Here is a 144,179-nt window from a genome sequence, read left to right on the forward strand (position 1 = left end):
TTTTTCTCTATCTTAAAAACTTCCTAGGCAAATTTATTTCCAAGCTTCCTAACATTTCAAGAATGCTGAGTGATCCTGACCACACTTATACTAGGAGTTGTGTCTTCCTCTTCAAGTTCACCACCCTGAATAGCTGGAACCGTTTATAATTTTGATCATATTGGTCTCTCTGAAATTACTATGGATAGCACACATCTCACTTAGTCCCTCACATGGACAGACCTAAGGTAGTGAGCCAGTAACTTATTAAATTCAAACTTTTAGGAGTAACGAGAATTGAGTAACATAATGAGTAACGAGTTTCTCAATATTTGCACTTAACGTCTGCTGTAGAAAGTATATTTTGATTTGCTTTGATTTGTGAGTGAATAAATCAAGGCAATGTAATTTATGTTAAGTTTTCCTCGGCTGCACAGTCACATTCATTCTGACGTTCAATAGTTGCAAAACGTCAGGACAAGTTGTCGTGTGCTGGGGTAATGTTCTTCACAGGAGAAAAACTTGCTCATTGAGCTATGCGACTGTTTCAGGGGCAAAGATGTTGCGAGAAGATGCGACGAGTGGCTGGCCCGTGCAGCAAGTGTAGCAGAGGACTCCCCTCCTCCCTGTGGGGACTGCAGCGTCCACAGCGTGTCAGCTAGCTATCGCATTACACGTGTCAACAGACACGAAGATTTGGCAGACTTTTAGCCTCAGAAGAAGCTGTCCACTGAAAAAAAACATCATCTGTATGCAACAATATTATAAAGCAGAACTGCATATCAGATAAAATGAGGTTTCGCTGCTCATCGATTTTTTTGTGAGAGACAGTTCAAGTGTACGGACAGTGCAAGTAATATAATAAATTTTCCTCACGTGTTTACTTTGCTTTTGTGCACACGTGACAGACAATATCTTTTGGCAATGCAACACTTTTTTTCACTAGATTTCATTTTAAAAATATTTCATTTATTTTGTGCCATTTTACATTCAGATCACTACTTTACTTCACTTGTAAATAGTTAACTCTAGTAAACACATTTTCTCTTCTGTCTGGAACACTGGTTGTTACATTAGTTAATGTTAACTGTTGCACTCTCATGAGCCATCATGTTCACTACATGTCCTTCTGACAAAACATTTAGTAGTCGCCAGTCTTCCCTGTATCAATTTTATGAAAAGAAACTGTTTTATTACTCTTCAGTAATAAAAACAAGCTAGGTTTCAAATCACAGCAGAAATTTTATTAACGGATCTCATCTTTTTGAGGCATCTTCAGGATATGTTTCCAGACAACTCTGAAGATGCCACAAAAAGGCGAAACTGTTAATAGGGCATCTGCTGTTATTTGCAGACTGAACTGTTTTGAAAATATATCACCAAGGTTACCGTACCATAGCCACGGAGATGATGGATTTAGATTTTTTATTACTTTAATTTTGATATCCTGACATGGGACAACATTATTGTGTGACATCTGAACATCGTTTTGCAGTGGTAATCATGTATCATAAGTTTGAAATTGGTGGACGCTTGTTCACAGAGTATACAAATTACACACAGATCATAGGTTATGTAACACAGAATTCTTTAATTTAATCAGTTAAGATTATACTACCAGTATCAACCCTGCACACTGAATCTAGGCTAAAACACAAATTTAAGATTAATTTTATGTGGGGAACAGATTCTTAGTACAAGACTTTTGGTCAGGTGAATACAGGGTCATAAGTACAAAATCAAATTGGGGTAATGCAGGAGTAGGTTTAATAATGAATAAAAAATAGGAGTGCGGGTAAACTACTACAAGCAGCATAGTGAACGCATTATTGTGGCCAAGATAGACACGAAGCCCACGCCTACTACAGCAGTACAAGTTTATATGCCAACTAGCTCTGCAGATGACGAAGAAATTCATGAAATGTTGTTGTTGTTGTGGTCTTCAGTCCTGAGACTGGTTTGATGCAGCTCTCCATGCTACTCTATCCTGTGCAAGCTTTTTCATCTCCCAGTACCTACTGCAACCTACATCCTTCTGAATCTGCTTAGTGTATTCATCTCTTGGTCTCCCTCTACGATTTTTACCCTCCACGCTGCCCTCCAATACTAAATTGGTGATCCCTTGATGCCTCAGAACATGTCCTACCAACCGATCCCTTCTTCTGGTCAAGTTGTGCCACAAACTTCTCTTCTCCCCAATCCTATTCAATACTTCCTCATTAGTTATGTGATCTACCCATCTAATCTTTAGCATTCTTCTGTAGCACCACATTTCGAAAGCTTCTATTCTCTTCCTGTCCAAACTGGTTATCGCCCATGTTTCACTTCCATACATGGCTACACTCCATACGAATACTTTCAGAAATGACTTCCTGACACTTAAATCAATACTGGATGTTAACAAATTTCTCTTCTTCAGAAACGCTTTCCTTGCCATTGCCAGCCTACATTTTATATCCTCTCTACTTCGACCATCATCAGTTATTTTGCTCCCCAAATAGCAAAACTCCTTTACTACTTTAAGTGCCTCATTTCCTAATCTAATTCCCTCAGCATCACCCGACTTAATTAGACTACATTCCATTATCCTTGTTTTGCTTTTGTTGATGTTCATCTTATATCCTCCTTTCAAGACACTGTCCATTCCATTCAACTGCTCTTCCAAGTCCTTTGCTGTCTCTGACAGAATTACAATATCATCAGCGAACCTCAAAGTTTTTATTTCTTCTCCATGAATTTTAATACCTACTCCGAATTTTTCTTTTGTTTCCTTTACTGCTTGCTCAATATACAGATTGAACAACATCGGGGAGAGGCTACAACCCTGTCTTACTCCCTTCCCAACCACTGCTTCCCTTTCATGCCCCTCGACTCTTATAACTGCCATCTGGTTTCTGTACAAATTGTAAATAGCCTTTCGCTCCCTGTATTTTACCCCTGCCACCTTTAGAATTTCAAAGAGAGTATTCCAGTCAACATTGTCAAAAGCTTTCTCTAAGTCTACAAATGCTAGAAACGTAGGTTTGCCTTTCCTTAATCTTTCTTCTAAGATAAGTCGTAAGGTCAGTATTGCCTCACGTGTTCCAGTGTTTCTACGGAATCCAAACTGATCTTCCCCGAGGTTGGCTTCTACTAGTTTTTCCATTCGTCTGTAAAGAATTCGTGTTAGTATTTTGCAGCTGTGACTTATTAAGCTGATAGTTCGGTAATTTTCACATCTGTCAACACCTACTTTCTTTGGGATTGGAATTATTATATTCTTCTTGAAGTCTGAGGGTATTTCGCCTGTTTCATACATCTTGCTCACCAGATGGTAGAGTTTTGTCAGGACTGGCTCTCCCACGGCCGTCAGTAGTTCCAATGGAATATTATCTACTCCGGGGGCCTTGTTTCGACTCAGGTCTTTCATTGCTCTGTCAAACTCTTCACGCAGTATCATATCTCCCATTTCATCTTCATCTACATCCTCTTCCATTTCCATAATATTGTCCTCAAGTACATCGCCCTTGTATAGACCCTCTATATACTCCTTCCACCTTTCTGCTTTCCCTTCTTTGCTCAGAACTGGGTTTCCATCTGAGCTCTTGATATTCATACAAGTCGTTCTCTTATCTCCAAAGGTCTCTTTAATTTTCCTGTAGGCGGTATCTATCTTACCCCTAGTGATATAGGCCTCTACATCCTTACATTTGTCCTCTAGCCATCCCTGCTTAGCCATTTTGCACTTCCTGTCGATCTCATTTTTGAGACGTTTGTATTCCTTTTTGCCTGTTTCACTTACTGCATTTTTATATTTTCTCCTTTCATCAATTAAATTCAATATTTCTTCTGTTACCCAAGGATTTCTACTAGCCCTCGTCTTTTTACCTACTTGATCCTCTGCTGCTGTCACTACTTCATCCCTCAAAGCTACCCATTCTTCTTCTACTGTATTTAATTCCCCCATTCCTGTCAATTGCTCCCTTATGCTCTCCCTGAATCTCTGTACAACCTCTGGTTCTTTTAGTTTATCCAGGTCCCATCTCCTTAAATTCCCACCTTTTTGCAGTTTCTTCAGTTTTAATCTACAGGTTATAACCAATAGATTGTGGTCAGAGTCCACATCTGCCCCTGGAAATGTCTTACAATTTAAAACCTGGTTCCTAAATCTCTGTCTTACCATTATATAATCTATCTGATACCTTTTAGTATCTCCAGGGTTCTTCCATGTATACAACCTTCTTTCATGGTTCTTAAACCAAGTGTTAGCTATGATTATGTTGTGCTCTGTGCAAAATTCTACCAGGCGGCTTCCTCTTTCATTTCTGTCCCCCAATCCATATTCACCTACTATGTTTCCTTCTCTCCCTTTTCCTACACTCGAATTCCACTCACCCATGACTATTAAATTTTCGTCTCCCTTCACAATCTGAATAATTTCTTTTATTTCATCATGCATTTCTTCAATTTCTTCGTCATCTGCAGAGCTAGTTGGCATATAAACTTCTACTACTGTAGTAGGTGTGGGCTTCGTATCTATCTTGGCCACAATAATGCGTTCACTATGCTGTTTGTAGTAGCTTACCCGCATTCCTATTTTCCTATTCATTATTAAACCTACTCCTGCATTACCCCTATTTGATTTTGTGTTTATAACCCTGTAGTCACCTGACCAGAAGTCTTGTTCCTCCTGCCACCGAACTTCACTAATTCCCATTATATCTAACTTCAACCTATCCATTTCCCTTTTTAAATTTTCTAACCTACCTGCCCGATTAAGGGATCTGACATTCCACGCTCCGATCCGTAGAACGCCAGTTTTCTTTCTCCTGATAACGACATCCTCTTGAGTAGTCCCCGCCCGGAGATCCGAATGGGGGACTATTTTACCTCCGGAATATTTTACCCAAGAGGACGCCATCATCATGTAATCATACAGTAAAGCTGCATGCCCTCGGGAAAAATTACGGCTGTAGTTTCCCCTTGCTTTCAGCCGTTCGCAGTACCAGCACAGCATGGCCGTTTTGGTTATTGTTACAAGGCCAGATCAGTCAATCATCCAGACTGTTGCCCTTGCAACTACTGAAAAGGCTGCTGCCCCTGTTCAGGAACCACACGTTTGTCTGGCCTCTCAACAGATACCCCTCCGTTGTGGTTGCACCTACGGTACGGCTATCTGTATCGCTGAGGCACGCAAGCCTCCCCACCAACGGCAAGGTCCATGGTTCATGGTTCATGAAATGTATGATGAGATAAAAGAAATTATACAGGTAGTGAAAGGAGACGAAAATTTTATAGTCATGGGTGACTGGAATTCGAGAGTAGGAAAAGGGAGAGAAGGAAACATAGTACGTGACTATGGATTGGGGGTAAGAAATGAAAGAGAAGCCGCCTGGTAGAGTCTTACACAGAGCATTACTTAATCATAGCTAATACTTGGTTCAAGAATCATAAAAGAAGGTTGTATACATGGAAGAATCCTGGAGATAGTAGAAGGTATCAGATAGATTATATAATGGTAAGACAGAGATTTAGGAACCAGCTTTTAAACTGTAAGACATTTCCAGGGGCAGATGTGGACTCTGACCACAATCTATTGCTTATGAACTGTAGATTAAAACTGAAGAAACTGCAAAAAGGTGGGAATTTAAGGAGATGGGACCTGTATAAACTGACTAAACAAGAGGTTTTACAGAGTTTCAGGGAGAGCATAAGGGAACAATTGACAGGAATGGGGGAAAGAAGTACAGTAGAAGAAGAATGGGTAGCTTTGAGGGATGAAGTAGTGAAGGCAGCAGAGGGTCAAGTAGGTAAAAAGACGAGGACTAGTAGAAATCCTTGGGTAACAGAAGAAATATTGAATTTAATTGAAGAAAGGAGAAAATATAAAAATGCAGTATATGAAGCAGGCAAAAAGGAATACAAACGTCTCAAAAATGAGATCTACAGGAAGTGCAAAATGGCTAAGCACGGATTGCTAGAGGACAAATGTAAGGATGTAAAGGCTTATATCACTAGTTGTAAGACAGATACTGTCTACAGAAAAATTAAAGAGACCTTTGGAGACAAGAGAACCACTTGTATAAATATCAAGCGCTCAGATGGAAACCCATCTCTAAGCAAAGAAGGGAAAGCAGAAAGGTGGAAGGAGTATATAGAGGGTCTATACAAGGGCGATGGACTTGAGGACAATATTATGGAAACGGAAGAGGATGTAGATGAAGATAAAATGGGAGATACGATACTGCGTGAAGAGTTTGACAGAGCACTGAAAGACCTGAGTCGAAACAAGGCCCCGGGAGTAGACAACATTCCATTGGAACTACTGACGGCTTTGGGAGAGCCAGTCCTGACAAAACTCTACCATCTGGTGAGCAAGATGTATGAGACAGGCAAAATCCCCTCAGACTTCAAGAAGAATATAATAATTCCAATCCCGAAGAAAGCTGGTGTTGACATATGTGAAAATTACCAAACTATCAGATTAATAAGTCACAGCTGCAAAATACTAACGCGAATTCTTTACAGACGAATGGAAAAACTGGTACAAGCCGACCGTCGGGGAATATCAGTTTGGATTCCGTAGAAATACTGGAACACGTGAGACAATACTGACCTTACGACTTATCTTAGAAAATAGATTAAGGAACGGCAAACCTACATTTCTAGCATTTGTAGACTTAGAGAAAGCTTTTGTCAATGTTGACTGGAATACTGTCTTTCAAATTCTAAAGGTGGCAGGGGTAAAATACAAGGAGCGAAAGGCTATTTACAATTTGTACAGAAACCAGATGGCAGTTATAAGAGTTGAGGGGCATGAAAGGGAAGCAGCGGTTGGGAAGGGAGTGAGACAGGGTTTTAGCCTCTCTCCGATGTTATTCAATCTGTGTATTGAGCAAGCAGTAAAGGAAACAAAAGAAAAATTCGGAGTAGGTATTAAAGTTCGTGGAGAAGAAATAAATACGTTGAGGTTCGCCGATGACATTGTAATTCTATCAGAGACAGCAAAAGACTTGAAAGAGCAGTTGAACGGAATGGACAGTGTCTTGAAAGCATATAAGATGAACATCAACAAAAGCAAAACGAGGATAATGGAATGTAGTCGAATTAAGTCGGGTGATGCTGAGGGAATTAGATTAGGAAATGAGACACTTAAAGTAGTAAACGAGTTTTGCTATTTGAGGAGCAAAATAACTGAGGATGGTCGAAGTAGAGAAGATATAAAATGTAGACTGGCAATGGCAAGGAAATCGTTTCTGAAGAAGAGAAATTTGTTAACATCGAGTATAGATTTAAGTGTCAGGAAGTCATCTCTGAAAATCATGGAGTGTAGCCATGTATGGAAGTGAAAGGTGGACGATAAATAGTTTGTACAAAAAGAGAATAGAAGCTTTCGAAATGTGGTACTACAGAAGAATGCTGAAGATTAGATGGGTGAATCACATAACTAATGATGAAGTATTTAACAGAATTGGGGAGAAGAGGGGTTTGTGGCACAACTTGACAAAAAGAAGGGACCGGTTAGTAGGACATGTTCTGAGGCATCAAGAGATGACTAATTTAGCATTGGAGGGCAGCTTGGAGGGTAAAAATCGTAGAGGGAGACCAATAGATTAATACACTAAGCAGATTCAGAAGGATGTAGGTTGCAGTAAGTACTGGGAGATGAAGAAGCTTGCACAGGATAGGGTAGCATGGAGAGCTGCATCAAACCAGTCTCAGGACTGAAGACCACAACAATGATATTATAGCATTGTATTATGATTCCACTAACACATTTTATGTATGCACGCGTTTGAAGTACCATATTTTCTTTATATGACAATGTTAAAGTTATCAAATAGCTCACATGAGGCCTTGTCATATTCTATATCTTGATGGAAGATCATTAGGAGCTGTTTTCTAATTCCATAGAGTCTTTGTATTAACTAATTTCTGAGATGCCTAGACAGCTGATGAGCGAGAATTGCAGTCTGAAAGGTTTTTTGTTCTCTTTGAAAGAGGGATGAAGGGATAATGTGACAGTCCTTTCAAATACCGCTATGTGATATTGTCTCGCTCTCTACCACTATTTTATGGTTATTATTGTGGGAGTACTGGACCAGTGTGCTTGTGAGAAAAACTGATCATTTATGACTCTTGGACTGTGCACTATTACTGTGGTCTCACGGTCATGTTGTCAGCAGAACTAAATCAGTGAATCTCATTAGCAAAGGAACACCTCACCAGGGGTATGAGCAGTTTTCACTGAATTGAAGCTGCTGCCTGCTCCACGTTATTGTGGACAGAGCTATTGTCCTGGCCTAGCTGTGCCCAGGGGGCACCGTGCCGCCTCGTCCCTCCCTAAAGAATAAATGAGTTTGACATTTTTACCTTTTCCGCATTGACATCAATAGCCAAGACGCTGCGGCACGCACTGCCAGTGTAAGAATGACGGTTGCTATCAAACCACGTTTTGATTATCCAATTATTTTGAGTCGCCCTACCATCAAGATTGGCACAACATCTACATCTGTTTGGCTACTCTGAAAATCACACTGAAGTGCGTGGCAGAGAGTTCATCTAACCACATTCACAAAAATTCTCTATTGTTCCACTCTCGAGCAGTACACGGAAAACATGAACACCTATACCTTTCCATTCGAGCTTTGATTTGCATTATTTTATAATGATGGTCGTTTCCCCTATGTAGGTCGCCATCAACAAAATATTTTAGCATTCGGAGTAGAAAGTTGATTACTGAAATTTCTTAAGAAGATGCCGCCGCAACGACAGACGCCTTTGTTTCAATGATGTCCACCACAAGACCAGTATCCTGTCCGTGATACTCTCTCCTCTATATCTCAATTATACAAAATGTGAAGCCCTTCTTTGAACTTTTTCGATGTTCTCCGATAATTTTGTGTGGTAATGATCCCAGACCATGCAGCAATACTACTCAAGAGGACGGACAAGCGTAGTTTAGGCAGTGTTTTTAGCAGATCCGTTGTATCTTCTAAGTATTCTACAATAAAACGTAGACATTGGTTCGCCTCCCCCAAAACATTTTACATACGTTCTTTCCTATTTGAATTGTTCGTAATTGTAATTCGTAAGTATTTTGTTGAATTTACGGCCTTTAGATTTGATTAATTTATTGCGTAACTGATGTTGAACGGATTCCTTTTAGCATCCATGTCGATGTCATCACACTTTTCATTATTTCGGGGCAGTTTGCCAATTTTCGCACTATACAGATATCTATTCTAAATCATTTTGGTATTGGTTTTGATCATCTGATGAGTTTACTAGACGATAAACGATAGCATCATCAGCAAACAATCTAAGAAGGCTGCACAGATTGTCTCCTAAATCGTTTATATAGATAAGAAACAACAGAGGGACTTTAACACTATTTTGGGGAACGCCAGAAATCACCTCCGTTTTGATTTAAGACTTTCCGTCGATTTCAGTACTACGGACCGTGACCTCTCCGACAGGAAATCACGAATGCAGTCGTATAACAGTGACCGTATTCTATAAGCACGCAATTTAACTACAAACCGCTTGTGAAGCTTCTGGAAATATAGAAATATGGAAACAAATTTGAAATTGTTTGTCGATAGCACTGAGTTCTTCGTGTGAGTAAAGAAAAAAGAACGAGCGTTGTACTTGTTCGTCTTGCATGACCAAAGATTTGTTTTATAGCGCGAGTTACACTTCTGCTCCTTGAGTTGGATGTGGGACTTTGCAGATGCAACTTTCGAGGTGGATTCTTGTATCATAGCCAGTGATGATTCCTTTAGAAATATATCACCTCTGTAAGACTTCGATCCTACAGCTACTTAGCGATTCTCATCCAACTGCACTTATGTCCTACATTGAATTGGTTTGGGAACCATCTTGCTGAAAATTTCCGGATGATGAGTCTATTTTGGACAATGTCACACGAAGAACCGTGACTTACGTGCATTGAGATTACCACTTCGTCAGCAACTCATACTACTGAGCGAAGTGGCGCAGTGATTACCACACTGGACTCGCATTCTGGAGGAGGACGGTACAAAACCGCGTCCAGCCATCCTAATTTAGGTTTTCCGTGATTTCCCTAAAACGCTTCAGGAAAATTCCGGGATGGTTCCTTTCAAAGGGCTTGGCCGACTTCCTTCCCCATCCTCACCATATCCGATGGGATCGATGACCTCGCTGTGTGGTCCCTTCCTCCAGATCAATCAATCAACCCCTAGTCGATTATTCAGAATCAGATAATGAGACTTGCTCAACGTTGTCATCAGTGGCGGATGTCATTGGATGTCATTCTCTTCCTGCGCCAGTCACTGTTATTCTATCGCTTTTGAGTAGTTCAAACTGGTGGTAAACACTTTGTCCTTACATTGCGCTTAAAGTATTCTATGAATTTCAGCTCCTTGTATAACTTCTCCCAAAGACAATAATGCCATTTAGCGACTGGCAAGCTCTGTAGGTTACTAGAATGGAAGCGCGTACCGTAATTGACTTACCGTGTATCTCTTAGCCTAAGTTGTGGAAGAGTTACTATCATGTATCTCAACTTCAATTTATAACTTTAAAAAAGTTGAGACAGATGATTCGTCCAATTACCTGCCTGGCAATCTGTTCATTTAAAATGGTATTGATTTGTAACTAAGATTGAAATTCAGAAATAATAAAAATTTATTACGTCAATAGAAATACACAATGTCTTTCAGGTACAAAAACACATGTAATAAACACAAAACTACTCGTTAAATGACTTGGCCATTTGGAAATGTGCCTGTCGTGTGGAATGAACCTAAAAGAGATATTGAGTATCTTGGGAATCTGCTTGGTTACTTATAAATCACGCTTTCCACTCTTTCAGCTCAGCTCATTGTTCTTCTACAGTAATGGTTAAGCTTTTTTCCTTTTTCTTTTATCGTTAATTAGCATTAAGCTGATACTAGTACAGTGTTCACCAGATCACAGTTCATGTTCGACTACAGACGGTGTACAGTTACATTGTTCACTAAGTGTAATCGCGCTTTAAAGAGCAGCAAATACTGCGAATCCATCGTAAAGCAGAAGTATCATTTTGAAAGGTCACTGAGCGTCTGATACAGAACACAAAAGAAAGTACTCTCAGCAAAGAATGGAAACTGTTTATTATATTCGATTGCTGCGGCATCTTTCATTGCAGCAACCCTTGACGCTCACTGGGTGCATCCAGTTGCTCTCCTACGATCTGTCTTTGGCGTCGTGTCTGGCACGGTCCGCAGCGGCCTGGGCCCTCATCTCGGTGTTGAGTTCCTCCAGCGATCGGCCCTTCGTCTCCGGGATGAAGAAGACCGTGAAGAGGAGCGCCGTGGCGGCGCACGCCGCGAAGAACCAGAAGCACACGTAGGTGCCCAGCGCGGAGCTCACCACCTGGAAGAGCTTGATGGTCGCCGAGGTGAGCACCGCGTTCCACACGGCGATGAACGAGATGGTCAGGCTGCGCACCCCGTCCGGCACCAGCTCGTTGGCCACCACCCATATTAGCGCGTTGGCGCCGATGTTAAACAGCAGCTAGGAAAGATGCAAAGCGCTGTCAGGCTGCTGCACCAAAAGAGGCAGCTCGAGCGTCAGACGTAGAAATGGCGACGAAGGACTTAAGACTTCTGCACAAACAGAACTTTTCGTCAAATCGCGTGTTAAGGACTTCTAGCGCAAAGTATCAAACAAGCTATAATGGAATCCACAATTTTAATCCTACTTGAATGTTAATTTTGGCAAGGATTTCAGCACGTATCTCCGTTGTGGAGAAAACCAGACACAATAGCTAACCCATTTTCTGAACTCTTTTCTTGATGTCATATTCTAAAAAGGATAGGAATTTCCACGCAAATAGGACTCATTTTTAATGGAGATACAGGATAGCAGTTATTGAAGTACACTACTGGCCATTAAAATTGCTACAGCACGAAGATGACGGGCTACAGACACGAAATTTAACCGACAGGAAGAAGATGCTGTGATATGCAAATGATTAGCTTCTCAGAGCATTCACACAAGGTTGGCGCCGGTGGCGACATCTACTACGTGCTGACATGAGGAAAGTTTCCAACCGATTTCTCATACACAAACAACAGTTGACCGACGTTGCCTGGTGAAACGTTGTTGTGATGCCTCGTGTAAGGAGGAGTAATACATACCATCACGTTTCCGACTTTCATAAAGGTCGGATTGTAGCCTATCGCGGTTTATCGTATCGCGACATTGCTGCTCGCATTGGTCGAGATCCAATGATAATTAGCAGAATATGAAATCGGTGGGTTCAGGAAGGTAATACGGAACACCGTGCTGGATCCCAACGGCCTCGTATCACTAGCAGTCGAGATGACAGGCATCTTATCCACATGGCTGTAACGGATGGTGCAGTCACGTCTCGATCCCTGAGTCAAAAGATGGGGACGTTTGCAACATATCATCTGCACGAACAGTTCGAAGACGTTTGCAGCAGCATGGACTATCAGCTTGGACACCATGGCTGCGGTTACCCTGGCACTGGCCCACTGGCGCGGGCCTCTGGGGCACCCAGAGGCTACTGGGATGGGACTAGACTGGCCGCCATATTCTTCTGATCTGAACACATGGAATCCCTTTTTGCGGGGCTATATTTAAAGACAAGGGGTACAGCAATAAACCCAAATCCACTGCTGAACTGAAAACGGCCATTCAGGAGCTCATCGACAGCATGGGTGTTCCGAAACTACAGCGAGTCATGCAGAATTTCACTATTCGTCTGGGCCACATAATCGCCAATGAAGGTACGCATACCGAACCTGTCATAACCTAAATCCGAATATCTGTAGTGACATGTTGAATAAAGTGTGCGAAAGCCGTAGTCTGTAACTAATTTACGTTTTTTCTCGTATAGTTCAATAATCCTGTACCTAGTATTAAGAGAAAGCACTGTCTTTGTGTATCTTGTGGAAGTGTGACAGGACTGGTACCATTCACGATATGCGTAGTGATTTAGTAACAAAGGGCGGAAATGGCAGAAGACAGTGGCTCAAAAAGAACGCAGTTGTAATGAGTGTAATGTATAGGACCCAGGTTTTGCTCCTTTTACTGACAAGGACTAATACATGGTAGAAGGACTGGAACTAGAAGACAGTTGCATGATGCTTATTGAGGAGCTACTTGAGGAAAAACTAGCGTCTCCAATATCTGGGAAGCTGACTACCTGGAGATGGGTGTGCTGAGCACATTTCCTTCCGCATCTTACAGTAGGTTATTGGCAGATGCTGGCAGAGAGGCACATCGCCCCTGAATAGCTCATGGGGTACAGAAAGTGGAAATGTATGCCCTCTACGTGTCCTCATGGGCAGAAGGAAAAGGCGTGTCGTGTAACTGGACAATTCCATCCAGCCATTGACTGAAATACGTTGTCTAGCCGCCTCTTCCCTCTAATGCGAGATGTGGCTGGAACAGTGATCATCTTCCATTCATATGATCCTTGGTACCGACATAACGTACTTTATTGCCGAAACGTTAGCATAGGAGAGAAATTCGTCGCGGTCCGCGTCAGTCAGAAGACATGACTCAAAAACCCAATCTCCCCACTGAGAGCGAAAGACCAGATGGCGAATATACTTCAGCGGACAGTGAGTCTCCACCATGGGCAACGTCGAAGAAGACTGTACAGCTATTTCAGGATGGGCAGCAGATTTCTGACGTGACTGTACGCTCGCTAGTGGGTGAAACTTCACATAAATAAATAAACAAATGCAACATAGGTGTGCAGGTAATAACGTTTCTAACCATGTTCACACAAAATCAAGTGGTTGAAATGGCTCTGACCACTATGTGACATAACTTCTGAGGTTATCAGCTCCCTAGAACTTAGAACTACTTGCACCTAACTAACCTAAGGACATCACACACATCCATGCCCGAGGCAGGATTCGAACCTGCGACCGTAGTGGTCGCTCGGTTCCAAACTCTAACGCCTAGAACTGCTCGGCCACTCCGGCCGGCTTCACACAAAAGCACTGGAAATTAACAGTTGTAGAAAGATCGTTTTTCCAAACATATACAACCTTCAACGACTGTACATGTGTACGAAAAACATAACCACAATGAAATATGTCAAGAAGCTACTAACAAATAAGCCTCATATTAAATTATATTGAGTGATTGGAATATACAGGCCAAAACAAGACAAAAGTGAGTACCAGTACAGACAACTACGTTATGCAAAGAAAATAGCTAGTGAATGCGATGAAAAAGCAGCGGTTAGGGGGAGGGAGGAGAGTTGCAGATTCTGTTCAACTCCAAATACCAGTGTAATTTGTATGATTTTCTCCAATTTGTTTGACAAATTATACGTAGCTCAATCATGAAGGACTGCAGCTAACAGACTTACTGAACGTACAAGTCTGCTCACCATGATCGGAATGAATGTCATTCTAATGATGTCAAATATGCTTCTCTCCACAGAGAAGGAAAAATAACTAACATTACTTGAAATTCTGGCTATCATTAAACACCAATCACATAATCCGGACTTAATCCTTAATTATCATATACAGTTCCCTTATTCACACTTGCTAAACTAGCAATGGTCAGTTTATATTTGCTCACTATGAGGTAATATGCTTGTTGTAAACACTATAATTGTTACCCATCCATATTACATTAACTCCCTCCTCCCCTCTGTCATCCCCCCCCCCCCAATTTTTTGCCTGTTCATGATATTCTGCAGTTGCTTTGGCCATATAACATTATAGTCTGTGACAGTACACATTTGTGTCCTGTTTTGGCCGGTATATTATACTTTTATTTACTAAATATAATGTACTGTAAGGTTTTGTTCACAGCTTCTTTGTACACTACCATAAAAAAATTAGTACACCCTTTTAGAGGTTTAAAATTCATTGAAGCTTTATTGTTGCACCAGTGCATATGGAGTACAGGAAATGATTAAATTTTCAGATCTATAGCACGAGTTACCAGGTATCGACTAATGCTGAAACACCAATATTAGTATGTGGTGTAGCCTTCACAGGCGGCAATGAGGCGCTTACTCTAGCATTCTTTCGATCGCACGCATGGCGAATATTGTCCTAGGATACATTATGCTACACCTGCTCGACCTGTACACAAAGTTCGGTAAGAGTTGTTGGTTGAAGAGTCGCAAGAGTCTTCTCATCCCATCACATCCCACTTGTGCTCGACTGGAAACAAGTTCTAGAAATCGTGCTGGCCAGGGAAGCGGCTGCACGTCTTGCAGAGCACGTTGAGTTTCACAGGCAGTGTTTGGGCGAGCATTACTCTGTTGGAACATTACACCACCTTCCTGTCGCAAGAACGGCAAAAGAACAGGTCTAACAACATTCTGCACGTACCGAGCACTAGTCAGCATCCCCTCCAGAAACACCAAATGTGAACGAAGTTGTAGCCTGGGGTGGGGCCAGTATGCCTCGGATGAATGCATTCTACGAGACAGCACTCGCCAGGTCAACATCGTACGAGCAAACGGCCGTCACTTGCGTGCGGGCAGAATACGTTTTCATCGCCGAAGACCACCGCGTGCCGTTCCATCTTCCGAGTTGTCCTCTGACGGCACCAGTAGAGCCAGTCGAGACTTGCACGTCGATGCTGCGGCATGAGTGGAACACTGGCTAGAGGCATAAGTGCCCGCAGTCCCACTGCTAATAACCAGTTCACAACAGCTCACGTTGACACGTCTGGGCTCACAAGCCCTCATATCTGTGCTGTGGTAGTTGTGGGACATGTCACTGCTGCCCTTACGACTATCCTGCGTGGGCATCGGGAACCTCGTCTACACGTGTGAGACTGTTCATGTCACCGCTCATACCTACAAAATTGCACAGTTGACGCAGGACGTCCAAGTTGTGTGCAATTGTGTCATTTCTCTGAAAGGACCATCCTGCCCTTCGGACGGCCGTTGGTTGTGGGAAGCATGACTGCGTCTCCGTAGCATGCTTGCTTCACACGTTTGCACACACTGAGCCTTCTGGTTGTGAACATTCCCTATTAAAGGGTAGACGTAAGGCGCTCTGGTAGCTATGCAACTACGCTGTTGGCGGATGACGTCGAAGCCATTACCAATATGTCTACTATCCCCCAGGTGGCATATGCCGTCATCGGATCATAATCGACATCCTCTTTCAAGGTGTACTAATTTTTGGGTATATGTCTTTGGAAAAACTGATGTGTGGACTATCTACGGAGTTGTAACTTGTCTGAGGAGGTCCTACAAAGCTGAAATTTGATTTACATCTAACTATAAAATAAATAATACTGTAGAACGTCTTTTGTGTATACTCCAGTTTATAATTAGTGTGTCGTAGTACTTAGGTAGTGTCTCTCCAGACCGATGCAAGTCGGAAGTATATTATGCTTACTGCAGCAGGAACGAGTATACAACCGTAGCAATGTTAATTGTGTCATTAGAAGGAAGTGCACTTCCCAGGAGTGGGGAAACGTACGAAAATTGTATTGAAAAGTATGGGTTTCCAACACAAAGCGCAATACGGACGTCAGGTGCTGTTAGAGAAGCCGCATATTGTTACGCTTCGAAGCATATTCTGACACAACATTGTGGGAATAGACATTCATTCGATAATACGGATAGGCGAAACGTGGGTTAACGCTGGGGAAGTGCTGGATGGATGACACGCCAACCAACAGCGGTCATCACCTAACTTGATGACAAGCTAGATTAAGTGTGGTCCTTGCAGTCTCTTCCAGTGGTTTTGTTCATGACGTACTTTTAGTTTTTTGGTCCAAAAAGGCAGGTGAAAACCATGTAGACATGTACCTCGCACGTTTTATTGAATGGTTCAGGAACATATCAAAATAGTTCCCTGCACCTACAGCAACTGTAATAGACAATGCTCCATTTTATTTAGTGATTCTGAACAGAGCCCCATCCAGAAGTGATTGCAAAGACATTGGGGTAGAGTGGTTACTGGTGAAAAATGTTATTACTGATATCAATATGACGTAGTTTCTGTTAATTTCGCTTGTTAAAAAAGAAGCCTACAATGCCAGTTATGTAGTAGACGAATTCGCCGTGGAGCAGCGTCAGACTGCATAAGGTTGCCACCATATCACTGCCATTCCAACTCCACTGTGTTAGTATGGAGTGAGGAAGAAAAAAAGTCCTTTACAATAAAAGAGGTGGAATGGCTGTTGCTTGGAGCTCTTGCAACAGTGGAGGAAAAAGGTCGATCACGTCGAAAAACGTAATCCTCCAGAAATAATAGACATTAAAGGTATCGTTAGTGACCATGAACAGCTAACAATTTGTCGTATTAATGACGATGAAGACGGTTTTGACGTTTCCGACAACAGCGACGATGGGGAGCTGGACAGAATTGCGCCATTGTCACCGTAAATTGGTGAGTCAAAAAGTACGAATATCGGTTATTCATTGCATCATTATGATTATAAGACGCTGAGCAAGAAGTTAAATCTCGGTTACTACGTGATTTGTAAACTATGTACCGTATTGTTTCAAGATATCGATCATCATCAAATGCGTATTTTCGGTACATCTTTCTTCCAAGATCGATATCAATTTCTTCGTTATGCTTATATTTACGTTATTACGCTGTTGTTTATTAGCTGTCATTGTTGTATCAACTAAAGTAACGAAGTCTTACATCACTGATTTTGTTCAATAGCTTACATTTATGAGATGTAACAGAAAACCGTATTGAATTTTGAAATTACAATGAAATCAGACCTTTAGCTGCTTACAGGCGTTGATAGATACCAACGGGGGCAGTTGAAAAATGTGTTCCCCGACTGGACCTCGAACCCGGGACCTCCTTTGATATTTATCAACGCCTGTAAGCAGCTAAAGGTCCGATTTCACTGTAATTTCTTTCTTAGAGAGCTGCAACATCGCCAATGGTATCTGTACAGATACCAGTTTCATATAGAAAACCGTATTATCAGCCATATGTACAGAGGCTGCTGTTGCAACAACACTATTTTAGTACAGCCTACTTAACATGACGTAATGCGAACTTCGCTGACGAAGATATAGTGTATTAGACTGGGGACACTTACGTGGAATGAAATTAGAGCTGTGAGAGGCAACCAGTAGAGGCTCTCCACGAGTTCATCACTGCCATGCTCCTTGAGGTAGAAATAGATGCCCTCAGCAATCATAAAAATCGAGCTGCCCGTGTAGGACAACATCAGCAGCGGTCGCCGACCGGTGCGGTCCACCAGCAGCGACGAACTTAGGGAGGAGATCGTCTGGATCGAGTTCACCACGATGGTCGACACGTCGGAGTCGAGCGAGCTGCCGCTCCACAGGAAGATCTGCGTCGCGTACGCGCCTATGGCGGGGCTGCCGCAGAAGATGTTCAGCGTGGTGAGCGTGGCGACCACCTGCGGCAGTGGGAGAGGTCCTTGCCATTACCCCAGGAAACTTTCCAAAGCAACAGGGATTCTGATAGATAACATGTTACGAGGATCTGTGCTAAGTCTCTGGATTGATCAATGTTGAGTGCTTCATCTCTAATCAATTGCTTGCGGCGCCGTCACGTTTTTCAAAATTGACGTCCAGTGACTAAACTGATGTAAGAGGGTTCGAGGATTAGCATCCCATAGATTTCTAGGGCGTTATTTTTCAAGGCAGCCCTTATGACTTGGCACAATATGGACGCCATGCCTCGTGAATGAGACTCTAACATCTTTATGAGCCAGTTACATCACTCTGTCTCAGTCAGTATACCTGCCTCTAAGGTCACACACATACAGGGTGTTACAAAGAGGTACGGCCAAACTTTCAGGAAACATTACTCACACACAAAGAAAGAAAATATGTTATGTGGACATGTGTCCGGAAACGCTTACTTTCCATGTTAGAGATCATTTTATTACTTATCTTCAAATCACATTAATCATGGAATGGAAACACACAGCAACAGAACGTACCAACGTGACTTCAAACACTTTGTTACAGGAAATGTTCAAAATGTCCTCCGTTAGCGAGGATACATTGCATCCACCCTCCGTCGCATGGAATCCCTGATGCGCTCATGCAGCCCTGGAGAATGGCGTATTGTATCATAGCCGTCCACAATACGAGCACGAAGAGTCTCTACATTTGGTACCGGGGTTGCGTAGACAAGAGCTTTCAAATGCCCCCATAAATGAAAGTCAAGAGGGTTGAGGTCAGGAGAGTGTGGAGGCCATGGAATTGGTCCGCATCTACCATCCATCGGTCACCGAATCTGTTGTTGAGAAGCGTACTAACACTTCGACTGAAATGTGCAGGAGCTCCATCGTGCATGAACCACATGTTGTGTCGTACTTGTAAAGGCACATGTTCTAGCAGCACAGGTAGAGTATCCCGTATGAAATCATGATAATGTGCTCCATTGAGCGTAGGTGGAAGAACATGGGGCCCATTCAAGACATCACCAACAATGCCTGCCCAAACGTTCACAGAAAATCTGTGTCGATGACGTGATTGCACAATTGCGTGCGGATTCTCGTCAGCCCACACATGTTGATCGTGAAAATTTACAATTTGATCACGTTGGAATGAAGCCTCATCCGTAAAGCGACCATTTGCACTGAAATGAGGATTGACACATTGTTGGATGTCGCAGAAGTGTACCCGTGGAGGCCAATCAGCTGCTGATAGTGCCTGCACACGCTGTACATGGTACGGAAACAACTGGTTCTCCCGTAGCACTCTCCATACAGTTACGTGGTCAACGTTACCTTGTACAGCAGCAACTTCTCTGACGCTGACATTAGGGTTATCGTCAACTGCACGATGAATTGCCTCGTCCATTGCAGGTGTCCTCGTCGTTCTAGGTCTTCCCCAGTCGCGAGTCAGGCTGGAATGTTCCGTGCTCCCTAAGACGCCGATCAATTGCTTCGAACGTCTTCCTGTCGGGACACCTTCGTTCTGGAAATCTGTCTCGATACAAACGTACCGCGCCACGGCTATTGCCCCGTGCTAATCCATACATCAAATGGGCATCTGCCAACTCCGCATTTGTAAACATTGCACTGACTGCAAAACCACGTTCGTGATGAACACTAACCTGTTGATGCTACGTACTGACGTGCTTGATGCTAGTACTGTAGGGCAATGAGTCGCATGTCGACACAAGCACCGAAGTTAACATTACCTTCCTTCAATTGGGCCAACTCGCGGCGAATCGAGGAAGTACAGTACATACTGACGAAACTAAAATGAGCTCTAACATGGAAATTAAGCGTTTCCAGACACATGTCCACATGACATCTTTTCTTTATTTGTCTGTGAGGAATGTTTCCTGGAAGTTTGGCCGTACCTTTTTGTAACACCCTGTACACATCCATACTCTGCTAATGAGGCACACCATTATGATCAGCTACCATACAGCAACCATTCTGAATGGAATGGATTTGACAAGTCTTTGGTAGGTTTATAGAACTACGTAGGACGTGATGTCTATGTAGAGATCACGGCATGGAGTTGGCCCCCTATAGAGTTCCAGATGTGTGCTATGTGTGTGGTGACCAAGCCATCAACGTGAGTTTACTATAGTGCTTCTTAAACCACTGTAGCATGGTTCTGGCCCCGTGACAAGGACAGTTATCCTGATGGAAGATGACATCACAGTCAAGAAAGACATGCGGCATGAAGGGATTCAGGTGGTCCCTAACACTGTCGAAGTACGCCACAACCTATGGTGCTTTAGTCAGAGGACAAGTCTCCGATCACGTTACGTGATGAGGTGTGGACCTCCAATATCCTGTCGTTTAAATATGGTTTCAATGTCGTTGTACAACTTTCCATAGATGCCGATGAGAGTGAGACGAGAACAGTCATCCAGCTTCGTATTTTGCCAGATAATGCTTCCTAGGCGCCAAATCATAACAATCTGGCAACTGCTCAAGTCGCTTGTGTCAGTAGATTTCCCCATTTGCGATCCGTACAGACGCCAGAATGATTCCCCTTTCGTCTACGCTCCATTTATATACTTTTCTTAGGGTACCATGTGCCCAGAACGCCATCGCGATGTATTAATTCTCACGATTAGCAATGGTTATACTGTTTTGGCTTTTCAGTATAGTGAAATTCTTCTTGTGGACTCTACGAATGGAGCACGAAAGTGACTACTTACATTCCTCTGTGCCCACTGTAATTAATCTAATTTTCTCTGTGCGGTTCCTGCTGAAGTGATACATAGACTGCTGAGGTACAGTCCCAGATCGCTCTCTTAATGCTGACTCTTGGAAATTTCTAATCTAGCTATTACGTAGGACTTCACGTCCGTTTTCAAGCGTGCACCAATACAGAGTTTTTGAAATTTCTGTGACGCTCTCCGTTGGGTCAAACTAAGCTGAGAACATTCGTGCCCCTTCTCTTGGTGTACTTTCAGTGTTACCTCGGGTATTTGTTTTGGATTTCATGTAACTGAGTAATTATCTAGGATGTCCAGCAAAATTGTGGCACAGAGTGGTTGCCTCAGTATATATGTTTCACCCGAGGACGTCCTTGTACGATTAGTACGGTACTTCAAGCCATTCAAGTCTTCATAAGACCCCTTTGGGTAAGCACGGAAACACTAGTGCGTTTGAGCTCAAAGCAGAAAGTGATGTACAAAGAAATGTTGCAGACGACAAGGTCAGTCTTTTGCGAGAGTTCCTACCGATCGTTCGTGAACATGAATGGTATGAGGACCACACACTTTAGACTTTGCGTATTTTTTTGTATGATGCTGGACCCAAGAGTTTTCGCGTACAGTTCGGACCCTGATATATTTGGGTACAATCTGGTTTCATTTAATTTCGTGGACATCATTGTACTCTGTTTAGTTTTTGCACAGTCGGGAAACTGGATCTATTCACTGGCATCAACATAGCATGTAAACATAGATGAAATCAGAAACAGTTGTTTTAATCAATAGAAGAATGAATATTTGACATTTTTGTTTGTCCAGTTAACTTTCCACATTCTTGAGAAATGTCAGCTAATCATGATCACTTCCAACAAAACAGAGGATCTAGCCAGAAAGTTGATGTTCACAGGAGGGACTCTTCTGGTGTGTAACAGGGTAACATTTATAACCTGCAGATAGACGCTTTACTTACTTGGAGCAGGAAGATTAAAGATGAGCATAATTGAAATTCCTGTAAATTGTTTCAACTACATCTTGTCCGATAGGAGAATACGATCACTTAAGGAAAAGTATTAAAATGGAATATGGTGTTCGTCTCGATATTGCTATACCCAGTGAAATCTAAAACATTGGTGAACTCACATAAATTTAATTGTGCGCAGCAAGACGTTCAGATCACAACGGGTATTCCTTGGTTTACGTCAAATTACACGATTAGACAACATTTAGGATTATCCTAGATCGGCGCTCTTTGAAACCAGTGTAACGTTATTCTCAGTCAATACGGAAACTTCCCCCTGCGACCTATACAATATCTTTAACTCATGAAGCCTGTAAGACAATTTACAGACATGCTAAACAAATCACTGTGCACCAATTTAAAATATAAATTAAGTCAGTGAACATATTCATACACAAAGAGCGATGCAGATCCTAAGGTAATACTCTAAAATGCGCTCAAATGGCTCTGAGCACTATGGGACTCAACTGCTGAGGTCATTAGTCCCCTAGAACTTAGAACTAGTTAAACCTAACTAACCTAAGGACATCACAAACATCCATGCCCGAGGCAGGATTCGAACCTGCGACCGTAGCGGTCTTGCGGTTCCAGACTGCAGCGCCTTTAACCGCACGGCCACTTCGGCCGGCTAAAATGCGCTCACTGACAAGAAATATAAGAAGGAAAATTCCATCGGAACTTAGCATGTAAAGTGGCCTATGAACTCATAATTGCACATTCAGTACACTGTAATGTTTCCACATGGTCTGTTTCGGGAGCAGACAGTGAACTCAGCAACGTTCTGGCTTGAAGCACTTGATAAGAGCAATTAGTGCATTTATCGGAACCACTACCTTACTAGGCCACTGGTTCCCAACCTTTCTTAGACCTTTACCCCTAAGTGCAATCAGACATAAGATTGTATTCCCGCCCTTCCCTCCCCCCCCCCCCCCTAAATTTGTTATTCCCTCCTCCCCCACGTTATCACCTACTTCAGCAATTAAATAAACTGTACAATGAAAGACTTCTCTTGGAACACTTATATTTAGAATGATGAAGGATGAAATATATTTAGTTTGCGTGCGCGCGCGCGTGTTTGTGTGTGTGTGTGTGTGTGTTAGAATGAATGGCGAAGGGGTTCGTGGTGCATCGCAAGTGCTACCACAACTCCTTCTCAGAAAAAAGAGCTAGCTGTTCACAGTGTGGGTACACACTTGTTACAAAACATTCTTCCCCTCCAACACTCCTCTTCGTTGCAACACTTGCTTGACCTGCACACTGCAACACCATTTAAAATCAAACAAGTTGAGGTGTATGCACCATACTTATCACTTCATTGCTGCACTCCTTATTTCTGAACTGGCAGAAATCGGATGACTTCAGGCTGTTAATGCTTTGTGTCTAACCAATCAAATAGAAATAATAATAATAATGAAATTGTGCCCACCACTATAGTAGCCCTTACGCAGTTACTGCTATGTCGTGCTGTCCATTAATTATTTTTTCGTCTTCGAAGCGAGTAATGAAGCAATTTCTCGACTACTACAGGTACTATCTACAAGTTGGGGAAGACATTTTCTTGAGATAGTTAGAATTTGTTACGTATCTCTCTCACTTTTATCACCAACGACGTGCGGAAGGAAGTACAACATATATGTGTAGTGGTTCGATTATGTGAGGAACCTTTAACCTCCAACGCGTTAATGCTACTAATTGAGAAAAAATCATTATTGATAACTTACATAATCAGTACCAGAGTCTTACAAAATTGTGATAATAGTAATGATCTTTTGAAAACAATTTAGTTTCGTGTCTGAAACAGAATCGAATCGTTTGGTTTTTACCCCTCAGAAAATTTCATTTTACCCCTTACAGGGTAATGACCCCCATGTTGGGAACCACAGTACTACTCACTTTGTATTACTCACCGCAAAAGCTTTGCGAGCAACAGCGCTTCTTCTGAGTTCCCGCAGGCCGTCGGCGGCGCTTCTGCGGTCCTTCGACTCCTCCTGGATCACCTTCTGGATGGACTCCACCTCGGCCCTCACGTCCTTCTCCGAGTCCTTGCCCCTCAGCCTCATCAACGCTCTCTCAGCCTCCTGAGTGCGCCCTTTGGCTACCAAGAAGTACGGACTCTCGGGCATCCACCAGAAGGCGGCTACGAAGACGACTGGGAAGATCATCAGGACCTCGCACAGGGTGAAGAACGACACGTAGGGAGCGACAGCGTTGGTCAGGAGACTGCCGACGCTGCTCATCAGAGAGCCCATGGTGACCAGCAGGCCGCGCATCCTGTCCTCCGCGATGTCGGCCAGGTACACGGGGGACACCTGTTGGGATGATACAATGTCAGTCGAGCGTATGCTTAGTTCACGCTGTTTCACAAATCATTAAGACTAAACGAAATGCGCAGACAGGTCAATCAAATACCGTACATGCCAAGTCCGCATGTGGGTTCATGCACTAGACAGATGTCCTCCAAATTTCCTGGTGTGAAAGTTACCATTCCCCTCTCCCCTTGCTGTCTGACAGCTTAGCCCATCATATATTTAATTGAGTTTAACTTACACTGATGAGAAAGAAATCGCAACACCAAAGAATTATTGCTGTAGAGCAATGACATGTTGGGCATACATTTGTCTAGGTAACATACTTAAGTGATTAACTTTTCAAGATCAAGGGTAATGTACGCAGCAGATAACTCATTGAAAATGTGAAATGTTAGTAGATTAATAATCGGTGTAACTGCCAGAACTACGAACACAAGCACGTAAACGGTCAATGCTGTTTGAGAATGACACTGGAGTCGTCGTCCGATGGTGTCCTACATGTGTTCCACCGGAGAGGGACCTGATCGAGCTGGCCAAGGCAACTTGTCGACTGTCTGTAAAGCATGTTGGGTTACAACAGCGGTATAAGAGTGAGCGTTATCCTGTTGGAAAACACCCCTGCAATGCTGTTCAAGAATGGTAGCGCAACATGTCGAGTCCCAAAGTTACATACAGATTCTGAGTGAATGTGCCTGTGATTACCACGTTAGTGCTCCTGCTGACAAACGAAGTTGCTCCCCAGACCATACTCCATGTGTAGGTCCATTGTGTCGCAGGCCCTCAACTGGCCTCCTTCTAACCAACCATCGGCCATCACTGGCACTGAGGCAGAACCAGCTTTCATCAGAAAACCCAACAGACCTCCACCCTGCCCTTGAATGAGCTCTAGCTTGATACCACTGATGTCGCAAATGGAGGTAGTTTGGGGTCAGTAGATTGCAGGCTACAGGTTGTCTGACTCGAAGCTGTGCGTCATGTTCGTTGTGTCTTGTGCTGCCAACTGCTGCTCAAGTTGTTACTGCAGATGCTGTACGATACGCCATGGCCATACGCCCAACAACGGCAGTATCGCAGAAAGAACATCAAGGTTGTGATAGCCCTATCACACGACTTGGTTCAAATTCAGTGAGGTGTTGATAATGGCGTCTTTGTGGCCTTCAAGGCATTCGTGACTGACATTAACTCGCCATGTCCAAACTCAAAGGTAACTAACGCTCATGACTGTTACAGCGTGTATTTAAAGCAAACCTATTCTGCATGCTAGTAGTGGCGCTACTAGCGCAACTCTTTTGCGACTCGCGCGAAATTAGGATAGACATCAACTTTCAGACGTAGAAGCACGCCTACTGACTTTCGTTTATGTAGCACAACTCCTTCAGTGTATATTTTGAAGCAAAAGAGGGGAAGAAGCATAAACATAGGGTGGTTCTCGTTACACAGATATCAACAAAATAAATATATAGGACTACTGAAATTGCAATTGTAAAACTCAATCAATACAGGAAAGTATGTTGGTGTACTAAATCATGAGATATTCCCGTTACGTTTTATTTTCCTTCTTTCGGTATCAGACAGTCACTGAATAACATTGAACGATAGTATAGTTCCTAAATATTACACTGGAAAGATTCCAGTTCAAGATAAATCGTATTACAAGTCCAGTAAATTTTTGAATCGAAAGATACAGAATTCAAAAGTAAAAGGTACAGGAAAATTCTCCCACAACAACAAAAGTGTTTATTGGAATTGTGGCCATTCCTATCTGCCGCACATACTTTCCTGTGAAAAATTGCTTTATGGAGATTAATATGGCCCCAAGTCTTTACAACAGTTATTTAACATTTGCTGTTGTTTATGCTACAAATTCCTTTCAAAAAACTATACGTTCTGTTCAGCTACTCTTCAAGATCCTTTGACGTGTCCGACAGAATTAAAATGTAGTCGGAAAACCTCAAAGTCTTTACGTCTTCTTCGTGAACACAAATCCACTTTCCAAATTTCTGTTTCATTTCCCTTACTGCTAGCTCGACATACGTATTTAATAACAGTGGGAATAGGCCACAAGTTTAGCTCACTTCCCTCTCAGCTAATGCCTCCCTTTCGAGTTTTTCGGCTATTATAGCTGCAGTCTGATTTTGTACAAATAATTCGTGTTCGTATGTCGCTACCAACACCATTAAACTGTTGGTTCGTTAATAATCACACAAGTCAGCCATCGCCTTCTTTGGAATTAGAGCTATTTCTTCAGACTCATAAATCTTATACAGCAGATTAAATAATTTTGTCATGGCCGGTTCCTGCAAGAATTTTAATAATCCTGAGGGAATGTGATCTGCACTAAGAGCCTTTTTGACTAACGTCTTTCAGCGCTTTGTCTAAGTTTTCTCACAATGTTATAGAGGGTGATTCAGAAAGAATACCACAACTTTAGGAATTTAAAACTCAGCAACGACAAAAGGCAGAGCTAAGCACTATGTGTCGGCGAATTAAGGGAGCTATAAAGTTTCATTTAGTATGAACGTGACTCGCCTAAGGTGAACGTTTTCTGTGCCATTTCAGCCAATAAAGTTTTTGGTCCCTTTTTCTTCGAAGGTGCTACTGTAACTGGACTACAGTATCTGGAGATGTTAGAGAATTGGCTGTTCCCTCAGCTCGAACAAGAGGCACAACAATTCATATTTCAGCAGGATGGAGCGCCACCACATTGGCACTTATCTGTCCGTAACTACCTGAACGTCAACTACCCGAGGCGATGGATCGGCCGCCAGGCAGCCCGTGACAGAGCACTCCATCACTGGCCTCCAAGAAGCCCTGATCTTAGCCCCTGCGATTTTTTCTTATGGGGGTATGTTAAGGATATGGTGTTTCGGCCACCTCTCCCAGCCACCATTGATGATTTGAAACGAGAAATAACAGCAGCTATCCAAACTGTTACGCCTGATATACTACAGAGAGTGTGGAACGAGTTGGAGTATCGGGTTGATATTGCTCGAGTGTCTGGAGGGGGCCATATTGAACATCTCTGAACTTGTTTTTGAGTGAAAAAAAACCTTTTTAAATACTCTTTGTAATGATGTATAACAGAAGGTTATATTATGTTTCTTTTATTAAATACACATTTTTAAAGTTGTGGTATTCTTTTTGAATCACCCTGTATTTTCTGTCTCATCTTCATCTACTTTCTCATCTTTTTATAACATCTACTTCAAGTTCATTTCCCTTGTATAACCCACCTATGTATTCCTTCTACCTTCCAGCTTTCCCTTCTTTGCCTAGTACGAGTCCTCCATCCGAGATTTTGATATTCATGCAGCTGCTTACCTTTTCTCCAAAATTCTAATTTTTCTATAGTCGATATCTATCTTTCCCTCTGTCATACATATCTCTATAGACTTAAATTTGTCCTCTAGCTACTTCTATTTAGCCGTTTTTCAGTCCCAGTTAATCTCTTTTTTTATCGTTTGATTTCACTTTCATGGGAACACTGTAATTAGCATAGCAGAGTTGCATTCTGGAGACGACTCCTCGTTCGGTCATCCTGATTCAAGTTTTCCGTGATTTGCCTAAATTGTTTAAGGCAAACGTCGAGATGGTTCCCTTGCAAGGGCACGGCTGATTTCCTTCCCCATCCTTTCTTGATCCGATATTATGTTTCGTACCAGTGGCTTATATGTCGACGGGACGTTAAACACTAACCTTCCATCTTCATTCCTTCTACCTTTTAGTTTTCACGTCTTTGCTTAGTACTGGTCTACCACCTGAGCTCTTGATTCATTAAGCTGCTTCTCTCTTCTCCAATGGACTCCTTAATTTTCGTATAGGTGGCATTTTTCTTCCCCATGACAATGCACGCTTTCATAGTCTTTCATTTATTTTCTAATTTCTACCGTATAAGAGAGATTTATTTTGTATATTTTGAACTGTATGTCAATCTGATTTTCCTTTACTAAATTTTTATATTTTCTCCATTCCTCGTTTAAATGGAAATCCGAAGATTTGTCTGGACTCGTCTTTTAGCCTACTTGATTCTCTGCTACCTCTCTATTTCATTTCTCAAAGCTATGTATTCGTCTATTGTTATACTCCTCCCCACTCTTCCAGTCAATCGCTGCTTAACACTACTTAAGAAATTCTCAAGAACATCTGGTTATTCCAATACATCCATGTCTCATCTCCGTAATTTAGTACCTTTCTACAGTTTCTTCAGTTTTAATCTACAGTTAAAGATCAAAATGTTGACTTCAGTGTACATCTGCCGCTGGAAACGGTTTGTAGTTTGAAATCTGACTTTGAACTATGTACCTTACATTTATGTAATATATCTGTTACTTCCAGTGTCCCTAAGTGTTTTCCATCACTACAGATTTCCTCAATGACTCTTAAACTGTTAGCGATGATTAAATTGTGCACTCTGCAACGCTCTACGAGACTACTTCCCATTTAATTTCTTTCCCAGAATCTCACACTCTTTGTTCTCCTTTTCCTTTTTCTTCTATCGACTTTAAGTCTGAATAATTTCTCTTTTCTCATCATACATCCTTTCAATTTCTTTATCATCTGCCTAGTTAGTTTACATATAGATTTGTACTGCTGAAGTAGATGTTGCCTTCGTATTGTCTTGGCTACTATAATACATTCTCTATTACATTCATTGTAACTTAAGCGCGTTCCTATTTTCTTATTCACTATTAAATCTACTCTGCAATAATGCCATTTTGACTTTGTAATTATGGCTCTGTACTAACCTGACCGAAGGCCCTGTTCTACCGAAAACGCACTTCACTGATGTCTGGTATATGCCATCATCATTTAGGTATATGGTAGAGATGCAGGCCATCAGCAAGCGTAACGGCTGTATATTCCCCTTTTCTTCAGCTCCTTACAGTACCAGCACAGCAAGTGTATGTTGGTTAATGTTTGAAAGCCCTGTCAGTCAATCATCCACCCTGTTGCCCCTGCAACTACTGGAAAGGCTGCTGCCGCTCTTGAGGAAGCACAAGTTACTCTGGCTTCTCCACAGATACCCTCCCTTTGTGGTTGCACCTGCTGTATGGCTGGGTACATTGTTCATGGCACTGATGAATTCAACTGTGTCTGTGTTTATACATTGTTTTATATTTGCTCCATCCTCGCTGAAAAAAGTCATAAGCTTTATACGCAGGTAAGCATTATACCTTCTTAATAGTTATTAGTGTTGGCAATTGGAAAGGAACATATCAGGTACAAACGTTGGGTCTTAATGACTGCTTTTAGTATGCAAACAGAAATTGATACAAAATCCTATGGTCTGCAGGATTTACTTCTGGCCAATGTGATGTCACGTAACATTACACAATAAAGAAAACACAAGCACATTTCTTGCAAACAGTATAAAAAGCGGGCAGCTCCAGTAAAAGCAGAAGTACAGATGTCTACTTACAAATTACCTCTCATTTGAGAACGAAACGTCTTCTGTAATGTTTTTAAGAGCTGGTGGAAACTAAAAAGTTCAATTAAGATCGAAATAGAAGTAATTAGTAGCGAAAAAGAAGTTAATACAAAAGATATATGGAAAACAAAAATATCTGTAACGACTGATTAAAAATACATATTAAATGCAAGTGCCTTAAAAATGTGAAATTGCTTAATTAAGCTTTGAGTTGCATTTACATATTAATAATCGAATGTATCTTTCGTATTTTGGATAATTGCTTATTTATATTTTCTGTATTTAGACTTAGTATTAAATTATTCATTAAAGCGAATGTTGCAAAATAACAAAGGGCCGAAATAGCATGATTATACTGCACTCTCAAAGCCTAATTACGGAATAAATTAGTCAGAGAGAAGCTCGTTAATACCAGAGATTGTATTTAATACAAACCGTTGCTCTGACACTGTAGAAGTCGTCCTGCCGCGACTAGTGACAACCGTCTTAAAATAACGGAGGGAAAGGCGGAGATTATACTTGGGCACCCCGTTGACGACTTTCTCATTACAAAGGTTTATACGAGTCAGGACTGGACAAAGGTGGAGATGAGAAACGGCCGTGATCTTTTGAATGGAAAGACAGCGAAAATTAAGATAAGAGATTTAGTATGAAAACGGAAAACTTCAGTCCGGACGACCAGACAAAAATTTGAGCACTGCCCCTTCCGAATGCAGGTCCTGTAACTTAACGACAGTTTCAAACCGTTTACTAGCTATCTTAAAATAAACGATCAATCACAGTTACTTCAGTAACTAATTCCGGACGTCATTTTCACATTTTCGCGGTTTATACAGCATGAATATCAATATGATACATCCGGACGATTCTTGCAGAACAGCCATAAAGATGGATCATGTTATACCCTTATCTAGCACATAATAAAATTTTTAAGTGGTAAAATATCACCAGCTCGGATTTTCTGTGAGTTATCAGAGGAATTTCATTGCATCACTCATAATATTCTATTATAAATGTTACATTTTTGTACGAGACATGTTTCAGTACCTGCTTGCTTTGGTTCCTGTTTAAGAATCAGGATATAATCAGGAATTAGAAAGGACATCGTGGGCCACCTATCCCACTGCACGTGCACGTGATCGCAGTGCCACTGCAGTGTTTGCTCTGGTGTACAGGGTGTGACCAGTGGGGACCATTCAAAACCATTCGACGAAATTTGCACACGGTCCGAAGCAGCAAAGGGAGCTCGTTCTTTTTCACATTCTTGACACATGAATGAATGAAACAGCAAAGGATCCATCAAAGGCCCCCAGTTCGGTAATACTCTTCGATGAGCACTTTAAAAAGGTATATCTACAGAGGCAAACTGTGACCAGAGATCTAGGTGCCTGCAGGCTGGAAACCCCTTGACTGCGCTCCGTTTCCACATTCACACTACCAGGTGCAAGAGCAGCCTGGCAGCTTGCGTTGTCTTAAGCGTTTCGAATGCATTCTTAAGATCCATCCTTTTGTTATTTCAATGGGAACTAATAGAAGTGCAATGATTTGTAACCTCTTAAGAGGGCTATAATAACAGTACTTACCCATATATACAGAATTTGTAACACCAACGTGTAGGCTGTTTGCTCGGTCATTTCGTATTGCAGAAAGCTAAAATCGACAGTGGGACAGGACAGGAAGAAATATGATCGACAGTGCCTCATGTCAATAGTTGACCGAAAACTGTATGGCTTGCCTACTTGACTTCCTTCTATTCAGTTTCTCAGTTTTGATAGCAGCTTGAGACACTGTTTTGCGGCGATACTTTTAAAGTATCGAAAGCTGTATGTTCTTAAATTTTTTTGTAGGCTTGAACTTCTACGGGACTGCAGTTATTGTAAATGTTACGGATATTTAACTTTTGGCTGAACTTTGATAACTGTGTGAAAGAGAAAAACTTAGATGCATAACCTTTCGTTCAAGTCCACTTTTTCTTGGGCGAGTTGGTTATAATTTCTTGAAGTGCTAGTGTTCGTCTGAATCTGAACTTGGGCATTTCAGCGCACTAAAGCAGAACGGTAATTGGTACCTGCACTGTATCTGGGTATGAAGATTTACGATAAACGTTCAACACAAGCGGATGGACGTGATAAACTTTTGGAGAACTGGATTCCATATACTGAGTGAACTGAACAATAATAAAAAAAATGAAATGAGCGTATGGCATCGATGGCCAGGAGGCCCCATTCGGGTAAGTTCGGCCGCCAAGTGCAAGTCTTATTTCATTCGACGCCATATTGGGCGACTTGTGGGCCAGTGAGGAAGATGTAATGATGATGAGAACAACACAACACCCAGTCCACGGGCGGAGAAAATCTCCAACCCGGTCGGGAATCAAACCCGGGCCCACTTGCATGGCAGGCGAGCACGTTACCACCAAGCTAAGCAGGCGGACAACAATAATCAGAAATTCAGTTTTTCACATTCGAAGTTTGTTGTCCGTTACAGACACTATTTATTTGCATTCTTGTTCATTTACTTTAGTATATAAATACAAATAAATTCATGTCATTTATTTCGCATGTGTTGTTTTACTCGTAAATGGGCATCACTTGAAGGGAGCAGTCGTAGAGGTGTGCGACCCACAATGAGAAGTGAAAAATAAGCCAAATTTATTGTGAGATCGTATATTTACTCCGACCGTAAATGATTACCATCGAGTATTCTAGACGGCAGTAACTTATAACTGGCGCACTTTTCGGGAGGGGTGTCTCGGTCTTTATAAGATTCGCTATGCTTCGAAAAAAACTGCAGCATAATAGAAATGGTTTGTAACGCCTTCTTTTTGCTCCTAAAATTTGCAGAATGGATAGCCATTGACATACATTCGGTGTAAGAGGAATGGATTGATCCGAGGTTGGTGCGTATTCTTACCTGCTCACCAGGAACAGTTTCTGATTGGAGGTTGAATTGCAGGATAATATTGACTTTTATCCATTTTTAGAGAGCCAGTTTTCTGTAATCATGCCCTGAAAGCAGACAGCGGTAGAATGACGTTCATTATTATGCCAGATACACTGCCACCCTTCGACAACTGGACCGCTGTGTCATTGTAAACCTGGCATACATAAGCTGGTATCCAATAGTAAGAAATTTCCATACCTCTTCTTTTCCTCGGTAGTCATGCTCATGTAACTATCAGAAGCTGGAAGTTTATTTCATTTTAAATGTTGGATTTTCGATAGACCGTAACAAGCCTGAACCCGATACCTATCATGACTGGGTCCTGGAGCACTCTCTGGCGATCAAATGTGAAAGCCTCTCGTATGAAGTATCATTATCCCTTTCGCTGCCAATATGGAGCAGTGTGAGGGAAATCTACAATGTAAGCAATTTTTCTGTCTTGAAGCGAAGAATGTACGTCCTGACGCTGAAGTGTTTTGACACAGTGAGCCACGAGTAAACACTTGAATAAAGTGTGGCCAGTCAAGATTAATTTTAGCGCTGAAGCTTTAATGCATTATACCGAAATCATTACCTTCAAAGGTTTAATAGCGAACTTTGAGGTTTTCCAACTGGTCTCTGAAGTGGGACTACGTAGCTATCCGACTGAACCATATTGACGTTGCTGGAGCAAAAAAGTCTCTCTCAAGGGATCACCACTCATTAAATACTGGTTTGCTTACTTTATTCATACACGATATCTTGCAGAGAGCGGTTGAAGGTGAACAGGTACATTCCGTCTATCTGGCATCCGATACTTTAGCAAAAGGCGTTCTACACCTTACAATATCGAGAAAAAAAATACAACATTATCGGATAAGTTCAGTGGTGAATATTTACCACGTAAGAACTCAGCAAGAATACTAAAAAGATTTGTTAAATATCACTGTCACTCAGTGTAAGTATCATGGAAAGTGAAAGCTTACGTTTGTTGGAAGGGATCTAAGAAAGTGCACTGCGCCTGGCAAAGATACTGTTTGTGCGAAGAATTTTTAATTATTGTTGCAGCGTTTTAATCCTTTTCAAGTAGGCATTACAACAGATACATAACGAACTCAGATACGCGTTCGAAGGATATTAACGGGTTGTCGTAGTCCATATGAAATTGTACTAGTAGCAGAGGGGCTAAGGGGAAATTAAGTGAGAACTCTAGGAATAAACGGGACGTTCGTTTCACGAAAGAATGCTGGGTAATCTAAGAAAAACTGTATACTAGGCAGACAGTGGACCATTATGTTGTCACAATAGAATGTCTCACGTAGGGATAGTGAGCATTAGAAAGATTATAGTGCGTACAGAGGCATACAAGCAGTCAGTTTTCCTTCGCTCAATTCGCCAATGGAACAGTACATAAAATTTCTAATTTTTTTACAATGTACATTAGCCTGTGGAGTATTTATGTAGACGTAGACGTAGATTTTGACTATGAGTAGTACATAGCCCAAAATTTTGAGAAAGAGAGAGGAATGGATGAATGCTTGTAAGTAAAATTATGTACACACATCAGATCGCAATAACCAGCATAAGAAGAAATAATCAAGAATTCCGTTCCATAGAAAAGAAGGAATTGTAGAATTTTACTGCTACGTAATTAGTTTGGTTCCCCGTATTTTCTGAGGTAGACTGAGCACTCCCAATGCTTGTGTAACCTTACGATTTGCAGATTATTATTATAGCACAAATGAATTGCAAATTAAGAGCTGCTAACCTTACCGTAAAAATCTTTACTGCTCTGTATAACTACCTGACCTACATTCAGTTGAACCCACTTATTATACGAGGGTAATTCCAAAAGTAACATGGGCATACAAAAACTGCCACAGCTTCTACAAAAATGCATCGACAGAAATGGTGATTATATCAAAAAATAGCTAAATGTTCAAGCTGTAAACTGATGTAAACCATTGTAGAAATAAACAGGTCTGTCTACTTATAAAAAAATAGGAGACCTTACTTTTGAGATTACCCTCGTATTTAAGTCTTGGTTCCGTCAACAATTTTTACCTCCCATACCTAACATTAACAAATGAAATATTCTTTGAGGCCTCAGTATGAATCCTGTTAATCTGTTCCCTCCTTTAGTCTAGTAGTTGCATAATGCTCCTTTCTCTCCAATTCAAAGCAATAAATAATCATTAGTTACAAGATAAATATTCTCCATACCACATTTCAAAAGCTGCAATTCTTTTTTGTCTGTATTGTTAACTGTCCATGTCTCACATCCATAGAGCGCTATAATCTAGACAAATACTTTCAAGTAGAGACTTCTTGACAAATTTATATTCCATGTTAACATATCATTCTTCTGAAGAAACGCTTTTCTTACTGTTGTTGGCGTATATCTCTTATTGCCCTTACTTCTGTTGTTGTCTTTCATTTTGCAGCCCAAATAGCAAAACTCGGCGGCTAGTTTCTGGGTCTGATCTCTTATTGATTCTTAATAGGAGAGCACAGCAGTCTTGAAAAGTTCTTTGAAACAAAAATGCCATGCACTGTTATGCTTGACATTGTTGTGAATGAACACTGCCTCGAAGTACGTAGCAACTAATTACACACACACGCACACACAAAATCGTTCAAATGGCTCTAAGCACTATGGGACTTAACATCTGAGGTCATCAGTCCCCTAAACTTAGGACATCACACACATCCATGTCCGAGGCAGGATTCGAACCTGCGACCGTAGCAGCAGTGTGGTTCCGGGCTGAAGCGCCTAGAACCGCTCGGCCACACACACACACACACATATATATATTATATATATATATATATATATATATATATATATATATATATGTAATTTTGCAATTCTAGGAGACCAATAAACAGTAATAATACGAAAGTTACAAAAGTAAGTTACAAAAGTAGCCATTTAAACTAAATCTTGACAACAGGGCAGTCTACTGTAATATTGCATATAGTTAAAATATGCAACTGGAATGACAACTCTTTTCCATTGAACACACTATACGAACTAGGTCGAGTGAACTGCAGTGGGGAGTTGCAGCGAAGAACGAAACTTACAGCTCTTCCTACTCAGTCTCGACAGCAAACAGTTAGTCGCCACTTAGAGGTCGGTATTTGTTCGGCAGCTTTCGGCAACCTAGCTAAGCGCCAAAACAAACAAATATTCGGTTTTAACCAGTAAAGGAGATGAAATAATGTACGAATGTATTAGAATGGTTTAATTAAATTTATAGGTCACCATATTTTGTGTATGTGCCGGTGGAAAGTTCGAACAGTAGCCGCAACCTTCTGCACATAAAAATATAGCGTTGCTAAACACTGTAAAGTTCTACAAGTTTACATACTTAGGGTTGCTGATTATATTATAGGTTAATAACACACGAAGCGTCATCCGAAGCGAACGTCTGAGGAAAGCTAAGTCTAAAAAACGACTGAAGCTTGTGATTTCCAAATTCTGAATGTCTGTACAATTTCGTTTCGCAGGACAGACTTAAAGGTTTTTATTTGTGTTATTGTTATGCTCTTAGATTCGAAGACTGGTTCTCTGCTGCTCTCCACGCTAGTCTATTCTGCTCAAGCTTTTTCATTTCTGCATAATTACTGTAACTTAACATCCATTCTAACGTGTTTACCGTTGTCACGCCATGGTCTCCCTCTACATTCTAATCAACTTCACATTTCCTTCCATTGATGAATTAACAGCACTTTGATGGCTCAGGATGTAACCTATTAATCACTCTCATGTATCTGTCAAGCTGTGGCATAGGTTTCTTTTCTTTCCAACTAAGTCTACCCGTTTAATCTTCATCATCCTTCCGTAGCATCACACATGAAACGTTTGTTTTCTTGTCTGAACTATCAGTTGTCCACAATTCCCTTTCGTTCAGTGCTACTCTCCACCTTCCAAAATGACTTTCTAACTCTTAACTGGACATTCCTTGTTAACAAATAATTCTTTTCCAGAAACGTTTGTCTTGCTGTTGTCATTTCGCATTTTATATCCTCTCTACTAATATGTGGTTACTGAATGGATTCAGCAGCCTCTTCAGCAGATCCAGGGAATGATTGATAATTGTGACCTGTATTATTAGCCACCAAGGCCTTGCTGTGTTGGTACTGTGAATGATCAAAAGCAATGAAAACTATACTTGTTGTATTTCTGGAAGACGCGCAGCTCAACTCTGTAGGTTAATCGCGATGGCATACGCTTGGATATAGCACTCCTGTGGTAAAACAGTCCTCTATTCCGATTTCCCAGCTGTGACGACTCGGGAGGTTGTTGTCAGTCGCAGAAACGGAATATTAGTTACTTGGTTCAAATGGCTCTGAGCACTATGGGACTTAACATCTGTGGTCATCAGTCCCCTAGAACTTAGAACTACTTACACCTAAGTAACCTAAGGACATCACGCACATCCATGACCGAGGCAGGATTCGAACCTGCGTCCGTAGCTGTCACGCGGTTCCAGACTGAAGCGCATAGAACCGCACGGCCACACCAGCCGGCTAATATTAGTTACTGCAGTGGAACTTCATTTATCCGGACTAAATGGTACCATAGGTCATCTGGAAAAGCAGGAAATGCGGAAAAAGATATATTAACGTGGGCTAAATGGCGTAAACACATACTTTATATTTATTTTGACATAAAGACACAAGCTACACATCAATTTCATATAAATGTTGACCAAATATTTAAGAAAATAGTGAGTTTTGTGTACTAATGTAATCAGCAACTTGTTTTGTGACCAGATTCGTGTGTCGCTGATGTACAGCAGGATTAAGTAAGCTTTTCTTCAGCAATAGTTCGACCGAAGTTGCTTCTGCTCGGCGTTCCCAATAAGCCATTACCTTGCCTAGCTGCGTTGTTACCGCTAAGTCGCATCCTACCTGCACTTCTAGCGCCAATTTGGTCGTCTGAGCCATCGTCACTGTTCACTCCAGGCGAACAAATGGAAATAATTTCGCCTTCAGAAATCACTTGCATTTGCCACCCAGTTATTTACACGTACAACCTGAAATCTTTGCAGATTCTTGAACATCTAATTCAGTAGCAACATATTTCAACAGTTCTGCTGCATCCATCAAATCCAGTCCATGGACATGGTCATCTTCTGTCCGTTTCACGTCAATTTACAGTCGCCACAAACAGAAGCAGCACGTACTATACTCGCTCTGGTAAGTGACTGCTTTCAAGGTGATTCTCATCGTAGACAGCTGAGGCTATAACATATGGAGTAATCAAAACTGTACAGTAGTTTTACTAAAAAACAATCCAGTTGAACCGGAGATCCGGATCAATGAAGGTCGCATAAGCGACGTGTCTGTGTGGTGCAATAATAATGTGTGCTTATTTGACTGTCATTTAGTTGGTAATCTGAGTCTGAGATGTTTATGTTTAATGTTGTAGTTCTTAGTTAGTAACTATTGGTTAACTACTAGTGATTTGGCGACGACGTAGATAGTCTATCGCCCTTAGTAACAGAAGTAGTCAGCTATCTTCTTCATAATTAAGGAAACATCTCACTCCACTGCCAGCTTAGAACCAAGCACATGCAACTGGACAGGGTCATAAGCGCCTCTATCATGCGGGAACCAATAAGGTGACGACTCTAAAGCACTTCCTTGCTCGCGTTCTTAAATAAGAATTGACACATTGTTCTGAAGGCGCATTACCACAAGCTGTGTTACAATGATATAAAAAATTAAGCAGCAAAGAGATCCGAGCTCTGTGGTGGAAATATCACACTACTCTAGAGCTGAAAACAAAATTTTGTCAAGTAATCTCACCAAAAATCCAGTGGATTTTGCACTTTAGTATGTGAAACTAAGTCTGCTTGCCGGTTAGTGACTATACCAGCACCGAAGCGGAAAATGAGAGAGAGGAAGCCTAGAAACTGAATTCGGTATTTCAAAATTGTTTCATTCGTGAAGATCGTAAGACGGTTCCTCTCTTCAGTCATCGCACCAACACTGAAATGACATACTCAGGTAAGTGTTCACTGAATATAAAGTCGGTTAAAATCACACATGATCACCCATCTACATCTGATGACATACCTGTGAGATTCTACAGAGATTATAAAGGTGAATTTACTCTCTTTCCAGCATCAGTTTTTCATTCGTCACTGTAGCGACGAAGGGTACCAACCATCCTTGTTTTCACGATGTGCAGTCGGACAGATGCTTATACAGAGTGTCTCAGAAATGTTGCGACGAACTTCGAGGGATGCAGAGTGTGTCTTGAGGAATAAATCGAGCATAGGCACACGCGTCCGGCAGCGTCATCCAATGACGCTGCAGAGCGTCGAAGCCGTAGGCGCCGGCACCTGCCTCTAAGCCATCCCTTCGGCAAGAAACATAATTTGGTACTCTGGTGGATCGTAGGTGGAACGTCTCGCAATGTTGTTTGTTATTCAGTGATCGCCACTGATTGCCAAAATTACCAGTGGAGAGGAACGAAGCTAGCTGCTGTGTAGAAAGTCCTTGTGGCCTATGAATGCGATGTTTCGTTGCCTTCGTGGCTAACGGTTTCGGACACGAGTTTCCACCAGCCGTTTATTTTTCTCTTCTTTACCCAAAAAACATTAGATGTTTTAGGGGGTTCCAAGAGAAAAATGAGCTGTGGATGGAAACCCGTGTCCAAAACCGTCATCGACCGAGGCAACAGAGCATCGCATTCGTAGGGGACAAGAACTTTCTCTGCAGCAGCTGTCTGCATCTTCTCCACTGGCGATTGTGTCAGTCAGTCGCAATCATTGAATAACAAACAACATCGCGAGACGGTCCGCCTATGGTCCGTCAGCTTACAAAGTCACGTTTACAGTCATAGGGCTAGCCTTTCTACAGGCGGCGGCACATATAATTTCGACACTCTGTAAAGTCGTTGGAAGACATTTCTGGACTAGGGGCCATGTCATCGAGCTGTCCCGCAAGACACCCTCTACAACCCCTTGAAGTCGGCTGTGACACTCTGTGTATCTGACATCAGTCTCTTGTAGAGTTATTGAACGTTTCAAACTGATACGTTTACATAATTGGAAAGCAATAATCCCCTCTATTAAAATCAGTAATGGTTCCTCAAACAGACTGGGTAAGCCGAGAGTGGTGACCAAGGAGGTAAAGAAGCCACTTCCTTTTATTCTCTTGGAGATTGTTCCTACGTAAAGGAGAACTTTAATATTATTCAAAGAGACTTACTCGATTTTGTCGGCGAGTTTTCGTGTCGATAGCTGCACGCGCTTCTCTGCAATGAAATATTTTGAGTTTTCTCTGCGTCGGATGTAAGGCACATCACAGATTCATTTGCATGTATTAGAAAAATATATATGGTGGCAGACGTATTTACGAACTGTCTAGGTTATGTAATTCTGTATTCAGACAACGTTTAGAGGAATGGAGTCCAGTTGGGTATAGCGAATTAACAACTTGATGAAAAGCTGTGCTCCCTTATTACAGGTGTACGTTAAGATGCCATGCAATTATTTAAGAAAATCAGTACAAAAAACGTGGAATTCCGAGACTATGCAACATGCATTGGACTTTGTAAGAAAATAAGACGCAATGAACATATTGTGGCATTTCGTAACTGTTTTACTCCACTTGCCATTTCAGCTTGCTGAGCAGAATAATGTACCACGCCTATTCAAAAAAGAGAAAGAGATGTTGTTCTCTACAGGAAGGTTACGAAGCCAAAACACTGCTCTTAAATGCACGAATACCTGCAGAGTATCGACAGCTGGAGCAGGGACTGTCAATGACAACGAACGTAAGTAAACGTAATGTATGGCTTGTAGCTGAGCGAAGAGAGCCATTACTGTTCGAGCACGCTACTGGCCACATGACACTGGTAACACTAATACCCGTAAAACAACTTGGAGTTATCTTGGGAGCGATCTAAAGCGGAATGATGACATAAAATTAATTGTACGAGAAGCGGATGTCAGGCTGAAATTCACTGGAAGTATATGAAAGAAAATGTAATTCATACATAAAATAGATGGTCTGAAAACATTTGTTTGACCGATTCCTGGATATCTTTCACTGGCGTATCTGGCTGCATCGCGACAATTATGCAAACTACAGAAAAGCATGACAAAATATTTTAAAGAGCGCGATGAGCTGAACATTTGGAATCAAAAATGTGTCAGTAATGTGTAAATTTACTGAGTTTGATTATGGTGAAGAATGTGTTAACGTACAAATCTTTGAAGAAGGTATTTAATTAGAGTTTATACAGGAATTATTAAGATATCAGTTTAAAGATCTTGGCGAGACTTTTGGTAACACCATCACATTGCGCCGACATAATGCATTTATTTAATTTTGATCAAAAGTCTATTAAATTAATCAAAGGCTATAGCTATGCCTGATGGTTTATCATAAACATCTCCACCGTATGTGGAACATATGTTTCACATAATTTATTACTTTACTTTCAGTCAGTTACTCTTTTAGAAATCGCCGTTAATTCAAATTCCTTTAAAATTTGGAACAAAGCTGAAAGCACGCTCAGAAAGGAGAGTTAAATTGCCACAAGAATGCCGTGTCACTGGGTACGCCAGTAATAGATTTTAGACATTATTTGTAAGAGAGAGATTGTTTTTGCAAGGTCCGATGGGTCGCGAAATTAAACGCGCAATAAAAATCCAATGAGGCTTTGCACAAATGTGTTGCACAGTGTCTCTTGTATACCCGTCGATAATGTCACATCCCACTTTTCAGTTCTCACCGCACAGTAAGCACGTTAACTTACCTAGAACCATATAATCTCCCTCCAAGTGTGAAAATCATGCTGAGTAGTTCTGCCTGGTATCACGCAGTCCACGTAATGTAACTGTCATGAGTGACAGAACAGTGAGGCAAAGATGCGGTTACTTTGAAACAAGATGGACTGAAGTTCATGACGCAAGTGGTCAAGGAAGGAAAAGTGACTCAATCGATGACCTTGTTCAGCCAGTGGATCAGGTGCTTCGGGAAAATCGTCTACGAAGTACAGTTCAGAACAAGCGAAGAGGAATGTCGTCATCAGGTATTGTCGTTCTTCGTGAAAATGCCCTTCTGCGAACTGCAGCTGCAACGAAGACAACCTGCAGTATTTTTTATGGTAAGTGTTTAATCATCCACGATAGGTCTACTGCCTGGACTTCTCGTACTGTGATTTTCATCTCTTCGCTCACATGAACCCCTGTTTATGAGGATAGTATTTAGGCACAGACAACTAGCTGCAGAACAGGGAAGAATATGTGGCTGCCCTCTATGACGAGGGCATCGGAATACTGGTACCATGCTACGAAAAATTTATAAGTTGGAGCGGTGATGATGTAGATAAGTAGCTGTAAGGTGCAGCTAAATAAGTTTTTACCTTCGCTATGGTTTTCATTTCGTGGCCCGATTGGACCTTCTCAAAAAAAAAAAAAAAAAATAATAATAATAATAATAATAATAATAATAATAATAATAATAATAATAAAATTTTAGTCAAATTCTGAAATTCTGCTGTCATGTTGATCTTCTACAATCTTGAATTAATCAGGACCAAAATTTCCATCATCTTTTGTAACTATCATTAAGTATACAGAAATCTTAATTTTGTACTGAGGCCATTTCTGGGCTCGGCCTCACGCTGGATTAAGAACTCAGCTTCCATCCACACCAGCACCACCACCTGTCCTATCCCGTGCGGTGATAGTTTGCACTTTCGATTTGAGACTTACTGCCGTGTGTGTCCAGGGAATTTCAAAAAATTTCGCAGATGAATCACAATTTGGATTCTAACCATAGGTGGCGGTTGACTTTGCTGATTACGTGGATGCATTTTTATAGCTTGATCTATATTTGTAGATACTAATCGAGTATCAAAGTCGCTATCAAAGACGTCAGAGCTTACACAGAGGTTTACCAACAGTCACTTTCTTGAGCTCTGCAAGCGTATATGGAAGTGGGTAAAAGATAACGGTACCTGAAGTACCATCCACCGCACACTTAAAGTGGATTACGGAGAATAGACGTAGGATGTGTTGTAGATGTAGGTGTATCTGCACAGTTTATTGAGTGCAAAAGATCTTAAAGATAATGACAGAATATCAGGGCAAACACTCGTTTTCCACCAACGACCTCAGCCTTGACGCTTATCTCGAAATCGAACACGAAATTATTCGAAGCAGTAAGTTGAGCACGTCGTCGAGATAATGGGATTACAGCTGAGATTAATAGCTCATAGTCACGGCCAAAGAGCATTAACACGCAATTTTAGTATGGAGAATGACTTCAGGCCAGAACAATGAACCGCAATGAATAAATGGGTTTTGTAGTGTTTCAGTTCCCACGAATCTGTATCGACCTTCGAGAAACAAATACAGTGACAGCAGTTTTAAGCTAAGAAGTAGAAATAGGAATGGGTGTGATTCAGATTCCCAAATAGAGTGACGTTCAGAAAAAACAGAACACCTTGAACGACTGTAGATAGTACGTTCATATTCACAGAACACGAACATGAGTATGTTGTTCTCCCCCATGAACCATGGACCTTGCCGTTGGTGGGGAGGCTTGCGTGCCTCAGCGATACAGATAGCCGTATCGTAGGTGCAACCACAACGGAGGAGTATCTGTTGAGACGAAAGACACACGTGTGGTTCCTGAAGAGGGGCAGCAGCCTTTTCAGTAGTTGCAGGGGCAACAGTCTGGATGATTGACTGATCTGGCCTTGTAGCACTAACCAAAACGGTCTTGCTGTGCTGGAACTGCGAACGGCTGAAAGCAAGGGGAAAACTACAGCCGTAATTTTTCCTGAGGGCATGCAGCTTTACTGTATGGTTTAATGATGATGACGTCCTCTTGGGTAAAATTTTCCGGAGGTAAACCAGTCCCCCTTTCGGATCTCCAGGCGGGGACTGCTCAGGAGGACGTTGTTATCAGGAGAAATAAAACTGGCGTTCTACGGATCGGAGGGTGGAATGTCAGATCTCTTATTAAGGCAGGTAGATTAGAAAATTTAGAAATGGAAATGGATAGATTAAAGTTGGATATAGTTCGGTGGCAGGAGGAAAAACTTCTGGTCAGGTGAATACAGGGTTATAAATACAAAATCAAATAGGGGTAATGCAGGAGTAGGTTTAATAATGAATAGGAAAATAGGAATGCGGGTAAGCTACTACAAACAGCATAGTGAACGCATTATTGTGACCAAGATAGATACAAGGCCCACGTTTGCCATAGTAGTACAAGTTTATATGCCAACTAGCTCCGCTAATGACGAAGAGATTGATGAAATGTATGATGAGATAAGAGAAATTATTCAGATAGTGAAGGGAGACGAAAATTTGGTAGTCATGGGTGACTGGAACTCGATAGTGGGAAAAGGAAAATAAGGAAACGTAGTAGATAAATATGAAATTGGGTTAAGGAATGAAAGAGGAACCGGCCTGGTAGAATTTTGCTCAGAGCATAACTTAATCATAGCTAACACTTGGTTCAAGAATCATAAATGAGGTTGTATACACGGAAGAAGCCTGGAGATACTGGAAGGTCTCAGATGGATTATATAATGGTAAGACAGAGATTCAGGAACGAGGTTTTAAATTGTAAGACATTTCCAGGGCAGATGTGGACTCTGACCACAATCTATTGGTTATGAACTGTAGATTAAAACTGAAGAAACTGCAAAAAGGTAGGAATTTGAGGAGATGGGACCTCGATAAACTGAAAAAACCAGAGGTTATACACAGCTTCAGGGAGAGCATTAAGAACGACTGACAAGAATGGGGGAAAGATATACAGTAGAAGAAGAATGGGTAGCTTTGAGAAATGAAATAGTGAAGGTAGAAAAGGATCAAGTAGATAAAAATAAGAGGGCTGGTAGAAATACTTGTGTAACAGAGGAGATATTGAATTTAATTGATGAAGGGGGAAAACATAAAAATTCCTTAAATAAAGCAGGCAAAAAGGAATACAAACGTCTCAAAAATGATATCGACAGGAAGTGCAAAATGGCTAAGCAGGAATGGCTAGAGGACAAATGTAAGGATGTAGAGGCGCATATCACTAGGGGTGACATAGATACTGCCTGCAGGAAAATTAAAAAGACCTTTGGAGAAAAGAGAACCACTTGCATGAACATCAAGAGCTCAGATGGAAACCCAGTTCTAAGCAAAGAAGGGAAAGCAGAAATGTGGAAGGAGTATATAGAGGGTCTATATAAGGGCGATGTTCTGGTGGACAATATTATAGAAATGGAAGAGAATGTAGATGAAGATGAAATAGGAGATATGATACTGCGTGAAGAGTTTGACAGAGCATTGAGAGACCTAAGTCGAAACAAGGTCCCGGGAGTAGACAACATTCCATTAGAACTACTGACAGCCTTGGGAGAGCCAGCCCTGACAAAACTCCACTATCTAGTGAGCAAGATGTACCAGACAGACGAAATATCGTCAGACTTCAAGAAGAATATAATAATTCCAATCACAAAGAAAGCAGGTGTTGACAGATGTGAAAATTACCGAAATATCAGTTTAATAAGCCACTGCTGCAAAATACTAACGCGAATTCTTTACAGACGAATGGAAAAACTGGTAGAAGCCGACCTCAGGGAAGATCAATTTGGATTCCGTAGAAATGTTAGAACACGTGAGGAAATACTGACCCTACGATTTGTCTTAGAAAATAGATTAAGGAAAGGCTAACCTACATTTCTAGCATTTGTAGACTTAGAGAAAGCTTTTGACAATGTTGACTGGAATACTCTCTTTCAAATTTTGAAGGTGTCAGGGGTAAAATACAGGGAGCGAAAGGTTATTTGCAATTTGTACAGAAACCAGATGGCAGTTATAAGAGTCGAGGGGCATGACAGGGGAGCAGTGGTTGTGAAGGGAATGAGACAGGGTTGTAGCTTATCCCCGGTGTTATTCAATCGGTATATTGAGCAAGCAGTAATGGAAACTGTTGTGTCTGGCAAGACAGCCTAGACACAATGAGAAGTCGAAAGGCACGCGCTTAAACTCACGCAGGCTGGCGTGAGGTCTGAAATAGGATACGTAATGAATGCTATAAAGAAAAGTACGTAGCTTCTGGAATACTTAACTTTAATCCACATTTGTAGAACATCGCTCTTGATGATACATTAATAGAATCTCAATACCAATTGAATTCGGCGCCTTGCTGGGTCGTAGCAAATGTAGCTGAAGGCTGTGCTAACTATCGTCTCGGCAAATGAGAGCGTATTTGTCAGTGAACCGTTCCTTGCAAAGTCGGCTGTACAACTGGGGCGAGTGCTAGTACGTCTCTCTAGACCTGCCGTGTGGTGGCGCTCGGTCTGCAATTACTGACAGTGGCTACACGCAGGTCCGGCGTATACTAATGGACCGCGGCCGATTTAAAGGCTACCACCTAGCAAGTGTGGTGTCTGGCGGTGACACCACAGAAACAAACAAAAATTCGGAGTAGGAATTAAAATCCATGGAGAAGAAATAAAAACTTTTAGGTTCGCCGATGACATAGTAATTCTGTCAGAGACAGCAAAGGACCTGGAAGGTTGGTTGGTTGGTTTAGGGATGAAAGGGACCAAACTGCAGAGGTCATCGGTCCCGGACCTGGAAGAGCAGCTGAACGAAATGGACAGCGTCTTGAAGGGAGGATATAACATGAACATCAACAAAAGCAAAACGAGGATAATGGAATGTAGTCGAATTAAGTCTGGTGATGCTGCGGGAATTAGATTAGGAAATGAGACGCTTGAAGTAGCAAATAAGTTTTGCTATTTGGGGAGCAAAATAACTGATGATGGTCGAAGCAGAGAGGATATAAAATATAGACTAACAATGACAAGGAAAGCGTTTCTGAAGAAGAGAGAGTTGTTAACACCGAGTATAGATTTAAGTGTCAGGAAGTCGTTTCTGAAAGTATTTGTGTGGAGCGTAGCCATGTATGGAAGTGAAACGTGGACGATATATAGTTTACGCAAGAACAGAATAGAAGCTTTCGAAATGTGGTGCTACAGAAGAATACTGAAGATTAGATGGGTAGATCACATAACTAATGAGGAGGTATTGAATAGAATTGGAGAGAAGAGAAATTTGTGGCACAACTTGACTAGAAGAAGCGATCAATGGGTAGGGCATATTCTGAGGCATCCAGGGATCACCAATTTCGTATTTGAGGGCAGCGTGGAGGGTAAAAATCGTAGAGGGAGACCAAGAGATGAATACACTAAGTAGATTCAAAAAAATGTAGGTTGCAGTAGGCACTGGGAGATGAAGAAGCTTGCACAGGATGGAGTAGCATGGAGAACTGCATCAAACCAGTCTCTGGACTGAAGACCACACACACACACACACACACACACACACACACACACACACACACACACACACACATGTTCTGCAGAAATGATCAGCATTTCAGCCATCTCGGTTCAGCATATGTAATGTTGCCTAGTAGGCACAGGGTCTTCCATGGGCCGTGATAAGTTATTCCATGAGTGATGGCATCGACGCGAATATGGCGCAAATGGCGTCCTCTGGTGTAGCCAACCATGTTCCAAAGTGTATCTGCGATGGTTGGCATTGGTTCACTGCGCTGCTCCCGTCGTTTCATCGTATTCCACACATTTTCGATTTGCGACAAGCCTGATGATCTAGCGGGTCATGGTGTGTTGCTGCATGAAAACGTGCCTTCTTGATGTGACAGGATGTCAGATCCTGTAACACCAAGAAGGTAAGCGTTCGTGCAGCAACATGTGGTCGTGCGTCCTTGCTGCAAAATGGCGTCTGGGACGTTGTGCAGAAAGTGTATGGCTACGGGACGCAGGATTTTATTCACATAGGTCAGGCAAGTTACAGTGACCGTGATTTGTGGTTGTGCCCAATAGCATCCCACACCATAAGGTCCTGAGTTGGCACTGTATGTCTTGTCCGAATGATGTCGTTGTGATACCACTCCCCCTGTCTATGGCGAACCAAAATGCGACCATAATTTTCAAACAAACGGAACCTGGATTCGTCCCAAAATACTATATGATGCCTTTTCTGTCCCCAATGGCGTCGTTCCGTACATCATTGTCGTCTAGCATGTTCCTTCACATTCGTCAAAGGTTGGCGGAGAAGTGGAAGACGCGCAAGTAACCCACGCCGTAATAAACGGCGATTGACTCTCACTCTTAATGGCCAAGAAGTGTTCCATGTTCCACTGTTGCGCCAGTGCAGAGTAGGACGTAGATCTGTCCTACAATGCCATTCGTATGAGATGTCTATCTTCTGGCGGAATGGTCTGAGTGGTGAGACCTGGCCCCACTCGTCGTGGTCTACGGCCTTCCACGAACCATTCTGCACACACCCGTTGTACAGCTGAGAGACGTCATCCCACACGAGCAGCAATTTCCCGGATGCAAGCATCACATTCTCTCATGGCAATAATGCGCCCTCTTTCAGACTCCACTGATTTGACGATACAGTTCGCGCATATGTCTGTGAGGCCACTTCTGTTCAAGTCACACTGATCCATTACCCTCGGTTTATAGCGAGGAGAGTTGGAGGCACATTTTATCGGTAGGTGATGTTGTGACGCGATATCGATGTTGACTTTCAACCCGCGGTCGACATGGTTCAAATGTTAATCATTTCTTCATAACAAGCTAATGTGCACGCCCTGTGAATATGAATGACCTGCCTCTAGTCATTCAAGGTGTTCTGAACATGAGTGAAGGTACCCAGATTTAAGTTTGTTTCTGTAAATGCAGAGACGCTTCTTGAAGACGGCGGTAGCAGATTTCTTGTCTCATCAACAAGCGGGACAGTACTTTCTCCAAATAGATGAAACTTTAAACTCCAATTTATCTTTATTTTTGCCGGAACGTGCTGCACAAACCTGTATCCCAAATGGAACTCTCACAATTTATACTATCAACCAGAAGAAATGTTAACTCTGAATAAAAAGTTGATCAAGTTCATAGTAGTATGCTATGGTGAACCGTAAAACCATTTGCCCCTGTTTTCAGAAGTAATGATTTTAATGTCACGTATGCATGGAGTGTAAACCTGTTGAGCGTAAATTGAATGATGACATGAGATGGAATCTGCAATGAGGTTATTATTTGAACTCAAAAATTGTTTCGTGTTTGACTGTTTCTTCTATTTTTACTGTGTTCGTTTGATTTCAGGACATTTTTACGTGCTCTCGAAGGCCTAGCTATCAAACCAACATCGTCTACCGGCTATGAGTTCTGCTTCAGAGTTACCAACTTAAAGCGATGCACATTGGAACCACAGCCACACGTAATTCCCTCATCCCTTACAGCTTTAAAAATGCGACTGACACAGTCAATCGACTTGCAACCCTTTTACAGTCTCGCTTACCTTAGAAAGGTAGGTGCCTTAAAAATATAAACGTATGAAACTGCAAGTTATAACTAATATTTCTCGACAATGTCAGTAGCAACAATACTTCGTCAGCTATAAACATTTTTAAAATGCGTCGTTTATCAAAAAATAACTGTGGGATTCATATCTCATGAGAAATTACTTCATAGTATTTTATCTAAAAGTATTAAAAATTAATTATGGGGTCAAAGTATATGTAAAAGTATGTACCTGTACTCTTTTTAAATCATTGGAGAAAAGATAAAAATAATGATAAATGAACAGTTACAAATTCCAGTATACACATAAGAAAGAAATAACTCAGTCTCCTTATTTGTTTTGATTTGTGTTGATGCCTGTCAATATACAGAGCTATTTGTTTTTCTCGTTGAAATTTTACCGATTTGTGTAATTGAAGGTGATGTTTTAAAAAAAATATGAGTAAAAGTGTGTGGTATATTTGCGGGATGCCAAATCTCAGTTTCACACACTGTTACCTTGGGAGCCTGTTATCTCGACTGCTTTGTTACAGTCCAGTAGCGCGCTGATAACTTAGCCATTTAGCGCCCATAAAGCAAAGTACTCTTCAGGAGCCCACAGATAAAGTTTCTTATCTGTGTCGTTTGATTGGAATTAAGATATTAACACAATATTAATGTAATTATATTTATAATTCTATTGAAAGCATCCGCGTATGAATTGTTACCATTTCGTTCAGAAACCGGAATATGGCCTCTATAGCATTCATGTTACAGGAAACATTTCAGGACAAAATTAAATTACTGATTTTGCAAAAAATTATTCAGTACATATAATCCGTTTAAATTTCCTTGTTTTCTCATGAGCGAAAGAATATATATATATATATATATATATATATATATATATATATATATATATATATATATATATATATATATGGCTGCGCTCAAAGAGCATGCCATCGGCAGAAAAACTAACAGACCCATTTTTTATTTGCAGACGTAGTTGGCGCAATATATACAGACCTAATAAATAATAATAAGATGCAGAAATGTAGCTGAAAATCCAGAAAATGAGGAGGGATACCACGAAATGACAGAGCATCAATACGATAACAATGATAACTCACGAAGGATTCTGCACGTTTAAATACGGTAACAGATTAACAACAGTTCGGATGTTGTGTAAAGATAGTATACGACAAGTAAATTGAACATCGTAAGTTAGAAGGATTGATTTCCTAAACATTTTTCATAGTTAACAGGAATCTGTTCAGTCATACTAGGTGTGGTGAGAAAAAAAGTGTTTCTCAGATCTGAAATTCCAGGCGCACTTCAAGAAAGTAACTTATGTCACAATCCTATGTGTTGTAAATTGTTGAAGACCCTTGAGAAGATAAATTTATGTACCATCACATAGAGGAAGCAGTGTAACGAGTGTAATCGGAAGTAGCGTAGTTGAGTTGTGAGAATCAATAAAACTGTATACCCCTTCGGACAGCCGAGCGTGTTAACGCGCCGCTTTCGCAACACGGGAAGGTGAGCCTGATCCAGATAATCTGCCGAGTATAAGACTGGAACGACTATGGATTCATTGCAGGTGGTACAGACGGCCTTGTGAGGTACTTTTGAACACGTTTTACAGAAGTTCCTTGAACAACTTGATCGATAGTACATAAGCAATGGAGATATTTTAGACCTTTTAGCTACAAACAGGCCTAACCTTATAGACAGTATCAGTATAGAGACATGGATTAGTGATCACGAGGTCATCATAGTGACGATGATCACTTAAGTTAATAAATTCATTAAGAAGGATAAGATAGTATTTATGCTAGAAAAAGCAGATAAGCCGTTGTTAGCATCCTGCTTAGGCATTGGACATCAGTTAGTTCCAGTACGATGGGCATAGAGGAATTAATGACAAAGTTTAAGCCGATCGTAAATCGTGCTCTGGAAACGCCTGATCCAAGTATATAGATTAATGATGGAACAGAACCTTGATGGTTTAATAATCAAAGGCAACGGGCAGTTTCCATATTGTTAGATTTCCGGAAAACGTTCGACATGGTGCTGCAGTGCAGACTGTTGACTAAGGTCCGAGCACGCGGATTAGCTTCCCCGATATGTGAGTGGCTCATAGACTTTTTAAGTGATAGAACCCAGTACGTTGTCCTCGACAGTGAATACTGTTCAGAGACAAGGGTCTCGTCAGGGTGCCCCGGGGAAGTGTGATAGGACCACTGCTATTCTCTATATAGATAACTGATCTGGTGGACGAGGTAGACAGCAATTTCGGGCTGCTTGCAGATGACGATGTGATGTAATGGCAGGTGTCGTCGTTGAATGACTATGGGAGGATACAAAATGACTTTGACAGACTTTCTAGTTCGTGTTATGAATGGCAGCAAGCTCTAAATGTATAAAAATGTAAGTTAATACGGATGAGGAGCGTAAACAATCCTGTAACGTTCGAATACAGCATTAGTAGGGTGCAGCTTGACACAGTCATGTCGATTAAATATCTAGGCGTAACGTTACAAACCGATATGGAATGGAATGAGAACATTATATTTGTATTGGCGAAAGCGAATGCTGGACATTTATTGAAAGAATTTTTGGAAAGAAATCTATTGAAGAGACGGCGTATAGAACGCTAGAGTGGACCATTCTTGAGTACTGCTTGAGTTTGGGATCCTCACCAGGCCGGATTAAAGAAAGACATCGTAGCGATTGAAAAGCCTGCTGTTAGATTTGTTATCTGTCGGTTCGACCACCACTCAAGTATTACAAGGCGGTTGGTTAGTGAACTCAAAGGAATCCGCTGGAAGGAAGAGTTACGGTTTTTGGCGAGACACTATGGTGGTTATATAAGGAACCGGCATTTGAAGCCGACTGCAAGGTATTTTACCGCCCTCAACGTACATTTCGCGTGAGGACCACGAAGATAAGATGAAGGAAATTAGGGTTCGTACGGACGCTTGTAGACAGTCCTTTCTCTCTCAATCTGTCTTCGAGTGGAACAGGAAAGGAAATGACCAGTGCTGGTACGGTGTGCTCTTCGCTACGCACCGTACGGTGGCTTGAGGATTCTGTGTGTAGGTGTAAATGTAGATGAATCCAAATGTTCAAATGTGTGTAAATTCCTAAGGGACCAAACTGTTGAGGTCATCGGTCCCTAAACTTACACACTACTTAAACTAACTTATGCTAAGAACAACACACACACCCATGCCGGATGGAGGACTCGAATCTCCAGCGGGAGGGGACGCGCAGTCTGTGACATGGCGACTCAAACCGCTCGGCCACTCCGCGCTGCATTAGATGAATCCGCCTCGCAGATTAACGACGAGGCCCGATCACACGGTCAGCCTGCATGTGATTTTTAGGCGGTTTCCCACGTCCAACTAGGTTAGTGGTTTTCAAAATTTCTGGGTCTACGGTTCCCTTGTCCTAAACAGAAGCACCCGTAGATCCTTTCACACACGACGGCTGACTCTAATTGTGGGCTATATAAAATTACGTTCCGAAAAATGTAGTAGAATATTTCTTTATTAACTCTTGACACAACACGTTTTAATCAGCTTACAATGTTGTTACATCTCAATTCTGAGAAGAAATCAATAGACATGATGAGCTTGCTTCTTCATCAGTTCTTCAAATGGTACAAGATTAGAAACAGACACCCGCTTTTTCTCGACATTCAGTGGTGATGATTGACAACGCTGAAAAGCCTATCTCACATCAATAGAATGGTGCAAAAGTAGTGCCTCATAGGGAGTTGTTACCACTTGTGGATACTCCAGCTTCATCAAGCTGCAATATCTGGTTGTCATCAGGCAACGAACTTCGATTTAAATATGGAGTCTGAAGGTATACTAACCAACTTATCTTGTTCTTCAGTGATAAGTGTTCGTAGAAGTCCTGTACTGAAAGGATCTTTGATCCAGTTGTGCTTTTCAACATCTTCTGGAAACTGCTTCGGTGAATAATCATTGAATTTAGTTAAATGATCGACAAATACAGACTTTGATTCTCCAATCACCTGAAAGTCAACAGGGAAAACGTAATTTATATCTGTATCATCTAACTTTTTCTTCGACAATAATAGTTTCTTTCTGAAGGCTAAAATTTTGCTCGGCAGAATGTCTGTCTCGTTACGTTGAAAGGATACATTCAATGAATTGAATATTTCAAAGATGTCACAAATATGCACCAGATCCAAAAATGCCACTGTCTACGAAATTCTCGGAACTTAAATGTTGCTCTTAAACTAGGTAAGAGTTAAGTTCACTACTGCGATCGTATACCTTTTTGAATAGCTTCTCATGTGAAAGCCAGCGAAAATTCCGGAACAAATCAGGGGAATGAACTAAGCCCCCATATCAACGCATATTTGTCGATAAGATCTCAAGTGCCCGGCTGTAATCCACTTCGATCACTGATTGCAGAATCTCAAAAAGGACAGGGCTCGTACTTCTTGATAATAGTACCTCTCGGTGGATAAAACTGGGTACCGATGATATGAACATCCACTTTACGGACCAGAGAGTCCAGTCTATCATGATAGTAATACTCCGACGTCCAAATGTAGACACGTCTTTCCCAGTTGATGTTTTCTTCCAGAAAACGCATATTTGTAGATAGTGTCGGAAGTTCCATGCGGCTTTTCGCGGATGATGCTGTAGTATACAGAGAAGTTGCAGCATTAGAAAATTGTAGCGAAATGCAGGAAGATCTGCAGCGGATAGGCACTTGGTGCAGGGAGTGGCAACTGACCCTCAACATAGACAAATGTAATGTATTGCGAATACATAGAAAGAAGGATCCTTTATTGTATGATTATATGATAGCGGAACAAACACTGGTAGCAGTTACCTCTGTAAAATATCTGGGAGTATGCGTGCGGAACGATTTGAAGTGGAATGATCATATAAAATTAATTGTTGGTAAGGCGGGTACCAGGTTGAGATTCATTGGGAGAGTGCTTAGAAAATGTAGTCCATCAACAAAGGAGGTGGCTTACAAAACACTCGTTCGACCTATACTTGAGTATTGCTCATCAGTGTGGGATCCGTACCAGATCGGTCTGACGGAGGAGATAGAGAAGATCCAAAGAAGAGCGGCGCGTTTCGTCATAGGGTTATTTGGTAACCGTGATAGCGTTACGGAGATGTTTAACGAACTCAAGTGGTAGACTCTGCAAGAGAGGCGCTCTGCATCGCGGTGTAGCTTGCTCGCCAGGTTTCGAGAGGGTGCGTTTCTGGATGAGGTATCGAATATATTGCTTCCCCCTACTTATACCTCCCGAGGAGATCACGAATGTAAAATTAGAGAGATTAGACCGCGCACGGAGGCTTTCAGACAGTCGTTCTTCCCGCGAACCATACGCGACTGAAACAGGAAAGGGAGGTAATGACAGTGGCACGTAAAGTGCCCTCCGCCACACACCGTTGGGTGGCTTGCGGAGTATAAATGTAGATGTAGATGAAAAGAATGTAGTGTTTCAGAGATATCTGTTGCTTTTGTTCCAAGAGTTATTTTCCTGCAGGAAAGAAATCTTCATGAAGTTTGTTGCCACGTGTATACAGCACTTAATGTGTATACAGCACGTAACAAATCAGATGCGCTTCTCTGTGGTTGTCTGTGTCTTCAACCAACTGAACAGCGAAATCACTACCCAACTAATCATTGATGTCGTCAGCCATACCGCGTATGACAAAGGCATAAGCGGCATGCGTGGCAGTTGACTCACCATCTCCAGGGCAGCTGGTAAAATAACGGCTTCCGCTATGGTATGAGGTTTGTTGCTCTTTCCCCAAAGGTAGGCAATTTCTGCTTTTACATTCAAAGAAGAGGCTTTATAGAAATCGTGTTTGTTTAGTGATTTTTTTTTTTTTTTTTTTTTTTTTTTTTTTTTTTTTTTTTTTTTTTTTTTTTTTGCTCTGTTAACTCGTGGTAAAATTATTCTCGCCGTTTGCTTACCAATCTACCGTGGTTTAACTTCAAATGTCTTTTCATTTTATTAAGATTCCCGCTTTCAGTAATTAGAGCTCTCTGGTCATGTTTCATTTCTAACAGCAGTACACGTGCAATCTACTACGCTTCGATAGTAACACCACTTATTTGCAGAGTATTTATATATCATTAACAGCGCACACGTCGTTCCGTGAAGGGCGTATCGTCCCTGAGAGCCACGACGCACAATTTGAAAACCCTTACAGTAGGTGGAATGCCGGGCTGGTTTTCACGTCCTTCCACAGATACACGCTAAGCATACATTTAGAAAAATTTGTAAAACTTGCATGTAGGATTAAATTAGCTGCCGCGGCATCGTCATCAGTAAAACTGAATCCGTGGTCTCAACAGTGTGTTTGCTTGGGCTGTGTTTAGCGTCGTAGACAGTGGTGGTCCGTCGGCAGAGTCGCTGGCGAGCTCCGTAGTACGTGTGTGTGTGTGTGTGTGTGTGTGTGTGTGTGTGTGTGTGTGTGCACGTGTCGGTCGCGAGACTTAACGAGCATATAAGACCACAGTCTACGACAGACAGTCCCAAAACTCTACAGGGCAAGAAAATGCAACCTTTTAACAGTCACTACGATGCCATCGCTCCAAACAGGTAGCACCTAGTAAAAGAAGAATGGCATGATATCAACTGAAAAATTGTATATTCAGTGCTCTTACTTCCATATTTCCCACTCACTAAAGGAGATGGTGATTTTTCCAATACGAATTGGAACATGTAACGAAACTAATATCTCACCTCCTGCTAATGTTAACATTTTATTGCAAAATCTGAGTGTAATGTAAGATACAGGGGGAGGGGGGGTAGTGGGGGGGGCAGAAGGTACTACCCATTGTAACCCATTGGAAACACTAAGGTAATCTTGTTTGTATGTGATAATTGTTGATATAAACACAACAGTGCACCGTAGCATTCTTTTTTATATATATATTATTATTCATACAAACACCAGGATGCGCTGCTGTTAACTCAAATATCTGTAGCGTTGTTCACTGTTCATTCCAATACGCTGTGAAGATGATTTCTAATGAATGAACAGTTTTTCCTTTAAAAATATGGTACAAAGCTGCAAGGAGGGCTGTCTGCAATTTACAGAAACGTTTTCAGAAAAGTGAATCTGCAGCTGATTGTCACAGATCAGATAGGCTCTCAATAAGTGATGAAATTAAGCTTAAAGTTTTACAAGCCGTTACTCAGAACTCTAAAACGTCTACTTCTAGCCTTTTCCTCGGACAGGATATTTCTAGCACTTCGGTGAGGAGAATTTTAGATACGGCCAAACTGAAACATTACATACCTCCCCTCAATCATCGGCTGTTGGGAGACGATCATGATCGTAGGCTTCATTTTTACAAGACAATGTTAAGTGAATTAAAAGAAGTTGGTCATAAGCTGTTTTCTAAGATAATTTGGAGTGACTAGACTAGTTTCAAGATACAACTGTAGGTACTGGTACACAGAGAACCATAGAATTGTTTTTGAGAGGCAGTTAAATCAATCTGGGTTTGCAGTGGTATCTCAGTCATGGAGTAATTGTGCCTTGGTCGTCTGATGGAACAGTAAGTGAAGAGAACTACCTCGAGATGTCGACAACCTACACCATTCCGGGACTACTAGTTATTTACGACGACTTCAACTCACTTTACTTTCACTATTGTTAGTTTCATCACCATAGTTTATCCACAATGGAATGAGAAAGGGAACAGTAGAGTCTCCCATGTCGAGAGCAGTAAATCCTAATGATGAATATTGGGTTCAATATTAAAACTGCCTTTAATACACCTCAGGATTAGCAAATAAAATACTAATGCTGAACACCATGTCATGCACATCATGTGGTGACGCTAAACTTGTACTTTTTTTTTAGTGAAGTAAGCTGTATGCCGGAATAATTTATTACGTATTATTCTCCTTTCACAGCCATTTATTAAAATAAATAAATAAACAAAATAAAACAGTACAGCACCTGCAGTGTACCTATTGTGTTAATGCAGAATGTTACCCAGCAGGATAGAGAAAATGTTGCGAAGCTAACGAGTGCTTAGAAGCAACAAACACAACTGATATACCCTGTTCAGCCTCATTAATGTGACCACCTGTGTTAACTACCTTTTGCAGTGCGGATCGCTACGAGACGAGAGTGACTGATGTTCTGGAACGTACCGACAGGGATGTGAAGACACGCAGACTCCAGTGCCGTGGGCAGCTGCACTAGATTCTTTGGCTGAGAATCCATGCCGTATACAGCCAGATCGAGATGGTCACACAGGTTCTCGACTAGGTTTAAATTCGGAGAGTTTGGTAGCCAGAGGAGTACGGTAAACTCACCCTGGTGCTCTTCGAACCATTCACGTACTCAGCTGTGTGGCACGTTGCGTTGTCTTGTTGGTAGGTGTCATCATACCGAGGAAAACCAAAATTCTTGTAGCGGTGGACTTGGCCTCAATGATAGATGGGCACTTTTTTTGATCCATTGTGCGTTCCAGAATGACAGGATCACTCAGAGAATGCTGTCGGTCTGGACGATTGAAACGATTCGTGGTTCAAATGGCTCTGAGCACTATGGGACTTAACTTCTGAGGTCATCAGTCCCCTAGAACTTAGAACTACTTAAACCTAACTAACCTAAAGACATCACACACATCCATGTCTGAGGCAGGATTCGAACCTGCGACCGTAGCGGTCTCGCGGTTCCAGACTGTAGCGCCTAGAACCGCTCGACCACTCTGGCCGGCGAAACGATTCTTGCACACTATTTCCTTCAAACGTTTGACGCCTCATGCGCCAATGGCCATCTGTCCGGTGAAACATAAAAAGTGATTCGTCTGAAAAGGCCACCTGTCGCGACTCAGTGGGCGTCTAGTTGTGGTATTGGCGTGCATATCCAGCCATACTCATCTATGAACAGCAGTCTGCATGGGTGCATGAACAAGGTGCCTGCTACAGAGGCCCATGTGCAGGAAAGTTCACTGAGAGGCAATTAGGAGGCCGATGATTCATCTGAGCCGTCCGTTGCTCAACATTTGCACGTCTATTAGCACGTACTCATCCTTGTCCTCGTCGTGGAGCCAGTGCTTCACTGTGTGAATCACTTCCTCGTCACCTTCAAAATGTTTCCCACGAATAGGATCCTTTAATGGCCCAAATAAGTAGAAGACCGAGGGGTATAGGACAGGTGTGACAGGTGTGACGGCCGTGGATGGTCTCCCCGACCGCTGCGAATCGTGGAACTCCGCCGAACCGCCTTTCTATGACCTCACTCTCCGTGCCTGGCGACAAACTGTACTTCTGTCGACAGCAGTTGCTCCATAGACTTTGCACAAGTGTTTCCGAACATTCCCCACAGTTTCTCTCTCTTCAGTGAGAAATTCAATGACGGCACGTTGCTTGTAACGTGCATCATGTACAGACGCCACTTTGAAACTGTCCTGTAGCTACGCTATCTGTCGGAAGTGATGGAAACTTGACGCGCTCACTCAGGGGACTTCAAATAATACATACGTAAGGTTTCGGATTCGTAGCATTGTTTTCGGCTGAGAAAAAATTCTGTGCCTTTCATTCTCGGCAACCCTCGTACAAAGGTTATATGGTCATAGTGCATTGGTGGCTTTTTATCTTATGATTTATTTGATATCTTCGTGTTACGGAACTGACATGAACAGTAACATTACTTAATGTCCAAAGACACATACGATCATGTGAATTATAAACAGCTGCTGTGTTGAAGATAGGGCACTCATCATGCAGTTAACACAGGAATATGTCGGTATGTCGCTAGATTTGATACTGTGAGACGTCATAATGTTTGTTGGCGTGACGTCGAAAGCGAGATGGACAAGACTGAAGAGGTCCAGAACGAGGGCACTGGGCACATGGGACAAGCAGTCTCAAAGCACAAAGATCTCTCTATGGTCCACTGTGTCATGGGTGATCGTCAATGTCTTGAAAGGGGAGCGGGGGAGGGTTACACCTCGATCAAATTCATGTGGCTCTTGGACAGAAACGCATGGTCTTGCTGAGCACTGGGGGTGTCCGTCACATTGTTCCGAAGGGACGGCCACTTCAACTGACGCTCGCCAGCCGACATGCGCACCTCAAGAGTGTTTTCCGTTGTTATCTTTTTAATACAATACATAGCACGACGCCACAATCTTTGAGCACCACAGGTGCAGGAAAAGGTATTCTTGATTAGCCACCCGTAAGTATATGCAATGACAACAAGTTTTTGTAGGAAGAACAAAACAAGGAAGCAGAAATATCATTAAAAACGGTAGTTTCGAATGTTTGCTTAAACACCTGTTATTCCATCATACACTATAGAGAATACAGAAAAAGAGGAAAGCTTACTTTCAAGCGCATCCCAATGCCTCACCAGTTCGAAAAGTCATAAAACAAGGGGAAGAAAATTTCATTTTTCAACAATTGCTGAAATGGCTCTGAGCACTATGGGACTTAACATCTAAGGTCATCAGCCCCTAGAACTTAGAACTTGTTAAACTTACTAACCTAAGGACGTCACACACATCCATGCCCGAGGCAGGATTCGAACCCGAGACCGTAGCGGTCGCGAGGTTCAAGACTGAAGCGCCTAGAACCGCTCAGCCACAGCGGCCAGCAAATTTCATTTTTACTTAATATTCATAACAAGTTATTAGAGGAATGATTTCCACGTGATTTTGTTCTTTATTTTAATTTGTGATTATTATAGTAAAAAAATTTGTTTGCTGCGCTACACCATTACCCCTTTTTTCGATGTGAGTGCATGTGATCGGACTTTGGTTTACACTTTGTTAATGACTTTATTTCTTTTTCGGTATTCTAGTGTAAAACTATTGACTTTTTCCGCTTACATATTTGTCAGAACGTTGGTCGTACTCACGTAACCTGTTAAAACGATTGTTTGCAGGCTCCTTAGCTGCTTGTTACGAGCTACAGGAACCATGCATTTGTGCATAAGCTTCTTCTGTCGAACTCTACTTTCCTTACCCGTTCAGTGGTCGTTCACGACGCAGCCCCAACCAGTACATTTGTCATCTGGCACACGCACCTTTTGCGCTAGTGGGAGCCAAATAATTTTGCGCACAATACCTCCGCCATCGCCTCCATGACAAAGTGCTGGCTATACGGGCCACATTAATCATTTGCCAATTACTGCTAGAGAGCAACAACCGATGAGAAGTTGTATCATGCAGAGGCTGTCCTTCGATATATCGTGCAGGAACCACAGTCCGACGAGAGTTTCTTCAATGCACAGAGATTAGCGCTGCCACAGACATACGACCACTGGATGCTTGAGTACCTAGGACTTTCAGTATATGCCTGGCAGAAGTACACTACGTGCCATATGAGGCATATGCATCATGCATCAAAAGACGACACCACCACAGTTTGGTGGTGCAACTATTCTCGTGTGGTGAACGTTAACATGGTATGAAAAGGGGCCCCTGTCTCCCACCACCGGGACATACAAGTAAATACTGGCTGATTATATGCATCTGTTGTTTCGCCTATAGCAGCTCGCACATAATGCGCCACCACAATGCTCCCTAATTGAGTCACGATGGTTGCATAAACATATCATGTATATGAAGGTTCTTGTGTGGCGTCCTGGATCATGTGGATTCAGTCCTCTCCTGTACACCTGAGACGTTATCAGGGATCAGCTCGGATTCCGTACACTTTCAGTGCCTGGTGGAGGCCACACCACGACATTCAGACACCGCCATCAAGGTGGAATTAGCTGCTACAGTGTACTGAATAGATTTCCTTGTGTGGTTTGTTCCATGAATAAAAGTCTGTCGACTGTTTTTATTTATTTTTTGAGATTTTTATTGCCTATGCATATTTCGGGGTGATAGTTCCATTATCAGGATTTTCAAGTTTCATTTCAAGCTTCTCGTAATGATCTGGTGAAGCAACAGCACTTTAGAGATGTGTTGTTGTATAAAAGGTAAAACGTATAAGTGCTAGTAAAATAACCTTACAGCTCTGTAAAATAACAACATATTGAGAGAATTTGCTGCACTGTTGGTTCTGGGTGAAAGAGCTCCAAATTATTTCGATTTCCTTGCACACATTTTTACCAACACAATAAATAACTACAGCAGCATCATAAATTTTGCATATCAAAGAAACATGTGCTGAAAACACCAGTTGGATTTTTAGACCACACTGTGTTGGTGTCAGTATTTTGCCGATACAGTCTGAGCGCTAGGGCACTTCAATGATCCGGGTATGCAACATACTGGATTTGTTGGTCATATTCTTGCAAGTGTACTTGACAGAAAATTATCAACTGCAGCTTCCATTCTCTTATCTGAAAATTATACTGCACTCCAGGAGTCAGATTAGTGATCTATCAATACCCAGACAGGATGTTTAGCCACCTGTGCGTCTTACAGCCCCTTAGGTGTAGCCTCATTAAGGTAATATTTCCATCAGAATTTTTTTTTCTGTGTAGCGGTTACGCTGGATGTGTCACCCGCCTGTTTTATGTAGATGATGGTTACGTCATTTCTTCCTTTGTTGTTACACACTGATAAGTCATCCTGAGTGATTGGACCAAAGCAACAGTAGGTAGAATGAAGCATATCAGCTGCAGGAGTTCAGTGTGTCTGTTTGCTCCTAGCGCTAATGACAGATTAGATAAGGAACATTCCATGTTATCTGGAGGTATTTCACATAACAAACCCGAAAATCACAGCAACTGGTACTCGGCGTATCTCCATTACGTTCGGAGTAAAGACATTATCTATTGAGAATCTCTGTGCCCTGTGAACGGCGAATTACCATTTTAGAAGACTCTTTCGTAAATAACAAGGCATAAAGAGTAAAAGGCACTAAAGCATCATTCAGGATCTTGTGATAGAGACAGTGTGGAACGAACGCTGTGTCAGATTCCGCTTATACTACTAGGATCAAATGGTTCAAATGGCTCTGACCACTATGGGACTTAACTTCTGTGGTCATCAGTCCCCTAGAACGTAGAACTACTTAAACCTAACTAACCTAAGGACATCACACACATCCATGACCGAGGCAACATTCGAACCTGCGACCGTAGCGGTCGCACGGTTCCACACTGTAGCGCCTAGAATCGCTCGTCCACTCCAGCCGGCCTACTAGGATCAGTTTAAATTATTATGTTCCAGTATTGTAGAAAAATATTGCAAACAAGCAATTGTTTTGACATTCACATATCAACTAGACACCTAACTGTAAAGAACGCCATGGCACGTGAGTCGGAAATGATTTCCTAGGGTAGCTCTACGTAATACACCTCGTAGAAGCATCGCCATATTTCATCTGATTATTAAAAGTGATACAAAACTCTGCACGCAAATACATTTAACTAGAAGGTTACCACCTCTTTAAACAGTCAATGATGATTATGTAAGCTCTGCTTTCTGATGGTACAATAGTTGTGAGGATAGTTTGAAACTGCGATTTCAGCATGTACTTGCACGCACAGCCTTGCTGATAGCTACACCACTTAGACGAAAATAACATGTAATTCAGCTCCCATCCTAATAATTAAAGACGCGAAAGAGCTGTGGATTCTCTGATTTCTATGCTACGGAGGAGAATGAGGACCTAGTCTTGGGGGAAGCTTGTCCTTAAGTTAGACTCTCCTACCTAGCTGGCGAATCAGCGAATAAGCAGAGGCAGCCGTTACATGAGAGCAGCGCAAAGTCCAAAGTGTACACACGCTTATTTTCAGCACTTAAATTATACCAAAACTATCTCAGAGCCTTAATTTCTTGAATAATTTGCAGTTCATATCAACGTCTAAACTATTGGATTTATATCTGTTAAACAAGAGACTAACAGAAGAAAGAAAATCAAGGCATTGTATGATGTTACATTACTGACGATTTCCACCAATCGGGACTTTGATTTGTTGGCATGAAATATTTTATAACAATTCGTGTAGCATAGTTCCTATGGATATTTTTCAATAACGTATATTTTGCTAATAGTGAAACAGTTCATTTATTCCGTGTAGTCGTCACAAAAACAATGACGAAAACAAACATTTCCCTAAGAAGAGGCACGTCTGATGAAAGAAACAGTAATACGTTCGGGCGCTTCATGGTAATTACTAATTTTATTTAGTCTGGAATGGAGTAAGAAATAGTTGCGACCGTTGTTCTGCATTCTTAAAATGTGGTGATGCATGCTGACAACGCCGAAATGACTGAGGTACAAAGAGCAGCCGGAAATTATATTGTCTGATAATTTTATAAAAAATGCATTTTCTCAATGCTGATTTTCTTTTTTTTTTTTTACATCGAGAGGTTGAGTCACACTGTTAGTTCCTGCTGTAAACCGAATTATATTAAATGTGTTCGATGCCCCGCAAAAGACAGAGGTGTTCTGTCCGGGCCAAGAGTCCAACAAAACCAGTGAACTAATTTCTGAAAATAATAAGAAGACGTTTCAAAAGTAACACTGAAAATTATTCTCTTCCATTTCTCTAAATATTGCTATGTCGAGTACTAGATTCTTTCAAGTAAACAGGCCATTTTTCTTTCAAGTAAACAGTCAATTTTTTTTAAATATTTGATCCTAATTTGCCTTGGTGTGCCTGAAGACAGACATAAAACTGCGGAAACATTAGTCGACTAATAACTTATCATTGGTATAGTGATAAACGAATGTGTCACAGCGTTCATCAACTGCACAAGAGACCCTTGTCTTTTTTTCGCTCGAAATTATAGTATTGTGTGCACGAAACTTGACTGATTGGCTTTCTACGCAGTTTTTAGGGGCTAACAAGAAGCTTTGTCTTCACGTCAGCTAAGAATTTCACTGTAGTATTACCTACTAATGACATCTCCTCTGCACGTTAATTTGAGATAAACTACGAAATACACTCCTGGAAATTGAAATAAGAACACCGTGAATTCATTGTCCCAGGAAGGGGAAACTTTATTGACACATTCCTGGGGTCAGATACATCACATGATCACACTGACAGAACCACAGGCACATAGACACAGGCAACAGAGCATGCACAATGTCGGCACTAGTACAGTGTATATCCACCTTTCACAGCAATGCAGGCTGCTATTCTCCCATGGAGACGATCGTAGAGATGCTGGATGTAGTCCTGTGGAACGGCTTGCCATGCCATTTCCACCTGGCGCCTCAGTTGGACCAGCGTTCGTGCTGGACGTGCAGACCGCGTGAGACGACGCTTCATCCAGTCCCAAACATGCTCAATGGGGGACAGATCCGGAGATCTTGCTGGCCAGGGTAGTTGACTTACACCTTCTAGAGCACGTTGGGTGGCACGGGATACATGCGGACGTGCATTGTCCTGTTGGAACAGCAAGTTCCCTTGCCGGTCTAGGAATGGTAGAACGATGGGTTCGATGACGGTTTGGATGTACCGTGCACTATTCAGTGTCCCCTCGACGATCACCAGTGGTGTACGGCCAGTGTAGGAGATCGCTCCCCACACCATGATGCCGGGTGTTGGCCCTGTGTGCCTCGGTCGTATGCAGTGCTGATTGTGGCGCTCACTTGCACGGCGCCAAACACGCATACGACCATCATTGGCACCAAGGCAGAAGCGACTCTCATCGCTGAAGACGACACGTCTCCATTCGTCCCTCCAATCACGCCTGTCGCGACACCACTGGAGGCGGGCTGCACGATGTTGGGGCGTGAGCGGAAGACGGCCTAACGGTGTGCGGGACCGTAGCCCAGCTTCATGGAGACGGTTGCGAATGGTCCTCGCCGATACCCCAGGAGCAACAGTGTCCCTAATTTGCTGGGAAGTGGCGGTGCGGTCCCCTACGGCACTGCGTAGGATCCTACGGTCTTGGCGTGCATCCGTGCGTCGCTGCGGTCCGGTCCCAGGTCGACGGGCACGTGCACCTTCCGCCGACCACTGGCGACAACATCGATGTACTGTGGAGACCTCACGCCCCACGTGTTGAGCAATTCGGCGGTACGTCCACCCGGCCTCCCGCATGCCCACTATACGCCCTCGCTCAAAGTCCGTCAACTGCACATACGGTTCACGTCCACGCTGTCGCGGCATGCTACCAGTGTTAAAGACTGCGATGGAGCTCCGTATGCCACGGCAAACTGGCTGACACTGACGGCGGCGGTGCACAAATGCTGCGCAGCTAGCGCCATTCGACGGCCAACACCGCGGTTCCTGGTGTGTCCGCTGTGCCGTGCGTGTGATCATTGCTTGTACAGCCCTCTCGCAGTGTCCGGAGCAAGTATGGTGGGTCTGACACACCCGTGTCAATGTGTTCTTTTTTCCATTTCCAGGAGTGTATTTCGATTTCCTTTCCCATATTGTTTCCAGAATCTTTTTAACCAGTTCGGAGAAGCCTGGAAATCAGAAATGTTTATCTCATTTATAGTTCCGAACACCCACTCTTGTAGATCTCCCTCGATAATGGTGTACTGACCCTCATGAGCAGCTGTAAATCTTTTGAATAGTTTTTCTTTCACACTTTTGCAAGTTTCTATTTGGCGCTCATTGCATATTTCATTTATATGTACTTTCCTTCCATTTATACAATTCATGTTCAGATATTTCGAAACGAAACCGGCTTTGCAGACTGAATAATTTTAAGCGTTTTCTCCCTCCTTTGTTTATCGAAAAAATTCGTAGCCTCTCATTTCTCACTGAAAGCTATTATTACACATGTATTTTTTTGGTCTGGAAGGTTGTCTGTTTCTTTCTGGACTTTAGTTAGAATAACAATCATTGCTCGATCCAAAATTCGCGGAATCGTCTGCCGAGCTATTTCCTACTTCTTCTAACATTTTCCGGCCTGGGAGGCCGAGAGGTTCTAGGCGCTACAGTCTGGAACCGCGTGACCGCTACGGTCGCAGGTTCGAATCCTGCCTCTGGCATGGATGTGTATGATGTCCTTAGGTTAGTTAGGTTTAAGTTGTTCTAAGTCTAGGGGACGGATGACCTCAGATGTTAAGTCCAACAGTGCTTAGAGCCATTTTGCATACCTCAATCTTCATATTTCATCTTTGCAGAGTTGAAGACATAAAATTGGTTCTTCATTACGGTGAAACCCTGGAAGCTGCACAAAAGCAGAGATTATTATCCAGCATCTACGAGGAAATCGCAGATAAAATCAATTCAGTTTTATCCCCACTGTCATCACTCAGCGATAATGCAAAAGCAACTGCTAGTTATTATAGATATTAAATGAGTTGCAAATTCGAGTGGATAGCAACTGTGAACAATTCTGCCAGAGAAACTATCAACAGAAACCGAAATTTAGGTTTACAAATTATAATCGCTGTGCCGTTTTATCTGTTTACCGATGCGCCATTAACCAAGGACATGTGCCCGCCGTGTTGCACGTGCACTGTCTGCTACAGGTACAGCAGGGGTGCACATTCCTCTAGATGCCTGGTGAGCTACGAATTTGGCAAATTTCAACGTTTTCATAACTATTTGCATTGTGTCTTAGTAGCTTTGTGTTTCTTTCAGTGTGTTCTTCCTGTATAAAAAAAAAAATTAAGGCAGTTTCCGACATGTCGGTCTAGACAGTTTTCTTGTTACAGCCAGGCAAACAGCAAATATTATGGCTATCTTCGAGAGTAACTTAATGGTCAGTGGTAGACCAGGTACCTTTCCTAACGACATAACAATATTTCGGCCAAAATACAATTGTACTGTCAGCGATTTGTCAGGTGTGTATTTTTTTCAATGCAGCTCATCAATACCAATAACTTTGTGATACCTAAGTAAATATTTTTCAAGATCCAAAACAAAACTGAAATTAGGAACACACACACATACACACACACACACACACACACACACACACACACACGCACGCACACACACTATATATATATGTATATATATATACAGGGTGTTAAAAAAAGGTACGGCCAAACTTTCAGGAAACATTCCTCACACACAAAGAAAGAAATATGTTACGTGGACATGTGTCCGGAAACGCTTACTTTCCATGTTACAGCTCATTTTATTACTTCTCTTCAAATTACATTAATCATGGAATGGAAACACACAGCAACAGAACGTTCCAGCGTGACTTCAAACACTTTGTTACAGGAAATGTTCAAAATGTCCTCCGTTACTAAGGATACATGCATCCACCCTCCGTCGCATGGAATCCCTGATGCGCTGATACAGCCCTGGAGAATCGCGTATTGTATCAGAGCCGTCCACAATACAAGCACGAAGAGTCTCTACATTTGGTACCGGAGTTGCGTAGACAAGAGCTTTCAAATGCCCCCATAAATGAAAGTCAAAAGGGATGAGGTCAGGAGAGCGTGGAGGCCATGGACTTGGTCCGTCCCTACCAATCCATCGGTCACCGAATCTGTTGTTGAGAAGCGTACGAACACTTCAACTGAAATGTGCAGGAGCTCCATCGTGCATGAACCACATGTTGTGTCGTACTTGTAAAGCCACATGTTCTAGCAGAGCAGGTAGACTATCCCGTATGAAATCATGATAACGTGCTCCGTTGAGCGTAGGTGGAAGAACATGGGGCCCAATCAAGACATCACCAACAATGCCTGCCCAAACGTTCACAGAAAATCTGTGTTGATGCCGTGATTGCACAATTGCGTGCGGATTCTCGTCAGCCCACACATGTTGATTGTGAAAATTTACAATTTGATCAAGTTGGAATGAAGCCTCATCCGTAAAGAGAACATTTGCACTGAAATGAGGATTGACACATTGTCGGATGAACCATTCGCAGAAGTGTACCCGTGGAGGCCAATCAGCTGCTGATAGTGCCTGCACACGCTGTACATGGTACGGAAACAACTGGTTCTCCCGTAGCACTCTCCATACAGTGACGTGGTCAACGTTACCTTGTACAGCGGCAACTTCTCTGACGCTGACATTAGGGTTATCGTCAACTGCACGAAGAATTACCTCGTCCATTGCAGGTGTCCTCGTCGTTCTAGGTCTTCCCCAGTCGCGAGTCATAGGCTGGAATGTTCCGTGCTCCCTAAGATGCCGATCAATTGCTTCGAACGTCTTCCTGTCGGGACACCTTCGTTCTGGAAATCTGTCTCGATACAAAACGTACCGCGCCACGGCTATTGCCCCGTGCTAATCCATAAATCAAATGGGCATCTGCCAACTCCACATTTGTAAACATTGCACTGACTGCAAAACTTCGTTCGTGATGAACACTAACCTGTTGATGCTACGTACTGATGTGCTTGATGCTAGTACTGTAGAGCAATGAGTCGCATGTGAACACAAGCACCGAAGTTAACATTATCTTCCTTCAATTGGGCCAACTGGAGGTGAATCGAGGAAGTACAGTACATACTGACGAAACTAAAATGAGCTCTAACATGGAAATTAAGCGTTTCCGGACACATGTCCACATAAGTTTTTTTCTTTATTTGTGTGAGAGGAATGTTTCCTAAAAGTTTGTCCGTACCTTTTTGTAACACCCTATATATACATATATATATACATATATATATATATGTGTGTGTGTGTGTGTGTGTGGGTGTGTGTGTGTTTGTGTGTGTGTCTGTGTGTGTGTGTGTCTGTGTGTGTACTGCGATATTAATAGTGACTTATGTCCATTTACTTTTCCTATTTGTGCTCAGCAATACCTCCAACATAGCTAAGGTCATCACTGGAGCACTTGCCAGGTAGTTATAGTTCCTGTAGTTAGGTGTAGTTAGATGGAGTTCACAACAAATGTTGTGATGTGGAACGTATCAACAGGAAAAACTTGTATATAATCTTAAAAATAATTGAATAATTATATGGCAGCATACTAGCCATTTACAGATTCTTTTCTTTAAAGAAGACTAATTCTCTCAACCAAGAAATCGTGTATGCTATAGAAGAAGTTGTTTAGAAGTAAAGTCTTTAAACTATATTTGAAAACATAGAAATAATATTTTCACGACAGACTGTCAAAGAGCTTTATGCCTGCATATTTCTGTGCCAAAGTTAACTCCATTAAAGTGTAATGCCCATCACTCTTCCTTCTAGTGTTGTGAACAGCTGATACTCTCAAAACTTACGTAGGGTGTTGATAACACATTTCATATGTGAATAAATATATTGTGAGGCAGTTGTTTAAAGAGAGTCTGGCAACACGTACTTGTATGAATGGTTCCCATACATTGAGGTGACAAGTCATGGGATCCCTCCTAAAATCGTATCGCACCTGCTTCTGCGCTGCGTAGTGCAGCAACTTGACGTGGTATGGACTCTAACAGTAGAAGTGTTGCCGGTGCAGGATTGTATGCACGAATCGGTCTCTCGATTATGTCTCATCAATGGTCTATGGGAGTCATGTTGGGCGATCTGGGTGGCCAAATCATTCGCTCAAATTGTGCAGAATGTTCTTCAAACCAATCGCGAACAATATTGCAACCCAGTGACAAGGCGCATTATCGTGCACATAAATTTCAGCGTTGTTTGCGAACGTGAAGTCCATGAATGGCTGCAGATGGGCTCCAAGCAAGGGAACGTAACCATTTGGAGACAATGATAGATTCAGTTGGATCACACGATCCAGTCTGTCCCATGTAAGCACTCCGTTTAATATGTACACTTAAAAATTTACAATTCATACCGCGTTGTCATGAGAGGCAGTGCCTGAAATTTGGTATTCTCGGCACACTCTTGACGCTGTGAATCTCGGAATATTGAATTTCTTAACGATTTCCGAATTGGAATGTCCTATGCGTCTAGCTCCAATCACCATTCCATATTCGAAGTCTGTTAATACGGGTCGTGTTGCCGCAATCACGTCGGAAGCATTCTCACATGAATCACCTGTGTATGCACTGTAGCTCGTGCATGCGATGCTACCGCTATCTGTCTATGTGTATATCATAATACCATGACTTTGTCACCTCATTTTCATTCTAATAACTTTCTTTTGTGCAATGAATATTTCTTGACTAAGCGAGGAGTTACTGCAGAATATTAACGCAAAAGACATCAGCGTCTGTAAATATGAAAGGTACGATAACTTAGTGACTTCTATACCCCCTACGTTGCAAGTTATTCTTATGGTAAAAGTAGCTGATCAACGTTTTAACAGGTCCACCATATGGGTTTTCCAGTTCAGTTTTCGCCAATATGTACAACTAAGAATTTCCAGTTTTTTACGCCGTTTAATATGTACACTTAAAAATTTACAATTTTCTAATCCTTTTATTCTTGCTCACAATTTAGGTCAGTAGGAGGTGGGATACGTTTGAACGAAAAAACTGAACGAACCGCGTATTTTAAATTTTAAAACTAGCCCATTTGTGCAAAGCCATTTAGTTGTTGTTGTTGTTGTGGTCTTCAGTCCTGAGATTGGTTTGATGCAGCTCTCCATGCTACTCTATCCTGTGCGAGCCTTTTCATCTCCCAGTACTTACTGCAACCTACATCCTTCTGGATCTGTTTAGTGTATTCATCTCTTGGTCGCCCTCTACGATTTTTACCCTTCACGCTGCCCTCCAATGCTAAATTTGTGATCCCTTGATGCCTCACAACATGTCCTATCAACCGGTCCCTTCTTCTTGCCAAGTTGTACCACAAACTCCTCTTCTCCCCAATCCTATTCAATACCTCCTCATTACTTACGTGATCTACCCACCTAATTTCAGCATTCTCCTGTAGCACCACATTTCAAAAGCTTCTATTCTCCTCTTGTCCAAACTATTTATCGTCCATGTTTCACTTCCATACATGGCTACACTCCATACAAATACTCTCAGAAACGACTTCCTGACACTTAAATGTATACTCGATGTTAACAAATTTCTCTTCTTCAGAAACGCTTTCCTTGCCATTGCTAGTCTACATTTAATATCGTCTCTACTTCGACCATCATCAGTTATTTTGCTCCCCAAATAGCAAAACTCATTTACTACCTTAAGTGTCTCATTTCCTAATCTAATTCCCTCAGCATCACCCGACTTAATTTGACCACATTCCGTTATCCTCGTTTTGCTTTTGTTGATGTTCATCTTATATCCTCCTTTCAAGACACTTCCCATTCCGTTCAACTGCTCTTCCAAGTCCTTTGCTGTCTCTGACAGAATTACAATGCCATCGGCGAACCTCAAAGTTTTTATTTCTTCTTCATGGATTTTAATACCTACTCTGAATTATTCTTTTGTTTCCTTTACTGCTTGCTCAATATACAGATTGAATAACATCTGGGACAGGCTACAACCCTGTCTCACTCCCTTCTCAACCGCTGCTTCCCTTTCATGCCCCTCGACTCTTATAAGTGCCATCTGGTTTCTGTACAAATTGTAAAGAGCCTTTCGCTCCCTGTATTTTACCCCTGACACCTTCAGAATTTGAAAGAGAGTATTCCAGTCAACATTTTAAAAAGCTTTCTCGAAGTCTACAAATGCTAGAAACGTAGCTTTGCCTTTCCTTAATCTATTTTCTAAGATAAGTTGTAGGGTCAGTATTGCCTCACGTGTTCCAACATTTCTGCGGAATCCAAACTGATCTTCCCCGCGGTCGGCTTCTACCAGTTTTTCCATTCGTCTGTAAAGAATTCGCGTTAGTATTTTGCAGCTGAGACTCATTAAACGGATAGTTCGGTAATTTTCACATCTGTCAACACCTGCTTTCTTTGGGCTTGGAATTATTATATTGTTCTTGAAGTCTAAGGGTATTTCACCTGTCTCATACATCTTGCTCACCGGATGATAGAGTTTTGTCAGGACTGGCTCTCCCAAGGCCATCAGTAGATCCAATGCAATGTTGTCTACTCCCGGGGCATTGTTTCGACTCAGGTCATTCAGTGCTCTGTCAAACTCTTCACGCAGTATCGTATCTCCCATTTCATCTTCATCTACATCCTCTTCCATGATATTGTCCTCAAGTACATCGCCCTTGTATAGACCCTCTATATACTCCTTCCACCTTTCTGCTCTCCCTTCCTTGCTAAGAACTGGGTTTCCATCTGTGCTCTTGATATTCATACAAGTGGCTCTCTTTTCTCCAAAGGTCTCTTTAATTTTCCTGTAGGCAGTATCTATCTTGCCACTAATGAGATAAGCCTCTACATCCTTACATTTGTCCTTTAACCATCCCTGCTTAGCCATTTAGCTCTTCCTGTCGATCTCATTTTTGAGACTTAGTAACTTTCACAAAAACATTTACTATTTTTTCTGTTGATGTTATTTGCTCAGCATCAGAACAATGCTTAAAACATCTGCAAACAATATTTCTACTTGAGTTAAATAAAATGGCAGATTACTGACATAATCGCTTTGCGGACACTGCAAAATTGAAGTGTTGGTGTAAGAAAATTTGAGTATATATCGAAAGGATAGGCAAATGAGAAATGAAGGTTGTGTACTTAACATAATAGACAGAATCTCAGTTCCACCAACATACAAAACTGAAGCTGCATGTGAGACTGTTCAGGCAAGACACAGTATGAGGGGTGGGCGAAAATGATAATTTGATCCTTCTATCGCCTACCAAAGTCATCTCCTGATGTAAACGAAACTTTAGAGAAAACCTCAGTTCACATGTACGTAAGTTTCCGAGTCATATTGTTATCGTCAGTGGAGACTTTAAGCATCCAACAATTAATTGGGAAAATTACAGTTTCTTTACTGATGGGCGCAATAAGACAGCCTGTGAACCATTAATAAATGCCTTCTCTGAAAACTATATCAGATTGTGTAAGTAGGCTGTTTAGGTTTTTATGTTGGTAACGCCACGTAGCGCTCTGTATAAAAATCACTGACTGTGCTGTGTGCAGTCTGTGGCTGGTTGGCATTGTTGGAATATTCGCTATTGTAGTGTTGGGCATTTGGATGGGAACAGCGCGTAGCGTTGCCCAGTTTGAGGTGAGCCGCCAGCAGTGGTGGATGTGGAGAGAGAGATGCCAGAGTTTTGAGAGGTTGCCATCAGTGGACGACCTGGACGTGTGTCCGCCAGAAAAAGGAAATTTTTAAAGATGGAGGTCATTTGTGAAGATGGAGGATATATGTATAATGACTTTTGAACATTATTAAGGTGAATACATTGTTTGTTCTCTATCAAAATCTTTCATTTGCTAACTATCCCTATCAGTAGTTAGAATCTTTTATTTAGCTGGCAGTGTTGGCGCTCGCTGTATTTCAGTAGTTCGAGTAACGAAGATTTTTGTGAGGTAAGTGATTCATGAAAGGTATAGGTTATTGTTAGTCAGGCCCATTCTTTTGTGGGGATTATTAAAAGTCAGATTGCGTTGCACTAAAAATGTTGTGTGTCAGTTTAGTGATGATCAGAATAAGAAAAGAGAGAAATGTCTGAGTACGTTCAGTTTTGCTCAGTTGTTTGAAAATCAAATAACGTAGAATTTTAGCAGCACATTTATAATTTTTCTAAGAGGACGTTACAAATGTCGACCCTTAGCCAAGGATGCCTCACTGTAACTTCTGACTTTTTCTTGTACTTTCAGTTATTAGTGTAGTTATTGTTTATTGCTAGCGCGTAATTGTAGAAATAATTTCCTTTGTAATTGTAGTTTTTCATTGTTGTACTGTAAAACAGTTCTGACATGCATGTAGATTTGCACCAAGTATTTCTCAGCCGTTCTTGCAATTAATTAGATATTATTTTCAGTGCTATGTTAATGTGTTTTCTCATCTTTGCTCTTCAAATTGTGCTTTTCTTGTTATCGTGGCAAATATGTGATAATTATGGCGTGTGAAAAACGTAACACTAGGCTTAAAAATAATTTGAGAAATGATAGTGACGACGAGCGTAGCTTATCAGCACCATCATGTAATGAATTAACAGACATTCAAAGCAGTAATTTGTGCTTAGGTAAGTGGACCAGACGGCAAATAATGGTGTAGACACTGAAACAATTAGTGAACAGGGTAGTATTGTAGATCGATCGGTCGGCAACAGCTCGTCCCAGCAAGTCGAAAAGATAGGACACCATCTTGCAAATACCGTAGATTCAGGTTTCGCGTCCTCACCTTTTTCTCAATTAAGTCAAGACACATTTTTTGCTTTTCAAAATGCGAATGTTGCCGGTGCAAATGCACTACCGGATAGCGTAGAGGAACAGATTCCGGACACTAATACATTATTATTGCAATTAGTGCAACAAATGAAACAAAATCAGAGACAAACACAGCAACAGCTTCAAAAATTAGATTCAACGGAACAAACGCTTGAACAAACGCGTGAAGACTTAACTGCGGAGTTACTTAAAATTGAATCGAAATGTCAAAAAGTCTGTAAATACGTAATAACACAAATTTGTGAGCATTTTCAAACTATCTTTTCGCGCCATAAAAATGTATTACAGAATCACGAAGCTGCTATAAAAGAACTGCAATCTATTGTTCATGAAAATCACGCCACCTTTCAAGCTAAAATTGACTCAGTTGCATCTACTGATTCGGTTACGCAATTTGCGAAAGCTCAGAAAAACTTAAAGGACACAGTAGATGCTCTAAAGCCTGGTTCAGAAAACACACAGAGGAAATCAGTTCTTTATTGGAGATAGTAGCCGAACTTTCGGATCAGTTCACTAACTTATCTACAAAGGTAGATGATGATCAGAATAACACAGGACCGGTAGCCTTCACAGACACAGAAGAGGATGATCAAATTAAGAATTTTAAACAAAATCAGTATCAGATCAATAGACAGTACAAAAGAGAAATCCGGGAAGTACGTGATCGGTTGACACAGGTAATACAAGAATTACATATTTCAGAGGAGACTCGCTCTCCAACACGGGAAGAGGGACTTAAAAATACGGAAAAGCCACAAAATAATAACACAAGGCATTTCGGAAATTATGAAAGAAATTGGCATTATGCACATAATATTGAGGTGGAACCGCCGACACGACGTAACAATGATCGATAAGCGACTCGCCGACAGGATGACTTTGACTTTAAACTGTTCATTACTACACACACCTAAATTCAAAACATTTAAGAATTCTGGCAACGACATTCATCCACAAGCATGGCTTCATCAATTCTCTCATTGTTTTCCTCCCAACTCGTCATTAGAGCACAGACTGGAATTTATGTGAGGCTGCTTAGAGAATGTACCAGCTATAAGAATGCAATCGGCCATTCGCGATTGTCACAGTGAAGGAGAATTTTATCATGCCTTCCTCTCAGCATATTGGTCTCATGCTACTCAAGACCGAGTAAAACATAGTACCATAATGATGAAACGCTTTGAACAATCTGAATTCTCCAGTCGTGTCAAATATTTTTAAGACATGTTGCACAAGAATCAGTACCTGTCAAACCCATACAGCCTCTCAGAACTCATCCGCATTTGCTTAATCAAATTACCTGAACATCTACAACATATTATTTTTGCAGGACGTTACAAAGACGACAGTGAAGCTTTTCAGGGACAATTACAAGAATGGGAAATTGACACTGACAATCGCAGAGCGCGAAACCAGGAGAACAACAATTACAGGTCACATCCATCACAATTTCGTGATGACAGGAATAATAACCGAACATGACAAGGCTATTCTTACAATGCAAAACGTGACCAAAACAGACACCACCCGCATGGCAACCGTGTGTAGAGTAATAATAATTACAGGGGAAGATCCCCTCTCCGCAGTAATGACTATGACAGAGACAATCAGAGAAACATACAATATGGGAGCCAAAACAATTATTATCAAGGGAGACAGAACAACTTCAGACGCAACGGTCCACCACGCAGTTACGACTTATGGAGGAATTCTCCACTACGTGACCGACAAGAAAGAAATTACAGAAACTACCGACATGACGACAGGCGATATAATCTTAACAATAGACCAGAATTTAATCAGAACTGGCGGGAATGAAACAGGACAGGGCCCTCTCGGCAAGCTGAAATTGTAGAGGTTAGATCTCCAAATCCCAATAACGTCCCGCAACAACAAATAGACAGTAGGCAATGACTCACACCGCTGGCAACCATAAAACGTACTTATGAAGCTGACGACGCAGCTACCATGGCTATTAATTACGTAAAATTGGAAGACGTTAGGGACATCTTACTCCAGAAACCTGACGTAAATCACAACAATATTGCATATCCTGTAATTCATATTATAGTAAATGATGTAAAATTTATGGCAGCATCTGACTCTGGCAGTCCCATTTCAGTAATTAGTGAAATAGCTTTTAGCAAATGCAACAAATCGAACGATTGCCCTACACTTCCTTCACGTAAGATTAAACTACAAGGTGCAAGGTGCAAATTCAGAACAAAATTCAAACAATTGAGAATTGTAATGACACTGATAGGCAGGACCTTTTTTAAATTTTACAATCACGTTCCACACTTTTTACTCACAAAACAGGGACAATCAAGGGATTTCAATGCCAATTTCGTGTTCGTGAGCATACTAAATTTTGTGTTAGACCATACGTAATTCCGGCACATTATAGGAACCGTGTTAGAACAGAAACACAATATGCTTGACGGAGGGGGGGGGGGGCATTTTTGAGCCTGCTGTAAGCTCATACAACAATCCATTACATGCTGTTGAGAAGAAAAATGGATCGATCTGGCTTGCCTTAGATTCGAGACAAATCAATATTATCGTCATTCCTGAAACAGACAGGCCGCAAACATTGGAAGAACTTCTTCAAACTTTTAATGGTGTAAAAGTGTTGTCTTGTATTGATCTCGGATCCAGCTTTTCTCAGATTGAGCTTCATCCAGAATGTAGAAAATATACAGCTTTTCTTTGTTTCGGCGTTTGTTATCAATTTCGGAAACTTCCTTTTGGTTTGAATGTTTCTTCGGCAGCATTCATTCGTTGGCTAAATTCCATATTACCTGAATACTTAAAACGTCACATCACCTTATATGTGGACGATATTCTAATAGCAGAAGCTACATGGGAACAACATAATCGCATCCTCAACAGTACGTTATGTAATTTTGCAGAATCTGGAATTACAGTTAAATTGGAAAAGTGTGAATTCGATATGTCAAAGGTGAAGTTTTGGGACACATTATTTTTTCTGAAGGCATTCAGCCGGATCCTGAAAAGTTAGAAGCAATCAGAGCCATTCCAGTTCCATCCACAAAAAAACAAGTGCGCAGTTTTCGAGGTCTCGTAAATTTTTACTGTCGTTTTCTGAATATGCAAATTCTACTTACACCAAAACTTTGTTCTCTCACTGCAAAAATTCTATTTGGAACTGCGACGAACAGGCACTTTTGGAATTCATTTCTTTGAAAGAAGCGCTACTTAACACACAAATACTAGCTCATCCAGATCTATCGCAAGATTTCTGCCTTAGCACGGATTCTTCTAAAATGGTGCCCATTTGTTTCAAGAAACTATAGAAAATGACACTACTGTACAGAAAACAACCGCTTTTGCTAGCCGTGTGCTAACAAAATCTGAAATAAATTATTCCGTTACTGAATTAGAAGCTTTAGCTATCGTTGGGGCATTTAACAAATTCCGTTTCTTTCTTTCTGATAAACATGTAAAAGTATACAGTGATCATAGTACATTACAATTTATTAGGTCTTCAAAATTAAATCGTGAGAGGTTAAAACGTTGGGCATTGTTTCTGCAAGAATTCCACTTCAGAACAGTCTACATTCCAGGCAAGGAGAACATTGTTGCGAACTCACCGTCACGTGCACTGGCTAGGCTTGAGAAAAGCAACACAGAAGCTAGCCCCGAAAAAAATTTCGTTATTCTTTACATTCAGAAAGTAGCCTTTGAAAACTTCATCACTACATCTTTAAAAAATATTCAAATATGTGTGAAATCTTATGGGACTTAACTGCTAAGGTCATCAGTCCCTAAGCTTACACATTACTTTACCTAAATTATTCTAAGGACAAACACACACACTAATGCACGAGGGAGGACTCGAACCTCCACCGGGACCAGCCGCACAGTCCACGACTGCAGCGCCTGAGACCGCTCGGCTAATCCCGCGCGCCGCATCTTTAAAAGACATTGCTTATGAACATGATAAGGATCCGATTTGGAAAGACATCAAAAGTAAATGGCATGAAAGGACAAACACACAGATTTGGCATTATTATCAGGTCAGAAACAACATACTCTTCAAATGCTGCACTGTTGATGTCATGCTATGGGTTCTTTGCATTCCTGACGATTTTGTTAATAAGCTCATTTGGTACATTCATTTCAGCCACGCACATTTTGGTCCACGAAAATGTTATCATATTCTATGGATGACTTGTTATTTTAACAATATGGAAAAGAGAATTCGAAGAGTCTTGTCTATTGCAAACTTTCTCAAAAGGCTAAACCATCTACTATCTCACATCGTGCTCTGTTGTTTTCTATCATTCCTTCTAAATTAAAAGAATTTGCTGCTTTGATCTCTTGGGACCCCTTGTCAGAAGATTGAATGGATTTTCGTCTGTTTTAGTCGCTGTTGAACTTACTTCAAAATTTGTTTCTTTTACACCGTTACGTAAAGCCACTGGATGGTCTGTATCCAACACCTTCGTTATAAATTTCTTACTTGAAGTTTGGCATGTTAATAAAGTCATTTCAGATAACGGACCGCAATTCAGATCTGCTGTTTGGTCACGCATGCTTCGGAATCGTAAAATCCAATCTGTTTTTATTTCATTGTACTCACCAAATTGTAACCCATCTGAACGGATTATGAAAGAAACCAATAAGCTTCGCAGACTTTATTGTCGCAGAAAGCATCCGTATTGGGACAGATATTTACAGCTTTTTCAAACCGTGCTCAATGATATGCCTCATGACTCCACTGCCTTACCACCTATTCTTGTACTGAAGAATGAAAAACCACAGAACAGAATCAGAGGGCTTGTACCTTTTCCAAATATATGTAAACTTCGACTCAAAGACATAATTGATTTGACTATTAAAAATATAAATTCTGATGCAGACAAAAGGAGAAAACTACACAGTAACACAAACGCAAAGAAACTATATATTGGTCAGAAAGTTCTCGTGAAAGCTCATTCATTGTCACATAAGAAGAAACACTTGAGTCACAAATTCCTTCTGATTTACAATGGACCTTACAGAATCCTACGTATACCACATGATAATTGCGCACTAGGAAGAGCAAAGGTTTTCACCACATTTCACATGTAAAACCGTTTACTGAAAGATAATCTGCTTTTTAACTTAGTCTTTGCCATAAAATTTTTCACTTCACGTTACTAGTATGCTTTGTCACACTTAGAAACTGTTAACATGCAACGATGTTTTAAAGCCAACTATCCAGGCAAGAATCTATGAAACTTATTTAGACAGTAAACAAATTCATTTTATAGTGAACATATGACACAGTATAATTGTGTGTACATTCTTGCTTGTTAGTTGCATGATTACGTAACGACCTTACAGCATATATATTTGGAACATATACTGCTAATGAGATATTAATGCAACATTTTGGTTTACTTCAAAATACATTCTGGATTTACAGTACTTTCTGTGAGATTACGGATGACTTAGTTCAAATTCAAATGGCTCTGAGCACTATGGGACTCAACTGCTGAGGTCATTAGTCCCCTAGAACTTAGAACTAGTTAAACCTAACTAACCTAAGGACATCACAAACATCCATGCCCGAGGCAGGATTCGAACCTGCGACCGTAGCGGTCTTGCGGTTCCAGGCAGCAGCGCCTTTAACCGCACGGCCACTTCGGTCGGCGGATGACTTAGTATTTGGTTTATTTGACAGCTACACGATTATATCACTAAGCTACTAATGAGTGACACAATTTACATTGTTGCTTTTGGGCCATATCTGTTGTATATTTGCACAGTTTTTCTGTATTATTCTGGAAAGTAAAACATGTTTTAGTAATAACTTTTGTGGTATAGCTACAATGCGATAGGTATTTTTCGTTACATAACAACAAGTTACAGTACAGTACTTTCTTGGTCACGGTAATGTACGTAAGAACTTCGATATCTATACGCAAAGCATTTCACTTTTGCTTATCACGAGGTAAGTACATTGACTTCTGCAGAACTATGCTTACGAAGTACGATAACTACGACATTTGACACGTTTTTACCGTCAAGTGATGACATAAATTATCATATAGCAAGACGCACAGTTCAGCGCATTTGAGTGATTAATTTTTGTACTTAAACATTTACTTTTTTAAGATATTTGAATTACAAAGATACATAGAAGGTTTTCAGTGATGCATTTCATTCCATTGCTGTAATCTGTAACATCTGAGGGTGTAATTAGATTTATCCTCGGGGGGTACACGCCTACTTTGTGTACTAAGCGTGTGGCAAGCCCTATGAGCCCTAGCTAATATGGTATTTGCTTATAGAACTTTACACATCAGTACCATATTTCTCTAAGACAGAATTACACAGCTGTATGAGTGAGATAAACATTTTTTTACTACATCAGTGACATATATTTACGTAATTACATAGTTAAATTAATTCACACTTATGAAATTGTATTTTGTCTGTACTTTGTGAACTGTTCATATTTTTTTGGAACCATTGTGATACTATGAGAGCTTTGAATGATGTATTTGGTATGGGATCATGATTTTTGAAGTACATTTGAGGCAGATAACAGTACTGAAATGAGCAGAGAATATTTTTTAGCTACGAAGTTTTTGAGATTTAACTGAGGTGTTATGATGTTATTATTCCGATGACAATATGTATTACGCTGTTGAGATAAGTTGATTATCAATAAGATGATGCTATATGAGGAATGTGATTATGTGTTTATATGTATATGAATAATGAGAAGAGGTTAGGGATACTGGTTTGTGAAAAAGAATGTTGAAAATCAAGAATCGTACTTTAAGAGTTATGAAATGTTTGAACATGCGTGAATGCATCACAACACTGCTATTCATGAGATTTCGCTTCTCACATTTCTACTGTAATGTCTCGACCTGTGAAATTTTATTTGTATCAAACTGTCACTGTAGCGGAAACTGATGTAAATATTTCGGTAAGGAAGGTAAGTCACCTCGACGTAATTCGCTGTGGGCGGCCAGCTGTGCGACAGTCGCCTGGAGAAAAAAGCCATTAGTGTGGGCCTTTCAGGGGCACATGTAGGGGGAAAAAAAGAGGCCCTTAACCTCGGTATTGACATTTCTTTGTAGAAAGCATCGCAAATACGACACGCTCTTACTTGAAGACATATAATTACTCTTTGGAGCTCATAATTGTAGAAATTTACTGAAATGCAGAAATGCCATACGGCTAGTGAATGACGTTGAATGCCTTGCTTTAGGTATGAGTTATTGCATTTGCCATGCATAGTTCTACCGAATTTTATATTGCATTAAGTCAGCTTTACTACTGATTTATTTTTCTTGTTCCCGCACATTGGCTCATATTAGTGGTAATGTTGCATTTGCTTTGCTAATTTAGATATACTGCTCCTTGCTTTGCCAATTTCCATTTTTTTGTCATTGCTGTTTGTGTTAGTTGTTTTGTGCTGCTGAATTGCCTCATTCTCTATATCTGAGCTCAATATATTTAAGTTAGCTTAAGAGGGGATGGGCTATATAAGAGAATGAGTTGTGATGAATTGGAAGATATGCATTGACAAGGTATAAGAGAAAGGTTTGGCCAAAAAGTAGTGTACAATGAAACATAATTATTTTGAAAGAGGATATGAACAAAAAAGTAGGGTTTAGGGACAACAGGTTTAGGTGAAATTTTCTTGGAAACAAATGACGAGGTAAGATAATGGAAACTAAATAAAGAAGTAAGAAATATGTGAACATATAAATACAGAAAGCATGCGTGGATGGGATTTTTTTGTGGGCGCAAATGTTGAAATAAAAGGAAAGATGTATGGAATGAAGTTTTGGGCTGGACTGCAGTACCAAATATTACACTGAAAACAAACCCTGTCTTTCCTTTTGTGTTATTTCGCTATGTGTTTGTGTACCCTTGTGTATTTGTGTTCTTCCTGTCTTTACGTGTTTATCTGATAAGAGTTATGTTGTAGAATTTTTCTAATACTAAGCTACATTCACTATGATGAGGAATAATGTTATACTCAAATATAATTTGCATTAACAATATGTTATTTACTTTGTAAAGATGTTTAACATTATTTAATTTGTTCTGTTTCAATGCTCATGTGTGAAGTTAAACTTCGAAAGCTCTTCTCATTTTTTAGTTTATTTATGTCAGAATTTCTGTGACACTGATGTATATATTTATTGCTATTATTTTGTAAAGCCTGTATTACTGCAAACTATATCTGTATTATTATGTTATTAATGATGTTTTCTGTACCTTTGTAATTGTATTCTCATGTCATAAAATTGTAATTGACACCAGTTCATCAAATTAAGTAACTTGTAGAGATTCATTTCAGTGCACATATTTTGTTGGTCATAGTATATGCACATTATACTGTTAGTGTTTGCACGTATGTTGATAATTCAGCAAGGGACTGGCTAACAGCACTGCTGGTTCTAAGGACATTCCAAAACGTTTTTGAGTGCACAAGTGGTGGTTTATTGACTTGCTATATTATCCGCAAACTCTTCAATTGTGATTGTGCACCCGCACAGTGGCAGCGGATGGCTACTAGCTATCTCTACAAGGACTAAAGTGTGTCTGCACCTTCGATGGCCTACCAATACCATTATCTCTACATGGACTATAGTGGGTCTGCACTTTTGGTGGCCTACCAATACCATAATCTCTACTAGACCTACAGTGGGTCTGCTCTGTGATGACCTACCTAACCATATTCTTCAAAACTTCGACTGACTCTGATGTGGGTTTGCCCTGTTGTGGCCCATTACCTGCCTGCATGTCAAGAGTCAGCATGTCTTTCCATTGGAAGGAAACAACACTACTTCTTCAAGACTGCATGGAAATCCACTACTTCCTTGTGCATTTTCTTTTACTGCTCGGACTTAAAAAAAACTGCAATAACTACAGTGATGAATGATCAGGACTGTCTTTATGAGAACAATTTTTGCTTTTGACCAACAGTGTATCAACAAGTGTGTGCATTTGATATCTTTGTTATTGTAATTACGAAATTTTTTTTCAAATCAGTATTGGGCACTGCCAACAACAATTTGTAAAAATTTTTGTGGGGACCATGGTGGCTATGTAAGTAGGCTGTTTAAGTTTTTTGTTGGTAACGCCACGTAGCGCTCTGTATGAAAACCACTGACTGTGCTGTGTGCAGTCTGTGGCTGGTTGGCATTTTTGGAATATTCGCCATTGTAGTGTTGGGCAGTTGGATGGGAACAGCATGTAGCGATACTCAGTTGGAGCTGAACTGCCAGCAGTGGTGGATGTGGAGAGAGAGATGACAGAGTTTTGAGAAGTTGCTATAAGCGGACGACGTGGACATGTGTCCGCCAGAAAAAGGAAATTTGTAAAGATGGAGATCATGAATTCATATATATATATGATGACTTTTGAACATTATTAAGGTAAATACATTGTTTGTTCTCTGTCAAAATCTTTCATTTGCTAACTATACCTATCAGTAGTTAGTGCCTTCAGTAGTTAGAACCTTTTATTTAGCTGGCAGTATTGGCGCTCACTGTAATGCAGCAGTTCGAGTACTGAAGATTTTTGTCAGGTAAGTGATTCATGAAAGGTACAGGTTATTGTTAGTCAGGGCCATTCTTTTGTGGGGATTATTAAAAGTCAGATTGCGTTGCGCTAAAAATATTGTGTGTCAGTTTAGTGATGATCAGAGTAAGTAAAGAGAGAAATATCTGAGTACGTTCAGTTTTGCTCAGCTGTTTGAAAATCAAATAACGTAGAAGTTTACCAGCACAGTTATTTATAATTTTTCTAAGGGGACGATGCAATAGTTAGGAATCCCACTCATGATGAAAATATATTGGATCTAATAGCAACAAATAGACCTGACCTCACGGAGGATGTCCACATCGAAACGGGTATCAGTGACCATGACGAGGTTGTGGCAACAACAATCACCAAAATACAAAGGACGAGTAAAACAAGCATAAATATATATGTGTTCTGTGAACTACATAAAAAATCAATAAGGAACATGAAACTTTCAGTAGATGGCAGGAGCACATAGAAGAACTGTGGCTCAAGTTCAAAAGAATGGTTTAGCATTCAATGATGTGATATGTACCTAGTAGAACAGTTAGTAATGGGAGGTGCCCTCCATGGTGGACAATCAGTGTAAAGAAACTTCTAAAGACACAGAGATTACAGCGTAGTAGGCGTAAATCAAAGTATAGGGCTATAGACAGAGAGATGCTGAATGAAACACGTTTGGCAGTCAAAAGAGTAATGCGTGATGCCTTCAATGACTACCGAAGCAGAATATTATCAAAAGATATTCTGCTAAATCGAAAAGAAAATCTGTTGATATGTAAAGGCTGTTAGTGGCACTAAAGTTAGCGTCCAGTCCCTAGCGAATGAGATAGGAATTGAAAGCGAGAGTAGCAAAGCAAAAGCTGAAATGCTTAACTCTGTTTTCAAATGTTCCTTTACAAAGAAAAACCCGCGAGAACTGCCCCATTTAATCCTTTTACAGATGAAAAGAAGAATCAAATAAATATTAGTGTCAGAGGTGTCGAGAACCAGCTGAGCTAGTTAAAACTTAACGAAGCTCCAGAGCCCAATGGACTCCCTATCATATTATATACCGAATTTGCGGCTGAATTTACCCCTCTTCTGACTATAATTTATCGTAGATTCTTCGAACAAAAAAAGCACAGGTCACTATAGTCTACAAGAAGGCTGGCAGATCCTAATGTTAAGTTTCTCACTGTTCCTATTGCTGCTAGTTCTCATTACTTTTGTCTTTCATCGATTTACTCTCAATCTATATTCTATACTCATTAGACTGTCATTCCATTCAGCAGATCACGATATTCTTCCTTACTTTCTCCCAGGATAGCAATGTCACGAGCGAATCTCATCATTGATATCCTTTCACCTTGAAAGTTAATTCCACTCCAGAACCTTTCTTTTATTTCCATCATTGTTTCTTCGATGTACAGATTGAACAGTAGGGTCTGTACTCCTGTCTTGCGCCCTTATAAACCGAACACTTCGTTCTTGGTCTCCCTCTCTTATTATTCCCTCTTGGTTCTTGTACATATTGTATATTACTGCGTAAAGTTTACCCTACTTTTCTCAGAATTTCGAACATCTTACACAATTTTACATTGTCGAAAGCTTTTTCCAGGACGACAAATCCTATGAACGTGTCTTAGTCTTGTTTCCATTATTAACCAGAACGTCAGAATTGCCTCTCTCGTGCCTTTACCTTTCCTAAAGCCAAACTGATCGTCATCTAACAGATCCTCACTTCTCTTAGCATTCTTCTGTATACAAATCTTGCAAGAAACTTGGATGCATGAGCTGTTAGGCTGATTGTGCGATAATTCTCGCACATGTCAGCTCTTGCTGCCTTCGGAATTGCATGCATGATATTTTTACGAAAGTCAGATGGTATGCCGCCGGAGTCATACATTCTGCATATCAATGTGAACAGTCATTTTGTTGCCACTTCAAACACTGATACCTCTTCTAAATCGACTCCTGTTTCTTCTTCTATCACATCAGACAAACCTTCCACCTGATAGAGGCATTCAATGTACTCTTTCCACCTATTCGCTCTCTTTTCTGCATTCAGAAATGGAATTTCCGTTGCACTCTTAATATTACCACACTTGCATTTAATATCAGAGAAGGTTGTTTTGACTTTTCTATATACTAAGTCAGTCCTTTCAACAACCATTTCTTTTTCGATTTCTTCACATTTTTCACGCAGCCCTTTCGTCTTAGCTTCCCTGCACTTCCCATTTATATCATTCTACAGCGGCTTGTATTTCTGTATTCCTGAATTTCTCTGAACATTTTTGTACTTCCGTCTTTCATCGATCGATTAAAGTATTTCTTCTATTACCCACGGTTTCTTCGCAGTAACCTTCTTTGTACCTATGTTTCTCTGTCCAACTTCTGTGATTGCTCTGTTTAGAGACGTCCATCTCTGTTTAACTGTATTGCTTACTGAGCTATTCCTTATTGCTGTATCAACAGCCTTAGAGAACTTCAAGCGTGTCTCGCCATTCCTTAGTACTTCCGTATCCCACTTCTTTGCGTATTGATTCTTACTCACTAATCTCTTAAACTTCAGTCTACTCTTCATCATTACTAAATTGTGATCTGAGTCAATATGTGCTCCTGGGTACGCCTCACAATCCAGTATCAGATTTCGGAATCTCTACCTGACCATGATGTAATCTAACTGAAATATTCCCGTATCACCCGGCCTTTTCCAAGTATACCTGCTCCTATTGCTATTGTTGACCAGAGTATTCGCCATTACTAGCTGAAATTTATTACAGAGCTCAGTAAGTTTTTCTCTTCTCTCGTTTCTAGTCCCAAGCCCATATTCATCTGTGGCTTTTTCTTCTAGTCCTTCCCCTACAACTGTATTCCAGTCTCCCATGACTATTAGATTTTCATCTCCCTTTATGTACTGTATTAGCCTTTTAGTGTCCTCATATACTTTTTCTAGCTTTTCATATTCAGCTTGCGACGTCGGCATGTATACCTGAACTATCATTGTCGGTGTTGGTTCACTTGCACTGAACTCTTCACAGTAACACAACTTCTGCCCTACCTTCCCATTCAGAACGAATCGTGCTCTCGTTATACCATTTTCTGCTGCTGTTGATATTACCCATATTCATCTAACCAAAAATAATTGCCTTCTTTCTAAATCACTTCACTGACCCCTACTACATACAGATTGAGCCTTTACATTCTCCTTTTCAGAATTTCTAGCTTCCCTACCAAGTTCAAGTTTTTGACATTCCGTGTCTCGACCCGCAGAACGTTATCCTTTCGTTGGTCATTCAGTTTTTTGTCATGGTCATCTCCCACTTGGCAGTCTCCTCCCGGAGATCCGAAGGGGGACTATTCTGGAATCTTTTGCCAATGGAGAGATCATGACACGCTCTCACATAGCGTTATGTGTATTTAATGCAGTGGTTTCCATCGCCTTCTGCATCCACATGCCGTTGATCATTTCTGATTCTTCTGCCTTTAGGAGCAGTTTCCCACCTCAAGGACAAGAGATTGCCCTCAACCCCTGTCCGCCTGTCCGCTTTCTTTGACAAGGCCATTGATAGAACGAGGGTGACTTCGTATGCCGAAATTCTGCGGCCACCAGTGCTGGTTAGTAATCAAAATTTAAGCGGTGACTGGTTTCTTACACAGAACCGCGGACTATGAAATTATCAAGTAGCTAAGAAATTTATTAACCAAACTATAGTTATTTGATTATTACAACTGTTACTAATTATTGTTAATTTGTTTATTGGTGTGAATGATGGTGTGAATGGAAAGTAAGATAATAAATGAATATTGTTATATCTGTTAGTGGAGTACATTCTAGCGTGGGAAGTGGGTACACAGAGGGAGAATCATACTCAGGGGTTATTGTAAATTGCAACTAGCCAGTTTATTGGACTGGTGAAACAAGATACATTTTACAATAATTTTAGTATCTGAGAAGTTATCTGGATATTTGTGAATTTTATAAACTTGTTCTTTTGATAAACTGTTCATAAAAGATATCAAGTTATGATTGGTCAAATGTAAAAGAAGTGGTATTTCGCGGTTGGATAGTAATATTGGATTGGTTACGATGTATATAAGCCAAGCAGAGGATAGATCATTCGCGCGTGTTTTGTGCGCTAAGAGAATTGCTTTGTGAAGCCTAAGTGGAATTTGAATCTTAGCCGTGATCATGTTTGGACGTTGATATAAGAAGCCCTGAATAAATTTGAAAACTTTAATGAATAATGGTGAAAACTTGACAGCGACGTGTCGCAAAGTGGACGTAAACATGTGAAAAAACGAACACGTTAAATTCCGATTTTAATATGTAACCTGCGACTTTTGAACAACGAAAATCTACATGCCGTGTTATACGAAGCGCGATCGCAATCTGAACATTCGTGGTGGTCAAAATGAATAATAACTGAGCGAGCATTCTATCACAGTCAATTCGTTTGTTAATCCTTTTAGCAACGGGTTTGATTAGTTACCGTGCACTTCCTACTGCAAATGAGTGTGACAGCGTGTGAATGAAAATGTAACTATGGTTAACATGGACTTGGCGTTGTTTTGTATCAAACAAGTGACAATATATCAACGTTTTCAGTCGCAAACTACCTTTCAATTAATCTCTCAATCAACCTAATACTGAAAAACATTTGTTGCACCAGTTGGATTCGCATAATGCTACTGGCTCTACTACAGATTTTCCAGTAGGATAACATCGTTCGTTTTAACAGGGATGACGAGTGGACCGAACTGCAGAAGAAGAAATTCACTACCAGGTGAGTGAACACTTTCTGTAGGACGAGATCAAGTAACCGCGCCGTTGCAGTATCCAGTGAATTTTCTTTGTTTCCTTGATAGGACTTCTCCTGAGCAGTCCACACGTAGACTTCTTTGTTGATCCATTATGGACTGTGGGACAACGGCCGGCGTGTATTTCTTGATACAATAATTTACCAACAGCCGTATGTATTGTAGAAATGTATTTTATGAACTTCGTATATACTACCAGTTCCGGCGTTACATTGATGCCATCTTCAGGCTCCACATGTCATACTCGCAAAATCGCTATACACTAAAGGAGCCATATAACTGGATCCGTGAATCAAATCGCTATGCATCAGGCCACGAAGAGTTGACGCATAGCGATTTGATTCACGGATCCAGTTATATGGCTCCTTCCGTGTACAGCGATTTTACGACTATGATGCGTGGGACCTGAAGATGGCATCAATGTGACGCCGAAACTGGTAGTATATAAGAAGTTCATAAAATAAATTTCTACAATACATACGGCTGTTGGAAAATTATAGTATCAAGAAATACATGTAGACTTTTTCAACTATGGTTTCTTCTTAATCATCGGCGGTTGGGAAGAACATGCAGCGCTGTAAGGTGAATGTGTAGAGACGGTCGAACATCATCAAGAAGTTTGATGGTCACAAGTTGACATTTTGCGAGGTGAATTAAAACTTTATGACTTTTTCTGGCAACAAGTTGGTGGCCCCATGATATACACGCCAAACGGCAATAGAAGAACCTTTATGCATGGCACTCACCGGTATGACGAGGCCTATGCCCAGACTGGCCACGACGACGGCGGTCATGAGCTCTCCGAAGGTGGTGGCGAAGCGCTCCCAGATGGCGGCGGCCAGGAAGGGCACGGCGGACGCGAGCAGCAGCCAGCGGCGGCCCACCGTGTTCACGAGCACCGCGGCCGCCACCACCGTCGGCACCAACGCCAGCGAGCCGACGGAGCCCAGCCACGACGCCTCGTCCTCCGTCAGCACGATGTGCGACGAGTTCTGCTGCAGCCGCGGCAGCATCGGCGCGTTCCAGCCCATGAACAGCCCCGCCGACAGGTATGCCAGCGACGCTGCACGGGCACACCGCGTCACAGATTTCAAGTCATCTCTCTGAGTTTAATGCCAGTGTTGCAGTGTTGCGCGGCAGATAAATAATTGGGCACAGCTGAGTAAAAATTAAGACATGGGCCTCGGATAACGCAAGGATCGGATAACGAGTCAGAGGCGACCAAAAGTTATTGCATCAGGGTCTGTTGCTGCTACAACAAGAACTGTAGTATGACGCCAGGCAGTTACTACATTGCAGGTAACAGGAACTCGAACCATTGCAACGTCTGTCGCCTGGTTACTTCACATCTGAGTCAAAGACTTGTTGTGGCCTGAATGATAAAAACTGATGCTGTAGCGAAACAAGCACAGGACAGGACCATATAAATACTAGTCCTTTATAGTCAAAGGTATCGCATTCTGATGGACACCAAACCCAAGCAAAGACCTATGTCTGTCTACAAGCCCAGAAATCTACGAGTTCATGAGTCTGCAACTCTAGGAGTCTACATGGCTGAACCAGTCACTCTCTATGGACTCTGCCTCTGCTGGCTGAAGCGCTGATGCTCATGCCAAGTCGGATACTGTCGACGTAGTACCCTTTACACAGTGGTCATTTGCGGACCTACTTCAGTTACTGCCAACCTTCAACCCTGGAAATCTCTGGCGGTCAGCCACACATCCGCCATTGTTTGGGCAGGAAAACTCCTGGCTGCCTCACTTCTAGCAGACGTCACTGTGTTGTGCTGCTCGTTATACACTTGGTCCACATCATGATCTCGCACTCCTAGTCCCAGGACACTTGGGCACCTCGAAGCAGTGCGGCTGCCGCAGTGGGATGACACCTGGTCTGAGCCTTACTGTTGGTGTCATCTCTTCCACCCCAGAACGGCATCACCAAGTCACGTGATTACCTGCTCCGTCTCTGACAACTGTATACAGCTTACATCCCTCGGCCACTGGCTTCTTTGGACATCGGCACAACTATCGTGGTTCTGAATAATAAATGTGTGTTCATGAACGCTATGTCATTGATGATACGTAGGGCGTCTAACAGGCTTCCACTTACTGCCTCACTGATATCTGGCCTAGGTCGTGGAGTATTGGCATCTCAGCCTCCAACTAGCCGTTCCACCACTGACCATAGTGGACCACCACCCAAGCAGATATAACTCTCAGCGAGTAACGGCACTACTCAGTGAGATGGCCCAGTTGTTTGTTGTCTTGTCAGAAGACTGGTTTCATGCAGTTCTCGAAGCCTCTGCATCTTAAGAAAGAATTTTTCACTCTGGAGCAGAGTGTGAGCGGATTTCAAACTTCCTAGCAGATCAAATCTGTGTGCTAACTCTTAACTCGAGACTAGGACTTTCGCCTTTCAGGAACAGTTGCTCTGCTGACTGAGATACTCAAGCTCGACTCTCACAAGGCGATGAGATATTGGCGGGAGTAGAACTGTGAGGGCAGCTCGTGGGCCGTGCTTCGATAGCTCAGTCCTTAGACCACATTTCCAAAGGCGCAAACATCGCAGGTACAAGTCCTGCTCAGGCACATATTTTGACTCTGCCAGGAAGCTTCTCTACATCACTTTCATCCACTTACAACTGTATATACTACTCAAACATCAGCCTCCCTCTGTATCCCCGTCCTCCCTCTGCCCCTCCCAGAAAACTTCCCTTCATTTCCACACAGATGATTCCATGCAATGTGTCCTCACAACCGTGTAGTGGGATTCTTTCTTAAAAACGAGACGTAAATTTGTTTAAATGTCATTCAAAATTCGCCTCCAATATAGAGGGCAACTGTTCCAGCTAAGAGTATGTTCGTTTTGTCATTTTGTTCCGGTGAAACAGCGCACTAAGGGGCGTAAAACGTAAAAAATTGAGGAAAATTTAAGTTACCAATATAAAATCGTAACTGCCGTCCTGGATTTTAGCATCTGACTCGAATAAAAAGTTCTGCAGATATCGGTGCCTCTCATAAAACTATTGAACACAAAATGTACAAAAGTTAAACGAGTTCTTAGCAGTGAACACGAAATAAAATTCTTCAAAAATTATAAATTAAACCATTTTGATTCCGATTAGTCGCTCATCTCCCATCACTCAGCAGCATTTCGATATTCATTGTTTATCTTCATATTTCAAATCAATATTTTAGATGGAAGTAAAACAAATTATGTAATAGAATCCTTACAACCGATTCTCTCTTTTAGTCACGTTGTGTCACAGATTTCTTTCCTCCCCAATTCCGCTCACTATCTATTCGTTTGTTATCTGATCCACTCAACTAATATTCATTGTTTTTCTACAGCAACATATCTCTGTAACAATGCTACATTTCTGTGCTTGTGTGTCGTGAGACTAGCGGTCCTTACATGTGACATCTTTGAAGTGTATTTTTATCCTTATCGTCACCTGTATGTTCTATACTTTATCTGCTCTAACCGAATGCTATTGTATTTTTTATTTTTAAGAGTGAAAGTAAATTTTATACGCTCAAAGGCTACGTGCAATTGTTTGTTTGGATAAACCATGGAACCACACTTCCATCTCTCCTTGTCTATATTGTATTGATTTTCGTCGACTATTTACTTCCTTAGAGCGCCACACTTCAGACAAATACTTTCAGACAAGACTTCCCAACTCTTCAATATTCCTTCAATGTTAACATATTTAAGAGACACTACCCTCGCTATTGCCATTCAGCATTATATAGTCTCTCTAATTCAGCCTTCGTAGCTATTTTACTGTGTAATATCACATTTCCTCTGAGTTTGAAAAACTGACATTCAACTCTCCTTATCTACTTACTTATGAAGTGTCAAACTACGGCCAAAGTCAATGATGATTCAATGTTAACCATATTAGGCGACCTGTATGCATTGTGTGTCTTACTAGGTTTTTTGATAAAGAAGTTCTTATTATCTTGATACTCTCGTTAACTTGCATTTGATCTTCTAGAATGTGGAAATGTGTGGAGTAAAACGATGCCATTGCACTGTTGTGAATATAACTGAATAATACGGAGAAAATAAATCCAAGGCTCACCTGGAAATTCAGGGTGAAGCTGGATCAAATACTTCTCAGTTCTCATTTCAACTAAACCTACACCAGTTTCATGAATTCACAGGAAGGAACAGAAAGAAGACTGAGCCGATTGGGACGAGACTCACAAGGTCGGAAACACTATTTCATCTATTGCAACAAATCACTGTCTCAACATACCAGCATGCATGCTAACGGCGTAGGTGCTCCAACATATTCCAAATCCTTATTCTGTTTACCTTAATAAAATTAATATTACGTTCTTAAGACTGGTAAATCATATATAGAGTTTGCAAAGGACAACAGTTTTTGAATACAATAAATAAACTCAATAAACACTTAATTTTTATTCGAAACGGGAGGGCAGTATCAAATTGGCGACCATGACAGGACGCCAATATGAAGTATTGTACTTTTATTGTAAGTTATGATTTTTAAAATATTATTTGTAGTTTACTGCCGTATAATAGGAACTAATTCATACAGATTTATTGTTTCATACCCAGTAACTGATGGAGAACTTATTAAATAACTGTGCTCTAATCCACAAGCAAATTGCAGTTGTTTCAAATAAAATGCCTTTTGCATGCTGCACATCGAAATATTTACTTTCATTTATGCACCCAGACGGGTTTTGCCTTTTTTACAAGGCACCTTCAGTGGGTGTCCTGAAATATTACATGATTTGTCCTTTTTACACATAGGTTATGGTTTCACCCCTGGATTATAGCTTTAAAAACGGTTCCTTAACGTTTTTTTTACGAAATGGAAAGGCACTTACAGGTAACTTCTAATTCACTGCATCTAAGCACACTGCTTTTTCTCATCTGGCAACCAGGTGGACATCTTACAGTCCACTTTCAGTTCACTGTTTTCGTTACACATCACTGTATCTGCCATCTTTTTAATATAGAGATTCATTTCTTTTTCTAAGTGCTACCAACTGTTTTGTGGATGTGTGTGGTGTGAGTGTGCGTGTGTGTGTGTGTGTGTGTGTGTGTGTGTGTGTGTGTGTATTAGAGAGGGAGAGAGATTTCTTCTTTTTTTCTTAAAAATAACAAATAACAATATTTGCCAACCCAATAACCTTGTACCTAACTACATCAATGTAAAGATTAAAAACAGTTCTTTGAGTAGTAAGAAAGCGAAAGAAACAGCTCAGAAAGGTTGGCTAAAATACGAAATAAAAGCTGTACACTCGAAAAAAACAAACTTTATCTCGAAAACTATATAAAACACATTTACAACTTGCAAATAACATTAACAAACCTGCTGTTTTTTCTGATATAGTCAAAAAAGTTGAAAGTTACACAGACACTGTCTTGAAAGAAATTGAGGAAAAACACGAGAAAAACATAACACAGCTCATGAGACAACAAACACAAAAAAGAAACATAAACAATAAACAACCAAAACACACACACCAATTTTATCCACAGTTGATAAACTTCACAGACACACAATTAAACAATGAAGAAAAAGAGATCTTAGAAAAAGGGCTGAAATGTAATGTGAATGCAAAAGTAGATGAAGAATACATAGAAAACCTCATAATACAATCAGAAGCGATTGTAAAGCGAAAGGAGAAAAGTGAAAACAGCAATATAAACAATGAACTAATAAGGTAATTTATAAAAAAAGAAATACATAAAATTATTACAGAAACAAAAAGCAGACTGACAAAAACAGTAAAAACACAGAATCTGAAACACTCAGAAAACTCAGAAAGAAACTCCAAAATGAAAACATCATTATTACTAAAGCAAACAAAGGAAATGCAGTAGTTCTTATGCCCAAACAGCAACGCACTGACAAAACACAGGAGTTCATTTCACAAAATAATATTAAAAAACTGAAATCAGACCCAACAAACAGATTTCAGATCAAGGTAAAGAATATGTTAAAAAATATAGACTACACGCTGGATAACAGACAAAAAGGTAAATTACTACAGAACAATCCTACAGCACCCACCCTCCGATACCAACAAAAGATCTATAAGCCAAATATCCCAGTAAGACCCATTGTAAACTTAAAAAAAGCTCCCTCTTACAAACTTGCAGGACACATGTTGAAATTACTAACAGAAACTTATAAAATAAGAGATTACAGAACTATAAGGAACATGTCACAATTAATACAACTTTTAAAAGATGTAAAAATCTCAGACACAGCTACTCTACTCTTTTTTTTTTGACATAGAAAACATGTACTCTAACATCCCAATAGCAGAAACAATAAATAACATAGAACAAAACCTGAAGGACAACAGCCAGCTATCAGATGAACACATCAAAGAAATACACAAGTTGATGGAACTGATAACTGAACAGAACTACTTTCATTTCAATAATGAATACTATTTACAGGAAGATGGGTTACCAATGGGATCCTCAGTGTCAGGTGCCCTAGCAAACATTTTCATAAACCATGTAGAAAACTTAATTTTCAAAAATGTTATCAAAAGGAATTACAACATACTTTATTGGGTCAGATACATGGATGACATCCTTTGTTTAATAGATGAACCTTAGGCAAAAATTGACCAGTTCCATACAGATATAAACACAATACACAGAAAGATAAGACTCACAATGGAAAAAGAACAGAACAACCAAATAAACTTTTTAGATATAACCATTAAAAAACAAAACAATCAGCATAGCTTTCAAATCTACCATAAACCTACAACTGACACAATCCTCCATCAGACTCCTAATCACCCACACTCATAGAAACAATCAGCACTCAATTACATGCTTTGTGGACTCAACACAGTACCACTCAGCCCAAAAAATTACCAGAAAGAACTAGACATCATCACACAAATAGCAACAAACAATGGGTACAATAGGGAACTAGTCACCAAATTAAACAAAAAATTAAGAAAACAAACACAGTCAGTGAACACAGTACATAAACACTCACAAACAACAGTAGAACAAAACACTAGACAAACAGGCACAAACAGTGACAGAACAATAATCACACAAAGGATACGGAAAACGAGAAACAAGATTCAAGCTGGCACACAATGACATACAAGCACAAACTCGCACATAAAATAACAAACATTTTCAAAAGACAAGGGATAAACATGGCATTCAAAACAGACAATTCAATCCAAAGGCACATTCCAAAAATAACAAAAAACATAGCTATCTTCCAAAAAGAAGGAGTATACCAACTACAGTGCAACACATGTGATGGAAGGTATATAACACAAACCAGCAGAACATCTGACACCCCGTACAAAGAACATATCAGAGCATGGAAATATGGAACGAGCCACTCAACTTTTGCAGAACATTTGAGAGAAAATAAACACAAACCTACTACAAGAGAACATGATATGAAAATAATTAAAATAAATAATGAAAGACATCTCCTAACATTACAGGAAAATTATGATATAGACAAAGCAAAGGCTGAAAAGAAACAACTACTAAATGACCAAGTAAATATGACTAACAACTCACTGTTTACACTGACTGATCATATAACAGACAGAAATCCCAACAAATGATTACACATCTGATTCCTCTCATAAGTATATACAGGAAAATATAATAATAATAATAATTATCATTACTATTATTCTTAAGGAAAAAAACAAGAAATCTCCCTCCCTCTCTAATACAGACACACACACACACACACACACACACAAACACACACACACACACACACACACACACACACACACATCCACAAAACAGTTGGTAACACTTAGAAAAACAAATGAATCTTTGTATTAAAAAGATGGCAGTTACAGTGATGTGTAATGAAAACAGCGAATGGAAAGTGAACTGTAAGATGTCTACCTGGTTGCCAGTTGAGAAAAAGCAGTTTGTTTGGATGCAGTGAAGTAGAAGTTACCTGTAAATACCTTCCCATTTCGTAAAAAAACGTTAAGGAACTGTTTTGAAATCTATAACCTAGATGTGAAACCATAACCTATGTGAAATAAGGACAAATCATGTAATATTTCAGGACACCCACTGATGATGCCTTGTAAAAAAGACGAAACAAGTCTGGATGCATAAATAAAAGTAAAAATTTCGATGTGCAGCATACAAAATGCATTTTCTTTGAAACAACTGCAATTTATATACAGCTACTGCGAAAATGGCCACTACAAGAAACATGTTACGCACAAGCAGTTTGTGCAAGTGACTGGGAGTGTTGTCAGCACAGTATCGAAGTTCTGTTTACTCATATTACAACACTACAACATGGTACCTTAAATGTTCACATTTTTTCGTTTATTTGTTTTCGATAATAATTTCTGATCATTAATTCCATTCTTGTTGTTTCATTGTTAATACTGATTATTTGGAGTATTGTAATGTAAATTTACTACAACTTATTTAAAAATAATGTTATACAGAGTGTAGTAGACATGGTAAAGTCGGGATTTTTTCTAGGTATAGCAAAAATTTCTAACCAAAGGAACGAAGCATGTCACTGAGGTTGTTAGTGAGAGAGACCGGACGTTAGTAATGTCACAGGCAGGTGCAAAGCTTCCAGAGGAATGGTTCAAAGGGAATTTCAGTTATCACTGATAGTTTCACTGACACATCTTTCAGTTATTATTCACTTGAATTTGGAACTTATTTAATATCCATAATAATTATTAGTTATCTTTGCAGGATCACTACTTGTTAACAATGGATATGAAACTGAATTAATTTTCATGATACTTCCTACATATGTGCTTGCTAACAGCACGTGCCTTTGTGTAGGCTACAGAGTCACACAGTAATGTGGTATGCAATTAATGTTTTCAGCCTCACAAAGATAAGATAAAAAGAAGTGATATTCAGTCACCTACTTCTCCTTGAAGACCTACTTATGAGTTATTTATTAGTTAATTACTTAGATAGTCATTCGAATGATGTCAACATTTTGTTGGAAATTGTGGAAGCATTAGAAGAAACAGGAAGTAATTCTGACGATTCCATGAATTGTGGCTCGAACGATGATTGCTGTGCTAACTGAAGTCCAGAGCAGAAATACAGCTCGAGGAAACAGTGGAGAGTAACAGCTTTCAGTGACAAAGAAAGAGAAAATTTTTTGGTTAAGCGAAGGAGGGAGAAAACTCTTAAAGTTAAGAAGCTGTCTGAAAATTTTGTTTTGTAAAACTGAACGGGTATTGCGTAAATGGAAGAAAGATTTACACGAAGTATTCGAAAGACTTAGAACTTCTCGTGAGAGTCAACGCACTGTTACCAAATGAAATCTACAATTTTAGGCCATATGAACTGTAGGTGAAATGAACATTACTGATTTCCAGACTTCCTCAACATGGTTGGACTCAGAAAACTAGGAAAAGGAACTTACAAAATCATGAAGTTTACTTCAAGTAAACGTCGTATCTTCTTTCTGTCCTCTAAACTGCTGTGTATAAAGCCAGTAATTCATGTTTCATGCAAGAACTGTGTGCAAAACGCGCTTTATCATTTCGAGTGAAGAAAAGGCAGAGTGGCTTGTGTAGTCGATGAATGTTCTGACACATTCTTATACAACTACGCCAGTGATAAGTATCAGTGGTCTACAGTTTCCGCAGCTTTATGTCTGTCTTCAGCAATCACAAAGCAAATTTAGCCAAAAATTTAAAAAAAGACTCTTCAATTACAAAAATCTTGTAATCGACGTAGAAAAATTTGGAAAAATGGCGGAGCATACTTTTCAATACTACATCTAAAACGTCTTGTTACCAGTTGCATATAATAATTCATTGCTTTTGTTGGACTTTTGGTCTAAACATAACGACCCCTCTATTCTTAAGGGAGCCTCTTAATAAGGGAATTATTCGACAGTGTAAAACTGTCAGACAATGTAATTTGCTATAGCTCTTTGTTATTTCTGGTTCATCAGTGTAACAAGACAATTAAACTTAAGTCTTTTCTTTATTTCAGTCTTTGATCCTTCTACGATGACTGGTTTTGGTCAGTAATGACCATCTTCAGATCTACAATATAAAAAATATACATCTAGTGGGCAGTCTATATCTCAAAACAATACTGTATTTCATATCACTATATACTCTCATACAAACTGGCAAATGTACTGATGAAATAAGGTAGAGCGTACCTGTTCTAAACCATGCCCTTAAGTAATAAAGCCGTAATGGCATCGTCAAAACATATAAATACATTCAGCAAAGAATCGTCAGGTACAACTAAAATATGGTGTAAAATAGGCCACATCGTCCACGCAGTCATTTTGCAACTGGCGTTACGGTACAAAACCTACTGATGTGCAGTAGCTACCAGAAATCTGTCTGCCTATATGCTTCATAGATGTCGCTACTGTGGGCGTAGATGTATTCTTCATTTACATAAGAACCATAATCTGATAAAATGACACTAGGTAAAATACATGTACCAGACTTTTTAATTTCGATAACTATTATAGAAACTAATTGTAATCAAACAAAAGACGCATACAGTTAACTATACAATATTATTAAAAGAAAAATATAAAGACAATATGTCTGACACTTTTATGGTGAATTTACAGCCAAAAATAAAATATTCGTAATACACTGCCTGTAGCAACCTATAAATTATCTGTGAAAGATAAAATGTCTATACGACAAAATAGCTGAAGAAAAAATAGATCAATGATCAGTGCCCTCTGTTGGCCTGGCCGCCGGGATGTTACGCACGTGCGCAGCCATCGGAAGAATTTAACCACTAGAGGACTTTTCATACATTGTGATATGCAACCCACAGAAAACGTTTATACAACATACTAACACCCAATATAAACTTATATAGTCTGGCTATACAATCCATGAATAGGTAGGATATAATCAGTTACAGCATTAGAGTGACCATTGTATGGAAGTAAGGCAAATGCATACTGTTCTCGACATAAACCAGCGGAAAGGCTCGATATAAATAAGCGACTATGTCATTTGTGCAATACACGGATTCCCACACCTTTTTTCCCTCCACCGCTGTGCCCCAAGGCTCCATCCTCTCTCCCCTTCCGTACCTATTATATATATGGCGGACATGCCGCCACCATCACCCCCCGTCCACCTTCTCCAATTTGCCGATGACACTGCCTTCCTTGCCCTTGCCCCCACCCTGCAGCGCTCCCAACACCTTCTCCAATCCCATCTTGACCGGTTCACTGCTTGGTGCAACCAGTGGTTGCTCAAGGTCAATCCCTCCAAAACCCAGGCGATCATTGTAGGCAAAACCACCTCTTCCTTCCGCCTCCGTGATTTCTATCTCACCATCTATGGCTGTCCTATCGCCCTCTCCCGCACCCTTAAGTACCTTGGCGTCATCCTCGACCGTCGACTCTCCTGGACCCCCCATCTCCGGACAATCCAAGCCAAGGCACGCTCCCGACTCCATCTCTTCAAGCTTCTTTCCGGCCGTAGTGGGGTCTGGACCCCTCCACCATACTCCACACCTATAAATCCCTCATCCGCCCTATCCTTTGTTACGCCCATCTGGCCTGGATCTCCACTCCCCCCCCCCTTCCTTTTATAAATCCCTTCAAATCCTTGAACACCATGCTCTCCACCTCACCTATCGCATCCATCTCCCCTCCCCCATGTGGATCCTGTATGGTCTCATTCCATTCCCCCACCTCCTCCTCTTCCTTGAAAGGATAAGGATCCTCTACACCTCCCGCAAACTCGATCCTCCTCACCCGCTTGTCTCGCCCATCCTCTCCCGCCCCCACCCACTGCTGCACCTGTATTCCCATGTCCCACCCAGTCTCCATCTCTCCACCCTCCTTACCCTCTCCCAAGGTGGCTTCCGCCAGCTCCCCCTCCCTGATGATGTCCTCCTCCCCTCCATCTACCCCTCCTATCAACTTTGACCCTCCCCACCCCCACTTCCTGTGTCCTTTCCCTTAGGCATCCTCCCTCCCTTCTCTTTCCTTTTCCCCCGTCCCCTTCCTCCACCCCTCTTCCCCTGGGCTTCCCCTCCCCCTTCCTCCCTTCCCCCTATCTCCCCTGCCCATGGCATCTGCTTTCCCCTCCCCCTCTCCCACCCCCCCTCCTCAACTCTTGGCAGGTCCCCGGACTCATACATGGTTAGTGAACATTCGCGCGCCGGAGATCAATGCCCCGTGTTTCTGTGTGTGCCGTCGTTTTGTGCTTAAGTGGTTCAGTGTTATTCGTTTTGTGCACCTACGTTCACGTGTGACAATTTTCGTCTATGTATGTGTCCAAGTGTCTGAACAAATTTTATCTTGGACTCTACGCCTGTGAACGGCTCCATGTATTTTAAAAAGTGTTTGTCTCCGTTTATATGTCCACCATATTTTTTTCTCTAATTGTTTCCATTTGTATCTTTTGTGTTTCTCTGCGGCCAAAGAGCGGTGTAGTATGCTGCTGAAGGCCTGCCTGTAAACAGGTTTAAAAATAACAATAAAGAAAAAAAATTGTGCAATATTAGGTCTCATCATCACGTACTACGAATTTGATCAAGTATGTCTGGTATGTAGCACAGTATGATGAACAACGGCCACGACCATTTCTTGGACTATTCAACTTCTGTCTAAATAAGAGCAGTAATTGCCGTAAAATGCCTAAATGCATTAATTTTTCTTTTATCATGTGTGCATTTCCTATGGAAAACGTTTTCGTAATCCAGTACATGCTTCTTTTGTAACGTCTACAGGGAATAAACAAAGGAACTCTTTCATTGTTAATAAAATGTACATTATTCAAAACATCATAACTGAGTGAAAAGTTTCATGAGAAGTTCCTACATGTCGGACTGGACCATTTCCTTGTTAGTATGTGAACTTTGTGGCGATGAAATGTTGGCCAAGGCATTGTGAAGGAAACGAGAGATAGTTTGGGCCGCAGTATCATAATCTTTGGGAGGAGTTTCAAGATTAGAAATGAAATAAGAACACTTGTGACCAACTTTACTTAATTCTGCAGGTAAATGTAAGGAAGAGTCTGCTGCATAACTGTCGTCATAAAATCATCATACTGCTCCTATAGCAACTCCACATCAAAATATAGCAGTACCATTTCAGAAATTTCGAAACCTAAAGGAGCCGCCAAAGTGTGAAGATCAGCAACCCAACATTATAGTCCTTTTTTAACTTTAAATTTTGTGAGTATCAATAATTATCCTAGATATTCACTATCAATAGTAGAATACTGTTCCCAACATTGAAGTAAAAGAGTGTCACTGGAATGAGAAGACTCGCTTTTTTAAATTTATGAAGCATCTAGGCAGCAAATTTTAAATTTTTTTAAGTTCAGTGAAAAGTGCAACTTTACAGCTCAACTGGCAGTATTAGTATTTGCATATATAACTACATTCATTACTTTTTTTGAGAAAGAGACTTATTAATTGATTAAATAGATTTCTCTGTGAGAATAATAGTTCATAATTTATTTTAAGTGTTACATAATTTTATGTATTTATCTGTATATTGTGTGCTTCTTAGCTTTTGTACTTGTGGAGCTGCTTCTTACCATTGCTGCTTATTGTGAATGAATTGAGTGTTCATTTATTGTGTTTGTGGTTATGAATTTAGTTCACTGAAAAGAAATGATCAGTATCACTTGCAAGCAATGAGAATTACAGTATCACGTTACGTGTCACAAGTAGTAAACGATTTTTGATTTTACAACATATGCTCAATAAGTATGCAACACTTTTTTTCAGAAAGTGGGTTCGTTTTATTCAATACACCATATTATTCCCCACTCTTTTGGCTAAAAAACGCTATTTTTCAACATAATCTCCGTTCAATGCCACGTCCTTACGTCACATTCCTGGAAGGGCGTGTATGCGCGCATGGACCACTCTACTCGGCGGGTCGACGTCGGAGCCACATCAAAAACCTCCCAACCATCAAAATAATGGTTCCCACAAATTGCATCCCTCATTAAGCCAATCAGATGGAAGTCTGGATTTGGAGGATCAGGACTATAACGTGGATGAGGAAGAAGAGTCCATTGAAGTTTTGAGATCTCCTCTCGGCTGAATAGACTTGTGTGACGCCTTGCGTTGTCATGGGGAAGAAGAGCAGAAGTTCGTTTGAATTTTTGTGCAAAGAACACACTGACGTCGTTTCTTCAGTTTCCTGTTAGGCAGCGAGGAACCCAGCGGGTGCACACCTTTGAGTACCCCGAATGGTGGACTTGTGTGTTGGCACTCCCAACACAGACGGCCAGTTGTGCAGCTAGGGGTCACTTCGAATGAGAGTGTCCGCACGTTCCAACATTGCAGGAATCACAGCTGCGTGCGGCCGGCCGGCACGTGGGAGATCGGACAGGTTTTCATGACCTTGTGATGATGACAGATGCCTCGTCCACGAATCACTGTGCTTTTGTTCACTGCACGGTTTCCGTAGACACTCTGAAAGCGCCTGTGAATACCTGCCATGCTCTTGCTTCCCGCCAAAAGAAACTAAACGGCAGCTCTCTGCTTGGAACGCACTTCCGTTACAAACACCATTCTGAAGGATGCGTACAGCGTTGACATCTATCGGAACTTTATGAAACTATGGTGGCTTAAGAGGGAGAATTCCACGTTGTCACACAACAAATTCTACTTTTCTTTTTAAACTGAAACTGGCCGAGAGAAAATGTTGCATTACTTATTTGAATGGCTCTCGTATATTATTGCAAGGACTTAAGTGTAATACAAATTAATTTTCAAGCATTTTCCAGCATTTTTCATTTTCGACTGATCTCTCTCGTGTGCTTTGTTGTCACAGAGTACTTAAATTTCAGTAACTGTTAGGTAAATTCACATTTTCACTTAAGATAAACAATTCTATAACTTTTTCTCAAACACGAGCTGGTGACCGTATTATCTTATTAAACTACTTCAGTTTTGCTGGATTTCAATTCAGGGTTATTAACAATGTCGTTAACTACTAAACATCAGTCAGCACAATTATGCATTTCTCTAATATCGATCGTTATTGTCGCCATGTATTTCGGTGGCATAACTTCCAGTTGTACACTCATTCTCATTCTGTCGGTACAGAATTCTCAGTAGTAGCCGCCTTTCCTGAAAACTGCAGGACATTAAATCATTAAGTTACGCTTGTCAATCAACTGCCGGAGAAGGTAGATACGTTTCTATGTCAGCACACAGATGAGAATGAGACTCTTAACTAAACAATGCAACAGTTACTCTGTGGACACGATACTGAATCTCCAACCAACTTCGTTTGCGTGCACTGGTAAAAAGGCGCAGTACTCGTATTTACAATGACATCTGCAAAAATTACACTACCTGACAAAAAAGTGAAGCACATAGGAGGCCATGACTGAATGTGAATGTAACATCATTCACGTGGACACCACCAGTGGGTAGATAAATCATAAGAGCTACAATTCTCCAGGACAAGTAGAACAGACACCAGAGTGAATTGATGTTGTTCACGTTTAGTGTTGTAACCAGGCATGATAGGCTACATGAACAGCGGTAGGTGTTCAGTGACCACTGTGAAGGAGACGAAGATGCTGCGTAGTCATGTGCGACAACGTCATCGGCAGGTGACAGACTTTGAAAGGGCCCTCATTGTGCGTCTCCAGTTTGCAGGCTGGTCGAATCGGGCAGTATCCAGATATGGGGACATTCGTATGTAGCCCGATGCCAGACAGCATGGGAACGTGAGAACAGCCTCAAGGCTCCCAACGATCACGTCTGAGAACCACAAGGCAGGATCGCTGTATTGTGCACTAAGCCCACCGTAGCCTCTACACGTCTGCCCCTGTATTCCGAGAACAAGTAATGGTCTTCCAGCAACATTTAGTATCATCCCGCTCCATTTGTCCGCGATTAACAGCATTCTCACTGAGTAATTACCCTCCAATGTGTAGGTTACCATTAACAGTACAACACGGACTGATGAGTTTGGAGTGGTGCCGTTACCAGAAAGTACATACTGCCGTGAATGGCGTCGCAATGTGTTCGCGATGAATCGCGTTTAGGCCCTATCGTGTATTACTATCAGAGGCTCACCGATGTTATTCCCGGTGTCAAGAATTCCTAGCTGTTGGTACCACTTCACGTCACGGATGGAAGTGACTGAGGGAACCCCGACTGCACAATAGTATGGCGCTGACATACTGCGTTGTCATGTGTTAAGTACCTCACATGCGACAGAATCGTGGTGCCTTTCGCCACAGGAAACTGCTTATCCACACTTACTGCATGATGTTGAGGCAAGATCCCCAGATCTCTTCCCGATAGAAAATATATCAGCTCACAAGTCAACTCCATCTCAGTACCAGTATCCATGACATTAAGGGTCAGTCACGACTGCTGTGTGCCATCTTGCCTCTGGAGAGGATACCGTAGCTTTACTATGCCCTTCCCAACCGAATCATTTCATACATCGAGACCACGTCGAGTGCAAAGTCATGCTGATAAGTGTCTCACACTGTTAAGTTATTTTTAAATTTGACTCGAATTTCTAATCACGGAAATAAAATCACATACCCTCTCAACCTTCTCATTTCGTTTCCTACTCCTCTACTAGATTCTTCAGTTTTTGTGTCACGTCTAGGATGTCTACGTTCTCCTTTTGTACAGAAAACAAGATATCATTTCCTCTTAGACAGTTGAACTACAATTTGTGATTATGGTTGTACACAAGCATGACATAATCTTAAAGGTAAAGTATATATGTTATCGCTCTTCACCCCTTAAAAATGGCACACAACCGAAATCGTGATTATGATGTAAATAAATCTAGTACAAGCCCAGACAGACACATGTTGTCACCCTCGAACTCATATGTAAGATATCTATAAACTTTGCTCTTCCGTTCCCATAATGACGACGTTATTGGAACTGACCTGGGACCGTTCTGCTTTAGCATATCTCTTAACAGATAATTTGTTAACGCCCGTTAAGGGGGGACGTTGATGAAAAACACACACTATTTCAAAAATGCACACAATCCACAGTTTTGGAGATATGGAAATGAAATTTTGTACCACGCTTTACATGAAAGTAACACATTTACGTATAAAACCCTTTTTATATATATATTCCACTTTTTTTAATAAAATTTGAACTTTAATATTCAAAAAATAATGCATGTTCCTTTTTCTCAGAAAGTATTCAAGAGATTTCTACAAAAATTTCTCTGCTTCATCTCTTTATATGTTGTTATCTTCTCTCATGAGGTTTTTGGAATAGGTCAAATAGGAGAATTTCCATAATTTTTAATTATAATTCCACAAGTACAATTTTAAATTCATGCAAAATTCCAAGCACTTTGCCCCATATCTCAGCTTGCAATCAGAATTTCAAAATTTGATCTTGAGACAACGTTTATTAGGTCTACAGAAATATGTGTACAAAATTTCATAATTCTAGCATTCATACAATCTGACGAAAAGGTATATAAACTTTAAAAAACAAACTTTTCACGAAACACAATTTAAAGTTCAATCTAACTTTTTTCCTTATGTCACTTCTTCAGAAACACGACATTTGTACTCGGGGTCATCTTTCCCTTCAAGGCTTCTCTCTTGTTCTCTGTCTTCTTTCCTTTACCAGGTCTTCAACTGACTTTTCAAATCTATTTTTCTCAGGATGTCTTGAGTAAAATTTCCTATCTTGAAGCCCATTCTTTCTAATACGTTCATCCTCCCGATGTTCCCACCATTAATACAATAACTGCATCATAAATTGCAATTCTGACAACTGTAGCAGATGCAAATGTGTTTTTAGGGCATCGTTTCGATATGAGTGAATTAGAGACTGTTTTGGGTTTTGCCACGAACACACTTTTTGAGAAGTGTAGGATCGGCCAAAGATGATCTATAAAACCAAAGAATATGTTTCACGGCCTTCTAGATGTATCCCGTTCACGTTTGGTTGAAAGTAACATGCAGAATCGTTGTTCACTGAGCTGGTATTGAAGTGCTACTTCAAAACGTGGGCGTGGCAGGGAAGCCGCGTCACACTTTTAATTAATTTTCAGGCACATCGGATGCAATTTCAACATCGAAAGTTTGGGAATTTATTGTCCATGAGTTGTACTAACAAATAAAAAATAAATCGAAAGTTGACATTTTTGGTCAGTTTCATCAACGTCCCCCCTTAATGCAACATCAACGCAATATACGGTGTATGTTGTCCTGCTCACCAGACGTACAGTGACGTCTCGGTATACGACCAACGCTGCCGAGAAGTTTCTTGAAGAAACCGTTAAGAGAGTCGCAATACTTGCTAGTGCTTTGAGGGAACCACAGTACTGTGTTGCCGTATGTTTGAGACTTTACTGTATTCGGCATGTCGGTCACAGCTATAACTAAAAGACTCTCGTCCTCTGCGGAAACCTGAAAATTGTATCGCCCTGTGGCTATCATTGAATTGATGTCTTTTGTTTTGAATCCCCGACGTTATCACCTTTTCTTCGTCATCAAACCTTCCAATTATTTACTGGTCATTGCGGCGTACAGTAGAGAATAATATTTTATATTTCGTTTTGTTTCTGTCTTAATGTATGTCAGTAATTCGTTTTGCGCATGTTTGCTTATTGTATCATACTTGACTCGCTTCTGAGCAGCTATCTTTGCATAGCTCAAAATTTATAAATTTTTTAACATGTTTATGTCGTCGTTAAAATCTTTTCTCTTTATGTTACCACAATAATTTTAATGAAAATAATTCTGAAAAACTTTATTACTTCGCCAAGTGTAAATAGGGTACTGATCTACAGGTAAAGCCTACAAAATTAACTTCTGGATCAGAACACAGACGGGAAGTGTCGGTTGGCTACCTGCACATGTACGAAGTAGTTGCCTCTTGCCTGTGATGGTTACGTTATGAAGCACAAATGTGTAATCATACGGTTGCACATAAGTGGTTGGATTACCTAGTATCCTTCTGAATGTCAGTATAGTAATTGACACAGTGATTAGACAAAGCCTTCTAATTTGATTATAATTTACTACGATTTGCCTTAATTCCAGAATTAATTTGTTGAAAAGTTTTAGGATAAGGGTATTTATATTAAAAACTGCAAATAAAGGCAACCCTTTTAGTTGCAATTTGCAAATAGTAATAACTAACGTTGCTCAAAATATCAGCTACCACTGTGGACATACGCTACAGAAAAATGATTGGTTAGTGATTTATTAATGAAGAGACAATTAACAAGGGCAAATCTATAGTGACCGTAAGCAAGTAAGTAATATAGCATCTCAGTAAGTATTGCTGTAAATAGTGGATTACATAGATGTTTGAGAACAGCAGAATTCCATATGTAATGTCACTTGTGGTAATTTAAGTTGAACCTTAACTAAAAGAATTAGGCTATAATTTTCTGCAGGATTCAGTAGAAGAAGCACGTCGCAAATAGCCAAACAAAAATATTTTCAGGAGACTTGTTGATGTTGGGAGAAGAGAAAAATCGTGTGAATGGCAGTTTTGAACACAACTGCACAACCACCATTCGCACTTACTTTTTGACTTCACTTGTAATTATATAATAACTTTTTTTATGGAGTGGCACTTCATCTAGTCTAATAACCAACTGCTTAAGCAAAATTAAGTATATTGCAGGAGAAGAGTTAGAATAAAATAATTCATTTCACACGAAATTCAGCATCTACAGCTTAACGTCGCAAGTCCATTGTGAACGGCTGTTGCAATCTAGTATTCTTTCAGGCCTCTTAATTACTGTTCCATTAAAATATTCCATAAATTTCACTAGTTTTGAAAGTAACAGGTTTTCAAATACTTTAAATACATGCACTAATTTGATGTGTTGTACAATTCTATATTTTTATTACGTAAAATGTTAAATCTAATTTACTGAGTTCGGCACCATTAATGGTATTCAGCTTGTAATTTATTCAGTTTGTAAAACGATCAACAGGGACGCCATATTCCTAACGTTTCAAGCCTTAATGTAAATGTGTCTGCAAGCAGATGATGTTCGTGTCTTTCGAATTTCCTTCATATAGCGTGCTCTAAGACTGCAGCGTAGGACATCCACCCTAGTGACGATCTATCGTGACATGTAGGCGAGTTAGGCACAGGTATACTGCACACGTCTCGCAAATGATCGACTTTTATCTGTATTCTCTCAAGCAAACACTCTTTAAGATATAGTTGTATTATTACGAATAGTCTGGAACATTTTATTTCAGAATTTAATTGAAATTACAAAAATGGCTCTGAGCACTATGGGTCTCAACTGCTGAGGTCATTAGTCCCCTAGAACGTAGAACTAGTTAAACCTAACTAGCCTAAGGACATCACAAACATCCATGCCCGAGGCAGGATTCGAACCTGCGACCGTAGCGGTCTTGCGGTTCCAGACTGCAGCGCCTTTAGCCGCACGGCCACTTCGGCCGGCATGAAATTACACCCTGTAGTGTATTTTTACATGTTTTTATGTTTATTTGGCATTGAGAGATATATGATTGTACGTTCGAATACTATTCAGAGGAATCTTTGAATGATGTAATACTCTCTGTAAATCGACAGCGAGTGTGCAACGAAGGTTCATTGACCATCAATCTAAATTTTCCAGATAACCATAGGTTTGAAGTGAACTGTTGTGGAGTGCAGCCAACCAGCGATGAATGTGGAAAGTTTGCACAGTAAGCGAACGAGTTTGGGTGTGTTTCGCAATGTCTTCCTAAGCTAGCCTACTGCACTTATTAGAATAAACGTTCATTCATGCTGTCTGCACATTAGCTGAAGCTAAAACATGTGTCTTTCATATTTCATTATTAGTAACTTTGCACCTTACATTTGCTATGTCTTGACCTCTATCAACGGTTCTTAAAAGCTACTCCTATTGGAACTGTGGCTTTGCTTCCGCCGTTTTGCAGTAGATGGCAGTAGCGACAAGTTGCAATGCACGTGGTAGGTTGCAAGTGTTATGCAGCAAGCTTAGGCATTTATAAACATAACACCATCAAAATATTAGTCGATTTGAGATAGCATCGTAAAATTATTCTCGACTGTAAATGTCACCTTACGAGCCCAGTTCTCGTCTTTCATGGGAAGTTTGAATTTTCTGGTTTAATATGAAGAAAACTGCGGCTGAAGCTCATAAAATGCTGCGTGAGCCGTCTGATGAAGTACCTGTTAGTAAAAGAACGTGCAGAAAATGGTTTCAACTCTTCAAGAATTGTATTTTGACGTCGAAGACCGGCATGGCGACGAAAGATAGAATCTCCTGAAACCAATGGAAACAATCACAGGAGGTCGTCATCCAAAGAAATTGATGCGTTTGAGCCGAGCACTAAAAAAAAAAAAGGTCACAATGCAGGTGTAGAGATGGAAAGGTGATTTTGCAGCATGACAATTCTCGACCCCATAGCGTAAAACCCGTCAACACCTACTTGGAAACGTTGAAGTGGGAAGTCTTTGCCCACTCGGCGTATTCTCCAGACATTTCTCCCTTCGACTACCGCCTTTTTCGATCAATGGCATACGGCCGGGCTGACGAGCGCTGCCGGTCATATGAGCAAGAGCAAAATTGGGTGGATTTGTGGATCTCATTAAAAGACGCCCAGTTCTTCCACCGCGGAATTCGTATGTTGACCCTAAAAGTGGGAGAAAGTAGTAGCCAGCAATGGCCAGTAGTGTGAATTGTAAATGTTTTGTACGTTTTCTATCACAAAGCACCGAACTTCGAGAAAAAACGGCGGAAACAAAGTTGTAGACCTAATATAATTATGTAATTTAATGTTGCCAAGTTACTGGACATGAACACTTAAAAATACATTCCACTGAATACCGATATTTATGGCGGTGCAACATTGACACTGTTATGTTTCCAATAAATCGAATACTTCTGGCAAACTTGTTCATTTCGCAACCGCGTACGTATGGAATAGCGTGGGAAGCTGTGCCGTGTAAAAAATGTGTTGACTGCAATATATTCTCAAGGAAACAATATCTGCTGTATAACTGATACATAAACACGAAAACCTTGAAACCGACCGTTCGGTATGTCTCTAGCTGAAGTCGACACAAAAATTACGAGGTGCGTTGGTGCGATAGAGTCAAAGGTCGACTAAGTTGAAGGAGACACGGAAATACCCAGTGGCGATGCTGGAGAAGGCAGAAAACGGTAAAGAGTCCTTGCACAATACCACACGTTGACTGTTTTATTGCAGTGCTGTTTCTGTATTACATCTTATTATCATAACAATGTAACAGTACTCCAGTATTTTTATGGTAACGGATTTATTAGTCAAGCCATACACAGTAAACATTACAGAAAATTCGCCTCTAACGTAACCGACCATGGATTAGAACTTAAAGTTTGTCTACCTTTGATTGTTCTGTTGGAATCGTTATCATCTGTTAATTTAATTAGTCACTGAGGTCTTTGGCGTGGTAGGTATCAGCTGGGGCAGGTTAGCGTATTGCACACATCGCCACGTCCTCTTTGCTGATTAATTTTCGTTTCATGGCTGCAGCTACACAACGGTGCATTTCTGACCTGGGCTAATTACGATCAGACGTACTCTACCGTGCTCTGATCCTACTACCCGGTTGTTCTTAATAGCTGTGTTTTTTTCCCGGAAATTAATTGATATAGCTCAAATTCCTCTTCGATCACATTATCTGGAAGTTTCCGTTGCAGTATTGAGGGTGAGATACACAGCAGCATGTCCACCGAGTTATCAACTTTACTGTTGTACACACAAACAGATACGCGTAGGCACATTCGGCTTTCATACTTTTATCTGAGACATATTGTTCATGAAAGAAGTTAAAAATAGCTCCAAACTCCTGCTCTGACTAATGTTTCCGAGAGGTTAAGCAGATACTAGAACTCGTAATTCATTTCCATTTCCGTAAGTTCTCAATTTCACCACAGCCAACATTTGAAGATGTAATGTAGCTCGTGATCGTTGTAATAATAAGTGAAGTAATAAAAACCAATAAAGGACATTACAAATATAATTCAGGATGCCCGGACAGCGTTTCTTTGAGGTCTCTTAATCGCTACCCTGTTTTGTGGTATTATCTTTAACTATTTACTGTTAGGGCCATTTGGGTCATGAAGTGAAATGGTATTCATGTTTCTTGTACTAGGAGCGTTCAATAAGTAATGAAACAATTTTTTTATTGAAGCCATGTTTATTTTTATTCAGGATTATACTAATGATAGTATTCCCGTCTCTTTTAGATACAAAACCCTATTTTTCAACATACTCTCCGTTCAATGAGACGGTTCCAATGGTTCAAATGGCTCTGAGCACTATGCGACTTAACATCTGAAGTCATCAGTCCCCTAGAACTTAGAACTACTTAAACCTAACTAACCTAAGGACATCACACACATCCATGTCCGAGGCAGAAATCGAACCTGTGACCGTAGCGGTCGCGCGGTTCCTGACTGAAGCGCCTAGAACCGCTCGGCCACAACGACCAGCCAATGAGACGGCTTATGCCACATTATTGGTAGGAGTTGTAACCATACGTGGTACCACTGGTCGACGCTGGAGCCAATGTCTTGCTGCGCCAATAAACTCCCCATTAGCCACTTAATGTTTCCCCAGAGTGCATCACTGGGCCAAACATATGGAAGTCGGAAGATACGAGATCTGGGCTGTAGGGTGCATGAGGAAGAATAGTCCAATGAAGTTTTGAAATATCCTCTCAGCTGCACAGAACTGTGTGAGGCCTTGTGTTACCATGGAGAAGGAGAGCAGAAGTTCTTTTGAATGTTTGTGCGAAGAAGACGCTGAAGTCGTTTCTTCAATTTCCTGTCGAATGAGAGTGTGCGCACGTTCCAACACTGCAGGAGTGAGGCCGGCCCGCACGCGGGAGATCGGACAGGTTTGCACGACCTTGTTGCGAGGGTGACAGACGCCTCATCCAACGGCTCACCATGCTTTTGTTCACACACGTCCATTACAGAAGCCACTTTGAAGGCTTCGTATAGAGCCACAACCTATCTGAATTCCATGAAACTATAATGTCTGAAGCGGGAATATTCCATGATGCACCACAACCAATTTCACATTCTGAACCAAAACTGGCCGAGAAGGAAATTGAACGCACCTCGTAGTGCACTGTTGTTTACATGAATGCGTCTCCTACTTTACGGCTTTCTGTCGTACACTCCTGGAAATTGAAATAAGAACACCGTGAATTCATTGTCCCAGGAAGGGGAAACTTTATTGACACATTCCTGGGGTCAGATACATCACATGATCACACTGACAGAACCACAGGCACATAGACACAGGCAACAGAGCATGCACAATGTCGGCACTAGTACAGTGTATATCCACCTTTCGCAGCAATGCAGGCTGCTATTCTCCCATGGAGGCGATCGTAGAGATGCTGGATGTAGTCCTGTGGAACGGCTTGCCATGCCATTTCCACCTGGCGCCTCAGTTGGACCAGCGTTCGTGCTGGACGTGCAGACCGCGTGAGACGACGCTTCATCCAGTCCCAAACATGCTCAATGGGGGACAGATCCGGAGATCTTGCTGGCCAGGGTAGTTGACTTACACCTTCTAGAGCACGTTGGGTGGCACGGGATACATGCGGACGTGCATTGTCCTGTTGGAACAGCAAGTTCCCTTGCCGGTCTAGGAATGGTAGAACGATGGGTTCGATGACGGTTTGGATGTACCGTGCACTATTCAGTGTCCCCTCGACGATCACCAGTGGTGTACGGCCAGTGTAGGAGATCGCTCCCCACACCATGATGCCGGGTGTTGGCCCTGTGTGCCTCGGTCGTATGCAGTCCTGATTGTGGCGCTCACCTGCACGGCGCCAAACACGCATACGACCATCATTGGCACCAAGGCAGAAGCGACTCTCATCGCTGAAGACGACACGTCTCCATTCGTCCCTCCATTCACGCCTGTCGCGACACCACTGGAGTCGGGCTGCACGATGTTGGGGCGTGAGCGGAAGACGGCCTAACGGTGTGCGGGACCGTAGCCCAGCTTCATGGAGACGGTTGCGAATGGTCCTCGCCGATACCCCAGGAGCAACAGTGTCCCTAATTTGCTGGGAAGTGGCGGTGTGGTCCCCTACGGCACTGCGTAGGATCCTACGGTCTTGGCGTGCATCCGTGCGTCGCTGCGGTCCGGTCCCAGGTCGACGGGCACGTGCACCTTCCGCCGACCACTGGCGACAACATCGATGTACCGTGGAGACCTCACGCCCCACGTGTTGAGCAATTCGGCGGTACGTCCACCCGGCCTCCCGCATGCCCACTATACGCCCTCGCTCAAAGTCCGTCAACTGCACATACGGTTCACGTCCACGCTGTCGCGGCATGCTACCAGTGTTAAAGACTGCGATGGAGCTCCGTATGCCACGGCAAACTGGCTGACACTGACGGCGGCGGTGCACAAATGCTGCGCAGCTAGCGCCATTCGACGGCCAACACCGCGGTTCCTGGTGTGTCCGCTGTGCCGTGCGTGTGATCATTGCTTGTACAGCCCTCTCGCAGTGTCCGGAGCAAGTATGGTGGGTCTGACACACCGGTGTCAATGTGTTCTTTTTTCCATTTCCAAGAGTGTATATTTCAGTTCAGACACATATCACGTGCAGCTGTTTTCATTTCATGCGACAGAAACAGTTGAGATTTTTATCGTACTCAATAGAGTACGCCTGTGATAATACAGACTTCGATGCGATAATATTCTGTCACGTGCAAGATAACTTGAGTCTGAAGTGGCTGACATGGATGAGATAAACGCTAACAATGCCGAGGCAGCATGAGGAACTGCAAAAAAACCCAGACAAACAGTGCTTGCCTGTCAGAGGATTGCCAGATCCAGCACATCAGTACGGGCTTGGCAGAGCTGCCAGACCCCTTTATGTTCCTTTCATTCACTACCGAAGCGGGCTGGGTGGGTAGTTTTCTAGTACTCTTCATTTTCTTAAGCTAAATCCCTGGAACAGGTGAAAGAGATTGGTAGATTTCCGGTTTTGTAAACCAGGGGACATGTTAAGCTCTTGATCAGAAAGAAGAGAATGAATCTGTCTCTCATTTGTTTCTGGGACAATGATGTTCCTGTCATACAACAAAAGCTGTGTGTAAGTTATGTGATGTGTGTATTTTGTGCGTGTGTGTACGCGCGCTCATGTGTAAGTTTGTTCGGAGATAGAGACAGACAGACAGAGACGGAGACACTTTGTTTCATCCGTTTTTCATGCTCTTTTCCATCATATTACAAAGGTAATTTTTACGAGTGGGTCCGTACCTGAAACAGTACTGTACCTTGATAAGAACTGTTCCGTATCTATACTGTGGAACTGTTATTTGTTGGGAAAAAAACTCGCGCTTCTCCTTAAGATATTACAGCCTGTCTGAAATCTATTCCATTGTAGACCATGGATTTTTCAGCTAAATATTGATGAACAGCATGTTTATCATCTTATTTACTAAAAAATTTCGATTTTATTGTTATTAATACATTCACAATAGTTCCTCTCATAAATGTGAATATCAGTTTTATATTTCTAATTCGGTAGGTTTGAGACATCAGCGAAAAAGTGATAAATGGTATTAACGTTTACTGACGGCCTTTATACACGCAGTTTCAGAACTGGTTTTGTGTTTCGCTAGAATCTGTCACTTGTGGATTTATACTTCTGAAATCTTTTGATATAAACGGCGCTAAGTTCAATTCACAACAGCTTTATAAAGTTTAAAATCAATACGGGAATCGTTTGTAAGCCTATTTACAGCTAGTTATCTTGTGTGAGATATGTGGATACAAATAGATTGTTGTGGATTCAGCACCTAGTTAGGGGTCTACTTCCAATTGTACTGATTATTTGCTGTGAAATTTATTTGCTTTTTATTTATTTATAACTTATTTAGCATGACACATTAGGGCCTTGAAGTCCTCTCTTACATCTGATCAGAAGCAACACATACCAAATATGCATTCAATGAACTGTGGATGAAGCCCGACCAACAGGCATTAGATGCTTTGATCATGAATGATAGTGCATTGAGAATAGCTAGTTTCTAGCTGAAATCTAGATGTGCCAATAAAATTTTAAAAGGACGACTGATAGCTGAAATATATTACTTACAAGTCAATATAACAGTCGCTGAGTACAACAGCCTTCTGAATGGAATGTTACCTGACATACCAAATGTATTACGAAACCCTCTCAATAATAATAGTAATAATAATAGCAATACTGATGATGACAGCGATCATAATAAATGGCACTAATAACGACAATAACAGTAGTAATAATAATGGGCATTTACAATGTTATAGATGAGCTTAGCACATCAGATGTGTAGCCGTCCTTAGTATTACCAGAAATGGAATTATAAACTAAGAGACAATTGGGATGAAATGATGGTGATTAGGACAACACAACACCCAGTCCTTGAGCGGAGAAAATCGCCGACCCAGCCGGGAATCGAACCTGGGCCCTTTCGACTGACATTTTGTCGCGCTCACCACTCAGCTACCGGGGTCGGACAGCTTGAAATGACAGTGACTGTTAGGAAAGCACAGGATGTCAATAGAGAACTCTGCCGACAACGGGTGGGGAAATGTTCTGTGGCAGGGGAACTGACGATAATGAGCTCCACAGAGTGTTGGAGAGATGCCTATTGTGACAGAGGGGTGGACCATTAGGTGTCTTTTGAAGTTTGGAGGGTACACGTCTTCTAATGAAGAAAAAACATGGCAGATGACATTGTTTCACAATTAGCTCGAAAATTTTAGCTCTCGAGATCATATAAATTATTTCCGCTGACAATGCACATGTAATGTGATTACTGAAAATACACAACATGGTGAGAACAGTTTATGCAAATACTTGCAGTAATAGGCATATTATATACTTAGTATTGAGACGATTTTTTTATAGTTAGAGAGACCATACTGACATTCGTGAGTATTTCTTTTAAATCTATAAGAATGACTCCATGGAGATGGCATAGTACTATGGCAGAGAAGTTCGCGTAATAAACTGCTAGAAGAGGTTACAGACGAGCCGCAGGCAGAAGATGCAGAATTTGGAGGAGACTCTGATGCAGATGGCGTAGCTAGTATTTCTAAAGTTCAAAACAATACTTCAGTAACTGATGTAACTGACGATAGTCTGGGCAACAAAGTTCCAAGTGGATCAGTGAGTGAAACGTTCAAGTACACATGCACCAGGTGCGGTAGGCTGTTTGCCTGTGCTTCAAGAATCATTTCATGAAAGTCGTGAAACTGACTCTGGTACCGAAGAGACTGGAAATTTTCATTTATATGCATGATCTAAATTTGGTTGTGAACCCTAGTTCTGTTGGGAAATTTTTTCTTCCTGGGGACATATAGAAGTTGACTCTGATGGTATCCTGCATATTTTTTAAACTTTTTCAGCAGAATTTTGTGCTCGTGTTTAACTCATACGAATATTTACCACCTCAAAACGCAGGTGGATCTAAAAGTATATACACTACTGGCCATTAAAATTGCTTCACCAAGAAGAAATGCAGATGATAAACGGGTATTCATTGGACAAATATATTATACTAGAACTGACATGTGATTACATTTTCACGCAATTTGGGTGCATAGATACTGAGAAATCAGTACCCAGAACAACAACCTCTGGCCGTAATAACGGCCTTGATATGCCTGGGAATTGAGTCAAACAGAGCTTGGATGGCGTGTACAGGTACAGCTGCCCATGTAGCTTCAACACAATACAACAATTCATCAAAACTAGTGACTGGCGTATTGTGACGAGCCAATTGCTCGGTCACCATTGACCAGACGTTTTCAATTGGTGAGAAATCTGGAGAATGTGCTGGCCAGGGCAGCAGTCGAACTTTTCCGCATCCAGAAAGGCCCGAACAGGACCTGCAACAAGCGGTCGTGCATTATCCTGCTGAAATGTAGGGTTTCGCAGGGATCGAATGAAGGGTAGAGCCACGGGTCGTAACACATCTGAAATGTAACGTCCACTGTTCAAAGTGCCGTCAATGTGAACAAGAGGTGAACGACACGTGTAACCAGTGGCACCCCATACCATCACGCCGGGTGATACGCCAGTATGGCGATGACGAATACACGCTTCCAATGTGCGTTCACCGCGATGTCGCCAAACATGGATGCGACCATCATGATGCTGTAAGCAGAATCTGGATTCATCCGAAAAAAATATGTTTTGCCATTCGTGCACCCAAGTTCGTCGTTGAGTACACCATCGCAGGTGCTCCTGTCTGTGATGCAGCGTCAAGGGTAACCGCAGCCATGGTCTCCGAGCTGATAGTCCATGCTGTTGCAAACGTCGTGGAACTGTTCGTGCAGATGGTTGTTGTCTTGCAAACGTCCCCATCTGTTGACTCAGGGATCGAGACGTGGCTGCACGATCCGTTATAGCCATGCGGATAAGATGCCTGTCATCTCGACTGCTAGTGATACGAGGCCGTTGGAATCCAGCACGGCGTTCCGTATTACCCTCCTGAACCCACCGATTCCATATTCTGCTAACAGTCATTGGATCTTGACCAACGCGAGCAGCAATGTCGCAATACGATAAATCGCAATCGCGATAGGCTACAATCTGACCCTTATCAAAGTCGGAAACGTGATGGTACGCATTTCTGCTCCTTACACGAGGCATCACAACAACGTTTCACCAGGCAACGCCGGTCAACTGCTGTTTGTGTATGAGAAATCGGCTGGAAACTTTCCTCATGTCAGCACGTTGCAGGTGTCGCCACCGGCGCCAACCTTGTGCGAATGCTCTGAAAAGCTAATCATTTGCATATCACAGTATCTTCTTCCTGTCGGTTAAATTTCGCGTCTGTAGCACCTCCTCTTCGTGGTGTAGCAATTTTAATGGCCAGTAGGTAATTATTTGAGCAGTTTTATTCATTACTATCACCAAACAGTACACATTGGCATGTTGCTGTTGTCGTGGTCTTCAGTCCTGACACTGGTTTGATGCAGCTCTCCATGCTACTCTATTCTGTGCAAGCTTCTTCATCTCCCATCTCCCATACATTGGCATTTATTTCACTATTATGCTGGATAAAACATTTTCTCTCTTCGATTGTTAAAGAAAAATTTAACGATTGCAAAATTACGAACAGTATTCGAAGTTAAAATGAGAATAATTCACGTCTCGAATACAGGGTACTCAGTCCTGCATTTCGGATGCGCTCTTGCTCACTTATATCTCACGAGAAGGCTCAGGAATACGTATGGCTCAGTGTCTAACGCCGCTCCTGGGAACTGTCTCATAGTCACGAACTTCCAGCATGCCAATTTCTATTATGTTACGATGATTTGAAAATGGGTCTCGGTCAGTTACTAGTCATCGAGTAAATAAAAAAAGTTAAATTTGAACCCTCAACTGTTTTTTCGTTGTACTGTCTCGTAGTCGCCGAGCTAGTGCTACTGACAGATCTAAATACGGTAGTGTATAATAGATTTATGTATGGAGTGGTATAAGTTTATAAAACGTCTTCATAAACTTCAAAGAAAAGTCTTGCTTTCCTCTAAATGCTATGCCCCTGACGATATTCCAGTCTCCTTCTTTCTGTTTTTTCAGTACCCACCCTAGCAACTAATCTCAACACAATTGCAACCGTTACGCTCATACCCACAACCTACAACTACACAGAATTCATAATGTCTTTCTCACTAAATATTTTTCCTGTGCAGATACTTCAGTTTTTAGAGGAGTGCTTTTATTAAGACAGTCACCTGTCTGCAGCGTCTTTAAAAGTTCTTTTATTATTTTTGTTTCGCCTTTTACTTTTTATTACAAACTAAGAAAATCAGTAGTTTAGTTTTATGTAACTGCCATACACGAAATTCGTCTTTTCTACAAATTTTACAAGGAGTGTAGTGTTTTTCCATCATGTTATCAGAAAATTATTTATTTAATTAATTATTTGTGTTGAGAAAAAGGGATATGTATAAACGGAGAATATGTATGATGTCCTAGCCTAAAGTATAATCTTTGTCCTTCGTATAAAGATAACAGAGATAGTATTCTCTCTCTCTTCCCTTATGACCGCCATTCGATAAACAGCTCCGAATTCAGGTCCGTTGTCAAAATATTAATATTTCATTCTGTCGGTTTCAGAACATGTATTATTATTGCTAAATGATAGTACATGTTATCATTTGTAAGACTGGCGCTCCCTGTGTCAAATCCTTTAAGATTTCAACTTTTAGTGCTGCGGAGAGAAAAAACAATCTCGATGCGCCTCCGTGGCTAACAGCCGCAATAGGCGCATTTCAGTTTACAGATTTTCTTTCACAGCATCACGTTGCAGCGGAACGCCGCAGCCTTAAATTGTTTCATTTCATCTAGGATGCAGTCCTGGCAGAAAGCAGCGTATCTCAAGTAGGTGCATAACAGTAATTTAATCTTAGCTGGACTGACTACGCCATTTGCTTACGCAGCATGCAAATAATTTCAATTACAACCTTTCTTCAGGCATGTTAAGAAAGTTTATTAATAACAATAACGCTTGTGTCTGAGTTTTCCAAGCCCTGGGACTTTATTGAAAGATCTAGGTGGATTATTTGTGCAGGACTTTTAGAATACGATTAAATACGGAAGCTCAGATAACTGTAGTTTCTCTCAAAAGGAATACCTCAGCTCGAGAGGCCCGAACTTACCTTCTACTAAATACGCCCAAACTAATTAACAATCAAAGCATTAATAACCAAATTTAAATAAATTAAAACCCCTTTGAAACATTATTTTTGTTTCACCTTTTACTTTTTTATTACAAATTGAGAAAATCAATAGTTTATTTTTATGCAACTGCCATTCATGAAATTCATCTTTTCTACAAATTTTTAAATGTGACTTGTCTCAGTTATCCATCTTTTCGTCCTTATGTGTATTTTAAGTACTAGCTAGTTGCATAAGTTAGTAACATATTTCCATAAATGCAATAACTACATCAGATACCCATAACAGAGACTTTAGTCGTCAATAATAAATGGTTCTCCAGTATTTACAACAGTCTACCAACGCTGGGGTAACCTTTTTATTCCGTGACTGTAGATAACACGCGGTTTCGAGGCAAAGAACTCTCGAGCCATGTTCGTACCCTATTTCCACCCGGAGAGGTTGTTCGACAGAAAGCGGAAAAGTTTAAAATCTGAGTGCGAAAAATCAGGTGAATGACATGAATGCGGAATGACTTCCCAACACAAATCCTGTAGTGCTTTTTACCAGTCTAGCAGAAAGGGGGCGGGCGTTTATCATGGACTAGCAGCACTTCACGCAGTTTTCCTGGTCGTTGTTCCTGGATTGCGTCTGCAAGACGTCTCAGTTGTTGATAATAAATATCAGTGGTGATAGTAACAACTCGAGTAAGCAATCCGTAGTACACCACACCGCCTCATGCGTTTAGACGATATTCATCAAAACCCGAAGATCTTCCTAAACGAACGTGAAGAATCACTAATGTCAAAACACCCTCGTTAAAACGAGAAATCCGTTTTCTTGCCGTGCTCTGTCCAATGGCATTATCCCCGTACACAGCACAAATGTTTGGAGCTGCCTCAGCTTCTGTCACCACTCTGTTGAACTCAAACGGAGTAATACGTCGGCACCCCATTTTCTGGCGTCCACAACTCCACTCACTTCTCCAAATGACAAAGCACAATGTATGAACTCAAACAGCAACAATGAACTAAAAATGAAAAACGACAATCCGTAAATAAGCCCTTAGAAAACCAAATGCAAAAATACAAAACAAGAACGCTACGAACTAATGCAACAACCTAATAGTTTGGCTGACGAGCTGGATATTTGTAGCGCTGACTCTCTGGACGCATAATGGGCGACGGATAAAGCAACAATAAAGCAACAGATTCAAAAAAGCTAAGTATAGGAAAATTTTGCATCCATCCATGTCTTTATAAGTCCTGCCGTCATATTCTATCTACAGTAGAGAGTTAATGACGATGTGTGCAGAGTATAACTCCGACTCATTACGTGCAACTTCGTTTGGGATCGTATGCGCTGTTTCATTTGTCATGTGTGCATTTCAGATTACTTACTTCAGATAAAACTGAGCAAGTATATTATTTATTTTTAAAAGATCATAAGGTCTTATGTAAAGTATGAAACCAGTGATCGTTGTGTGAGTAGTTACAATAAATTGCGGTAAAAGAGGTCATAATTCAGAAACCGTGACTATTTTGCACTTGGAGTAAGACATTTACTTAGATTGCCTATTGTAACGAATCGCGGGTCGGCTGTCAGCCATGTAGAAGTTTTGAGTCACAGAATTTTAAGTATTGGTTAGGCTATGGGGGCCTGGACGATGGGTGATGGGCCTCGAGCATTGCCCGCGTGATTTGAGGCGCCATGTCACCGATTGCGCGGCCCCTCCCGCCGGAGGTTGGAGTCCTCCCTCGGGCATGGGTGTATGTATTCTTAGCATTAATTAGTTTAAGTAGTGTGTAAGTCTAGGGACCGATGACGTCAGCAGTTTGATCCCTTACGAATTCGCACACTTCTGAACATTTGGGTGATGGCTGGGCGTCCACAATAAGGTACATGATCGTCGGCAGAAGTGGGCCCAGCTACAAGTTAGATTGGTCCATAAGTTTGTAGCGTTTCTATTTTCCATGTTGGTATCCCGCTTGCTATGGGTTTATTTATCTATTGTCATTTTTTTTTACTTTTAGCTCACTGCTGCTATTTGAGTTTACACATTGCCATTTTGTCGTTTGGAGATAGTGACTGGAGCTGTGGACGTTAGAAAATGAAATGCCAAGTGGAGAAATTGGAACATTTCCGACATATTCTTCTGTTTTAGTTCAGTAGAGGGGTTACGGCAACGGAGGTAGCCATAAATATTTTCACCGTGTATGGAGTTAGTGCCATTGCACAGAGGACAGCCAGAAAATCCTTTTCTTTTTAAGAAGGATCATTGTGACATTGACACTCCACGATCAGAAAGACCTTCCAGGTTTGATGAAGATCGTGTAAACCTATTAACCCACGTTTATCTGCTGCAGTGTACTCTAGCACTGGCAAATGTGATGAACTGCTATCATTCCACCATGGTGTGGCATTTGTTGCAATGAGGTATATTGAAAAATTGGGTGTACGATGTATCGCACGCTCTAAGCCAAAACCACAAAAATCAGCTGCTGGCCATATTTGCAGCTCTGGTTGCTCGTTACCAATTGGCTCGTGTACAACACCGAAAATTTCTATCCTGAATCTTTACTCATGACAAGAAATGGTGTCTTTATGCTAACATTAGTAAACGAAAGGAATGGTTGAGCCCAAACGATGCAGCAACTCCCCGTACAAGAACCTAATGTAGTCAATCTATTGAAACAGAGACGATGTGGTATACTACAAATTTATCACCCGAGGTGTAATCATCGCTGTCGACATTCGTTGTCAACAACTGAGATGTCTTGAAGACGCAGTCAAAGAACAGCTACCAGGTAGATTACGTGAAGTGCCGTAACTCTACAATAATGCCCATCCGTTTTCTGCTAGACAGACAGAAAACAGTCTACAGGAGTTGAGTTGGGAAGTCACTCCACACCCAACTTATTCACCTGATCTTGGGCCCTTAGATTTTCACCTTTTCCGCTCTCTATCGAACAACCATCAAGGTATTTCCTTTCCGCATGGCCCGACGTTTTCTTCGCCTGAGAATCACGTGATTCTATAGCCTGGGAATAGGAAAGTTATCCTAGCGTTGACAGACTGTTGCAAGTAGTGAAGGAGAAACTCGTATACGGATTGATGACTAAAGCCTCTGTCATGTGTATCTCTAATGTTTATTAAACTTATGCATAAACGCTACGAATTTATGCACTAAGCCAGGTGGTTTTCGCCGGGCAGCAGGAGTTGGCGGAGGCGATTAGCCATCTGAAAGCGTGATCTCCGTGTGTACGTGGCTCCAAAGAAAGCAGCGTTTCGGATCATGACAGAATATGGCTACTCAGAAATATTTTTCTAAATTCGATAGTAAATCAGTTTCAGTGTAGCAAAAAAACAGTCACGTAAGCACATTGATAGCACAGATGCATATACTGAGACAAATTTATGAAAATCAGGAAAACTAGTGAAGTTCGGTAATCACAGCAAATGATTAATCTTACAAAAAGAATTAAAAATTAATCATTTTTAACGGTTCATGCAGTCTTGACAAGTAAGTCAGCTGATGATATTTTACAGCACTAGCTAACATCCCTCAAAGGCAGATATTTGTATATACTGTATTTTATTTTTTCAGTTATTACATTTCCTGTACCATTTTAGTAATGTAAATGTTCAAATGATCGTGTTTTGCACAGTTACATAGTAAATGAACGCAGAATGGCACTTCTTGTACCTATCCGTACTTCACTATGCAATATACGTATGTATGTTATGACTTGATTTCTAGTTCACTTAATCACATGTTTGATTAGAGCTACACCAAAGAAATTCGTCATTTGAAAGAGGTAACTCACATACACAATTTGTTAGCACTACAGAACAAAGCGTAAAAAGTCTCCAGTACTGCGCAGGCTAACTTTACTGTTTCACATATTTCAACAGATTTTTCTGTTATATTTCGTAAGTACACTTGGGCAAAATTTATCTTCCAATTGATTAACTAAAACTTTTATATACAGAATAGTATGTATGGTCTGAAGGACAGCAGGAGGAAGGATCTTTAATTTAACATGTCTGCCGTACTTAGAATTTATATATATTTTGAATTGCAGTCCGTTTTCTATGCAAGCTTACAAGTACGAACGAGCAGTCACTTCGTGGGCCCTCTATATTTGTCCCTCGGCCTGTGCGTGTCAATATTGAGGTGAAGTTTGAGGAGCAGATAGCGCATTTTTAACCTTGTTAATGTGTTATAATTTGGGCAGCAAGCGGCCGCACAAATACTTTAACATTCATTCATCCTTCGGAAATATCACAAGCCTAACGGGACTTAGCCTCTGAGAGGGCCCCATCTTATTCTGTAACTCGCTCCTGTGAACGGGAACGCGTTATGCAGGTCTTGGTGTCACTCGTGTCCATCTAGAAAAATTTTTACTGAGTTTAACGAAGGCGATGTTGGCCTGATATATTCGACGATGCCCTTTGGCTACACTGACTAAAGGATCCTTCTAAGAAATATAAAATTAAGATAACCTGAAGATGCCTAAATAAGGCGAAACCCGTAGTTGAAAAATAGAAAACTAAAATTGCAACCAAGACTGTTTTTAACCAATTCTGTTAAGCACTGGTTTACTGTATGCCACATATGGATTGGAAGAATCTGATATTTAGTTTTTCTGCCAGAAATAAAGAAATACGTGTTTCAGCGGTTTTGGAAATTAAACCTCTAAGGGAATGAAATTGTGGGTGAGATATTTTACGAAAACATTTTATTACACAAGAATTTTTAAAGCTAAATCTATGAAAATTTGTATCTGTCGTTAGGAATAAAACAAAGACAGATCATTATTTTTGAAAATTCACCCCCTAAGAGGGTGGCTCACCATCGCCCAGCCAAACCACTAAGGATAGAAACTTGAAGTTTACAGAGGGTGTGGATCTTATACTGTAGGCATCGTTCAAGAAGGAATTCTCAAATTCCGTTGCTTGGGGGATGAAATAGAGGAGGAAAGGCTTTTTTAAAAATATGTCGCTCTTAATGAAATTTTGAAGCTAGAAATACGAAAACTGGTATTTGGTTTCTTAGTCAGAAAATAAAACATCTGTTTCACCAGTTTTGAAAATTCAACTACCAAGGAGGTACAATAGTGGATGAAAGATTTTTTGAGAATAAATAATTGCTAAAGAACTATTAAAAAGTTTTTAAGGCTACATCTATGGCAACTGGTATTTCACTTCTCACTTAGAAATTTAAAAAAAAAATACGTATTTCAGAGTTTCTAAAAATTAAACCATCAGGCTCTACAATAGGGGATAAAAATTTAAGATTATATTTCGTTACATTAAAAAATTTAAAGTTAAATTAATGAAAATTGGTATTTCCTTCTCGGTTCGATATAAATATCTGTTAGAGAATGAATGTTCCTATGGAAATATCTCCACAAGGACGACAACGGCACGATTAACAAAAACTTTGGACTCCATCTGAGGCGTAGCGCCTTATTTCGTGGCTGTTGCGATCGGACTTAACAGCCGTGAACAGGCGTGCGCAGAGTATGTAGTTTCTATGCGATCTAGTAGAGGTCACTAGCTGACGGTGACAGTTTGAGCTGTAGTCAAAATACTGTCGTCTTTACATGCAGTTCTTTTTGTTTACTTTTCTGATTGTTTATTCGTGACTAATTTTACTGTGCTTAGTTATCAGATTGAATAAAGAGGTGAACGTGAACTAATGTATTATGTAAAGTATATATATAGATTGAAGTAACTGGTCTAGTGAGGAATGCTCGAGAATGACGTGTCTGTTAGTCATTCTTATAGGGTAACTCATTATAAACTATTTCATCAGTGTCGGGTACTGGGGAAATGAGATTATGATTAGTTCTGTTAAAAGCAAGTTAATTTTAAATTTGTGATTTTTTTTTAAATTTATTTACGTTAATTTACTGCACTGATTCAGTAACAAATTTTGATTGGTTCTGTATACAAGTGCGGGACTGAGCGGGTTTGATGCTGCCGGCCGATTGGCTGTCATGTTTCTCTGCCACTCGATGCTAACATATTCGTGGATATTTTGGGAACTAGGAACTTCTTTTGTGTAGAGAGATGAGAAGAGTTGGGGCTTGGATTTCATAGTGATCAGACCTATTGATAAATGCTTCGATGAAACTTATTAATATTGTGATATTTCGGTTCCAAAATGTTTGATTTAACGCACGCTGTAAAATTCAGAACTTTTTATGATACATTTTGAATAACAAAATTCCGCATGACATGTTGCTTACTCGCGAACGTGAACATTTTGTTACGTAAGAATGATTATAACAACGTCTGAGCGAGCTGTTCTAAAAGAAACAATCCGTTTGTAAACTTTCGATAAAGGATAATTATTAATTACCATAAACTGGCTACGTTTATGAATGATGTGTGCGTGTGGACTTTTCAGACTTTGTACAACTTAGAGTAAGGCTTCATAGTAACTGGTGCATGGAAGCTTACCGTAATAGAGTGTGAATTTACCCACAGAAATACTTACATATATATCTGTTCCTTGCACCGACAAAACAATTTTTAGTGCGACTTGTGGTTACGAGGTGTACAGCTGCTTTTTCTATAGTTTTTTTTTTTCGGCTGAGAACTGCATTTGGGTAACTTCAAGGAGGTGTGCCTGTGAGAAGAGATTCACCACGAGGTGAGTGGAACCTTATACTAGTAGCAATGCACCGCGCCGCCACGCAGCTACCAAATCACTTTTTGCCACACAGTCTACGCGAGTGAGCAGCGGACACTAAGCTAGTTTATGTACAGGGTGTTTCAAAAATGACCGGTATATTTGAAACGGCAATAAAAACTAAACGAGCAGCGATAGAAATACACCGTTTGTTGCAATATGCTTGGGACAACAGTACATTTTCAGGCAGACAAACTTTCGAAATTACAGTAGTTACAATTTTCAACAACAGATGGCGCTGCGGTCTGGGAAACTCTATAGTACGATATTTTCCACATATCCATCATGCGTAGCAATAATATGGCGTAGTCTCTGAATGGAATTACCCGAAACCTTTGACAACGTGTCTGGCGGAATGGCTTCACATGCAGATGAGATGTACTGCTTCAGCTGTTCAATTGTTTCTGGATTCTGGCGGTACACCTGGTGTTTCAAGTGTCCCCACAGAAAGAAGTCACAGGGGTTCATGTCTGGCGAATAGGGAGGCCAATCCATGCCGCCTCCTGTATGTTTCGGATAGCCCAAAGCAATTACACGATCATTGAAATATTCATTCAGGAAATTTAAGACGTCGGCCGTGCGATGTGGCCGGGCACCATCTTGCATAAACCACGAGGTGTTCGCAGTGTCGTCTAAGGCAGTTTGTACCGCCACAAATTCACGAAGAATGTCCAGATAGCGTGATGCAGTAATCGTTTCGGATCTGAAAAATGGGCCAATGATTCCTTTGGAAGAATTGGCGACCCAGACCAGTACTTTTTGAGGATGCAGGGACGATGGGACTGCAACATGGGGCTTTTCGGTTCCCCATATGCGCCAGTTCTGTTTATTGACGAAGCCGTCCAGGTAAAAATAAGCTTCGTCAGTAAACCAAATGCTGCCCACATGCATATCGCCGTCATCAATCCTGTGCACTATATCGTTAGCGAATGTCTCTCGTGCAGCAATGGTAGCGGCGCTGAGGGGTTGCCGCGTTTGAATTTTGTATGGATAGAGGTGTAAACTCTGGCGCATGAGACAATACGTGGACGTGGGCGTCATTTGGATCGCAGCTGCAACACGGCGAACGGAAACCCGAGGCCGCTGTTGGATCACCTGCTGCACTAGCTGCACGTTGCCCTCTGTGGTTGCCGTACGCGGTCGCCCTACCTTTCCAGCACGTTCATCCGTCACGTTCCCAGTCCGTTGAAATTTTTCAAACAGATCCTTTATTGTATCGCTTTTCGATCCTTTGGTTACATTAAACCTCCGTTGAAAACTTCGTCTTGTTGCAACAACACTGTGTTCTAGGCGGTGGAATTCCAACACCATAAAAATCCTCTGTTCTAAGGAATAAACCATGTTGTCTACAGCACACTTGCACGTTGTGAACAGCACACGCTTACAGCAGAAAGACGACGTACAGAATGGCGCACCCACAGACTGCGTTGTCTTCTATATCTTTCACATCACTTGCAGCGCCATCTGTTGTTGAAAATTGTAACTACTGTAATTTCGAAAGTTTGTCCGCCTGAAAATGTACTGTTGTCCCAAGCACCCAAGCATATTGCAACAAACGGTGTATTTCTATCGCTGCTCGTTTAGTTTTTATTGCCGTTTCAAATATACCGGTCATTTTTGAAACACCCTGTACATGGAGAACAAGGGCAGGCCTATCACAGTTCTCCGGGACACTGCTAACTATACCCTTATCTCTGATGAACACTACCCGTCGTGGAGAACGTACTGGATTCTATTACTTGGAAAATCTTCGAGCCACTCTCATATTTGGAAACCTATTCGGTATGCTCGGACCTTCGTTGACAGTTTGCATTGGGTCACCGTGTCAAACGCCACCCGGAAATCTAGGAACATAGAATCTTCCTGGCATCCTTCATACATGCTTCGCATGTTATCGTGTGAGAAAAGGGGAAGCTGAATTTCGCATGACCGATAAAATCTAAAATCCTGCTGACTTGTGAAGAGAATCTTTTCTGTTTTAAGGAAATTTATTTCACTAGAACTTAAAATATGTTCAAGAATTCGGCTGCAAACGGACGTTAAGTATTTGGGTCTGCAATTTTGCGAAACTGTTATTTTACTCTTTTGATATAAAGGCGTCACCCGGTTTTTTTTTAGTCAATTCGGACTTTGCACTAGGCATGGAGGGATTCTGGGTAAATGTAAGTTAATTAAGGGGTCAATGCCGTAGAGTACTCTCTGAAAAACTAAATCGGGTTTCCATCCGTACCTGGCGAGGTATATGTTTTCAGTTATTTCAGTTGTTTTTCTGCACTGGTTTTCCTATTTCTAAGTCGTCCAAATTGAAGTTAACGCACAACCAAACGGTGGTATGCCTGTACGATCCTCATGCGTGATTGATTTTTTCAATGCGAAATTTGGAACTTATGTTTCCTCTTGCTGTCTTCTATTGTCACACCAGATCGATCGACGAATGACTGGATGGAAGTCTTAGGTCTGCTTGGTAATTTTACGTAGGACTAGAATTTTCTCGGGTTCTCAATAAGATCGCTCGCTAAAGGTATGGCGGTAGAGGGTGTATGCTTCGCCCATCGATCTTTTTACAGACACAAAAATTACTAGTTACTGTTGTCTGTCGACATTTCCATGTTCTTTTTTTATCCGAGAGTACAATAATCTCTGTTTCCTCAGAATTTTCCGTCGTTCCGCTTATTCCGCTCAGTCTTCTCCAGAGCGTGATTTACAATCAATTTGAAGTTTTGCCCATAATTCCTCTACGTCCCTCATATTGGAGATAAATGATGTAATTCTTTCTAATTACGCTGCTAAAAACTGCTTATCTGTTCTTTACGGCATAAATACTATCCTAGTTTTCTTGACGGATGTATTAACTTTAGTAAGCATCGATGCTATGATGAATCTTCATCAGCTCTAAAAATAACAGTTTAACATGGGGCATATGTCAGTCGTTCAGAGCGTGTCGAGCGTTCGAAGTCGACTATCATGCAGTAGCATAGTACAGTCAAAAGAGTACTGAGAAAGAGACTTTCAATTTAATAAAAAAAGACCACTTTTCAAGTCTTAAGGATGATGGAAAGTGCTTCCTTCAGCATTTTATGTAGATGTAAATGATACGCATACACGTGAGTGAGAAACATGTAGGGTATACATGAGTTCGCCTATTTAACCGGTCATGAATGATCTGACGTAAGCAGCATGCTCAACGAACAATGAGGATTTTTAAACAACAGAACTGAGTTCACACGATTCACGAACAGATGTGACTTAACTTACGTGAGTTTATGATGTAATTGTGTCACAGAGAAACAATTAACACTAATGGACAGATTTTGTTTGAGAAGGATGCTTATATAGTCTTAACCCATTTCTTTAGAATCAGCACAGGCCTTCTCTAGCGGCCGAAGTACAAGTTGCAGAACACCAACTGACTCACTGTAATCAGTTTCTTAAGTTTTGGATGCTGAATCTGAGTAGGAAATACAGCAGCCGAAGAAGTTCGTAGTACACTGCAATTGAAGCACCTTTCACCAAATGAAAGATTCAAGAAGAAATTCAAGACGCTGCACTTTAACAGAAAAAGTGACTACGTTTATATTGCATTCCACCTAACACCGAGCTACTATTTAAACCAGCGATTTGTTCAAGCGTTGTAGTCGTTTGCTGAGTCATCTGACGTAGTGTGACAGCAGCTGACAACATAATGAAATTGCACTTTTTTCACGTTTTGAAAAAAATGGATATATTTAAAATCTTTTTGCCTTTCATCGGGGACTTCTCTCATAGACAGACACAGGTTCTGATTAATAATAGGAGTTAAGACACTGGTAAATATAAAATAGATCTTTCGGATAGATTTTATCCAAACAAAAACCGTCATGTTTTAATGAACTAATTTAATCCTCAAGTTGTAAATATTAGTTTCTCATATACGCTACAGTAAGGCTCCTGATGTAACAATGCAACAAAGAAGAAGTGTAAGTATATTTGTGCTTTTACATATAGGCTGTGACTATTAGTCACACGGTTGTGAAATTCTAATATTTTCATTATTATTATTCTTCTACATTTCTCATAATTCTTATCATATATTATGTGAAATACTACAGTGGTTGTGACTGTAAGTTAATGAACAAATAACAACTAGAGCAGAACATCAAAATAGACATTATTTTTTCTTTTCTATTTCTTATTTACAGCGCAGGTATTTCATTCAATGCAGCAAAGATTATTTGTGCTCAAGAAATCCTCCATATTGGTATATTCTCTCAAAAGAAACAGTGTATAACAAAGACATCTCGTAGTTCACCCGTGAACTACTTGAACAGTCTGTAACAAAGTTTCATGCCCAGTATCACAGAGACCGGGTAATTTCATGACACACTCTTCGTAAATCACTTCAGTAATAAAATTACATGGCCCGTGACGTGTCGAGGCATTTGTCACAAGTAATTTCTGCTCACTGCCCACAACGATAGGAAGGAATGCCTCCTACCTGCGAAAGCAGCAGGCAGCTGCAGAGGAACGCGCCGTCCGCACATGATTGTCGTCTCTCGCAGCACTGCTGGTACCGGAGCTGAGTGCTCGAATATAACAGAGCCTCATTAGCGATAACAGGCTGGCTAGCTGCTTCCTCACCAATCAGATTCCTCGATAAACGTACACCTGCAGTGAATATCTGATATAAATTTTTAGATATGACGTTAGATATGGGGAGGAAACTAGGAGGAGAGTTTTGTTTTATTTTATTTTATTTTATTTTTTAAGGTATGGTTGTTGCAGCTTTGCGGTCGCTGTACTGCACAAGCTTGCAAAGTACCTTCAACTGTTGGCTAATCACAAACGCTATAATAGGAATATGTTCTTAATGTGTTAACAGGCTGGCCGGTTCACCTAGGTTTAATGTAAGTGGTCAGCCAGTCTCATTATACTGGGCCTTTCTATTAGCTCCTCTGTCCTTTTACTTCTGTTTTAATCTCACTTATATTTCACCCTTTCTCCATTACCTTAAAGCTTGTGAGAGAGTGATTAGATGGGTCAACGTGAATGAAGTGGGAGCAAGTGAATGAGTGTCATTTTATAGGATTCCTCCTTACTGTATGACAACAATTTCAGCCATTTATATCCACTTTCGTTTCTTTCAATAACCGTAAGGATCCTAATAACATCGCCATGAGTACCCTTAAACAACGACTTCACACGCACACACACACACACACACACACACACACACACACACACAAAGTCCATTACGATAGATTCGTCTGAAATGAACGTTTATTTATACGTTTTTAGAAGGGTACCGACGATTGTGAAGTACGCGCGCTTTAACTCGTTTCTTAAATACAGTAAACGTGAAAGCTACCGAACTTCATTATAAGATTACCGAAGTGTATAGAAGAAGCACTATGGCGCTGCAATGGCTAGAAAATGATGTGGAGCATTTAGAGATGGCGACACAAATTGTAATGTTACTTGAAATCCGTCTTGATTGCAAATTTATTTTTATTCATATGACCGGTTTCGGTTCATTCAGAACCATCTTCCGATCTGATATTTCAGTTACAGGAGTAACCCGTGTTGGATTTGGACGGGTTACTCCTGTAACTGAAATATCAGATCGGAAGATGGTTCTGAATGAACCGAAACCGGTCATATGAATAAAAAAAATTTGCAATCAAGACGGATTTCAAGTAACATTATAAAATCACTGATTGCTGTTATCCCATAAGACATTATGTCTGTTTTTGCAAAGACACAAATTGTACCAGGAGAAACGAAAAGGGCGACCGTCCGTCATTACTGATGTCCTACTGCAGAAAGTCGATTAACAAATTCGAGAAGACGGACGCTAGACCATTTCATCATTATCTCATGCCTTTCCTCAATTATGAAGTAGTGTTCTCTGTCGTATTGTGAGACAACGCCTACAGTATTGAAACTTCGGCGCCTGCTAAATGACTTACGCAAAACAGTTGTTCGGCCAGTTCAATGACTTTCCTCGAAATATCCTGTGTCTACAGGATTTAGAGCAGAATGGAAACAATAGTCCTTGGAATGAACGCATTCAACATCCCCAAGAGACCAAAGATCTAGCAAATGATTTCAGCTGATAAATCATGTGCAATGTGTGCACTGTGTGTGTAGCACAGCCAGTTCAGCCAGTCAATATTAGATCTTTTATTATCTCTCCCTGCTACCCAGATTTAACACCTTCCATTCGCTCATGCAGTTGTAAGACATCTCGCCGATCAGCATTTCGAACAATGTGACGATGTCAGAAAGTCAGTACAGGACTGGTTAAAAAGTCAGGTGGCAGATTGCCACAACAATTAATTTCATAAGCTGCTCATACGTTATGGTAATTGTCTTGATGTAGGTGGGAATTAAATTGAAAATTAGCCTAATACTCGGGCTTTAATCAAAAAATGTGGTTGTTGTAATAATATTTTTGTCTTTTATTTTTATTTTATTTTAAAATGGCATTTTCTTTTAAAAAATAGCCTCGCAATAAAGTAATTCAGCAAAGGGATATGTGACATTAAACACCAAAAACAAAGTGGGGAACGTATAATTTTAAACCAAGGTATTAATTTTTCTTATGGGGTTACATACAAGTTCATTTAAATATAATTGAAACCTTAACTGACTAGATGCATCCTTTTATCTCTTCCTGTTTTGCGACCTTTTTCAACTCTGCTATTCTCTATAAAAGTTCGTGACAATCATGGAGGTGTAATAATGAGAGGTGGAACTACAGACTTACACTGCACATTGCGTTGAAGCTGTCGCCGCCATGTTAGTAGCTCCTAAACATAGCATACTGCTGTTTACAAGTGCTTCTTGTTCTTCATTTCTGTCAAGTCCAAGCATCAGTTTTTTTTTTTTTAATAATAAATATTACAGTGCTTTAGTGAATTACACACTGTCGGTAAGGTATTTTCAGACATTTTTCTGGTCGTAAAGGACAATGTATATTCATGCCGCTTGTGCTGATGTAAACAAAGGCCTCAGTTCTCTGGCAGTCACAAGCAGGCCCATGCCATTTATTGGTGTTCATATTCTGACACATTGAGACTTACGTCACATTTTGGCAACTGCACTGATGATGAGTATGTAATAGTCGAAATTTATATCTGCTCCAATAAACGACGGATTTTGCGACTGATTTCTGTTATTTACTTAATATTTATACTAACAACAAATATATGGCACAAAATAATAGAAATTTTGCACAGTTATACTTTATACTATAGAACAAAACACATGATCCAGCAAAGAAACGTGTATTGTTCTCAAAATGCAATGAGGTACAACGTGAAAATAAAATAAAAAAGAAATGGTAATTAGAATTACCAGTGACCGCAAAAGATGGCGTATTCCATGAAGACAGCGTAATAGGGACTTCGGAGTAGAAGATATCGAAGACTCTCGTTGACTGGAATTCGAGTTAGTGACAGATGGTGGTAGAGTACGACTATTGAAATCAAAACAATCGTGGTTGTTTAGAGGTGGCTCAATAACCTGTAGTTCTGCAGTCTCTGTTACCGACGCCTGAACTAGTTATCCTCTGGTATCTATCAGTTCAAGATTGTTTTACAGCCTGTGGTTGTAGTTGGAAATATAAAACTGCGGTTCATGGTGACTGACGCAGACCGTAACATCAGAAAATACGAAGGCATTCTATTTTCATGAAAACGGGCGTTGCAGACGGATGAGGGGTCGTCTGGCGTTGCCGTGATGGATTGCAATGATTACACAGGCCAACGAAAAATATTTTTTGAAAACTTCTTTTTTACTTTGATAGCTGATCTATTAAGATCATCTTGGTGATTTTTTATGAGCTGAGCCCAAGTCTAGTCTTAGTTCTTTGTATCATCCACAGTTTTCGAGCAATGTGCTTTTTATTATATAGTATAAAAATCCTGTGCTATATGGTAAATGCGGAAATTAATGAAACGCATTTTTACAACATAAGCATGGTTTGTATTTACAGTAAGCAACTTAAAACAATGATATGCGTTAATAGAGGTTTCACTTGTCAGCTGAAATGGTTTGTATTTTCTTTCTCTTTTTTCTTTGAAGCTTCTTGCGTAGCTTTTTCTACGTTGAGTCGCTTGCTGAACTTTTCGTTGAAGTGACCAACAGTAGTCCCCAACCATGGTGGTGTTGCCGGCCGCTGGTGGCCGAGCGGTTCTAGGCGCTTCAGTCTGGAACCGCGCGACCTCTACGGTCGCAGGTTCGAATCCTGCCTCGGGCGTGGATGTGTGTGGTGTCCTTAGGTTAGTTAGGTTTAAGTAGTTCTAAGTTCTAGAGTACTGATGACCTGAGATGTTAAGTCCCATAGCGCTCAGAGCATTTGAACCATTTGAACCATGTTGGTGTTCCAGCAGTCTTGGTGATTTTCATCCGTCACTTTAATGTCCTGGTGAAAACGCTCTCCTTGCTCCTCACTAACATCTCCCATATTGTCCGGGAAGTAAACAAGGTAGCTGTTCAAAAAGTGAACTTTCAGGCTCATTAAACATTCTAAAGTGTTAAACTTCTTTAACATTGTAGCTATTAATAAAAACGTATTCCGGGTCTTTTTCATGTCCTAAGAACTTTGTAACGACTTGCTTGAATGATACCCACGCTTCTTTCTCATTTAAAATCATTGTGGATTCAAAGTTAACATCAAAAATCAATTTTCTAATGACAGGTCCGACAAAGACGCCTTCTTTTAGATAAGTTTCTGAAAGGTGTGGAAACTTTTGGTTGCGATACCTAATACATGGTCCATCTTTAGGCAAAGTTTTTACAAACTGTTTCATTAGGCCTAACTTTATATGTAGAAGTGGTACGAGTACGTTTTTTGGATCTACAAGGTTTTTGCTAGAATGTTCTTTCACAGGTTTTAAAGACTCCCTCACAGTTCTGTTCTTTCTGCACCAGTGTTGATCCCTAGCCCTACTGTCCCAGTCACTAAAGAAACATGGAAATTTGGTAAGGCCTTCTTGCTGACCAAGGAGCATGTATGTTACTTTTAGATCGTCACATATCATCCAACCATGAGCAGAATAGCCTATTTTATCTAACACTATTTGTAGGTTTTCATAGCTTTCTTTCATATGTACAGAATGACCAACAGGTACAGGTGGATACATGTTACTATCGTGTAATAAAACAGCCTTTAAACTACTTTTGACTGAATCAATAAACAGCCTCCAGTCTTCCTTTTTGTATTCAATACCAAACTAATTCATCAGACCGGGAATGTCTGAGCAGTACACTAAATCACCTTCTTGTTGAAAAAACTTGGAAAATTGTTGCTCTCTCTTTCTATACATGTGTATGCTGGTTCCAACTGCCAATAAGTTCTTTTCTTTTAATCTAGAGCCGAGCAATTTAGCTTTTTCTTTCGTTAAGCAAAGATCCCTAACCAAATCCTTAAGCTCGGTGTGAGTGAACAATTTGGGCTCTAGACTGTCTGTACTACAATGGAATTCATCATCATCTGGTTCATATAAATCAGATTGTACATCAGAAAATACTTCTGTTGGAATAGAATGTAAATCATCTGGTGGTTCAGCAACCGGCAAATCTACACCATGCCCTATTGGTCGGATGACAGATGGAAGGTTAGGGTAGCTTATTACTTTCTTATTTATCGAATTATGACCAGTTATATCAACACTTCAAAAGTAGCAATCATTGGAATGATTTCTTGGATCCCTCCATATCATAGGAACAGCAAATCTGAAGGCTTTTTCTCCCTTTTAGACCATTTTCTCATATCTTCAACACACACATAACATACCTTATGAGGCGCCCAAGATTTATCTTGATCACCAGGTTTAGATCCAAAGCATGATAGATAAACCTTTCTCACAAAGTCTATAATGTTTCTTTGGTGTCTTTTAATCACAAATCCACCACAAATGTAACAAAAATTGACAGCAGAAATTTTACAACCACAATTAGATATTGTACTGAGCACATGTACAGGAAATGGGAAAGTGAGGTTAGGTTGACAGTAAACGAAACACCAACTATTAACACAAAAATAGAATCGACCTTTTTTCCCAGCAAATGTTTTTCAGCAGTGCTATCAACGTCATCTACATTCATTACACGTCCTTTTGAAATTATTTTAACCATATAAAAGCTGTTAAATCCTTTAAAAAATCGCTTAATTTAATAAATTTAACTGTAAAATGTGAAGAAATTGTGGGTAATACAGTTTTTTAAGTATCATTTGGATTTGTTACCCTAAAAAAAAAAGAATAAGGTATTTTCAGCAAAAACGTTTTTCCATCGTTGGCCTGTGTTATTTGTGCAGTGTATTGTTGTTACATATGAAAGGAAGTGAAGGGGTGCTATATCATAATCTACCTTTCGAAAAACACCAGGTCGTCTGTTGGGCTTAATAACTCTTTCTGGCAAACGAGTCACCTTCAGCAGTGTCCCTTGACCTTTCTGCATAAGAGACAGAGAAGAGGTCTAGAATGAAACTCAGGAAGTGAGCGTGGAAAGGAATTTTACTTCACTATCTAATACTATTCGACCTCTCCTGCCAAGCTTTCTGTGCAAATACTGGCGACGAGAGGTCCTGTCACTACCATGACCACGATTTGTAAATCAACAGTTGACCCCCAACCACCTGGCAGCATTCTCATATAGAAAACATTCATATTCAGAAGATGTGATGTTCACCAAACATTGTCTATCAATAAGTTGAAGACAAATCGAGACTTAATTGGCATTTGACTTTTTTTTTCCCTTTACATTTCACATCTGCTTTTAATTTAAAAGGTGACATGAAAAAACACAGGAAAAAAAATATTGAACACTTCGGAAGATACAATGACCATTAAAAATGGAGCACTGTGCATTTTCATTATAACTAGAAAAGGACCTTCCCTGGACGGTGGACTGCAGATCAAAAGAAGGGCGGGTGTGGAAGGAGATAGAGTGGTGTTGATGAGGATGGAGGACTGGGAAGAGGTGGCGAAAAGATGGGCGTGGCTGCAGCAGGGACAGGGCAACTGGTACTGGGAGCTGTATATTGGAGAGGAAAAGAGAATGGGGGCGGCAGGAAAGGGGAAAGGGATGAAGTGTGGTAGGGAGAGAGGAGGAGGAAGGAGCCCTGGGGAGGTCTGGATACGATAAGATTGATTAAAGTTGGTAGGACAGGTACATGTTGGGGAGGAGTTCGTGGTCTGGGAGAGGGAGACGGTTGAAACGTCTTTAGGAGAGGATGTGGAGGATGAGCAGCTGAAGAGTTGGTGGGACATGTAGGTATAGGGGCGGCAGCACACCACGATTGGAAAAGAGAGGGGACACAATAGGGCTGTTGGAGTAAGGCTAATTACGTAATCGAACATACCTCTACCTGTGGTACAGTTCATTCCTCCTTTCAAGGCCGAATAGAAGAAAGGGTCTCCTTTTGTTTGGAATTTTGTTTCCTAATTAAGAACTTGACTTTTACAGCAACTGTAGCATCAAAAACGTTTTTCCAGGACGTGAGTAAATGTCGTTTTGTTAAAGTTCTGACTTAAACACACTGCCGGAAAAGATTAGTTCACCTGGAAAGACGATGTCGATTATGATCTGATGACGGCATATGCCGTAATAGTTTCAACATCGTCCGCCAACTCAGAGCGTAGCGTAGTAACCCGTTAATAGTAAACGCTCACAGATAGATGGCTCAATGTGGTGCAAATGTGTGAAGCAAGTAATCAACCATGTCACGGAGACCTTCTTCTTCTTCCTACAGACAGATGGCCGTGTTTTAAAAGGAGTCAAACTGTGCTCTTCCGAGTGGCGGGATGGTCCGTTCGGAGAACTGCTACACGAGATGGACGTGTTGCGTCAGCTGTACAACTGCTGTGAACTGATTATTAGCGGTGGGACAATGGACATGGACACCTCTGGCCCGTCTCCATTCATGCCATAGCATCGATGCACACAGTTCGACTGCTGCCGTCAGAGAATCACTTGGAATGGCACGTCGTGATCTTCGGCGATGAAAGCAGATCCAGCCTGCACACCATTAATGGTCGTTTGCGAATACGACATAGACCTGGTGAGCGCTGCCTCACAGAGTGCATTTGTCCAAGCACACTGGCCCAACCCCAGCTATTATGGTCTGGGGAGCGACTACAACTCTCATTCATTTTGGCGTTTCTGGAGGGGACGCTAGCCAGCGCTCGGTCCATGCAGAATGTTGTTAGGCCCGTTCTTTTACTATTTTGCAACAGGACCGTGATGTGTTGTTCAAACAGGATAATGCTGTCCCCACACTGCCCATGAATCTTAAAGTGCTCTGCAAGACATGCAGCTACTTTCCTGGGCGGCATGACCTCCAGAATTGTCTCCAGTCGAGCACGTGCGGGATATGATGGAACGAGAAGTGACTCGTGCAACCCGTCAGCCGCCAACTCTTACAGAACTAAGTGAACACTGCGAAGAGACATGGCCTTACGTATCCCAGGAAAGTATTTGCTACTTGTATGATCGACTGAATGCCAGAGTCAACTCCTACAGTGCCGCCCATGGAGGCTACAACACGCAATATTGTGGGTGTTGCAGCATGGGTCAGTAACTGGTAAATCAGAACCACTTGTGCTGATGATCTATAATTGTAATCATTTCATGCTCCCATATGCGATGTTGGAGTAATTAATCTTGAGTGCACTGAAAACCTCTAAAAGGGTGTACTATTTCTTTTTTCCGTCGGTGTGTTTACATATATTCACGGTCAAAATGCGATAGTTTAAATCTCTTCAGTGAAGTTGCGCTGTGTCTTGACAATGCTGTCTTATCGAAAGCTTCCAGTCTTTGGATTCTGAATCCGAAATTTATTGTTTGGCACATTTCGTTCTGATTAGTTTTGTTCGTTTTGAGGCTGCAAAATGATAATCAATGAGGAACAGGATGTACTCACTTCTCAAACGAGGGAAAGCGGACAGGATGAAATAAATTGAATCGAATATGTTGCGGACAATATAGAAAAAGGGTTTATTACTAAATCAGGATCAGATGCTGAAAATTAATAAATGGAAAAAGTGAAGAATATAGACACTTTTCAAACATGGGAAGCAAACAGATTGAAGTAAATTGAATCGAATGTTGTAGTTGTGGTCTTCAGTCCTGAGACTGGTTTGATGCAGCTCTCCATGCTACTCTATCCTGTGCAAGCTTTTTCATCTCCCAGTACCTACTGCAACCTACATCCTTCTGAAGCTGCTTAGTGTACTCATCTCTTGGTCTCCCTCTACGATTTTTACCCTCCACGCTGCCCTCCATTATTAAATTGGTGATCCCTTGATGCCTCAGAACATGTCCTACCAACCGATCCCTTCTTCTGGTCAGGTTGTGCCACAAACTTCTCTTCTCCCCAATCCTATTCAATACTTCCTCATTAGTTATGTGATCTACCCATCTAATCTTCAGCATTCTTCTGTAGCACCACATTTCGAAAGCTTCTATTCTCTTCTTGTCCAAACTATTTATCGTCCATGTTTCACTTCCATACATGCCTACACTCCATACGAATACTTTCATAAATGACTTCCTGACACTTAAATCAATACTGGATGTTAACAAATTTCTCTTCTTCAGAAACGCTTTCCTTGCCATTGCCAGCCTACATTTTATATCCTCTCTACTTCGACCATCATCAGTTATTTTGCTCCCCAAATAGCAAAACTCCTTTACTACTTTAAGTGCCTCATTTCCTAATCTAATTCCCTCAGCATCCCCCGACTTAATTAGACTACATTCCATTATCCTTGTTTTGCTTTTGTTGATGTTCATCTTATATCCTCCTTTCAAGACACTGTCCATTCCATTCAACTGCTCTTCCAAGTCCTTTGCTGTCTCTGACAGAATTACAATGTCATCGGCGAACCTCAAAGTTTTTATTTCTTCTCCATGAATTTTAATACCTACTCCGAATTTTTCTTTTGTTTCCTTTACTGCTTGCTCAATATACAGATTGAACAACATCGGGGAGAGGCTACAACCCTGTCTTACTCCCTTCCCAACCACTGCTTCCCTTTCATGTCCCTCGACTCTTATAACTGCCATCTGGTTTCTGTACAAATTGTAAATAGCCTTTCGCTCCCTGTATTTTACCCCTGCCACCTTTAGAATTTGAAAGAGAGTATTCCAGTCAACATTGTCAAAAGCTTTCTCTAAGTCCACAAATGCTAGAAACGTAGGTTTGCCTTTCCTTAATCTTTCTTCTAAGATAAGTCGTAAGGTCAGTATTGCCTCACGTGTTCCAGTGTTTCTACGGAATCCAAACTGATCTTCCCCGAGGTTGGCTTCTACTAGTTTTTCCATTCGTCTGTAAAGAATTCGTGTTAGTATTTTGCAGCTGTGACTTATTAAGCTGATAGTTCGGTAATTTTCACATCTGTCAACACCTGCTTTCTTTGGGATTGGAATTATTATATTCTTCTTGAAGTCTGAGGGTATTTCGCCTGTTTCATACATCTTGCTCACCAGATGGTAGAGTTTTGTCAGGACTGGCTCTCCCACGGCCGTCAGTAGTTCCAATGGAATATTGTCTACTCCGGGGGCCTTGTTTCGACTCAGGTCTTTCAGTGCTCTGTCAAACTCTTCACGCAGTATCATATCTCCCATTTCATCTTCATCTACATCCTCTTCCATTTCCATAATATTGTCCTCAAGTACATCGCCCTTGTATAGACCCTCTATATACTCCTTCCACCTTTCTGCTTTCCCTTCTTTGCTTAGAACTGGGTTTCCATCTGAGCTCTTGATATTCATACAAGTCGTTCTCTTATCTCCAAAGGTCTCTTTAATTTTCCTGTAGGCGGTATCTATCTTACCCCTAGTGAGATAGGCCTCTACATCCTTACATTTGTCCTCTAGCCATCCCTGCTTAGCCATTTTGCACTTCCTGTCGATCTCATTTTTGAGACGTTTGTATTCCTTTTTGCCTGTTTCACTTACTGCATTTTTATATTTTCTCCTTTCATCAATTAAATTCAATATTTCTTCTGTTACCCAAGGATTTCTACTAGCCCTCGTCTTTTTACCTACTTGATCCTCTGCTGCCTTCACTACTTCATCCCTCAAAGCTACCCATTCTTCTTCTACTGTATTTATTTCCCCCATTCCTGTCAATTGCTCCCTTATGTTCTCCCTGAATCTCTGTACAACCTCTGGTTCTTTTAGTTTATCCAGGTCCCATCTCCTTAAATTCCCACCTTTTTGCAGTTTCTTCAGTTTTAATCTACAGGTCATAACCAATAGATTGTGGTCAGAGTCCACATCTGCCCCTGGAAATGTCTTACAATTTAAAACCTGGTTCCTAAATCTCTGTCTTACCATTATATAATCTATCTGATACCTTTTAGTATCTCCAGGGTTCTTCCATGTATACAACCTTCTTTCATGATTATTAAACCAAGTGTTAGTTATGATTATGTTGTGCTCTGTGCAGAATTCGACCAAGCGGCTTCCTCTTTCATTTCTGTCCCCCAATCCATATTCACCTACTATGTTTCCTTCTCTCCCTTTTCCTACACTCGAATTCCAGTCACCCACGACTATTAAATTTTCGTCTCCCTTCACAATCTGAATAATTTCTTTTATTTCATCATACATTTCTTCAATTTCTTCGTCAACTGCAGAGCTAGTTGGCATATAAACTTGTACTACTGTAGTAGGCGTGGGCTTCGTATCTATCTTGGCCACAATAATGCGTTCACTATGCTGTTTGTAGTAGCTTACCCGCATTCCTATTTTCCTATTCATTATTAAACCTACTCCTGCATTACCCCTATTTGATTTTGTGTTTATAACCCTGTAGTCACCTGACCAGAAGTCTTGTTCCTCCTGCCACCGAACTTCACTAATTCCCACTATATCTAACTTCAACCTATCCATTTCCCTTTTTAAATTTTCTAACCTACCTGCCCGATTAAGGGATCTGACATTCCATGCTCCGATCCGTAGAACGAATCGAATATGTCACGGAAAATATAGGAAAAGGTCTCATTATGAAATCAGAACCAGATATAGAAAAGAAATAAATGGAAAAAGTGAAGTAGAAAGTATGAACTGCTGCTAAATAAAATGGTGGAACCGCAGAGGAAAGCTATGCAACCTTTTAAAGAATCGTTAATGAAACTGGAGGAATGACAAAAAATAAGAGCTTTTAATGAACCAAAAAGTCATGCTATGTGAAATAGGTGAAATAACAGAAAAGCTAGTTAAAAATTGGAACAAACTAGAATGATGTCATACTTGAGGTACCTGCAAAACAAGGAAAATTTGAAAATGTCGTAAATAATAAAGTAGGATACTAGGATAAAAATACTCAGTCCCAAGCCATTGAGTCTAAACAAGGCAAAGCTGAAACAAAGAATTATTGTCGTCAATTATTCGAGGAACATAGTAGAAAAGATGACACTGAAGTGGAGGAAATTAGAGAAACCACCTCTGAGACTGAGAATACGGTATTAATTTAGAAAAGACAGTTAAAAGAAAAAATTTTTGGGAGTGCCTTTGGTCACCCGTGTAAGATATGCCAGTAGCCTTAATAATATAGTTTTTGATCCTAGTGAGGAAGCTCACCTCGTCTCTTTTGAGGGGTCAGTTTACATCAGAATGAGCAGAGAAAGATAAACTAAGAAGGAGTAGTTCTTGCTTAAAAGGAGAAAGTTAAGATTTAGTGCAGATACTCCAGGTAGATAAGACACTTCGGGAAATTTGCCATGGACTCTAGCATGAGTATTGCTTCAAGAAAAACTGAGTGAAATAATAGAAGCTATTAAGAGAGCCCATAGCGTGATAGGAGGACTGGGAAAAGTAAGAATAATATTGTGAGGAAATAACTGGAAAACTGAAACATTTAGACAGCACCTGGAGTAAACTGATGTTGCTTTATAGCAAGAGATTTGGGTTGATTGGTTATAACCATTCCTTAGAAGACTTCTTCAACAGTGTGAGTGAAATTATTAAATGGAAAGTTAACTGTTATCTGTGGAGAAAAATTCTAAAAGATATGTACATTATTGAACCCAGGAGGAGTATGGTATCGAACAAATTTTAGAAATAACAACAGAGAAACGATCAGCTGAGATAAAGACAAAACAAGTAAGTGACTACTCTTTAGTGAACACATACTTGACAGTTATAAGTCCCCAGTTGTTGCAGTTCTGTTTCATTCTGTTTACATGTCTCACACCCAGGGCATCAGACTGAATTCTTTAGAGAATGAATAATTTTCCAACAGAGGTTAAGCCATAGTGTGATCTCCTTCCGTAGGTGCCCTCAAGAAGACCC

At 40.9% G+C, this 144,179-nt stretch overlaps 1 protein-coding gene across 1 annotated transcript; it reads right to left on the reverse strand.

Moving 5' to 3' along the window:
• Positions 1-11,169: 11,169 nt before the first annotated feature.
• LOC126481935 (facilitated trehalose transporter Tret1-like) lies at positions 11,170-92,793 on the reverse strand. The gene is made up of 5 exons (XM_050105895.1): positions 92,784-92,793; positions 89,266-89,582; positions 24,015-24,416; positions 18,022-18,348; positions 11,170-11,499 (listed from the first exon to the last, which is right to left on the reverse strand). Exons 1-5 carry the CDS (start codon positions 92,791-92,793, stop codon positions 11,170-11,172), a joined length of 1,386 nt encoding a protein of 461 aa, XP_049961852.1.
• Between the last annotated feature and the right edge of the window lie 51,386 nt (positions 92,794-144,179).

The sequence above is a fragment of the Schistocerca serialis genome, chromosome 5 (genome assembly GCF_023864345.2).
Source record: "Schistocerca serialis cubense isolate TAMUIC-IGC-003099 chromosome 5, iqSchSeri2.2, whole genome shotgun sequence".
Classification (NCBI taxonomy): domain Eukaryota; kingdom Metazoa; phylum Arthropoda; class Insecta; order Orthoptera; family Acrididae; genus Schistocerca; species Schistocerca serialis.

What these genes read in the sequence shown, in the direction of transcription:
- LOC126481935 (XM_050105895.1), bottom strand. An exon ending in GCATAGGCCTCGTCATACCG is followed by an intron (nt 24,417 to 89,265) that starts GTGAGTGCCATG and finishes TCATCCCAACAG; the next exon opens with GTGTCCCCCGTGTACCTGGC. An exon ending in CAGCTCTAATTTCATTCCAC is followed by an intron (nt 11,500 to 18,021) that starts GTAAGTGTCCCC and finishes CATCTTTCCTAG; the next exon opens with CTGCTGTTTAACATCGGCGC.